Raw genomic sequence first — 144,179 nt, forward strand, 5'->3', positions numbered from 1 at the left:
GTACGTCAGCCTGAGCTGGTGTACATTACCGTATATGTAAAAGGATTTTCATTCATTCTTAAATTGTGGTACATACATAGACATCTATGGGGACTGCTATGTATTACGAAGAAAAGTGCAAAGCAGCAGATATCTATAATATCTGCTGCGATACACTGTTAATAGATTAGAAATACTTTAATTGACGTCTATGTTTTCAGGGAATTTACATGAAAATTAAGTTTAATAAATAGGCCCCTAAATGCCTGCTGAGCCACACATCATTTCCACACCCAGGACAGCTGTCATTTGCAACCTATGGCTATGAGCACAAGTTTGAAGGTAATTGGCTATAGTGTGTACAGGAGAATCTGCAGACTGATCGGTACTTCAGTTGTTGGTAAAATTGCAAATGATATCATGATTTGAAAACTTCTGAGTGTGTACCTAGCCTTACTCTCTGCAGGCTGCTGGGCAGTGTGTGATGACACAGTCATTACACACTGTCCGTGGACCACATCCCCACCACACGCGGGCACAAAAAGGTAAAATTGACATGAAGAGAACTGACTAGCTTTGTCAGAAGATTTATATTTACTCAGGAAAATATCAGTCATGTGTTTCTATCCTATAACCAGATCAAACTAGGGATGTGCACCGGCGACTTTTGGTGTCTCGTGTTTTGGATTCGGATTTTTGCGATGTTTTGGGTTCGGATTTGTTTTGCAAAACACCTGCCGAAAGGTTTTGGTTCGGATATAAGATTTTGGATTCGGATTTTTTTTTGAAAAAAGCATAGGAAGTTCAAAAATCAAGTTTTTGGGCTTATTTTCACTCCTACGCTATTATTAACCTCAATAACATTCATTAACAAGCATTTCCACTAATTTACAGTGTATTCTGAACACCTCACAATATAGTTATTAGTCCAAAACGTTGCAACGAGGTATCTTTCTGGACTGCGTAGTGGAGTGGTCACCACAATATAATAAGAAAACCATCAACTGGTCTTAATCGCACCAAAAAATGTACCTGGACTGCTTAGAGGAGTGGGTCACCACAATATAATTTAAAAACCCTGAACTTGTATGATTCGCACCAATAAATGTATCTGGACTGCGTAGAGGAGTGGGTCACCACAATATAATAAGAAAACCATCAACTGGTCTTAATCGCACCAAAAAATGTACCTGGACTGCGTAGAGGAGTGGGTCACCACAATATAATTTTAAAACCCTGAACTTGTATGATTTGCACCAATAAATGTATCTGGACTGCGTAGAGGAGTGGGTCACCACAATATAATAAGAAAACCATCAACTGGTCTTAATCGCACCAAAAAATGTACCTGGACTGCGTAGAGGAGTGGTCACTCACCACAATATAATTTAAAAACCCTGAACTTGTATGATTCGCACCAATAAATGTATCTGGACTGCGTAGAGGAGTGGTCACCACAATATATATAATAAGAAAATCATCAACTGGTCTGAATCGCACCAAAAAATGTACCTGGACTGCGTAGAGGAGTGGTCACTCACCACAATATAATTTAAAAACCCTGAACTTGTATGATTTGCACCAATAAATGTATCTGGACTGCGTAGAGGAGTGGGTCACCACAATATAATAAGAAAACCATCAACTGGTCTTAATCGCACCAAAAAATGTACCTGGACTGCGTAGAGGAGTGGGTCACCACAATATAATTTAAAAACCCTGAACTTGTATGATTCGCACCAATAAATATATCTGGACTGCGTAGAGGAGTGGTCACCACAATATATATAATAAGAAAACCATCAACTGGTCTGAATCGCACCAAAAAATGTACCTGGACTGCGTAGAGGAGTGGGTCACCACAATATAAATTAAAAACCCTGAACTTGTATGAATCACACCAATAAATGTATCTGGACTGCGTAGAGGAGTGCTCACCACAATATAATTAATAAAAAACCGTCCACGGCTCTGAATTTCCAAAAAAAAAATTTCTGGACTGTGTAGTGGGGTGGCCCCGGTACTAAATTTGATACCTGGGCCACAATACCTCCTCCAAGTTTCAAGTGTAGTGTTTATAACATATTAGCACTACACTAATTCTAGCACGTCAAACCCTCTTGTTTTAAATAATGACAGTGCATTTAACTTTTGATTACATTTTTTGAATTTGTTGACATTTTCTTTTACTTTTTGAACATGGCAAACGACTGTTGAATGGTCACATAATGCCAAAAAATTAGTTGCAAGATGGAATTGTCCTTGGGCCCTCCCACCCACCCTTATGTTGTTGAAATGGGACATGTACACTTTAACAAACCAATCATTTCAGCGACAGGGCCTACCAAACAACTGTGGCTGAAATGATTGGTTTGTTTGGGCCCCCACACCAAAATAACAATTCATCTCTCCCTGTACAAACTAAACAGGCTCTACTGAGGAAAGATGTCGTCCTCATCCTCAACCTCTGTTTCCTCTTCCCCTACAGTGTGTACTTCCTCCTCCTTACACATTATCAATTCGTCCCCGCTGGACTCCACAACCACAGGTCCCTCTGTACTATCTGGAGGGCAGTGCTGTACTTCATTGAGGAATTGGTTATTCATTTTTATAAACATCATTTTTTCAACGTTGTGAGGAAGCAACCTCCTTCGCCGCTCACTGACTAGGTTCCCCGCTGCACTAAAAACTCTTTCTGAGTACACACTGGAGGGGGGACAACTCAGGTAAAATAGAGCCTTTTTGTACAGGGGCTTCCAAACTGCCTTTTTTTTCCTGCCAGTAACAATATGGACTGTCTGACATGTTTATTTGGATGGTGTCAGCAAAATAATCCTCCATTTTTTCAATTGTGACAGCATCCAATGCAGCGACAGTAGACATGTCTGCAATGGTTGGCAGGTCCTTCAGTCCGGACCAGATGTTATCAGCATCCCCGCCAACGGCTCTTTTAGGAAAACTGAGCTTTTTCCTCGCAGCCATAGATGTGGAAGAAAATGAGGGTGGAGCTGTTGGCATGTCACGGTCCTCTTCAGAGGACAATCTCCTGACCAGAAGGTCTTTGCACCGCTGTAGACTTGAGACAGAGACACAACATATGCTTTAAACCGAGGATCGAGCACGGTGGCCAGAATGTATTCCTCTGACTTTAAAAGAGTGACCACCCTCGGATCCTGGCAAAGCGTACGAAGGGCTTCTTCCACAAGAGCTACATGCTTTGTTGGATCGCAATGCTTTACTAGCTCCTCCCTCACTTTCTCCAGCTGCTTCTGCAACAGACTGATCAGGGGAATGACCTGACTCAAGCTGGCAGTGTCGGAACTGACTTCTCGTGTGGCAAGTTCAAACGGCTGGAGAACCTTGCACAACACGGAAATCAGTCTCCACTGCGCATGACTCAGGCGCATCCCCACTCCTTTGCCTATGTCGTAGGTGGCTGTGTAGGCCTGAATGACCTTTTTCTGCTCCTCCATCCTCTGCAGCATATAGAGGGTGGAGTTCCAGCGCGTCACAACCTCTTGTTTGAGGTGATGGCAGGGCAGGTTCATGCTTTTTTGATGTGCCTCTAGTCTGCGGTAGGCACTGGTGAATGCCGAAAGTGTCCAGCAATTTTGCGCGCCACCGCAAGCATCTCCTGCACACCCCTGTCACTCTTGAGGTAATGCTGCACCACCAAATTAATGGTGTGTGCAAAACATGGGACGTGCTGGAAATTGCCCATATTTAATGCCCGCACAATGTTACTGGCATTGTCTGACACCACAAATCCCCATGAGAGTCTAAGTGGGGTAAGCCACTGGGAGATAATTTCCCTCAGTTTCTCTAATATGTTGTCAGCGTTGTGCCTCTTATTAAAGCCTGTAATACACAATGTTGCCTGCCTTTGCACGAGCAGCCATTTTGTAGATGCTGCTACTGATGCAGCTGTTGCTGTTGCTGCGGAAGGCGATGCATCTACCCAGTGGGCTGTCACAGTCATATAGTCCTTCGTTTGCCCAGAACCACTTGTCCACATGTCCGTGGTTAAGTGGACAGTGGGTACAACCGCATTTTTCAGAGCACTGAGGACACTTGATCGTACTTCTCTGTACATTTTTGGTATCGCCTGCCTAGTGAAGTGGAATCTCGACGGGATTTGGTAACGGGGACACAATACCTCCATCAACCCTCTAAATCCCACTCCACTGATGGCGGACACCAGGCGCACGTCTAACACCAGTTACAGCCGCAGTTATACGCTTTGCAATAGGGTGACTACTATCGTATTTTGTGGTCATGGCAAACGACTGTTGGACGGTCAATTGTTTTGTGAAAGACTTAGCGGTCTTACGACTTCCCCTCTGGGAAGATGACCGACTAACAGCAGCAACAGCAGCAGTGGCAGTAGTAGGCGTACCGCTGCAGGATTCCTCGGTTGAATCACGTATTGGAGAGGACTCAGTCTGGCTGCTGACTTGGGCTGCAGGATTTAATCTGATGGAGATCGTGGAGGAAGTTGACGAGGAGGGTGTTGCTGGTGTGTATCTAACTGGACCGCGGGATTTAGGTGTCCCTGTACCGATGACGGTCCTAGCCCCAGTTCCTGAACTAACCACTGAACTATGAAGGTTATTCAGGTGACGTATAAGGGAGGATGTCCCTAGGTGGGCAAGATCCTTACCACTGCTTATTTGAGCTTTACATAAGCTACATATGGCCATACATTGGTTGTCCGGATTTGGATAAAAATAACTCCAGACCGAAGAGATGCATTTTTTGGTCTTCTGACCAGGCATGACTATGGGCTTTTTCATCCCATGGACATCAGCTGTTTCCCCCCCCCCCGGTGCCTCATTTACAATAACCACATCACCATCCTCATCAAGTTCCTCCACAGCGCCAGCTACATCATCAATAGCCTCCTCCCGAGCCACCTCTTCCCGTACAGTGATGGGAAGGTCAGGCTTGACAACCACCAACACCCTTGGACTCGCCTTGGGGGTTTGTGATAATTTCTCTTTAGAAGGCAGAGTTGTTTGCTGTTTTGTTGCTGACAGCATAACTATCTTCAATTTTTTGTAGGGGGGGGGAGGAGGAGGAGGGCTAAGATCCTTGGGTGAAGATGGACCACTAGTCATGAACACGGGCCAGGGCCTAAGCCGTTCCTTGCCACTACGTGTCGTAAATGGCATATTGCCAACTTTACGTTTCTCCTCAGATGATTTTAAGTTTCTCTTTTTGCTTTTTTTTGAGAACTTGGGCTTTTTGGATTTTACATGCCCTGTACTAGGAAATTGGGCATCGGGCTTGGAGGACGACGTTGATGGCATTTCATCGTCTATGTCATGACTAGTGGCAGCAGCTTCAGCATTAGGAGGAAGTGGGTCTTAATCTTTCCATACTTTATCCTCCAAATTTTTGCTCTCCATTATATGTAGCACAAGATACTGCAGAATGTGTGAACTTGGTAATATTGCAGTACCAATGGGCTTATACTGCAGGATTGGTTTGGCAAATTTTGTTGTAATTAAAAAAAAATTTAATTAGTTTTTTGTATATTTTTTTTATTAACTTTTTTACATTTTTTAAACACTTGGGAATATTGGGGAAATAACTATGCCCTTAGAAGCACAGAGCACGGGACACAGGACCACTGGACTGAACAGGACACAGCACACAGGACCCAGCAGCACCACTGAACTCAAAATTGTCTGAGCACAGCACACAGCACCACTGGACTGATACTGCAGAATGTGTGAACTTTGTAATATTGCAGCAGTACCACTGGACTTTTACTGCTGAATGTGTGAACTTGGTAATATTGCAGTACCAATGGGCTTATACTGCAGGATTGGTTTGGCAAATTTTGTTGTAATTAAAAAAAAAATTAATTATTTTTTTGTATTTTTTTTTTATAACTTTTTTAAAAAATTTTAAACACTTGGGAATAATGGGGAAATAACTATGCCCTTAGATGCACAGTCCACAGGACACAGCACGACTGGACTGAACAGGACACAGCACAGGACCCAGCAGCACCACTGAACTCACAATTAACAGAGCACAGCACACAGCACCACTGGACTGATACTGCAGAACAGAACACAGCACAGAACAGCACAGCACAGCACAGCACAAGATCTACCAGAACAGAGGACCACCTAACACACGCTCCCTCTACCCTGATCAATGCCCGAGTGAAGATGGCGGCGACTAGCGGGGAATTTATAGGTTCCGAGTATCGCGAGATCCGACAACGGGATTATGACTCGGAGCCTCGCTTTCAAGTTTTCATTTGGCGCCAATACCCGGATCTGTCTCGGATCCGACTCGGATCGGCAACGTTCGGGTGGGCTCGGATTCAGGAAATCCGAGTGCGCTCATCTCTAGATCAAACGCTTTTTCATGTATAAATGTAACCCACTAATAAACAAGCACAGTTCAGTATACATCTTGACATTGGCATGTCTGTGTCTTGATTACTGATCTCCTGGTTAACCAGCATCTTATCTCACTGATATCTGAAGGAACTTGATAAAGGAGAGGTAAAATTACTCTAACAGTTCCCCTGTTCTAATGGAACGAGTAATGCCCGGAATGAAGGCACCCCTCTTCTAAACTGTATGATCATAGCTTCGCCTTCTAGCACAAATTTTCCCTGCATCTTACAAACGAACTGCCAGTAGGGGGCGCTTTTAAATGTAGTCTCGCATACACTATATAGGAGAAATATATATATATATATATATATATATATATATATATATATATATATATATATATATATATATATATATATATATAAAATCTGTATGAAAATGAGAAATTGAATGCTATTTTACCGTTTCACCTCGCCTGCGTTTCATCTTGTTATAACCGTCCACCCATTGTGTTACTATTACTTTCCTACAGTCCGAATGATATACTAACATGGAAAGTATGACAGTAAATGGGAAGAGCTGATATTTTGCGGCAAGGGTGACACCATTGAACACTCCCACGTCTTGTGTGTGTGCCGCACGATGCTTGCGCGTAGTGTCCAGAATGTGGCGCTGTACAATAGTCATGGACCCCTCGCAGGAAGTGTGAGAACTGTGGCGGCGCTACGAGAGACGCTTTATCCTCGTCACCGGTGGGCCTTATGTTACTGCCGTCTCTATGGACACGGCAGAGGCCATCTCCCGTTTACTAAGCCTGAATTCTAGTGCATCAACCGGGGAAAGGGACCCCGCTGCAGGCCAGAGTGCGGAAACCTTGAGAAGCGGGGTCCCTGTTACAAAGGTGATCGCTGTTTATAGGTAAGAGGCCATGTAGCTGTGCAGGATATTGAGATTAACACTTACACGTCTATTTGTACTTATTTCTGTCTCTTCACTTTGTATCCTCCATTTGACACCCTTGCTAGTTAAAATGTACAAAACAAAAACACGCCGACATTTATACGGTAAATAGTGTGGTCATATGACATTTGAGACTAACGTTCATATTTGTTTGGCTATTTACTGCTACTGTCAATCAGAGCCTAGTGTTGATATGTAGGATTAAACAATGATTGATTTAGACCTAAGGGATATAAAGCTCAAATATGTCCTCATGTAAATACAAGTAACAATTACTAATATACAGTGTAGAAGTTCCTGAAGTGTATCAACTAATATTTAGTTAACATAGTGCCTCCCCCCCATCCATAGCAGCAGTTCTCCAGTCAGTAGCTTCATCTCACTAGAAAGTGAATGATGAGAATGACAGAACAATCTACATGGCAAAGTAAATAATATGCCAAATATCTCAAAACATGTGAACCATACTTCCTTTATCTGGGAGATATTTGCTTACTCCTGAAACTGGCACTGATTTTAGTGGGGTGGGGGGGATTAAATTCAACACTCTGTGCCTCCAGAATAGTCCGCAGAGACGCTGCAAGGCGATGTCCTGCAAAAAATCCCAGCTCATTTTTCCTTTAACCCCATTGAGGTGTGCTATAGTGATATTAGTCTATTCTTGTGAGAATGCAACAGTTTATACTGACAAATGTGTGGCTTAGTGGTTGACTGTAAGTGAAATAGAATTTCCAGCTCTACTGATAATATAAACATAAACAACCATGTGATATAGGGGCACATTAATCAACAGTCGCAAAAAATGAAAAATAGTTTTCAATCCTTATCGCATTGATAAGGATTGAACTATTTCTCATACTTATTAAAAAAGCAACAGAGGAACAGCAGTTCCGAAAAACTGCTGTTCCTGTGAAGCGGAATACATACTTACCACTGCCTCTTCACTTCCGAAGACGTTTGCGATCCACGGGGTTTCTCTTCTCACTCCTGTGTGCATGCGCCGACTGAAAACCTCGGGCATGCGCACAAACATCCCTGCAATTCACTGTTGCAGAGAGAGCGGTGTGAGAGAGAGAGGGATCCCTCCACACGTGCGCTGTGAAGCTCTGCTCTTCGGAGCAGAGCGTCACAGTGTTGAAATATGTTAAAAACGGTAATGTACGCCAGTCTGACCTGGCGTACATTACCATAAGTGTAAAAGTATTTTCGAAATTTATTAAATTGCGGTACATAACAGTCCCCATAGACATCTATAGGGATTGCTATGTATTTTGAAAAAAAAATGCAAAGCAGCAGATATCTGCTGTGAGGCAGTGTTGATAAATTAGATACGCACTTAAATATGCGTCCATTTCCCGAAAATAGCTGTTTTCGGGGAATTTACAAGTAAATTACCTATAATAAATAGGCCCCATAGAAGGAAAAAAATACTTATATAATACACGAAGACCTCAGATTCTCCACCAACCAACAATGATATTCCTACAAACAAGGTTTTTTCTTTTTCAGTATAATATACCATATGTGAAAATAAATACAGAAAGCATAATAATTATATGTTAACTATGTATTAGTGCTCTGTGATTTCCTTCTTGATGTTTATTCAAAATAAAACAAATTTTCCAGTGAATTCTGTTCTTTATTTTCCCCCTATAGGGGATACACTTTCTAAAAAAGAATAATGTTGGTGCCTTATAAAAAAAAAACGTGTTGATTATTTCCCTTCAGTGCCGATATTATCTTCTCCCTTCACCATAGATCACCCATTGTGATTGTACTTACAAACGTTAAACAAAAGTGAAGACATTGTATATAGATTCTTTAGCAGTTCTATTTATATACAATGTTTTCACTTCTGCTTAACATTCTTAATTTTCCCCTTATAGGGGGAAAACTAAGAACGGAATTCACTGGAAAATTTGTTTTATTTTGAATGCACATAACGGAAATCGCAAAGCAAGAATACATTGTTAACACAGAGTTATGTTATGTTTTCTTTATTTGTTTTTGTTTTCACATGTGGTATATTATACTGAAAAAGAATAAACCCTGTTTGAAAGAATATCTTTGTTGGTTGAAAGAGAATCTTTGTGTATCATATAAGTATTTTTTTCCTTCTATATCACATGTTGTTTATGCTGTCAGTAGTGCTGGAAATTCTATTTTCTTTCATGGTACATTTTGTTTAGGAAAGTGTATTCCTTTTAGAATAGTATAGCAGCCACTGACAGGAGCGCAGTCTATAGCTTAGTTACTTTACGATTGACTGTAACGGGCAGATTCAGTTGGATGCAAGGTGATGTGATTTGTCTCGGGAACAGTCTGTGGAGACACATTGGGGGGAATTCAATTCCCCCCAGATCAACGCCACTCTAAACCTATTACCGTTAATACTGTAATTTTAACACTGCTTTCTGCTGGCAGCTTAGGGAGCTGCCAGCAAAAAGTCGGTGTTGAAATTGCCATATTAACGGTAATTGCGCACACTTTTACCGTAATATCGGTAATAGTGCGCAGGCCGCTTTACTTCCGGCAGTAACGCGGTAAATTGAATTCCCCCCCGTTGTGTCAGAGTTTTTACTAATATCTCAGCACATTTTCCCTCTCGTCCCATAAACATACATGGGAAAATGAGCAGAGATTTTTGTTTGGTACTAGTCGGCAAGGCGTGCAGCTGGATATTGAGGCGATGTCCAGCGGCACTTCCAGGCTAATTGACTCTACCCCTAATTGTTCAGAATCCCCGCGGCGTTAAAACTATTACCGTTATTACGGTAATAGTAAGCTGGATTTCAGCTCAGGGAGCTGCGAGCTGAGATCCAGCGAGAAAACTACCGTAATAACGTTATTACCGCCAATACGGTAATAGTGCGCGAAGCGCGAGATTTTTGGCGTATTCACCAACAATTGAATATGCCACAAAGAGTACAAAATTATGCATCATCTGATGGAAGGAGCTGGGCAGATTGGTGCATTCCTTGCTCCATATATTGTGTTGAGATTTAAAATGAAATTCAAGAAGTTGTAAGATCACATTTATACAGGCTTTCTCTGCTTGGGTAGAAGGTTAACTGGTTAACAGGTGGCTGTAGAACCTTTTTCTTCACGCAAAACAGAATTGGCAAATGGAGGGCACAGTACATTCGGAGGTAATTTCCGAAATCCACATGATGTATACAGAAAAAAAGCCTTGGGATGTTTGTCATAAACCTTCACCTGCAGCTCTTTAAGGATCTTATCCAATAAAATACAAAATATCAACTGAAACAAAACAATAAAGTGAAAGATTGTGCTGGTAAGTGAAAAAACGAAAAGAATGTCTGGCTGAACAAATAAGATATATACATAAACACAAAACTTGTGATGTTTAATGTCCACACAATAGTAATATGACAAAAGTTTCTCACGGTTCATTTGTGTATGGAGATATATATATTCTTTCATCTTCCAGATAGAATTTTCTATGTTTAATCCCATGTGCCATATGAAATTTACAAACAAAAACACATTGTATTGCAACCTGTCATTACATTTATAAATGTATCTGAGTGCTAAAAGTAAGCAAAAATGTCTAAGACAGACAAACTTATATTAAATAATCAATGTGTAAATTATCATGTGTTTTTGTGCTTTTGATATAGTGAATTAAAAATTTCAATATTTCACCTCACCTCTATAGTATATAGACTTGCAAGGTGATTTTACCTGTGGGGTTTTTTTTTGTTTTTGTTTTTTTAAATTATGTTCTAACCAAGGCATTTTTTCCACCCTTATGTGTTCTGGCTGCACTCCAAAAAAGAGTTAATCCGGACCAAATGGAAAAAATTTACAAACACTTTAATACCACACTTTATTACCACATATACACTGGCTGAAACGAATCTCAGAACACAAAAGATGACTTTAAAACATCCATTGCAGATATGGGTGGACTCTTACCATAGGTAATGTGGAAAATATCACATAGAAACAAAGTCCTGTTGGTATAACAGGATGCTGACAATGGCTCCCTGGGATGAAGAGAACACTTCTCCGATATATTCTTTGGAATTACTTTTTCACAAGTGAACTGTGAGAGACTTTATTCATATTACTATTGTGTGAACAATCAATAACACATTTTGCGTTTATGTCCATTTTGTTTTTTTGTTCAGAGATTCAGACAGTTTTTTTTTTTCACTGTCTAGCACCATCTTTCTCTTTTATTGTTTGTTTCAGCAAAAAGCCTTGGTTTTGCACTGGTGTCCCTGTATTCTTCGACCAGTGCACTTTATGGTGCACACCTACCTTCCTCTCTTGGGAGATGCCTCCACAAATTACAACTAGGCTTCGCTTAGCAGAGAGCCAGAAACATTTGCAGAAGCACTCTATAAGACTAAATGCTGCAAAACAGACCAACCTGCTGCTACGTTAGTACCATCTCTTTCAGTAAATTAAACTTTTACATTTTTCTCCTAAGTACTACTCCGTTTAGCCTCATTTTTCAGTTATTATCGAGTGCAGAAACATGAGGACTGTTTTGAATGCTTATGGCAATCTAGTGTGTGAAATGTATTTCCTAACATCGCTGGGGGTGCACCTGCAGATTTGCTTCTCCACCAAAGTGCAACATGGAGTAAACAGGTCCCATTAAAAATATAGGACAAGACCCGGTAGTTTAGAACAGGACCATGTAGCACTGACAAGTGCAAAAGCAGATTCCATGGCCTTTTCTGTGTTTGCGTGGGTTTCCTCCGTGCTCCGGTTTCCTCCCACGTTCCAAAAACATACTAGTAGTTTAATTGGCTGCTATTTAAATTGACCCTAGTCTCTCTCTCCCTCTCCCTCTCCCTCTCCCTCTCCAATGGGGCAGTGACTGATGTGTATGAGTTCTCTGTACAGCGCTGCAGAATCAGTGGCGCTATATAAATTGATGATGATTTTCTCTGTCCCTATAAAAATAAAATGTAATAATCTTTATGTAGTGCTAGATGATACACACTATGATCCCCAAAGGAATGTATTACATGTAATTATTTCATAAGGCAGTATAAAGATTTAGGGAATTGTTCCTTCCTGCAAGAAATAAACCATTGGTAAGTATTTTTGGTATTGTTGCCAAGCTTTCCTTATTATGAATATCAAATTATACATATTAGTATTGATATACAAAGAAAAAACAAGAAGGTCTCCAGTGCAAAACCTCAATGTACAGAATATGACAGCAGCCACCTATATAAAAACTGATCCACCAATGAGTTAAAATCTAAATGCTACAAACAAACATATATATGCATGGTGCGAATATAAATAATACATACAATATTACATCAATATCTAATGAGGCATATCGGTGGTAATCGTTTTTACGATTCCCACTATTTCGACATGGAGAACCCCTACAAAAAAAAACAAAATTATGAAAAACCAATTTGAAAATAAACAGACTTGCCTTCAACCCGACGCTGGACATCTCCGATGAAAGCACCATGCTGACAGCAAGTTATTCCGATTAAACAAGTACAAGTGTTCGGTGGTGCAGGCTTACGTCATTGCGACGTCTGTCAATAGAAGTTTAAAGCGGCAATGTTGGGTTAAGTATTTAAACACTTAACCTTAGGGAAATACACATAAATAATTGCAAACAAGCGCCAAACCAGAGATCACATCACAACATCATATAACAAATGCTATGAACATTAAAATATAGTGGAGAATAACAAGTTCAAAGTCCTATGCTCTTTTTAAAAAAGAGCATAACTCCTCTGGATAAGTCCCAATGAATTCGTTCTCCCTCGTAGATCAGACATAAAAACAGAAAAAGAAAAAAACAGAACAATAGTGTAGTTTGTAGATAAATGGGATAATAGAAGGAAATCCCCAAAACTAATCTGTGTATTCAAAAGAGCAATTGGACCACCACGTGTAGACAAGGGTTAATTCCTAACCCCCAACGGGTACACACTCACCAGATGGTCCTAGTAAATAAGCCTATACAACAGCCGTTATTCATCATGTGTAGATACGATCCTCTAAAACTGGAATTCCACTCAAAGATCGATGGATCCATAGAAAAAATAAAAAAACTCCATAGTGTAACAACGTAAAAAACAGCTTTATTCACAACATAGAATAACCGCGTCAAACAAGCCTTGAAGTGTGGAATAGATGTGCCCTTACCGTCCTAAAGATATAACAAAGCGTGTCTACCGTTAGAGATGAAAAGCGAGCAGTTCCCCGAGTATATGAGTATATGCCTTGACAAAGGCTCTGGATGAGCCAAAACGCGTTGGCTGCTGGGAGAATTGTGACGTTGGACGCTGCACGCCTGTAGTGTGGATTCGCTTTTGGTGCCGGTGTCCTATGCGTGAGCTTGGTCAGGATTGAGAGTGAGGTTTACCGGGGAACTGCTCGCTTTTCATCTCTAACGGTAGACACGCTTTGTTATATCTTTAGGACCGTAAGGGCACATCTATTCCACACTTCAAGGCTTGTTTGACACTGTTTTTCTATGTTGTGAATTAAGCTGTTTTTTACGTTGTTACACTATGGAGTTTTTTTATTTTTTTCTATGGATCCATCGATCTTTGAGTGGAATTCCAGTTTTAGGATCGTATCTACACATGATGAATAACGGCTGTTGTATAGGCTTATTTACCGGGACCATCTGGTGAGTGTGTACCCGTTGGGGGTTAGGAATTAACCCTTGTCTACATGTGGTGGTCCAATTGCTCTTTTGAATACACAGATTAGTTTTGGGGATTTCCTTCTATTATCCCATTTATCTACATACTACACTATTGCTCTGTTTTTTTCTTTTTCTGTTTTTATGTCTGATCTACGAGGGAGAACAAATTCATTGGGACTTATCCAGAGGAGTTATGCTCTTTTTTAAAAAGAGCATAGGACTTTGAACTTGTTATTCTCCACTATATTTTAATGTTCATAGCATTTGTTATATGATGTTGTGATGTGATCTCTGGTTTGGCGCTTGTTTGCAATTATTTATGTGTATTTGTTTATATTGTTTAGGGTTTGGTGTTACCCTTTTTTTTTTGCTATAAGCTGCCTTTCAGGTTTTGTTACATTGGGTGCGCCTGTGACTTAGACTTTGTTTGTTATCTTTGTTTTATTTACTTAACCTTAGGGGTCCCCACATTGCCCCTTTAAATTTCTATTGACAGACGTCGCGATGACGTCAGCATACTCGGAATACTCGTAATAGGTAAATCGTACCCAACCCATGCATATATAGTCTATCGGATCTCGCTGAAATACAGTTTCTTCAATCGCTTCAAACCATAACAGACGACCATCTAATAGTCAAAACATGGACCTAAACTGATGGTGATAAGTACTAGTCAGTTTAAGCCATAATAGTTGATGACGGAGGGTCATTCTTTATTTCTCATGCATTCCTGTGACGTTATATGTAGGGGGGGGGGGGAATCACAGAGAAAACCTCATAGTGCAGACTGTTATAAATGCAACTTGTGTTTGTAATACTCGTGATTCTTAACATGCAACACCTCATGTCTCCCAGTGATCGTTCTTAATTTCCGAAATCCCCCTTAAGGGGTGCAAGCTTATGAGAATTATCTCGGATCATAATCCTGTAGTATGGAACGTATAGTGTCATGGAACTCCTCCTTCTTATTGCACTAGGTGGTCTACCATCCAGAGAACAACCCAGTCAATTCTGCTTAGCTTCCAAGATTTAACAAGACTACGTCGTGGGACTCCTCCTTCTTATTGCACTTCAATTGTTAGCAAGGGTCCATATGCTGTAAGGCAGATGGTATATAGCCTGTAAACAATAAGTGAGGAGCTGGCTTTCTTCAATGACGCCCACCTCAGGGAAAAGAGCTGTACTGGACTCATTGTGTAACTGAACATTTAATGCGTTTCAATCATTAAGATCTTTATCAAGGATCTTATAGAAGTCCATAGAGTAATCCAAAGGTGATAAAGCAGTGACATGGGGTTTTTGTGAGCTTCTGGTTGCTCTGAAATGGAGCATGATCGTATTGCATACCTTAGATTCTGCCACTGACACAAGGAAACATGGCTGTCTTAGGGGCAGCGGAGAAAAGTTTTTAGATCCTCTCCCTGATTCGGTCATTGGAAGTTGTCTTCTTTGCACTACCTGAATATGGTCCTGACTACAACCATTCAAACTCTTTACTATGCTGAGAATCAACAGAGTTCATGTAATACAACTAGCATTTATGTGTAACATAAATGGGATTGCAACATGAAAAACTGTTACCATGTAATGAAATACTATAACAGATATTGGGTTAAGTTGTAAGAATGTTGTTAAACTTCTCCACAGCAGTAAATACTATGTACACAATGAGCTAACTCATTGAACTTCATTATATTATATCCAGCACACTTATGCTGGCAGGCAACACAAAAATGATTGTAAAGTCAGAAAGTTATCATTTTTTTTTCTTATCAATGTACCTCTGCATTTAATAGGCTTTGAGAATGTGCATTAAATGCTTGTTCACCGTTTTAAGTGGTAGTACAGTCATGACCAAAAGTTTTGAGAATGACACAAATACTGGTTTTCACAAAGTTTGCTGCTTCAGTGTTTTTAGACCTTTTTTGTCAGCTGTTGCTATGGTATACTGAAGTAAATGTACAAGCATTTCATAAGTGTCAAAGGCTTTTATTGACAATTGCATTAAGTTTATGCAAACAATCAATGTTGACCATTCTTTTTGAAGACCTCTGCAATTCGCCCTGGCATGCTGTCAATGAACTTCTGGGCCACATACTGACTGATGGCCACCCATTTTTGCCTAATCAATGCTTGGAGTTTGTCAGAATTTGTGGGTTTCTGTTTGTCTACCCGCCACTTGAGGATTGACCACAAGTTCTCAATGGGGTTAAGGTCTGGGGAGTTTCCTGGCTATGGACCCAAATTTCGATGTTTTGATCCCCGAGCCACTTGGTTATCACTTTTGCCTTATGGCAAGGTGCTCCATCATGCTGGAAAAGGCATTGTTTGTCACCAAACTGTTCTTGTATGGTTGGGAGAAGTTGTTCTTAGAGGATGTTTTTGTACCATTCTTTATTCATGGCTGCGTTCTTTGGGCAAAATTGTGGGTGAGCCCACTCCCATGTCTGAGAAGCAAACCCACACATGAATGGTCTCAGGATGCTTTACTGTTGGCATGACACAGGACTGATGGTAGCACTCACCTTTCCTTCTCCGGACAAGCATTTTTCCAGTGGCCCCAAACAATCTGAAAGGGGATTCCTAAGAGAAAATTTTGCAGAAAATCAGTCTGTCCCTGATGTTTTTCCTGGAGAGAAGTGGCGTCTTTGCTGGCCTTCTTGACACCAGGCCATCCTTCAAAAGTCTTCGTCTCGCTGTGTGTGCAGATACATATTTGGGCAATTTTACCAGGAATTTTGAGTTTTTGACCAGGAGCCCATGTGACCCTAACACACACCATTATCTTGTCTGGGGCCCCATGGAGTTCAGCTCTGATCAGAGCATGAAACAATCGATGGTTCCTCATTCTAAGTGGTAGAACCAGGGATGATTTTACAATAGGAGGGGACCAGAGCGAATATCAAGCATGAAGCCCTCAGCTGCTGAGAATTACATAAAGAAGTGGTACTGTGCAGTGTCCATATGTACAGCAAAATAAATGCATACAGAGACTTGGTACTGTGCATTGTCCATTTATACAGCATGAACATGATGTAAAAAGAAGTGTTGCTATGTCCATACATACAGCATAACATAACATTTCAGAATTGCATACAAAACAGAAATTGGGGAGTAGAGCTATAGTCATATATGAACTACAATTAGAACAGTAAAATGTACTTAAATGTAATACATTTTACATAAAAAAGAATAAAGCATAAAGTAAGCTGTAAATTAATGTAAACACTGCTTTACATAAATCCGACAATCTAACCAAATGAATATTACACTACAAAACTAATACTGATTGCTTCTTACACCCAATTAAAATAAAAAAAAACTGTTAAAATTAGTGTTATAGCTACTTACCCAGTGCTGCACATTAGGAGACTACAGATGAAAACAAGTCATTTTACTTTCTGTATATCAGAAAAACAATAGGAGCCTGATTCATTAAGGATCTTAAATGAAGAGGTATCTTATTTCAGTCTCCTGGACAAAACCATGTTACAATGCAAGGGGTGCAAACTAGTTTTCTGTTTTGCACAGAAGTTAAATACTGACTGTTTTTTCATGTAGCACACAAATATCAACTTTAAATTTCAGTGTACAAATAAGCTATCAAAACACATCTGGTCTTGACTCCTCCAAGAACAGGGGGTAAATGTATCAATCTCCGGTTTTGTCAACTCACGGGAGTTCGGCGAGATGACAGCTTAAATTTAAAGCGGCGCTGCCTTGTAAAGGGAAGTTTCCCTTTACAAGGCAGCGCTGCTTTAAATTTTAGCTGTCATCTCGCCGAACTCCCACGAGTTGACAAAACCGGAGATTGATACATTTACCCCCAGATGTGTTTTGCACTATATTGATCAGACCAGGTTTCACTATTTTATGGACACTTGGAACATAATCGTTCTTTGTTATGTAACCAAAACAAATTTTATTTAAATATATTTTATTAGTTTTTCAAATATAAGGTTGCTTATTTGGAGTCCAACACAGCTGCCTGCACACAATAGAAAAGTCTTCTTTTCCTGCTTGCACTTGCAAAGTCCTGTCTCTTCACTTCTTCCACCCCTGCCCCTTTCTTCCCTGTAGTAACATTTCCCTGTCTACCCTCTCATACCTTCCCTTGGGGCTGTCTTAAAATACTTAGAATGTACTTGCTAACCTCCTCTTGTAGCTTAGTAGTTAAGGTACTATGTGAGGAACAATTGTTTTGTTCACCAATATAAATCCTAGTAGCTTTTATTTTATATTGTGATCTATATTGTGAGCCCCTAGCCCATCTCCATTGACCTTTTTTATTTTCTGTATGTTAGGCTATTGGGAATGCCTCTTTAACTCTGGTGAACATGAGTCACTGACCGTGTATTTTGTCATTACCTCTTCAGCTGTGGTGAGCATGAGTGATAGCTCATACTTGTCTCATTAATTTAGCATGTGTTTCTCTCCTGACTCGATTGGACCATTGAAGTTTAAAACCCCCAATTGTTCTATGCAATCTTTGTCAGTGACAGAAGTTACATTGGACTCCTGAACAGCATGCACTCTGAAATTCTTCAGTTACCGATTTCTGCTTCACAAATCTGACTCTAAACTTGGTAAATGGATTACAACTTCAACATCACTCTACCTGCTGATACTGCACTGAGGGGCTCTAGGCCCCTCTCTGTTGTGCTTGGACTTTCGTTGCCTTCAGGTGATCAATATTGGATACCCTCCATTACCAAGATTGCATCTGTGAATACTATTATCTACTATCAGAACTGTTATTCTACTGTTTGATGCACTACAGACTGCCAGTGTCTATTACTGGAGACTTTGTTTTGTGCTCATTAATCAGTTGCTAGCTGTGTTTTCCCTGTATCTGATCGTCAGTTTCTTTGACTATTTTTAACATATTCAAAATAAATTCATAGATATTTGAACTTCTCTCCTGCCTCTATCTTGCATTGAATTACCTAAGATTATCACTAACTCAAATGAGTAAATAGAGGAATTATGATGGAGAATCCACCTACTACGGTACTCCAAGTATTAGCAGAACAAATTTAGGAATTACAGCAAATGGTCCAGTTTTTGGCTACCCACTAGTCTAACCAGGAAGTCTTAAGTCTGAAGTTGTTCAGAACTTCTTGAAACTCCCTGCTTGCTTAAGGTATCACTCCACTTCAACCGATACTGGTGCAGCAGGTAATTTTCTGAATCTAAATTTTGCTAAAAAATGCAAATTTCTAACGTCAAGTTGCCTAATCCCATAACATTAAAAGGCATTGATGGCTTGCTGCTTCCTGGACGCCTGATTCAATATTCCACTCCCCCCTGTCACCATTGGTATGTTTCACGAAAAGCAAATTACATTTTTTTTCTCACTACTTCACCTGCATTTTCATTAATTCTTGAATTTCCATGGTTGACTCAACATAACATTCAGTATTCTCCCCAGCACCTATTTTCCGGATGCTCCACCCGATTCTTTTTACTTGCCACCCGGCTCTTAGAGTCCAACAGAGACTTATGATAATAGAATAAAGAATTGTTTCTCCTATTAGAACAAGCACCATGTGAGTATTGGAGCCAGCAGTGTGTGTTAGACCACTGACCAACAGTCTGACCAGTGCTGGTAAGTGTACTACCTGGCTGGCATTATTTTTCTGGGGAAAACACTGACCCTGATTTCAACTGCAAATAAATTCAAAATCATTTGTTGGAGTGACAATTGTCATCAGTCCCATTTGCGCATTTCTTTCTCTTTTTCAAGATTGGAGACCCTTTACTCCTCTTTTTTTGGGATATTTTTGATAAAAGATCTGCTGGCATCCTACCTCCTCAAAGATCCTACGATTGTGCCATCGACCGTGTTCCAGGGGTTCAGTTTCCCAACGGTTGGTTATATTCTATAGCTGCTTCTGAAATTAAACTATAGATGACTGTATAAAAGAAAGTCTTCAAAAAAGGATTTATCTGCCAATCCAAATCACCAGTAGGGGTGGGGTTTTTTTTTCTGTCCAAAAAGGACAAAGTACTAAGAGCTTGTATTGACTATAGAGATTGGCACAAAATAACTATAAAAAAACATTACCTGCTACCTTTAATCTCTGAATTGTTTGATCAATTAAGAGGAGCCACCATCTTTTCCAAAATAGAACTGTGAGGCGATTGCAATTTAATAAGGATCAGAAAAGGTTATGAGTGAAAACTGCCTTCAACACTCATACAGGACACTACGTGTACCTTATTGTGCCCTTTGACCTTTGTAATGCTCCTGCGTTCTTTCTAGATCTCATAAATGACACCCTCTGACAATTATTGGGACCATTCATTGTGGTTTACCTGGACATATTCTTATCTACTCTGCTAAGCTTTCAGAACATCTGTCTCATGTTCCTCAACTTCTGAAGGTAAGTGTGTGAACTTATGATTTTTGCAAGTCGCCGCTATTCGACGAGTTTGCAGTGAAAATGTAAAGCGGCAATGGATTTAAAGCCATTGCCGCTTTAAATTTTCACTGAAAACTTGGCGTACAGCGGCGACTTGCAAAAATTTGAAGTTAATATATTTACACCCTAGAACAGGGTTGTCCAACCCGCGGCCCGCGGAGAGAAGTTTACAAGGTTTCACCACCTCTTAAATTCCATGTTGTGTCGGTTGTCTACAAGGAACATTCAAATTTGTCAAAAGACTACTAAGCTGTTCGTTCTCCAAATTCATTGGCCCTTAAGATAAGGGTTAACTTAACATAAAGTTAAGTTTCGTCTACATAGGGCTAAAATTCCCAATTCTTTTCATTGCTCATTATAGAAACCTATACATAGATCCAGTATCTTTAATAGAAATCCTGCATTCATGTCTCCACCTTCTGTCTAGTTGGGTGGGACTCCTGAATTTACTGTGGAAATATTTTATTTAGTTTTTGATTCAAGAATTTTATTTGAAGTTTTACATCTTTTATCTTAAAACTTTAACAATAATACAATTAAGCTAAACCTATGCAAGGGATAGTGACAATGTCATACAATTAAATATAAAATATCAAATTACAATAAATGGCAGATATTAGTAGTCATGCATATAATGTTAAAATAAATAAACATTGGAGTGAGAAATGTATAATAAGTGAGTAGCCTCCAAGAGTGGCCTCTAATACAAGCTTTTTTTTTTTTTACTGTTAAGCTGTGGAATTTTTTACCATATGAGCTGGTGATGGCATATTCAGGAACAGAATTTAAAAAATGGATTTGATGTCATACTTGCACAAAGTGGTATCTGTGCCTATAATTTTTATAGAAAATTATTGGGTTGATTGATACAAGAAATTTATCCAACTGCCATTTCTAGCCTGTAATGCTACATTGACACACTGGGGCATATTCAATTAGCTTTCCGGTTCGCGGTAACGCGCGTTACCGCAAAAAGTGCGCGTTCTTGCTGGTATTACGGTACCGCATTAACGCGGATTTTCGTACGCAACCCTATGGGCTGCGAATGAAAATCCAGGTTATTGCGGTAACGTGGATTAAGTTTTGCGGCTGTTCCGGCGCGATCCCGCGGACCGGAAAGCTAATTGAATATGCCCCACTGAGTTTTTGTTTTACTTTCCTCAGGGTCAACACATTTGAAAGGTTAGAGTTTTTGAAAGGTTAAACTTGGAAGAACTTGTCTCTTTTAACCTTACCAATTTTGTAACTAAAAGTGGACCTTTAGGATTTTACCTCCTTTTTTTTTTTTTTGTGCTCTGGCTTTTTATGTTGGGTTTACACAATTCTGCATTGAATAGCCTTTATAGTGCAACAGGTGCATTTAATGTCAAAATTAAATTCATTGTACTGTGCATATTTGTTTTTTTTTTAATGTGTGGGTTACTCCACATCAAATCAACACAATTTCAGAAAAAAATTTACCTTACATTCTCTCATTTTAAATAAAATTTGTGATAATAAATGCTACCATGGGTGTAAAGAAAACCCCCAAATCTTAGGCCGATATGTGCACTGATTTTGAAGTTGTATGTCTTTAAAGTTGCAATTTTTTAACGACAAACTTGCTTTTAATGTTTTTTTAAATTGCATTTGTAGCTCACCTGATTAAGATAGAGAGTTGGGCAAGGTCTCATTTTAAACAACTTTTTTATGGGCTTTCATATGATATACAACTCCGTATCTTGTTTCAATAAAAACTAAAAAATTTAACATTTTCAAAATCAACATTTTAATTTTCTCAAGAAGCCATATTTTAAATTTTTGAAAAAATCTAAAAAATTGTTCATACTGTTGTTTATAAATCCCCAAAGTTTTGTTTTGGGATCATCTGCTACAAGAGCTTTCAGTTTTGATTGATTCATGAAAATTGTATTTATTGAGGCACAATACGGCTTAGAAAATCAATAAAACAATATTTTTTCTAGTTCACTTCATTAGATGAATGCACTTTACTCTTCAGGTGTGTTTGGGGGACAATATTTTACACACAGCGCCTGCTCCCACTTCTGCGCAGGCATGTAAACTTAAATGGAAAGATACTCTACATCGAAAGACACTTCAATTATGTTCAATAGGCCTGCTTTTTACACTGACAGGTTAGGTTTGGGTGGGATTTATCTTGTGACGAAATGCCTCTTGGTCCCTAATTAAAGCCCACCCAAACCTAACCTTACCCTGGACCATTTGTGTCACATTTGAAAAAGTGTAGTGTTTAGTTACAGTGGATTATCAGACTGTGAGAATGTGTGCTGGGAACAGGGAGGAACAGCAATTTGGAGAAGGGAGTGCTGGAAGGAAGAGACAGCAGACTGGGAGCAACACTGTACTCACAAGAAGCAGCCTCAGTCACGTGCCCAGGCAGAGAAGAGAGAGCACAGCTGATGAGGCTGCTGCTGATCTCCATTGGTCAGAGGAGCGTGTGATGGGCTCATCCAAACAGAGCTCAGCACATGCTCCGCTCTTCCCTCAGCTGAGTCTGATGGGAATTATTTCCCGACCTCCCCGGCAGCCCAGTCCGAGCCTGCTGTGGTGTTTTAAATTGGTTTAGAGAAGTAAAGAAGAATAAAGATGGAGCAAAATTATTGGCACCTTATGTTGCATTGTTTCAATTTACTTAAAAACGCGAATCATACTTCTAATAAGGGGTTGAGAACTGTTTCAGAATGGATGTGTAAATTATTTTCTGAAATACCAAAAGTTGCAAAAGTTTCTGCCAGCTGCAGAAAACAACTTGGAACACTTCGAAAAGAGCAAGAGGGTCATTGTTCAGTTCCTCAAGATAATGTAGTATCCCCGCTCCCACTTGCTGACATCAGCGGTTATGTAACTGCTGTCTATGACAAAAAATGGTGGCTTGTATTTATTCTGGGGAGAGATGAAAACCTCAATGAAGTGAGTGACATTTCTCTATCCAGCTGGACCATCACCATCTTTATCATACCCAGGAAGCCGGATGTTTTGTGGATCACTATGGTAGATGTTATGTGTAACGTGAATCCGTTAACTCCAACAGGTTGAATGTACACCCTTTCTAAAATGGAAATACTGAAACCAAATGAAGCCTTCAGCCAGTTGCAACCTATCAAGTAGCACCATCCATCCTGAGCAGCTGCACCAAATGGTAATGATCTGTAGTAAGTTTCTTAAACTATGTGAAAGGCATAAAATTATTACAAATGTTTTAAGTATTTCAGTATTCAACATAATGTCAATGTACATAATATACATCAAAGGGATTTTTTAAGGAGGTAAAAGTAATGAACAGGCCTAGATAGTTCTCATTTTTATTATTTTAACAAACAGTCCAAAATAAAAGCTCTTGTAGCAGATGATCCCATCATGGTCCCAAAATAAAACTTTTGGGTTTATGAACAATTTTTGAGATGTTTTTCAAAAATGTTAAAATATGGCTTTTTGAGAATCAAAATTTTGATAATGCTACATTTTTAATTTTTATTGAAACATCATGCTGTGATCATATCACATGATCATATGAAAGATCATAGAAAGCCCATAAAAAGAGGTTTAAATGAGACCTTGCCCAACTCTCTAGCTCAATCAGGTGAGCTACAAATGCAATAAAAATAAAAAACATTAGAAGCAAGGTGCAACTTTAATGGTATATAACTTCAAAACCAGTGCACATATCTGCCTAAAAGTTGGGGGTTTTCTTTACACACATGGCAGCATTTATTATACCAAATTTCATTACAATCTGAAACAGTCAGTTAGAAACCCTGTGTTGATTTCATGTGGAATAACCTGTGTCCTAAACTTGGGTTTTGCTGCAGTGCATTTTTCTGAATACTTCACTGAATGTGTAGTGTTTAATATTTTTCCATAGTTTTAAATTCTCAATGGCGGCCTATAGCCGGATTAAATTCGGATGTAAAAATCTTTGCAAAGCTTATCGCTATCAAGCTTTCTTCTGTTATCCCCAAGTTGACACATCTGGACCAAGTCGGGTTCCTCATGGGCAGGCAGGCTCCCAACAACTTGAGAAGTGTCTTCCATTTGGTAGAGTAAGTTCATAAAAACAATGATGCTATGCTCCTTCTCTCATTAGATGCAAAAAAGGGTTTGTCAGACTCCACTGGTCTTGTATGAAAAGGGTCCTTGAAAGGCTTGGGTTCATGAAGGATATTCTAAAGGACATTATGTGCTAGGCCCTCCACCTGGGTATTTAGCGATGGGTTTCTGTTTGCCAACTTCCCCATTTCTAATGGTACCCGTCAGGGTTACCCCTTGTCCCCCCTCATTTATCTCCTGGAGATTGAACCACTTGCTCCTTGAGTGAGGCTTACACAGGAATATGGGGGGTTGTCTTTTTGGGGGGCGTGTCACATAAACTATGTTTGTTCGCCGATGTCCTGTTGTTCTTTACAGACTCAGATCTTTTTATAAACTCAAAATATCCAAAACAGAAGCCCTTCCAGTTAACATTCCCCTGGAGAGACTACAAGGTTTGACAGATACATTTCTATTATATGTGGAAATCCACTGAACTCGTTTATTTAGGCAGTTGGATCACTCCTCACTTGGATACTGTAATCAATAAGAATTTCTCCCTTCTGCTTCAACAAGTGTCAGCTTTAATGGTTTCATAGATGTGCTATGATGTCTCCTGGTTGGGCAGAATCTGGGTGTTCAAAATGATGCTCCTACTGAAACTGATGTACTTGTTACGCATGCTCCTGTTTTGGCTCCCAGCGGGGTCGATGAATAAATTAAAAGCTGTGATGAAGATATAGAAGTGGAAGAACAAACCCCCATATATGGTGATGCAGCACATAACTTGGGGTGTGGGGGAAGGCTTCCTTATCTATGGAAATACTACATCTCATTGACAGATATTGCCATGTACATTCTCAAGCTTTCCTTGGACTTTGAATCTATTATGATTAATGCTGAAACTTTCTAATGACATTTTGGGACACGTAATTTTTTTTTCTTCTGTTTCATTACTTAAGGACATTCATTAAAATGGGAATGCGTTATAAATGCAATGAGATGAAGTGATCCAGTTTTCTTTACTTGAGTTTTAACAGTAAAATACATTATTGCAGTCTTGGCGTCATTGACAGCTGGCTTCCACCTCATGTCTGCTATGTCTTATTGATTTGTGTATTTACATGTAAACTTTGCCCCTGTTCAAGTCTATGCTGTGTACAGTATTTATGTTTGAAGTGAAGAGTTTAGGCATTGCCTAACATTTCAGATTATAAACTTATGCTTAATTTTATTTATTTTTTTGGAGAAGGGGGGGCATAAATTGGTCTCTAGACTTTCAGAAATAAGATAGAGATCAGTGATGAGAGCAGGTGCTTTATTTAGCAGCCAAGGCAAACTGTTCCTATCCTTCAAGGCCACACACAAAAAAAATAATTGCATACATTTGTTTGATAATTAATGCCCTTCATTTTGAAAAATAGCATTTCACTAAAAAAGAAAAAAAACATCTTTGGAAAATATTAAATTGCAATGTGCTAGGCTATCCCCAAAATACTTTCATTGTTGTGAGCACAAGTGGCAACAGTGCTATGCAGAGCATCACTGAATGTATTAACCTCCCGTTCTTGCCCAAGCTGGACCGATAGGGACAGTTTGACAGAGCCCACTAATGGGGCCTGTTCTGGCTACATCGGGACAGTTGGGGGGTATGTGTATATAGTCTTAATTTCAAAGTTTATTGCAGATGGTTTTTATAGAACCAGCAGTAATCAGCCTGACAAGTGTGTGTCTACTGTCTTGTACCCTAACATTTTCACACATCCCAATCTATATTTTGTCAGATGTGCTAGCTGTGCAGTAAGTCCACTGCAATGCCACATAAGCAAATGCTGCAGATTTAGACATTCTCCTAGCTGTACTTCCCACTCCCTGTGATCACATTTCAATCTGCAGTGAGGACAGTTGCTCAAGACACTAATTTCCTGATCACAGAAGAAAATCACTGTGATTCATACATTGTTACGCCCTGACAAGGAACCGCCTACTGCAGGACTCACTCCCAAGCACTAAATTGGCAAAGGCAAAATACATACGAGGTATATGCAAGCTGCCAGAGACTTTACTGCACTGCTTACATTAGAGTTTCTCCTCTACAGCGACAGTACACTTGGAATTCATCCTTATGCAGTCTTATCGTACTGCTGATAGCAATGCTACTTTGATAAAAGCCAGGGAGGGAGCCCTTTGGCTTGGTCCCTTATCTCTGAAAATGTGCAGTGTTAATATTTGTCCATAGTTTGAAATTCTCAAGGGCTCAGTAACTTCATTACATCTCATGGACAGATATTGCCATGTACATTCTCAAGCTTTCCTTGGACTTTACATCTATTATGATTAATGTTGAAACTTTCTAGTGACATTTTGGGACTCTTAATTTTTTTTCTTCTGTTTCAATATTTAAGGGCTGTGACAAGTCTCCAAAGATGACTCCACAGGTAAGTTACATCTGATTTTACAAGGTTAATGTATTTGAGGCATATTTATCTTTTACACTGCAATTCCAAATAGAAATGCAAGTTTAGTAACTTACCAATTTATGTTAGTAAATGAATCGGCAGCGTTTGAGACTGTTTTACTTTCTACTAACCTACTTTAGCTGTATAAATGTGAGTAAGGAAATCAAATGTAAATTTTTTTAGACATATGAAAAAATTATAGTTTTATAATCTGGTCAACCTAACAACTACTGTAACCTTCGTCGGCTTTGTGTGGCAACAGACAACTATCAAAATCTAGTAGTCCTTGCACCCAGGGCCCGAAATATGTTTTCAGAATCAGGGTACTGGTTCATATTTAACTTTTGTGCCTAGATCAATGGTATTGCTGTACACAAAAGCTAAAAATATTATTGAATAAAAGTTTTATGCGGAAAATACATGTTGCTTCTATGCAAAAGAACAGATTTAAAAAATATGGTAATGTACCTATGTAAGGCTATGGACTTAAGAACTGGATTTGAGGAAAGCACGAGTTTCCAATTTGGCCATACATATATGGCCAAATTGTAAAGCGCTACAGAGTTTGTTGGCGCTATATAAATAAATGTTGATGGCTAGTAGTTAGCTGAGTGGCTGGATCAAATGATCATTCTCAAACACATGTAGGCCCTTTGGTGCTGCACAGGCAATGATATTGGACCAATTTACTGCATTTGGCCGGAGTAATAGTGGTTTGGTATTTCCAGCAATATTTTCTGTTTATGCACAGTTTGTTCAGTTAAAAGCTTTCTACAGTAGCAATGGTTTTATTAATTTCAATCATAATATTGTAATAGACTATTGAGCAATTAATACTGACAAAACAAAGTTACTGTCATAATTCAACTTGTGTATGCATTTTTCGGACTGGTCATTCAATGTTATATCACTGCCCTTTTAAAAGGTCCATTTTTTTGCTATGTCAGAATTATTCATTCTGCAGCCCTAATTTTGCTGCTTAATTTCTTTGTTGAGCCACCTTTTTACTGCCAGTCATCGTTTTTGTTTTGCCAAATTCATTTAATTTTTATTTAACTCACTGCTCGTCTTCCTTAGAATTCTATACGATTTGCTTTTTTGGGGGTTTTTTTCCTCTGTGTTTCAGTTTTGTAATGTTTTGTTCTCAGCTGGGATTGTTTTTCATTTGATGGTGGTAGCACTATTTGAGTCAGAGCTAGCTGATGTGGTGCTTCCCCGTAGTATGAGGTAATGTTTACCTAGCAGGGCTTCTCATTAAGGAGTGATTTTTTTATTTTTTTTTGTATATTATCATTTAATATATTCCAAGCTCCTGACTAAACGCTTTCCATTTTATACCCTAACTTTAATACCACTATGCCTGTGCAAATGAACTGTTGCTATTTTGTGGGCCCTCTGTATATCTGAAGTAATTCCTTTGTTTTCTTGAATAAAATTTCAATCAATATTGATAGTGCTGGACTTTCAACTCTTGGTATTTATTGTAACAGACTTTGCTAAGTTACCAGCACCAGAATGTGATTAGCTTTATCATGTCAGAGAGGTTATGAACCATGGACAAGTTGAGCCATCCATATTGAAAATAATCAACTTTTGTGTTAATGCGGTAAAGATCTTACCTGCAGCATTAAAGGACAATAACATTTCTCCCCTTTATTTGCATTAGGGGCAGGAATATTAGTATAAAAATCCTGTCTTGGATTTTACTTTATTTATATGAATCCTTTTAGTATGAATTCACACTGTTCAGAGACCTGCTGATTGTTCTTGACCTCTCTCCTTCACCTCTTTATCAGAGCTTCCTTTTTGTAGAGCTTGTCCATACAATTCATGGGTTGCATACCTAACGGAACTCTGCTCCAGAAACCTGCCTGCAAAAAAAAAAGTGAGCTATAGAGATTTGTGCCATGCCGGCTATGATCTCCCAGGGTCAGCAATAATATATGTGGGTCTTTGGCACATGATTTCTCTGTTAATTTTCTTGGGTTATGTAACTAATGGAATACAACTTGAGAAAATACTGCTGTGGATGGGCCCATACTTCTTTTCAAGGTTTTAAATTATTTTAGATGAGTGCATGTACACCAAGCATGATTCACAGAGTTTGGTTTCTGCATCTGTAATTGCACCCGGTCGGGAATACATACCTGCTTTGAGATCGAGGTTTTGTAAATTTTGCTTCCCAGCAATTCAGCAGGTATGTGTTTTCAAGGATCACGGACATTATTTGGTATACTTGCCTAAACAGAACACGTAACACATAGTTCATGCTCATCATACATATACCCTTGTAAGTTAACAATTTACACCTGGAAAAATAAATAATATATGGTAATAATGCATAAATAGATAATAAAACAATATATTAAAAATATTTCGGATGCCTTGCAGAAAAGAACCACATGCTAATACACAAACGTGGCAGTTTCACACTGCATCAGAGAACCAGAAAAGGAAGAATATAATACTTAACTTAGGAATTGTGGGTGGAGAACCGTAAATAACTCCTTATTTGCATATTAGGCCAACTATGCGCATAAAATGCAATTTTAACAATATACCAGTGATAAAGAGCCATAAAGAGAACACTCAGACAAACATTTCTATTCTGTTAGATCTCAACATAAAATAATCTGCCTGTATGAAGTGGACAATAAACTGCATCATTCAAAATCATACATTGTTATGGCTTTTTAAATTGGGCTAAAGGTTGACCTGTGATGCAAAAACTGAAACACACTATTTATCTTTTCACACAGGTATCTCCAAAAACAATGGCAAGCAACAGTCAGCTATGCATTCGCCGCTGGACCACAAAGCACGTGGCCAAATGGCTGCGAGAAGAAGGATTTTGTGACTATGTAGATATCCTGTGTAACAAACATCGTTTAGATGGCACAGCTTTGTTAGCATTAACAGAGTATGATTTGCGCTCTCCACCATTAGAAATTAAGGTGCTAGGTGATATCAAGCGCCTTATGCTTTCAATCCGCAAGCTGCAAAAACAGCATGCCAGTGTCCTAGAGGAGTTAGGTTTGAGCATTGAGCCAACCCCTGGAACCCTGATCCTTGGCAGTCCTCCAAGCCCTGACTGGTTATGTAATGGGGAGCTGACTCGAAACTATGATGAACATGGAACAGATTCTAGTGTGGAACCACATCAGTACTCCAATGGAAAGCACAAACATCCACCAAAGAGACTGGACCCAGAGTACTGGAAGACAGCCATCAGCTGTATTTATGTTTTCATAGTGTTTGGCTTCACATCCTTTGTAATGGTTATAGTACATGAACGCGTTCCTGACATGCAAACATACCCTCCTCTGCCAGACATCTTCCTAGACAGGTAGGTGAATATTATGTGGAGCGAAAAGCTCTGTATATAAAAAGTGTATGAAAAATATTATAGTTTTCAGATAGTTGTTTTTTTTGTTGTGTTTTTTTTTCTTTTTAAACAAAAAAAACCCATAATAACAAAGGATCACTTTATTTTTTTTTGTTTTTTTTTGTTTATTCGCTATGTAATGTGTAACCTTTTGCGTATACAATGATTAACTATTAAAGGGATTGGTTTTTGACAACTGCTTCTTAATCAACCCTGCTTCACATATATGACAGGTTAGGGGACCTCCTCATTGCATAATTCCAATAATTGGGTTACTAATTTTTGTGTTTACAAACATAATGTAAGCCTTTTATAGCACTTCAAAATAAACTGAGTATTCCAGATCTGAGAGCTGGCTCTCTCATTTTTGTTATGTGTACGAGGCACAATTAAGATAGGGTTGCCCGGAAATCGTTATTAATGTGGATAACAGTAAGCAGTCACATGGCCCTTAGATTTATAGTTACCTATGAACTGTTTGAAGGTGACACAGAGATCACCAAGTTATCCAGTGTTGCTTATTTATGGGAGAGTATTCCAGTAACTCAAGCTCCTGTTCATAGCTATAATAATTAGATGTCAGCCTAACCCTAGATTTAAGGTGTGATATGTAATAGATCAGCGGTGTCCAAACTGTGGTTCTAGAGCCACATGTGGCCCTTTTGAGCTTTGAAATGTGGCTCCTGGCTAGGAGCATCCATAAACTATAGTTGTCCAGCTGCCAGCAAGGGTAGATTTGAAAACATTCAACTGCTCGACTGACCGAGAACAGACACAATGCAGGCTTGTGGGTATATTTGATGGCATGTGAAGAGGTGTGATAACATAAAGAGGCTGAGGGGCATGTGGGGAGATGTGATTGCATTTGGGGAGATCTGATGGGCATGTAAAGAGGTCTGAGGGATTGTGGGTGCAGTAGCAGTGTGAGCTACTGTGAAAAGACTATAAGTAGTCCTCTGCTGTGCAGTGCATAGCTGTGCTGCTTTTATGATTATTCTGAACATTTTGTCACTGTTGGATATTTTATTTTTTGCTTAGGTTATATTTTCAATGTATGTGTGCATGGTATGTATGCACATGTCTATACTGGGTATATGTACACACACATATAAAAGATAAATTTGCATCTTTGCAGCATCAGTAGATGTTTTTTGGCTCTTGGTCGCTGACTGGTTGGCCACCCCTGTAATAGATCCACGAGTAACATTCATAAACGTATGTGTAAAAACTTCAGGAAGTTATACAAATGGAAGAAAGTTGTAATTGGCAGGAGGAGATTTTGTTTGAGTAGACTGTCCGTAATCTCATTGAAAAATATTTTAACCAGCCATTGTTAAGTGAACACTTGGTATTGCTTAGTTGGAGAAATATTTCCTATATTATGTAATAGAAAAATAAAATGCTCATCTTCCTGAAGTGCACATGAGGTTAATTAATATAATTAAAACATTCATTTTATTACCTAATTCAAATGAACTTAATGCTGGCACAACATTTTAGTTCAAAACAAGTGAAATATTTAAAATGTAGAAACTAATATAAAATAAATTATGGTGTATTCCAATTGTTGGCTGTGTAACACTCAAAAATAAAATCTGTCAATATTAAACTCCTTAGTTACCTACATTGTAGCTTATATATTTATCCTCTACGTGATACATATAGAATTATTCTCATTAAATTAAATCCAACCCTACACTTCATTGTGTACTGTTAGTCTGGAAAAAAAAGTATCCTTTTTTTTTTTTTTTTTTTTTTTTAAATAGTGTGGATTTTGCTGTTTATGAGGCTGCACTTTTGTGTGTTTAGGTTTTTAACCCTTTCAGTGCAATTGACATAAATAGCATGCCATCAATGTAAATTCTATATTGGTAAGAATTTTCTCCTATGCCATTCAAAGGTACCCGACTCACATGTAATTAGCGATTGAGTATCTTCCTGGACACCTAATCATTAAGTAGACACAGAAGAAATGATCATTGCAGTTTCCTGCTTGAAAGTGATAATTTGGACCCTAGACCCCAGATTTCTCTTTCACAGGATCCTAGTGTCAGAACATGTGTTTACTGTATATAGTCCTCCTTAAAGTTATGCTTCACGCATATCAGTGATAACTTGCTTTTTCACAGCTGTATCTAGACGTTCCAAAAAAAAAAAAGCACTGTACTTTAATATAAGAACATGAAAAAACACATGGGCAGATGCGATTTTAGAGGTTGAATTTAATTAAAAAGATTAGATTTTTTTTTATTATTTTTTATAGGCAAGTCATTTGACGTTTCTGAGTTTTTTGCCACTGCAAGGTCTGGTTACATTTTGTTACTCTATTCAGGAGATTTTCACATTTGTTTGCTTGCAGAGCAAGGGTGTCTCATTCTAGAACAGTGCTGTGGTCAGTTGGTATTTGTACCTCGTTCCAGTGAATACCAGAAGTCACTTTAGTTCACTCTCATGTCTGTAGGGAGGAAGTCAGCTGCTGAGATACTTGTGTTGTAATGTGTTACTCTGTGTTATGTCTGGAGATTTGTTAACAAAACTGCTTGTCTGAAAGGCAAATAATGAGCGTTTAAAGGGGTACAAAACAACTAATGTGTATTGTTGGGGGTGCATTATTCCTTATAATACTCAAGGTTTGTTTTTATGTTTGTACATGTATAAATATTGGTCGCATAGTGTAAGTTCAAACTTGTCAGTGATACTGCTGGTAATCAGGAGTTGCACCTGAGTGGTGCTAATTAAAGGCTAAAAGGCAGCCCAGTCAGTCTCACTGCCTCGGGACAGGGGCTGCAGAGTCTCTGAGAGAGAGAGAGCCTGTAAGTTGCTGTGCTAAAACGTTTTGTTTTTTATGTCTTGCCAGATGGCAAGGTATTTATTTTAAAGTTTTTTGTTTTCTTACTGAATAAATCTGGCTAAGGCCAATTGCATGAAACCTTTGAACTTGTGTGAAATCTCTTGGCTGCTATAAACGCCATCTACCCCAGGAGATGGTACCGAGCCCCCTACCCGATCACTATATATATATATATATATAATGTCTAGATCATCGTTTATTTATATTGCGCCACCAATTCCGCAGTGCTATGCAGAGAATATCTGTCGCTCACATCAGTCCCTGTCCCATTGGAGCTTACAGTCTAAATACACACACACACACACACACACACACACACACACACACACACACACACACACACACACACACACACACACACACACACACACACACACACACACACACACACACACACACACGGGTTAATAGTCTACCAGTTTTTTTTTTTTTGTTTTTTTTTAGTTTGGTAGAAACCCGGAGCACATAAAGGAAACCCACTCAAACATGGTGAAGATTGCAAACTCTGCACAAATAAGAGCCTGGTCAGGATGGCTAGACGGCTCGGTCAGAGCATCTCCAAAACTGCAGGTCTTGTGTTCCTGGATTGCAGTGGTTACCTACTAAAAGTGGTCCAAGGAAGGACAACCGGTGGGCACCCAAGGCTCATTGATGCATGTGGGGAGCGAAGGCTAGCCTGCCTGGTCCAACCCCACAGAAGATATACTGTAGCCGGATCATTCAACATCAAATCAATACAGGGTTTCAAACTGATCATTTCAGTTTGTAATGAAATGTGCTATAACAAATGCTGCCACGTGTGTAAAGAAACCCCCCAAATCTTAGGCTGATATGTATACTGGTTTTAAAGTTATATGCCTTTAAAGCTGCAATTTATAATAGAAAATTTGCTTGTAAATTTTTTTTAAATTGCATTTGTAGCTCACCTAATGGAGCTAGAAAGTTCGGCAAGGTGTAATTTTAAACCTCTTTTTATGGGCTTTTACACAGTCTGATCAACCAATAGGCTGATCAGGCTGCAGCCTAGAGCGCTGGATCCTGGCGGGGCGCAGCGCCGACTGAATTAAATTTCCTCCAACACTCACCTTTTTTTAAAAAAATTAATTTTTTTTTTATTATATTAGTGGCGGGGGCTGGCTGGCATCATCAGGGTCCGACCCTGGTCTAAAGGGGCGACCCCGACAGTCTCTATTGGAGACGGGCAGCCTGACGGCAAATGCAACTGCTGTCAGTGCAGCCGCGGTTCTGGTCTCGCGAGATTACCACAGCAGTTGCATTTGCTGTCAGGCAGCCTGTCCAGTCACTGATCAACATGAAGAGTAAGAGAGGAGCAGCGCTTGATCAACGAGAGGAAGGTAAGTGGCAGGTGCTGGGTCACATTAAATGGCAGTGGAGGGAGGTGATAAAATGGCAGGAGGGGGATATAAAAATTGTCTGAATGGGGGGGGGGGGGGGCTATAAAAATGTCTGTAGTGGGGCTATAAAAAATGACACGAGGACTATAAAAATGACACTTGGGGACTGTACAAAAAGGCAGAAGGGGGCTGTAAAAAGTTATGACGGGATGCAAAAATGGCAGAAAGGGGCTGATGTACTGGCAGAAGGGGGGGATTTAAAGAATAGAGCTTTTTGGGGGAACATGTTCTCTATTGTGTGGTGGATATAAGGGATGTTCTCTGTATTGTATGGCCATCTTGTCACTCCTTACCCACCTGGCTTCATTTAAACAATACAACCTGCCAGTTTTGGAAATACAACTATTCCACAATAGGCATAATGAAACATATTGCTCAGACATCAACAGTGTAACAACAAAAGTCTGCTTTATACATGCATGTGTGTGTGTGTGTATATATATATGTATGTGTGTGTGTGTATATGTATATATATATATATATATATATATATATATATATATATATATATATATACACACACACGTATACATATACATACACACATATATATATATATATATATATATATATATATATATATATATATATATATATATATATATGTATACATACATACATACATACATACAGTATATGAAAATGGATAAATCCCTTTGGCAAGATGGGATACATCCAAGGATACTAAAAGAGCTTAAAGGGGTGCTGGAAACACCATTAACAGCATTATTCAATCAGTCACTAGCTACAAGAGTAATTCCGGAGGACTGGAAAATAGCAAATGTAATCCCACTGCACAAAAGTGAAAACAAGCAACTTCTGATCAGTGAGCCTTACATCAGTAGTAGAGAAATTGATGGAAACACTCTTCAAAGTGTTCTAAAATATCTCAAATCCAGCAATTTACAGGATCCCAAGCAGCATGGATTTACTGGGGGGATATATTGTCAAACAAATCTTAATTACTTTTTTGACTGGGTGACTAAAGTAATAGATCAAGGGGTGGCCTTAGCTTAGCTTATCTACACTTTAGTAAGGCTTTGGACACTGTCCCACATCGTAGATTGCTAAATAAACTTGAATGGATTGGATTCTAAGATAGTTGAATGGATAAGTTTTTGTTTGCGGGATAGTAAACAGAGAGTTGTAGTAAATGAAGTGCATTCACAGGCGTGAAAGGTTACCAGTGGTGTTCTCCAGGGATTTGTACTTGGACCAGTGCTTTTTAATATCTTTATTGGTGACATTGGAAAGGGTATTTTTTTTTTTTTTTTACCCCAGGAGGGGTTAAACAAATGATTGATGATCTAGGTGAACTAGAGGAATGGTCAATAGTGTGGTAACTCCAGTTTAATACAAAAAAATGCAAAATCATGCACTTTGGTCTAAAAAAAAAACAGAACGCTAAATATAATATTCATGGCACTATAATGGAATCTACTGAGGAGGAAAGGGATCTAGGAGTCACTATTTCTAGTGATTTTAGGCAGGTATCCAATGTAACAAAGCAATGAGAAAAGCAAGTCAGATGCTTGGTTTCTTAGGGAGAGGAATCGGTAGCAGAAAAAAAGTAATAATGCCACTGTATAGGTCATTGGTATGGCCTCATCTAGAATAGTGTGTTCAGTTCTGCAGGCCATATCTCCAGAAGGATATAAATGCATTAGAGACTGTACAAAGAGGGCATGACAATGGTAAATGGCCTATAGCACATAACTTACCCAGAAAGATTAAAAGATCTTTATGTATAGCTTGAAGCAGAGAAGGGAAAGCGGGGGGCATGATTGAAACTTTCAAATATATCAAGGGCTTTAAGAAGGTACAGGAGGGAAATATTCTTCAAAAGAAGAGAAGTAGTAGCTTACCGTAGGTTAATAAATGGGTAGAGACTAGATGGGACAAGTGGTTATCTGCCATCAAATTCTATGTTTAACTGTTCACACTGCCACCAGAAACCTTTCAGCTGAATTGATCTTTAGGCTTTTATTAAAGTTGCTCTGAGCAATTGTACAATGTATATACTTTTCAGAATTTAGTTGCATTTTCCTAACATATATGGAATTTTATTTCTGTAGATCAAATGATTTTTCCATGTACAAATGTTGTTCAAACACTTGCAAATGGAGCCTTTAAAATGTTTCACGTGATGACTGAATAGAATGTTTATTACATAATGCATAAATTGTAATGTAATATTTTGAAGTTATGAATCAAGTAGTAAATAGTGGTGTAGTAATATGATGCAGCTATGTTTTCATACAGTAAGTTGGGTTCAGTTTCCAACACTGAAAGAAGCAAAAGCAAGCTACATACCAGTCAGTAAGTTCATAATATTCAAAAACGAATGGTTAAATATATTAAGCTGCAATTTTCCGGCAGGTTTGAAAAGTGGAGATGTTACCTAAAGCAACCAATCAGATCCTAGCTATCATTTTGCAGAATGTAGTAAATACATGATATCTAAAATCTGTTGTTGGCTACATCTCAACTTTTCAAATCTTCAGATAACTCACAGCTTGATACTTTTACCTCAGAGTCTCAATTTCACATTAGAAGCTATAATCAGTAGGAACTCAGTTTGCGTCTGTTCCTTTTACCCATGGTGCACTGCTCACTGTTCTGCATCAGGGAGGCAGGCATTACAGAGCATGGCATTATATTTTCTGAGTGTAAACATTTGGATTTGAGCAGAAATAATACACATTTTTAAAATGAAACTGCTTATTGGTTAATTTAATTTGCTTGTTCTGTTGCAAAAACAATTTTCCAACTTTACTAACTTTAACATCTATGTGTGCAATACAGTGAAGTAAGTAGCTATTGGCAGCACAGTGGCTTAGTAGTACTTCTGCCTCACAGCACTGTGGTCATGAGTTCGATTCCTGACCGTGGCGTTTGTATGTTCTCCTCGAGTGTGCGTGAGTTCCATCCGGGTGCTCAGGGTCCCATATTCCAAAAACTTACTAGTAGGTTAATTTGCTGCTACTAAATTGACCTTAGTCTCTCTGTGTGTATATGTTATGGAATTTAGACTGTAAGCTCCAATGGGGCAGAGACTGATGTGAGTGGGGGTTTTTTGTACAGCGCTGCAGATTTAGTTGCACTATATAAATAGCTGGTAATGATGGTAGCTCTTTTAGGATCACAGCACCACCTAGTGCTTATTTCACATCATTGTAATCTTTAAAGTGAGGCAATATTTTCTCCATCAGATGTCATACTTCTGTTTTTTATGTGTGTGTTTTTTTCCACAGTTGCTAAATATAGATTATGGCTGAACCTAAAAAGTAAGAGTTATCCATGTATGTAACCTCTCACCTACTTTGCTGTGCAGTGTCCCTCGAATTCCTTGGGCTTTTGCAATGACAGAGATGTGTGGAGTGGTTCTTTGCTACATCTGGCTGCTGGTACTACTTCTCCACAAACACAGGTAGTTAATGGAAATGTTAAGTTTTCAATCTTGTTACAGATGTCACACTTTACATGAATCAGCACTATTTTTTTTATAGCTTCTAAAATCTGTTACAAAACAGACCTGTCGTGTTCAAGAGTTGAATAAAGCTACTTCACTCATTTTATCTGCTTAAAGCATTTTGTTAAAAAAAAATGTAGCTCTAAACAAATAACTGATACTGCCCTTCCACTCACTGGTGGTTATACAGTTGTGGTCAAAATATTGGAGTCCTTTCAGTTTTTACTAATAATGCATCATACCTTTAAGAAAATTCTTGAAATTAAATACATATTTTGATATCCACAAACGTATTTTTTTGGCATGCACTGGAATAAAACACAAAAAGCAAAAAAAAAAAAAAATGTAGTCGTAGCTTATTCCACATAGAAATCCTTAAATGGCCCATACAAAATGATTGAAACTTTTTTAGAAGTAGTTAGAATTAATTGGCTTTCAAACAGGTGATTCTCCTTCACTTTGGAACTATACTCGTGTGGTGTCTGCAACATAAAAAAATCTCAACAAGTTTGAATACAGAAATGGACTCATTCTCCTGTTTTGTGTCACTGTTTACCACAGTGAGCATGGAGGAAAATCCTGAGAATTGCCTGAGGAGGTCAAACAGAACATTGTTACCAAGTATGGACAATCTCAAGGTTCTAAATCAATCTCCACAGATCTTGATGTTCCCATAAGTAATGTTATCAGAAAGCTTTAGGCCCATGGCAGTGTAGCTAACCTCCCTGGACATGGCCGCAAGGGAGAGATTAAAGATTGCAGCGCTGGATTGTTCAGATGGTGGAGACAGCAGCTTAATTAATGGCCAAACAGATTCAAGGTCTCAAGCAGACCTTCAGACACAAGGTACAACAGTTTAAACTTGGACTATCCGTCGCAGTCTAAATGAAAGGCTGTTATATGGTAGGGGGCCAAGGGGGCCCCACTGCCGAGAAGGAGACCTAAGAAAGCCTGACCAACACATGAACAAGCCAAAATCCTTTTGGGAGAATGTCCTGTGGATGAGAACAAATTAGAAAATTTGGATTTAAAGCACATGAATAAGATGAATATTTAAAAACAAAAGAAATCCTTCCCTGTAGTCAAACATGTTGGAGGTATAGCAATGTTTTTGGGTACTGAATTTGGTACTGGATGCGTGTACATGGCATAATAAAATCTGAAGATTATTGGGCCATTTTGGAGCACATTGTTGAACCCAGTGTCAGGAGGCTGGAACTCCATCGAAGACCATAGGTATTCCAGGAGTATAATGCCACCCCAAACACACTTGAAAAGTAACCTGGGATGGTTCATTATGATGCGCTGGACTGGTCTGAAGTGGCCAACAATGAGTCTCGATCTAAATCCCATAGAAACCCTGTGGAGATCTGAAAACAGCAGTTGGGAAAAGGCATCTGGGAGAACTGGAACAGTTTGTGCAAGAAGAGTGGACCAAACGGCCAGTAGAACATTGCAGGAATCAAAAAGTTCTGTAATATAATTAGTTGATTTTGTGACCCCCACTTGGTAAAGAATTGAGCTAATTGTTTACAATAATAATTCATTGGAACCTGGTTATGTTTCTTTGCATTCTGTTGTGCTCTGACTCCACTACATCAGCCCTATGTTACAGCTTAGAACTTAATTTATAAAAAAAAAAATGGTTGAATAACAAATATTCTGTTGTCAGGTGGGTTTACAAAATTATTAACAGATCCACTGAAATTAGTCCTACTAGTTGCTTCATTAAAAAGAACCCTCTATGTACTATGTTGGTATGTCAGAAATCTTAACAATATTAATATTATTCAAGTACTGTTTGGATTAATTAAAATAGAAAACTAATTGCTTGAGTATTTCAGTGTAATTTTCATAATGTAAGTTGAAACTTTGTGGAGGACAAAGCTTTTGTGCAAGGTAAAATGCCTTTGAATTCAGATGACACATTTGTCACCTGCATCAATTTTTTGCATAATACCTTTCTTAATTTGTGTATGTTTGCATATTTTTGAGCACAGAATGCATTATGTTTATCACTGAGCCTTATTTCTTGTCTGTCTTTTCTGAAGGTCAATACTATTACGTCGACTCTGTAGTTTGATGGGGACGGTTTTTCTCTTGCGATGCATCACCATGTTTGTCACATCGTTGTCTGTCCCTGGTGAACACTTGCAGTGTTCAGGAAAGGTAAAAACTGTATTATTAACACTTATCTGTCTTAATACAATAATTTTCATTTGGTTTTTCATTTGATTGTGTGAGCAATAGCCTATGTTTCTCTATAGTTAATTGTTAATATTGGTCATTTTAGCACAATGTTGTTTCTGTTTTGCAATGTTATGATCATGTTGAGAGCATCATTGTAGTAAAGAGTTTGGAGGAATAACTTTTTGATTAAAAAGAGGAATAAATAACAGGCAGCATTTTTGTGCTTCTATTACTGTGGAATAGTAAAAATTCTGTCACCAAAAGTAGGGATTGTAGATATTCTCTTAACACTGATCAATGTGCTTATAGTTTTAGAGTATATCAAGATTTAGACTCGCACAGCATAATAGTATCTTAGATCAGTTTACAATTAAAGCATGAGAGAGAGAAACATTTGATTGTTCTACCACAGCACATGATCTTGGTCACCAAGGAAAACTATTCAGGTAACGCCCTCAGTGTCTGACAAGAGTGCTGGAAGATCCTCTGGTGGAACCCAACCTTGAATCGACCCTATGGCATGGCCCCCACATGGTCTTATCAGTTGAGTTATTTTTACACTAACAAACTTGTAAGGTACCTGCAACACACACACCGTCAATATTTGTAACAAAATAAAAAGCTGCACCACTTAATTTTTTTTTTTTTTACTGTATGTGTGTGTATATGTGTGCGTACATGTGTGGGTATATGTGTGTGTGTATGTGTATATATATATATATATATATATATATATATATATATATATATATATATATATATATATATAAATCTAATGCAGACTAACGTATACCATAGATAATATGTAATGTTATTTACATTCTGTCTTCGTGGTTTAACTTTTGTGAGAATGGCCACCAGGACCTTTAGTGACAGACAGACAAACCGTTTGTGAAACATTCTCTCTAAGAAGAGCACCAAGTTTCAACATGCTAATTAACTGGGTCCCACCACCATCCAGGAGAGGTGATAGGGAACTGACACTGAGGAAAAATGAAGTCAAATGGATTCACCAGTTGAATACAGTGCCAAAAGACCTTAATGAAAATAATCATCTAACTGTTTTTCTGATGTGATGAAATGCAATGGTTGAAATATAACTGTGGTCAACAAGTATGGATATTGCATTTTTTGAATGTAGTCTTTTTTCAATATTTTACTTATATAATTTTTAATGGATATCACATGATTGTGTGACTGGGGTTACCAAATGAGGGTTCAGCCTAAATCACAGGCTCAAACAATGTGATCTTCGTTTATATTGTAATTTATCTACTTATTAAATAAACACCAAATTATGGCAGTCTTTATAAGCACTGTATATATCTTTACTCATTTTGCTTGTTAGCGTAAAATCTATAAAATACATAAGGTACTTGTGAGTTATATATGAGAAATGAGGATGTCTGTAATTTTTGCTTCTTGATAACTTTCTGTGGGATAATCTTTCCAGATTTTCAGTCATTTTGACACATATTTACTCTGGTAATAAGTGGATATATGAAGTGTATTGTAATGGCATATATATATATATATATATATATATATATATATATATATATATATACATACTTTGCACACAGACTGTCTTTCCATGTTTGAATGGGCGGCAATGTGCTTATACTTTGCTTCCTATACAGAAGTACGTGTCCACACCTCCTTTTCGTATGTTACAGGCTGGAACGCATGTTGTTCCAGTTTGCAGATCGTGGGCTACAGCAGACACATTTGGTGCTTATATAAAATTGGTTCATTATACACATTATGCAAATCTTTTCTCTCACTGTTATGTACACAGTATGTCTTGTCAAACTGTGCATACAAATAAAACACAAAACAAAAATAAAAAGTGACAATCATAGTGTAACATGTATAATATCAGTGGTCCAGAAATAGCGTAGTGAATGTGAACTTTGAAGTATACAATATTAAGAAACTTGATTCCATATGAGGCTGAAACTCTACAGAATAAGAAAAATATGGTAATTTGTACCTTAAAAACACAATACACATATATACTACCTAAATATGCGTACCAGATATAATAATTATTTAGACTTATAATATGAGGAAGAAAACTGGCAGTTAAAATCCCTTTAAGCTTTAATGACCAACATAAAAAAGACATTAAAATGCCTGTACATTCAAGCAACAATATCTGAGGCTCAATTGCAATACTTAGCAGTGAGGATGTCCAGACATGGAAGATAACTCTAGGCAGGAGAAGAGTCCCATGCACACTAAAAAGTAGTCGAGTTCCACAAGTAAGTCTCAGTTGGGTCTCGACATGTTTTTTCTCTTACTTCCTTAGGTGGTGTAGGGAATTTTCATGGTAAGGCTGTTAATTGCTCTAAAGTCAATCAAACACTAAAACAGTCTGACATTGAGCAGCACAGTGGCGAAGTGGTAGCACTTCTGCCTCACAGCGCTAGGGTCATGAGTTCAATTCCCGACCACGGCCTTATCTGTGCGGAGTTTGTATGTTCTCCCTGTGATTGCGTGGGTTTCCTCCGGGTGCTCCGGTTTCCTCCCACACTCCAAAAACATACTAGTAGGTTAATTGGTTGCTATCAAAATTGACCCTAGTCTCTACCTGTCTGTCTGTCTCCCTCTCTATGTGTGTGAGTGTGTGTCTATATTAGGGAATTTAGACTGTAAGCTCCAATGGGGCAGGGACAGATGTGAATGAGTTCTCTGTACAGCGCTGCGGAGTCAGTGGCGCTATATAAATAAATGATGATGATGATGATGATGATTGAACACTGGGGAACATCGATTCTTCAGCCCCTATCGTCTGGTCACTACCGCCCATACATTGAAGGGGAAAACCTACATAATCATTGTGTCACTACCGAACATACCCAGAAGGGTAAAAAGCCTATATAAAAGTTTGTATCTACTAAACACACCTAGAATCTATTATAATTTTAAATAAAATATTGCAAATTAAATGAAATATTCTATAAAGCCAAATATAAAGTCATCACAATGTAATGGCGCCGTCTTAATAAACTACAGGCTCCATTGTTATGGTAGTTGGACTTGTATTAAAGATGTCAATTAGTCTGTGTTGAAAAGAATCGGTAAGAGATTTCCTTGCTATATATAAAGTTACACAATCAACCATGATGAGCGCTGTTTTGTTGAAGCTAAAAACGTATACAGCGCCATCTTGTGTAATCACATATTAGCTAATATTCGGTATAATTTAGATTTGAACATTAAATAATTAAGTGAGATTAAATTAAACTTAATTCCAAATATACATCGAATGAATGACAATTATTGGGCATTACGATGAACAAATAAAAAAATATAACCAATTCTTATTCACATAAAGTTATAGAAAGCACAGATGCTCTGATGACCAAGAAAAGGAGGAATGAAGGAAAAAATAGAGGTGGGGGTGCGTGGAGGGAGGGTATCTGTAAAGAGAAAAAGAACAAACACATAAATATCTAGACTCATTGGCACACAATGGGGCATATTTCAAAGGCCTCATTCAACTTAAAATGTGCCAGGTGACCAACTTCTAAATCCAAAACATCTCTCTACAAGCTAGTTTATTAGCCAAGCCAGCACCCTAATTGTATTCTGTAATAAAAGGAATAATTTCCTCCATAGCTCTTTTATATTTATTTGACAATAGCTAATTTCACTTAAGTCCTTTTGTACCATCTAAGGCTTCGGATATTAGGGATTCTGGATATCATCTCTACCCGAAATCTATTAATATTGGTTTATTTATTTATAAGGCACCACAGGTTCTGTAGCGCCAGATACAGAAGCAAGTAACAAATAGAGGAGGTAACACACATAAGTAGCACAGATGAGTGTGAGTAATGTTATGGGGACTCACACAGAGTGCAACAAAATACATGACAGGACATACATGGGAGTCAGACAGAGGACAGACATGGGACAATAGATAGAGAGGACCCTGCCCATGAGAGCTTACATTGTTAAGTGAGGGGTGGTGAGACACAGTAAGACTATCTGCATAAATATTTAATTGTTCTTCACATATGGCCGCATCGGAACAATTTCTTTTGGTGAGGCTGAACTGTGAGAAGGGAATATTATTTTTTCCATTTTGAGAGATGGCTACTATTATAGTGAAGTTAACTATTAGTGCCCACCTGTTTAAAAACGGTCCTAATGGTGACCATTTCTCCATTGGGCAATAGGTCAAGGTCTAAAAATTCAATACTGACTTGTTCAACTGATCATCTAAGCATTTTTGTAAACTAAAAAATCTGTAATGAGCCATACCAAATAATTAAAATATCAATATATCCATGAAATAAATACATGGTAATAATAATAATATAAAACAATATGTTAATAAAAGTGTTTTATTTTTAAAAAGATGTTCGTGTTCCCATTTCTCCATCTGTAAATTAGAGAAACTGGGCGCAAAAATTGTGCCCATTGCTGTTCCACAAGTCTGCAGGTAAAAAGCCTCCAAAATGTTTTAATAATTAATAGATAAAATTAAAATGCTACTCAGGCTATTTTCTGGTTCTAGGAAATGTTTTACTGCTTCAATTTCCTCGGTGGGCTCAGTCGTTTGTAAAGGCCTAGGACATCACTAGTGAGCCCCTTGTAACCCTCTTTCCATTTAAACCCTTCAAGTATTTGCAATAAAGAAGTGGTGTCCTATAAATATGCCAGCAACTCAAGTACATATTTCCTAAGGGAGACCTCAACATACTTTGAGGCGTGAGAGGTAAAGGAATTAATCCCCGCTTTTATGGATTTCCCCAAAGAGTTAGTCATGCACTTTAGAAAGATGATAGAAGATCCTGATGATAGGATTCTCCTGCAGTTTATAATGCTGCTCCTCACGATCAATAATGCCCTTCCTCAGTGTTTGTTGTAAAATAGTCTGCAACTCCAAAACAAACTCAAGGGTGGGCTCTTTTTCCCGTTTCTTATGATTTCCCATCATTCAGGAGCCTCAGTGATTCTGAGATGTAGTTAAACCTATTGAGGGTGACAGTCTCCCCTTTTTGTATTGACTTGTCTTATCATGAACGCCTCAATTTTTCATTAAAGTATCAGAAGCTTTTTTCTCATGTTGAAATGGTCCTCTTTTGTTTTAATTTTTCTTGAATCTCCACATAAATCCTCCTTAACCAATTGGTGGAAGACTTTGATAGTACTCCAATTTTATTGGAAAGAATTTAGATGGTGGTTTTAGGCCTGATTTGCAAGTTCTATGGATAATACTTCCTATATCTGTTATATTGGTTTGATATTCACTGTACATACACATACAAAATATTGCCAGTGGTTGAAGTGGCAGTGTGGAAAATGAAATTTGGTAATTTGAAATGAAGTTTACAACCTGTAATCCCCACACAAGTCCCACATGACGTTAATCACCAAATAAAATGACCCCCCACCCACCCAATCTCAATAACAGTCCCCATAACATTAACCCCCTAACAAACACATAGCATTAACCTGTTCTCACAATGCTCATGGCAAAATAGAAAAAGATGCATATTGAATGCAATGTAGGACCAGCTCTCATACAGTGTAAGCATGTGAGCAGGGCCTTCTCACCTCTTTGTCTGTATTACCCAATATTGTTTATTACTGTGTTTTGTCCCCAATTGTAAAGCACTAAGAATTTGCTGGCGCTATATAAATAAATAATGATGATTAGGACATAGGGTAGATGGAGTATGGACAGACATGGTACATAGTGCGGAGGACCTTACACATGAGAGCTTACATTCTAAAGGGTGGGGGTGATAAATAGGTGTTCATGAAGTGCCTGATTGGTTTGGTTGCAATGATTATGAAGGATGCCACAGTAGGAGTCTCAAGTGGAAGCATATAAGTATTCAAAGGCTGCTGGTGGCAGGAGGGTTGAGATTTTGTAGTAGGGCCTGTGGTTGATGGAAAGCAGATATTCTTGATGGTAGTTAATACTATATGTGCCTGCCATCTAGCCAACTTTTTACCACATATTTGAAGAGAAAGCCGTAAGTTAAGGGATGATGAAGAGAGTGTTGGTGTAAGTATGAGGTAGCTGGTTTTAGAGTAAAGTAGATGGAGAAAGGATATGTACAGTGCTGGAGCAAGAGGATACATAAGGCTGGCCGGGAGAGAGTGTCACAAATTGAGTTGAAGGCTGGTACTGCTCTGTGTCTGGAGCAGGTCAAGACAGCTCAGCTGTAGGAGGGATAGTCTGAAGATGTCCAAAGAGGTCGAGTATCAGTCCATTTGTGAGGAGTATCGTTGGTTGACGTGTTCAGACTAGTGGGGTTGCAGCCAGATAGAAAAGCAGGAGGGGTGTGATCCATGTGAGGTCTAATAAGTGGTGAGGAAGGTGGACAGCCTATAGGTAAGTATGCTGAGGTGAATGCTGCAGTAATTGCAGTAGTGCAGAACTGTATACTTGGGAACAGAGTGACCCACTAGGCAAATCAATCTGGTGTGAATCGAGCTGCTGGAAGGAATATGGAGGTAGGCGCTGGCTTTGACAAGGATCATGGCTTCAGGTCAGGTCTCCTCTTACCTGGTCCCAGCAGTTGGGACGTCACATCTAGCTGATGGACGGCTCAGCATGAATGGGCAATCGTCCTGGGTACCAAAAGCAGTGGAAGAAATGGAGTATGACATACTGCAAAACAATACAATTTATTATTGGGCAGTTTACTAAAAGAATTTGCTGACTGCATACCATGAATACATATTTACAGGCATATCAATAATTAGCAGCTCCAATGCCAAGACAGAGGATCATTTTCTGAAGATACAGCATGACTGGATAATCCAGTACCACCAGGAGAGCTTCACTGTGTAAAGTTGATATGCCATGCCACACCCGTACACGTTTCATCACTAAGGATTTCGTCAGCTAATGAGTTTATATAGGCGATCTTGCTCCCAGCATAACCTGTCAATGGGTCAGAGAGTGATAAAGGTTTTACCTTCTCGCCGTCACTGCAGCTCACAGGATGGAGCGGTGTAGAAAATATCTTCGGTGCGCACCTCCTACGAGTCCGGACAAAATACAAGTGTCAGAAAAAGATAGTTCCACTTGTTAACAGATTCCTCATAGAAATGATATAATCCAGGTGGTACAGGCAGCATGGATAGAGAGACGCGTTTTGTCTGAACCACAGACTTGTAAAACCTTTATCACTCTCTGACCCATTGACAGGTTATGCTGGGAGCAAGATCGGATATTAGTATTCACGGAGGCATGTTCATTTCAACCTGATTCTAGCCGCTCAGCCGGTAAGAAGATTTACCTAACGGGGGATTACTATTGAATGCCCCTGCTACAGAGATATCAGCCTGCATGTGGTCTTTGTTGTGCCAGCCGTACTAACGCCCAAAAGGAGCTACTCCTTCTCCTCATTTAAAGTGGATAACTGTTTGACTTTGTAAACACACTCACGGAAGTGGATATAAATGATCTAAAAGTCATTTTTATACAAATTTGTCTACCTTTTTTAACAATCCGGATAGATATATCTATATACAATCTTTTTTGATGTCGACATCATTTGAATCGTACATTCTCTATCAGCTAATGGAGATTTAAGTGCATATGTGCAATCCATGTGATTTTTATATGTTTTAAGATTTTTGAATGTCATTTGTATGAAGGTATATCTCCTCTTTGCATGGTATTTACTGTGTACGTGTCTACCTATGCCTAGTGAGATAGTTTGTATGCATGTATCCAGGGCCGGATTAAGGGAATGGAGGCCCCTGGGCTAAGGGGGCCTCCATTCCCCCGTGAGGGCCCTTTCCCATGATCCGAGCTGCCTGCCCCCCCGGTTATCCGAGCTGCCCGCCCCCACCCCCCTATTCCCCCCGGCACTTACCTCCTTCTCCGGCGCGCTGTACGCTCTTTACTGAGGAGATCTCGTGAGAGTGAGACTCGCGAGATCTCCTCAGTAAGGAGACTACAGCGCGCCGGGGAAGGGCTGCAGTGAAAGTGCTCAGCAGCACTGATTGCGCCGGGGGCGCCCCCGACCGATCAATACTGCTGCTGAGCACTCAAGGGCCCCCTGGATGCCATAGGCCCCTGGGCTGTAGCCCAGTTAGCCCTATGGTTAATCCGGCCCTGCATGTATCTAATCCTCATACATGTATTATTATTTTTATATATACCCTTTGTTAGCCTATATTGTTTCTAGGCATATTTACATATGTTTGTGTTTTAAATCATATTAAACACTTGTATTCAGTATTTCTGCGCAACTCCATGTTTTTTTCTTGACCTATCATGGCCACAGGTTTTTCTGCTTCCAGCACCATATTTGTTTACCGAAAACCCTGAGGCAGTTTCCCAGTCGCCAAATGTTAGTATAATATTTCCACACTTTAGATTCCCCAATAAAAGAGGGAACCTATCCAGGTGTTAAACTTCCCATATAATGCTAATCGGTTATCAGTAATTCACGGAGATGCCACCGAGGACGCCGACATGACTTTACTCACACAATGGGGAAAGTTATGCTAGTCACATACACATATATCATAGCGCCTAATAAACATATTTGATATAGATAGATGTGTGGTATTCCTAGCAAAGCTGTGTAAAATAAAATAAAAAATCCTGGGTGCTCAAGTATAGAAAATGTTTGGTAGAAATAGGGTGCCTCTCACAGGACTTCAAAATGCATACAGAAAAACATGGATTCCTTAGAAATGTTGATCCTTTGTGGAAATACATATTTTTGATAAAGGTCCCAAACGTTTGTTTGTGAATTTAGAAAAAAAAAAAAAAAAAAAAAAGGATTATTAGGAAAAAAACTACCACAGGATCTGTGGTTTTTTTTACACTATCTGGACATAAATAACAATCATCTAGTCCTTGACAAGGCTTAAAATTTGATTGGATGATCACTTAGCTGCTGCTTTTTAAAAGTAGTTTATTTCAATATGGACGGGGGTTTTGCTGTGCAAGTAAAACATAAAAGGGGATAGTCTTTCAGCTGAAGTGGAGAATTGATCAATGCTGGGTGTTTCCGAATGCTGTCCAAAGTTAGGGCTTATCTGTGAGTCTGTGTCATGTCTCATGTCATATTAGTCAAACGTTAATTACAGTTGTGTGTTTAACTTGTACGAGTCATTTTTGTATTGATATATTGTATGCGTTTGATTTAGTTTGGGTGCACACTTTACTAAAGATATTATAGGAGTCTGACTCCAGTTAATCATTAATGGTGTAATGAGATCTTATATTTGGTGGAGGTCTCTGAGCAAGCCACAGGAAAGGTGCTCAAGTTCTACCAGTCTGACACTGGACACACTTGGGGCCTGATTCATTAAGGAACTTAAATTAAGAAGTTTCTTATTTAAGTCTCCTGGACAAAACCATGTTACAATGCAAGGGGTGAAACTTAGTTTTCTGTTTTGCACATAAGTTAAATACTGACTGTTTTTTCATGTAGCACACAAATCTCAACTTTAAATTTCAGTGGACAAATAAGCTATCAAGTATTTGTGTGCTACATGAAAAAAAGAGAGTCAGTATTTAACTTATGTGCAAAACAGAAACCTAATTTTCACCCCTTGCATTGTAACATGGTTTTGTCCAGGAGACTTAAATAAAGAAACTTCTTAATTTAAGTTCCTTAATGAATAAGGCCCATCATTACCATCCATAGACTATGGGACAGAGTGACATTAGTTTCCGACACGTGGTTAATAACCTGCAATGTCGAATCGCTGTATACCAGTATAGATCATGAATTCGGCATACAGGCAGTATAATTTTTCCTGAAATCCTGAATTTGGTTCATTTCTGGTAGAGCTCCTGTATTTCATATTAAAGAAGAACTTCTTTGTTTTTGAGGACAAGTTTTATATGCAGGTGCGACTTTTGCGAATTTATACTTGGGGAGATGGGAGAGGGAAACCTATTTGGCGATGAACTCATGCACTATACAGAGAATCTCGTTATTTGGATCAAGATCTGTTTAAAGATTTTATCCAAATGCTGAATACAAATAATAACAATTTGAAATGAACATACAAAATGGATAAAAAAAAAATATTAATTTCCTAGACATCACCATTAGGATGACATCAGAGGAGAAAGTGGAGACAGATTTGTACAGAAAGAGGACAGCTACCAGTAGTATTTTTTTCTGATTTGCACATAAGTTAAATACTGACTGTTTTTTCATGTAGTACACAAATATCAACTTTAAATCTCAGTGTACAAATAAGCTATCAAGTATTTGTGTGCTACATGAAAAAACTAACAGAGTTTAACTTATGTGCAACACAGAAAACTAAGTTTCACCCCTTGCATTGTAACATGGTTTTGTCCAGGAGAATGAAATAAGAAAGTTCTTAATTTAAGTTCCTTAATGAATCAGGCCCTTGATCTTTTTTTCTGTGTTCTTAAACATTATTAATAAATGTATATAAAATATGTACAATGAAACAAGAATAAACTTTTTTTTGGAGGCAATACAGTACAAGGAATGCCTCAGCAGATCCTAAATGTGTTTTATATATTTTCCAAACTTTGCACAATTATATTTTTCCATAAATATAAGACTACTTGTTTGCACACTTGTAACCCATTTATATCATTTTAGCTGTATGACAATATGTGGGCCAAACTTCAGCGTGCCTTCGCAATTTGGAGTGGCTTTGGCATGACACTAACTGGAGTGCACACGTGTGGAGACTACATGTTCAGTGGACACACTGTGGTTCTGACCATGCTGAACTTTTTTGTGACTGAATGTAAGTTCATCTGAAATTATGTGATTTATGTTTTGAAGTTTATTGTGCTAATATGTTTTTTTTCTTTTTAAATTCTGTTTCAAAAGGCCAGTCTTCTCCATAAACAACACATTTCTTCTAGCAGTGATCTCCCTTATTTTACCCTCTAAGTTCTTTCTATAATGTCATTTTTATTTGCATATTCTATTCAGTTTTATACATGTAAACAATATATTTGGGTCAACAATATTAATAAACATTAAAGGATTTTTTTTTAAACAGTATTAAAAATAAAAATCGGAAAATAATGAAATTCAAAGACCCACTTTTCCTAGGTTTCCATTCCTTTTATTCCTCTTTACTTGGGTTTCCTGATGGGATTCCCCTCTTAACTTTGTTTAGGTGATCATAAAGTGTCTGAAATCACATCAAGCCAAGACATTAATACAAACAAAAAACATCTATTTGGATTGTACAGTTGCTATGTACATTTGATGTTTATATACTTATGTATGCGCAAGTATCACAAATGCATTGTAACATTTGACAATAAAAGTGGATCCCTGTCCACGACAATCCTGTTTTACACTGCTATATATTTTACCATTGAAATCAGATCACAGATCTCCAGCATCACTCATATCGCCTAATATGTAAAAATCAAATTGATGAATGGTAGTTTCCCTCATTGAAACAGGGATGACTTGCAATGCAAGTAACCATTTGCTGGTTTGAAAATGACTGGTACCCGATATCATGCACTACTTGTGGTGACAGGTGCTGATTCAGTCTCCCAGGTGCCAGGGATGTCAAAATTTCTGTCATGTTCTTCATGTGAAACTTCAGGTCTGTGTTCTGAGGTTTTATAGGATGGAAAGTCATAGACAAAAATAATGGCATTAGACCTGCAATGTGATGTAAGCCAGAACCTCGATTCAGATATCCTGTTAATTTGTGAGGGAAAGCTGTACACAGCAGGAGTTATGTAGATTAAAGCAAAGATGAAAAGTTAGTATAGACTGAAATGTTGTGTACTATATCAGGTTGGAGATGATAGAAAAAATGAATGGCTGATAGAACAAGAGAGAGGAGTGTGAAAGCATGATATAAAATGTTGCAGCTTGCAAGCTTTGCGTGTAATGCAACAGATCACAAATGGAAGACATTTGTCATTAGATACTGAAAAGAAAAAGTCCAAAATGGTACAGTCCTGTGTTCTTATTCACATGCATGAGTCCAGCATTAATAGGAGTGTACGACACTTTTCTACATAAGATTATAATTTTAAAATGTATGTCCACAGTAGATAGTACCTCAGATGAGTGTTTTGCATCATGATTTGTTAAAAGCACTGTTTTATTGTGACTTTTTTAAATCAACACGCACATTACTCCAGACACATAAATTTTTATTATTGTTGCAAGTAATAGTACAACGACATTTAAAGGGAGATAAACAGGTGATGAGTATATAAACCTATAATTTTATATTTCATTTTATAATATATATCAGAATTCAGCCATATTTGAATGAGGACAGCGACTTTGCTCATACAATCCCTTCCCCCACCTGTTACTATGGAACTTGTGAATACCTGAGAAACAAGTCTGTTGAGCAGTTGGTCAGAATTAACATATGAAAGTCTGTGATCCCTTTCCTGTGGAAATTTAAACTCCGCCTAGTAGAAAGGTATTGTTATTTAGCAAAGAGCACAAAGGGTCTCTTGGTGCCCTGCTCCCAGCTTGAAAGGACATGCATAGACGGCTGCTGGAAACTAAGTTTAATGGAATGGTGGTCTGTATATGTGAGGGCCTGGAAAGAATTCATATTAGAATCTGGCTAGTAGGTAAAATGTAATTGAATGGAAGGTGAGTGAATCTGAAAACATATAGTTTTGTGATGGTTTGTAAATGGAGTTAATTTGAATGAAGTGTAATGTGTTTTTGAATGGAAGATGGTTGAATCTGGATATATACATAGTTATGTGTGGTTCTGTGTTGGTCTAATGTTATAATGGAGTTTTGTTAGGTTATTTGAATGGAATTGTCTGCGTTCAGATAAAATGGAGTTAATGAAGTTTTGGTCATGGAAGCATTTGTGTTTGTTGTTTAAGTTATTTGGAATAGATGTCTTTTGTGTAAAATAAATATTTGTGATGGACTTACAAGTATATTACTAGAGGTTTAAGAACTGGACCCTGTTTGTTGGTAGTCCATTAGGTCATTACAAGCACATGTGAAAAACACGTGCTTGTAACGTCTAACAAGCAAGTCTGCCATTTTAAATATTGTGAGCTATTTCAGTTCTTGGAAAATTGCAAATGCTGTGTAATAGAAGTGTATGGAAATTGTTTGTTTGATGCAGTTTAGTGTAAATGTATAGTAAGTGTATAGAAATGGTTGTGCATAGTTTGTATGATAGAATGGTTGTGTTGGAAAAGTATTTAATGGAAAAGTGAAAAAAACGTGTTGATGGTATTGGAAAGTCTGCTATGCTGCTGTTGAAAAGTGTGGCTGAGATTAGGACTTGGATGCATAGCAAATGATTGGATTGTTCAGGAAGTGGTCAGATTGTTCAATATATAGTTTTGTTAGACTGTTGGTTTAAAGCAGGGGTAGGCAACCTGCGGCTCTCCAGGTGTTGTGAAACTACAAATCCCAGCATGCTTTGCCAGTAGATAACCAGCAGTTAGGTGGCAAGGCATGCTGGGATTTGTAGTTTCACAACACCTGGAGAGCCGCAGGTTGCCTACCCCTGGTTTAAAGGGTAGTTTGTAACTCTGAATCTCTGAAATAATATTGTTTATTGCTGAAAATGTTGATGTAAATATGGCAGCACCAAGGTGAAATACCACGTGTTTAGAGCATGCTGAGTTCAAACAATAGAGAAAATGGATCTAGAAGTTGCCAAGCTTGTAAAATGGCTGCCATCTAGAAGATTCCATGTGAAGGGAATGTGGATAGTGAATAATGGCTGTTGGACTTTGACTGAGATAAGTGAAATGAAATAATAGATGGATAAATGGCAGAATGATAGAAGTTTTGCAATAAATGTAAGAATATTTGGAAGGTTAAAATGTATGCTTGATTGCGTGTGTCTCTCCCCCCCCCACCACACACACACACACACACACACACACACACACACACACACACACACACACGCGCATTCACACACCTTTTAGATAATTGGTAGTCAAAACACAGACACAATGATTTGTATATTTATAAAACAGGAAATCAACTGCAATGTATTGTATGAAACGAAATCTTTTGAGTTTGTATAAATATACTGTTTACTGTTTTATAACATATGCATAAGTTTTACAATTATAATGTTACTAATACAGCACTAATACAGTTTTAAATGAAGCTATATCTTGTCTGTGGTTATTCTTGAAGAGATGAGCAGAATTTATTATATGAATATTGATCCTGTGGATTTAAGGGAAAATAAGAATTATATTTTTTAGGTTAAATCAGAATTACCTTTGCGAGAAGTTGGTTGACGGTAATAGTCATAAATTACGGTATTAAATGGTCATCCATGCATTTGCCACAATATTGGGAAGATTAAAACTCCAGTCACCCTAGAAATCCTTTTACAACAGGTAATTGGTCAGCTAACAAAATGTTCTACTCATACACATGGTTAGTTATGCAGTTGGTAACTGATACTTAAAACTGTCCAGAAAGTAGTCATTGGATAGCAGAATAAAAAAGTCCAATGCATGCAATGTTTTAGGGGCCATGGGAATATACAATTATAGCTCTAGCAGTCTTGCTTCTATATTTACCATATGCATTCTGTATTTCAGACACTCCACGAAGCTGGAACTTTCTGCATACTTTGTCCTGGGTCCTCAACCTCTTTGGCATCTTCTTCATCTTGGCTGCACATGAACATTATTCAATTGATGTCTTCATTGCATTTTACATTACCACAAGACTATTTCTCTATTACCACACTTTGGCCAACACACGCGCTTACCAACAGAGCAGACGAGCACGCATTTGGTTCCCTATGTTCTCATTTTTTGAATGCAATGTAAAAGGACCTGTTCCTAATGAGTACTGCTGGCCTTTCTCTAGGCCTGTCTTTCTGAAAAACTTATTCAACTGATCTGTTTTGCCCATGCACTAAAAAATACTGGTGATTTTCACACCCAGAGAATGCCCAGAACTTTAATTTGAAGCATTCTCATTTTTGTCTCCTCTTGTTTTACTGTGTGTGTGTAGTACTTTAGAAGCATGAAGAATCCATATTAGCTGCTTAATATTTCCTTATGGAAAGTAAATATGTTTGATTGACAATCTATGGGAAGGTTGCCCAATAGTTTTAAAACACCTGTCTCTTTATGACAAACTTCGGGTTTCCACTTTGAGATAACATTAATTTGGTGGCTTGTTTATGTTCTCCTGTAAACTTTACTAAATAGCTTTTTTTTTTTTTTTTTTTAAGCTTTCTTCGTCTTAATATTAGCTGGAGGGTTTTTTCCCTGGGATGTGACAAAACTCTTCTGAGGTTTCTGCACTGAGTAAACTACATAGCTGTAAGCACAAAAAGAGACAAGTAATAAAATGTCATATATGAAGTAAATGTAGCAGGTCAGTATGTATAAGCCATTAAATTAAAATCGTATGTGGATATACTTAACTTTGGAAGTCTTACAAAAAAAAGCATAGGCTATGCTAGCATAAAAGAATAACATGCGTATATGCCTTACACATAAATTGTCTCTATGTCCTGTATTTATAGAAGGAGAAACCAAAGTAGGCACATTTTTTTCCAAACATAATTTTTTGAAACAAAAAACAGGTAAAAATCCATTAAAAAAGTTTGATAGATATATCTTTAGCCTTCACTTAAATGTACAGTATATTTTGTCTTTTTCACTAATTTGGAAGCCTGTTCTGGTGAGTTCATATAACGAATAGTCTCCTTAATATATCGGAACATATTTGACAGCAGTCTGATTTCTATCTTTTGTATAGCAGTTTGCTGCTGGGTAGCCCTTGATCTATTAAACATGGCTAACAGGTATTGCATCATGTGTGATGTTAAAATGTATGGTCGTACAACTTTGATGTTGGAAATATTACAAATGTACCTCTGTCGGAAGCACCTGTAAATCAAGTCATTGCTAGACATATGGTTACATTAACTTGTTTAACTAAGTGTCAGCAGCTCTAAGCTCAGTAGACCTTATACTGTAAATAATGGATTCTGATTTTTTTTATTTTTTTTTAAATCTTGGCTGCTATTACTACTACTCCAATTACAACTATATGATATTTATTGAACAGTTTAGTGTTGCACAGACTTTGGTATACCATTTTCCATAATCTGGGCAATTCCATTCCTCAGTATGTAAGAACGATCAGTTCTGGGGGTAAATGTATCATACCCCGGTTTTGTCAACTCCCGCGAGTTCGGCGTCTTCGCAGCTTAAATTTAAAGCGGCGCTGCCTTGTAAAGGGAAGTTTCCTTTTACAAGGCAGCGCCGCTTTAAATTTAAGCTGCGTAGACGCCCAACTTGCGGGAGTTGACAAAACCGGGGTATGATATTTACCCTCTGGTATCATTTCTGGTAACCAATTTAAAAACACACCCAGCATTCAGGTCATTAAGAAAAAAAAAATGACTGCACTTTTCTTAGTCTACTTAAAATGTGAAGGTTTTAATTTTATGTGGCATGTAAAAAAAATGTAAACTAACTTATGTTCCAGAGCGGAAAATGCTGTGCTAGCGATAAGAATATAATTTCAGATAAAGAGCAGTGATATAAATTACATAATTTTCTCTAGAGGTCTCAGTAATTGCCTCTGTGATTCAGTCTGATAGAAGCATACAGGCTGATCACTGCCCTTTATAAAGCCATACAATTTAGCTTATGAATGGCAGTGCAGCTATGTCTTAACTAAATCTCCCGTGCACATAGCCAGCATATTTTCTTGCTAAAGATTATGGGTATTGTAGGCATACAAATGCCAGATTCAGAAATGTGTGTATTCTTGACATGATATATTTTATAGTGCCCTCCCTATGCACTAATTTGATGTATTGTAAATCCTCAAAAGCGAAGAAAAGTAAATATGTGCTTACAATAATTTTAATTGTACAAACATAACATTCTTCCTTGTTGAATGTATGAACACATTATGTATTGAATAGTGATGTGTATTTGTTTTGATGCACACCAGAAAAGTATTACTTCAGAAGTTATTACATTTGATCTTGTATCTGTGTATCAGAGCACAGTGTGATAATGAAATTATATAAAAGACATTTACATATGATTTTTCCTTAATTCCAGGACACTGATTTGTGTGTCGCCTTCATATATCAGTCAGTTCTTACACATGTTCTTATATCACTGGGTCTTTTTATGTCTTGAATAGTAAGCATCATATGGAATGTTTACTCATACCTATACAAAAGCAGAATTTTTCAAGTGTGTTATTAAATGTTCGGTTTGAGTTCTCATTCTTTTCTCATCTTTTACTATTGACTGCATCACAGGATTGGATTCCGTTAGCCCAAAAGTTAACTTTGAATGTGTGTATTGTTTACATTTCTGTCAAAGTATTAAAGATGAGACCAATTTCATCCAAGTGTCTGTTCATTTCTGCATTGCTGTAAATGCTTGGTCTTTTGAATTTAACAAATAATTTCATGTACTAAATAGAACTATTTAAAGAATGCCTTAAACAAAAGGGAGATGAGATACTTAATTTATTGATAAATATATACACATACTTTGATTGGTTTTACAATCATAGCTGTTGCTGAGAGCTGTAAATGATGAGTTCACTCAAATGTGGCTTTAAAATGCATTCTAATTTTGTCAAACCTTTCACGTTAGGTATAGGAAACTAAGCATAACTATTTAACACAATTTATCAGTGGTAGAAAGACTGCTACAAGGACCGGCAATATCCGACTGCCCTCCTGCATGCACAAGAGTTGACATGTGTACAGTGAAGCCCAGTCTTGGACTTCAATAGGCGTTGACCTCACGCATACTCCTAAAAGCAGAGGCTGGGCATCTTCTGAGCATGCACAGGACTGGCACATTGGGCATTGCTGTGCATTCAACATGCTGCCCTGTGCATGCTCAGAAGACCATATCTGAGGCTTCAGGATCAGGTGGACAGACATCACCGGGCCGTCCCCCACATTTTGCTATTGGGCCTGGCAATGCCATGCTCTGCACCTGTTTATCTTGCATGATTATAACATACTGAGGCAAACTTGCTAAGACAGAAAAGCCACTCCTCAGTGTGGCACAGACTTATAACTAGGATTCTACTTTTTGTTTTAACACATATTTGCTATTATTTTCCTATAGCACACAAGTAATTTGTCTAGATCCCCAACAACATTCTGTAGAAGTAAAACTCACAAATTAGACAGGGTAACATATAACATAAACTTACAACTACAAAGCTCCACACAGAAGTCTTAACTGCTGAAACTGAAGTCTAACTTGGGATACATTTACTTTCTCTGTTGTGCTACAAAGGTTGAGCTGTTTCTCATTTAGTTCCAGTTTGTTTGATAATAGTGGAAAGTGCACATTCCTCTATCACTCTGTAGAATTTTACAGCCTGTCAAACTCAAGGAATCTGAAAGAGGATCTATTAATTTGGACAAAACGTCAACTGTTCAGTTAAAGGGGCTTTCCACGCAAGTAAAAATAAAAAAATATATAATTATAACACATGTACATATTTGCATTTAACTTGCATGGTGCTATTTTTTATTTTTTTTAAAAAAATAAATATTTTGGTGCATCTGATTGTAATTTTTCAACTTCGGTTACATGAATTAATCTCAGTGGAAATGCACTTTATACATAATCAGGTGTGGTGAAGGAGCATTTACATATGCATTTGCCTTTAACAAGATGATAACCTCCTATTTTGGCACTCACGTTTTAAAAGAAAAACAAAAACCCAACCGAGATCAAATTCAATTATAAGAACATATTAAATCATAATAGCCAATCATCCCAGAATGTCTGGGAGACTTCCAAAATAGTGTGTGATCTGCACTACTGAGAGTCTTACAATCTCCCAAAAGCTGGTTCTGACAAATGCAGTGGGTGGGAATCGCATGATTACGCTCCTCCCAAAGTGGTGGGATTAGAACACAAATTGCGTCATTTAAGAGCTCCTTTATTAATGTTTCTGCATAAAAATCGGGAGGTTTACCACAATATTGAGGCTTGGGGCTAGATTACTAAGCTGTGGGTTTGAAAAAGTGGGGATGTTGCCTATAGCAACCAATCAGATTCTAGCTTTCATTTATTTAGCACCTTCTACAAAATGACAGCTAGAATCTGATTGGTTGCTATAGGCAACATCCCCACTTTTTTCAAACCCGCAGCTTAGTAAATCTAGCCCTTGGTGTTATTTAACTTTAAAGGATCACAACAGATATTAGTGATATCTGCTGCAGTCCCACTGCCTTTGTAGACAAAACCAGTCACCATAGGTTTCTATGGGGACTGCGGTTTTGGTGATGTAATAAGTTCCAAAAATGAAAGATTTACGGAACTTGTTTGCAATGGCGTAAGCCATTGAAGCCTATAGGTAGAGCATTGCGGTAGAGGTATCTTCAAATCCCTCACCGCAGCTTACCTGCTTTCCCCTCCGGTCACTATAGCAAGTATATCTCTGCGCATGCGTGACCTAAGGCTGCTATAGTAACCACAGAGAACGAGAGTTTTAAGGTAAGTGAAATCATTGCATGGACTGCCTCCTATTGAATGCGCTGCCCCAGGTTGCTTTTTATTATTATTATTATTATTATTATTATTATTAATAAATCGGTCCTAAAAAAAAAAGTCATAGTTCTGATGACAGATTATAATTAATGTAACAAAACCCTGTTAATAAATATGCCCCTGAGTCTTTCCCACCCCTGACTAAGCTGCCATCTGAATCTCCCATATGCATTTTTAATTGTTTCCTGAACATACAAAAAAAAAGGTGTTTGTAAAAAAAAAAAAAATATATCATCAAATAAAACTATGTCGTCTAAAAGAAATAGAAAAGGGTGACTTATGGGGAACTCAGAGGAATAATTACAACGAGTTAAAATCATACTTGCCAACTCTCCCTGAATGTCGGGGAGACTCCCTGAAATAGGGGTGATCTCCCTTACTCCCTGAAGAGTCTGGCATTCTGCTGAGCCAGTACAAGACGTGGTTGGCTTCGCCATCTGTGACATGATGACACAGTTCAGAAACTGTATCCTGTGTCCATGTATTGATGGCTATGAAGGTGGTCATTTTAATGGAGACCAAGATTTAATCAACGACTGACAGGTAAGACAACATGACCAGTAATGGAGACAGAAATATAAAAGACACTTCAGTCTCTAGAGATGCATTAGCTGCTTTTCTTAATGCATAGTTGCCTACTCTCCCGAAATGTCCGGGAGACCTCCCAAGGGAGCAGGGCAACCTCCCGGTTCTCGCCCCCGCAATAGATAAGTGGCGGGGTTTAATGATGCATATATTGCGGCATCTTAGCCTAACTCCTGCTGTAATTGGCCAAAATTGAGACAACCGTTTAGGGGACAGGCCAAAATGGTGCAATTCGTCAAGCCCCACTCCCGCATACTCACCTGCCCTGGGATCTCCCTGAAGCCAACGAGGAAAAGTTGGCAATTATGGTTAAAACATACTTGCCACCTTTTTTCAGTTGGTGTCCGGGAGCCTCTCTGGGGCAGGTGGGTGTGCGGGGGGCGGGGCTCCTAAATCGCGTCATTTTGGCCAAATGCTACGATTCCCGGAGAATCGCGGCATTTTGGCCCTAATTCGGGCAGATGTGGGAAATTGCCACACTCTCCCGGTAGACTCACCCGAAATGCGGCAGTCTCCCGGACATTCTGGGAGAGTTGGCAAGTATGGGTTAAAATGGAAAAAAACATTTTAAAGGCAGAAATGGAAATGTCTCGGAATTATGTAGAGCTGTTTTACTGATTTCCATCATATTTTGTACAGGACCTAAAAAAAAATTAACCAAAGAAGTTTTCTTAAGATATTTGTAAGCTAAAATATTATTTGCAAAAAAATGTTTTAACATCCCATCTGACAAGAAATTAAGAAACCGATTAAGATGTGGGTCTCGGCTCGTTTAAACAGAAACAATAGCGCCATCTGCTGCCTAAGTAACTTATGGTCAATTAGAACATTTCAGCGCATGCGCAGCCACTGTCCCGGCTCCAATCCCGCCCTAAGAAGGACCCAAGCCGGTGGAGACCGACCATGGATTTGCCATTCGGCAATGTCCCCTATACATAACTAACAGCTATCCTCGCGGCTGACGATAACTCTGCTCATTGTGTTAGCGGAATGGAGAGACTGAAATAACAGCAATAAAGAAACGTTTGCATGGTATAACTGGCGCTCTGTGGCGCAGGCAGGCATGTTAGTGGCAGGAGGCTGGACGGGGCGGGTCTTCGGGGTGGAGTCAGTTAGTGACAGGCTCTGTGTCTCCTTCACTTCGCCCTCCAGCCGCACGCACCGGACAGGCCGCGCCGTACTCAGCACAGGTAACTGCCACTGACATGTCTGCCTGGCCTCTGGGCAGCCGGGCAGAGATGTGAGCCTGTGGCTGGATGAGAGGGGAGAGGGGAGGGGGGGTCTGGATGAAGTGTTAGGGAGCGAGTGACGATGAGACGTAGAGGCCCGTGGTTTGGGCAGGGCAGCAACTCTGCATGGGTAGTATTGCTCACACATTGTCATGCGTGCGTCCATTATGTACATGGTGCCTTGCCCTTGAGTCAACGCTGCATGATTTAGTGTGTCTGGCATATCCGTCACTGACATCTGTTACAGTACACTTCATATGGGGCATATGCAGTAAGAGCGAAGTAGCTTTCATAGGGTTTGCTGTCATCACTGTACCTTTGACTCTGTATCACATCTATTCATATAGATTTATGTGTTACAACGTTGCATCTCTGCCTGGTACATCTGTTACTCTGTGGCAGTATGCTGGAGGTCAGTTTATGACCTTATGGATTTCTGGGATGTGTCTCCGAAAACTTCATAACGTTTTACATCGGTTCTGGAATGAATTGAATCAGTCTTACGTTCTGTTTTACATAATCCAGATAATCTGTTTAGGAGCATTTTTTTGATCGTACGTTTTGTTTTTTTCTGGCAGTGTTATTTCATTATGCTTCTATGTTATGGCTTAACTCCTGATAGGTAGCAGTTATGTATATATTTTAGTTGTATTACTGTTTTGGGATTTAAAATTGGGAGCTATCCATGCTGTCAAGATGGCTGCCCCCAGCTCTTTGCCTCATCCTCATGCAGCCGGTGCTATATATAGGCCATTTCAGTGTGTGACAGAGAATCCCCTATTGACTTTAACTGCGTTTATGTTGCACTTGGAGACATTTGAGTTACTGACATATTTTTGTATTTTCTTAACTGCATGGCTCTTTTAAACCACAAGAAACAATTTAATCCATTCATTTTTTTACCTTTGAATTTCACGAATTCTCTGGGGTTGGGGCATTCATAAGTAAAAGATCTGGCATTACCATGTTTATATTTAACACATGATCTTTTTCACCAGTCTTAGAAGAATCTACATTAATAAAAGATTTCACTTTCATTTTATGGCTTATGTGTAAGCTATAGAGCTAAGTTGCAGATGTGACCCCTCTGTGACTTTGTAGTTCTTTCAGGATGTTGCATCAGTGAATGGTGCTGGTGGGGTCCTCTAGTTCAGTCTTACATAGCTTATTGCATTCAGGCTGCTCTCAGACAGGCTCTCACACAACATGTGAAAATCACTAAGATGAGATTTTTAATTCTAAATTATTAGTGATACAACAAACTCTTAAATTGGGTTTACTTTTCATAATCTATACATACACACCCAAGTCATCATATTGGTTTGATTTAGAAAACACAGTAAATATATACTTATTTCAATATATCCTTTACAAAACCATATTTACAAAAAGGGTTTGCACATATCACACATGGCTGCTTTTTTTTTGCAGGAGTTTTAAGTGCATCATGTCTTAGATGTGGGCATTATATTTGTATACCCATAACATGTCTCCTTAGCAGTCAGATTATATGCTTTGTCAAGATGTGTTAGGGAGTGATCTCTTAGGTATGTAGAGTAAATGCAGTTATTGTTGTTAAAGCCTGAGTTCTTTTGTGAAATCTGTTACATTGTTGCTTTTTAATGGCATACTAGCAACATAACTTCTCAATAATGAGTCTGTCTTGCAGAAGACCAGAGTCAAAATAGTGTTGCAGAATTAAAACATTGAAGTTATAATCAACACCACCTTTAAAACAAGTTCTGCACTGTTTCATAATTTAAAATTAACAAATTTTATGTCTCTTGTAAGTCTATAACCTTCTGACTTTTTTTCTTTAATGCATTAGATCATAGACTTGACATCCTTAACTTGCTGAAATGAATGTAAATGGATAGGTGGTTATGGCCTCTAAAGTGTAGGTTCCTTTTTTTTTATTTTTTTATAAAGTATCTTGCAAAACCCTGTTTAAGGCTTGTTATGCATTTTTACATGCACATATAATGCCATTACAAAAAAACCATTAACATTTTTTTTTTATTGGAGACATTGAGTATTTTTACATCTGAAATTCTTTAGGTTGTTTGCAAAGGTGCAGGATGTTTTCCATGTCCTGTTTGGTTTTTTTAGTATTTTATTCATATAATACACATAATTCCTAGCATAGTTGTACACTTAACATTTGCAAGTCTAAGTTTAACAGGCCTGTTTGGCCTTGCAATCAGAATTTCTGGTAGCAGGGAATCAATGTCAATCCCACATCACAAGGGGGTGATGCTGGGTTTTGAACCATGAACTCAATATGTGTGTATGTCAGTGTCCTTCAGAGTCATTGGATTTTTAGGAGCGGAAACTGCATTGAATTCAGATGTTTTTAAATGAGCTCTTTCTGTTAGTTTCTGATCTTTCTCATGCGTATCTAGTATTAGGCGAAATTCTGAATTACAATTTTAAATAAGAACTCCATGTAAAATAAAGCTTCTTCCCTAAATTAGTGGGGTTTCATCCATTGGGACTCGTCTTATAACTTATACAGGAGTTGTTAAATGCCACTTTCAATGTGCACTCCTGACTGGCAGCCACTTGAATTTTACCAGACTTCACCTTTCCAGCACCCATTGGGCTTGTAAGGTATTGTCTCCTCCCATTTTGTTTCAGATTGAGTCTTGGGAGAGAAACCTCTACAGAGTTGTGAGGAATCTAGTTTTAAGGGAGAATGCTATTGGCCTGTTTTGGATGGAGTTCTTTATTTGGTACATAGAGAGGTTCTAATCCTCAGACACCGTACACCGTTGAAACCTATGTTTGTTTGTTTTTTAATTCCATATTCTTGACACACCCTCAAGATATATGTAGTAACTAGTTTCTTGCTCACCTATGTACTCTATTACTTTTGCTTTTACTACTGCAATTAAGTATTTTGTGCAAGCAATAAAACCTACAGTAAAAACATGGTGTTATATAAGCAGAGTTTTGAGGATGCAAGCACTTCATTTATACAAGCTGTGCATTTTAAGAATACTTAGGGGGGTATTCAATTGTTGCCGTTAACGCTCTCAAACGAGCGCTCTAAAAATATTAGCGTTAATACGGTAATTACTCGCTAAATTTCATCTCGCAGAAATTCAGCGAGTAAACTACCGTATTAACGGTATTTCCGCGCATATTACCGTATAAACTGTAATATTTTTCGAGTGCTCGTTTTTTTTTTTTTGTTTTAGCGCGTTAAAAGCAACAATTGAATACCCCCCTTAAACTCAACCCATTTTATTGTCAGATTGGTTGCGGTATATAAATTTTTCCCTTTTGTTCTTAATAATTTTTTTTTACTTTGTTACTGCTGCAATAAACCATATTCTGCCTCTTTGTCAGGCCCCTAACTGATAAATCTGTGATTTGTGGACAAGCTACATAGGGGGGAATTCAGTTGGCTGCGTTACTGCCGAAATGGCTTGTGCGATATTGCGGTAATAGTGCTCGTAATTACAGTTAATATGGTAATTTTAACAAAGGCTTTTTGGTGGTAATCGGTATCCCGGGCTTTGGATACTGACACCAAATACACCTACAAAACAAACCCGAAACCTTAAATCAATGACCTCTTAAAATCTACACTTACCTTCTCACCGATGGAGGACATTAGCGGAACAACTGATATGCGACTGCTGCAAAATCCGAACATGCTGGATGCCGGCACTTCATTGTGACATCACTGAAGACAGCGACATCTACATATAAACAGGTATGATAATATTAAGGGTTAGGATTAGGCTGCGGCAAACATCGATGTCGTCCCAATGAAGCGCCGGACTCCAGCATCTAAGCATTTCGCACCAGTTGCATACCAGTTGTTTTGCTCATTTCCTCGGTCACTGACAAGGTAAGTGTAGATTTTAATAGGTAGTTGATTTAAGCCTTGGGATTTCTTTTGTAGGTGTATTGAGTGTTGGTATCCCAAGTATCAGGATACCGTACCCAACCCAGGCTTTTTGCTCCGAGCTCCCTGAGCTGCGAGCCGAAAGCAGGGTTAAAATTACTGTATAGACATAATAGGTTTGACGCTGCGCTACTTTGGGGCGAATTGAATTTCCCCCCATGGGCATAGTGAGCTACGTCTGGATAGGAAGCACCCTGCTCAGTTTACACTAAGGGCAGATTCAATTGGGCGCGTTACTATAAAAAGTAACACGGCCTGCGCACTAGTAATGATATTACGGTACTAGTGCGTGTAATTACCATTAATGCGGTCATTTCAACACTGCAAGCAGAAAGCAGAGTTAAAATTTCCGCATTTACTGTAATATGTTTAGCGCAGGGTTACTTTGGGGGAATTCAGTTATTCCCCCCTATAATTTTCATCACTGCTGGAAAAATCCCAGGAATCACGCTGTTTAAGTTTGATTATATTAGGCCCCCCATAAGAGAGGCTGCTAATCGATGACATAGCTTCCTGCTTTTGTCGTCATTCCGCTTGGCTGCCTGTACAGCTGCTATTGGTGCTCAGTCCGTGAACATCAGTTCATTGAAGTAGCGCATTGAAGAAAACAAGTTAGAACTACAGTGCTGAGCTTGTGACCTACACACGAATTTGGCGTGATATAATCATAGACCAGACAACAGTTCAGGGACTCTCCCAGATCCGTGGAGTATGGAGATTTACTATTTTACATTTTGAATATAAAAGGTCAGCATCGCATATTTTTGCATGTACCTTTATAATCTTAGATGAATTTAGTTCCCAGTCAAAGTAAAGAGAACCCTTTTCACAAGAAGGGTTGTCAGACTTAAGATTTCTGCATTCAGCGTATTAACTGTTTATGGCAATTATCATAACCTTGTGCAGGCACTGTGAATGCTAGGCTACTGTCATGCTACTACCAATATGCTCTGTGAACCCTGTCTGCAGTGTTCAAAGCCTCTTTGAGGTGCTGTGACTGGAATCCGGCATTTACATCCCTGCCACTTGCAGGCACCAAAAGATGAACGCTGGTTCCTGGAGCAGTTTTACACTGTGCTAGATAGCCCCTCTTTGACACCACTGCAAGGCACAGAGCACCATAAAGGCTTGTAGTATTCTAATTTGACTCTTGTGTATATGGATGGCATGGTTATTAGGCTTTTGACATTTAGACCACAACCTTTTTTTTTTTTCCCCTCTTGTTTGTAGATAAAATGGCTGTCCCACCATCTTATGCCGACCTTGGCAAATCTGCTAGAGACATCTTCAGCAAAGGATATGGTGAGTTTACAAATATACATTATTGATTTTTAAGGGACAACTTTTTAACATATTTTCTATACCCCGTGTTTATAGGCTATGGTTAACTAAACATATGTAAGAAGCATTCTAATGGCAGTATTTAATATAGTGGGCCTGAGCTGCTCACACAATTTGCTATGCCATTAAACATTAGAATTCTCTTATTAACTGAATAAAAACATTAAAACAGCCAGGACAAAAAAATAATGTCCTGTATTATTATTAAAATCCCGGAGCTATAAAACAGTACGTGAGAACTAAATCTAACAAAAGTTTATTCAGTACATATCCTGCTTGACAGTGTACACACCCAATAATTGTGTTAACCCCAATCAAAATAATTATGTAGCCTTTGATAAAGATTTTATTTGTGATTGAAACGATTATGCATGTGTATACTTTTTTCTTTCTTTATATAGCAAGTTAACTACCTTTTAAGCATGCATTTTCTTAGCAATCCTCCTACATATCATTATTTCCTTTTCAAAATCTACATGAAGGTCACAAAGTATGGCTGCCAGTCGCACACAGGCTCACAGCTGTCCACACTTCATGTGAAGACAGAAGGGGGATAAGTAGAGGGAGAATTTTGCTTTACAGTACTCGGAGCATACAGAGCTCAAAGGGGCGTTCCAACGTCTTTGCTCATTATATTATCTGACACGTGACTGTGGTTGCCATGGTAATCCATGGCACTGTGCAGAATTATACATCTATAATAGCATAAGAAGAAACAATGGAATTGCTGCATTAATGTTACACCTACAGCAACAATTGGCTTTGTTGCCATTTGTTAGAATAATAAATAAATAATCAAGTAATAGTTTTTCTTTTTATTCAGGTTTTGGGCTGGTGAAACTTGATGTAAAGACTAAGTCTGCAAGCGGAGTGGTAAGTTAAGCTCTCTACCGTAATGGGCTATAGGAAGAATACAGTATTTATTAAACTGGTAATGTACCTTACACCTAGTTGAGGGCATTAATTTTTCTAGAGGATGTGTAAATAGTGTAATTTCACCTACTTTGCTACTTATGAATATCCATGAAAAGTTAAAATGTTTGGTCACCATTAAAACAATCTTATGTTAGCAGTGATTTACTCAATAAAACTCATTTGCACCAGTTTTTTTGACTCTACCCCACTGTGTATGCTATTTTGTCTGCAAGATGGCAGCTTTAATTCATTTGTGCTGTGATTTTGGTACTCTCCATGTGTGCATCAGTACTACCATTAGGAGAACTCAGGGGTTTGCTATAGCGCAACATTTCATGGGCACCTCAAACAGAAGGAGTGACATGTAGTTTCTCACACTAAGCGCATGCTTACTGTATTACTACTCCTGAGGGCGAGGGATGCTTGTTACCATATCAATGGAACTGCTAGTGTTGTTACTACAAATCATGAGTTGAATCTCATAATTATGAATATTTTATTTAAATATGGTTATGGAGCCTCAATATTGTGTTTATTTGGAAAAAATGTCCACATGCCCATACAGCATTGAAAAGCCTATTTAATGTATAGACCTAATGGGTACTTAACGCTAAGGGTACTTCACTGTAAAACAATACATATAAATCTTTTTATAGGCTATTTTTACTTGCACAGGAGCAAGGATTAGTGGCATGAATAGCAAATGTAATGTCCCATTCTTGCCCCCTGTAATGTCCCCATTCTTGCTCCTTCATCATACACACGTTTTTCTTTGGGTGTGATACATTTGTTCGACATTTATATGGTCGACCTCATAATATAGACAGGTGTGGAAAGTAGAGTATCATTAGTTCGACAATAATATATGTAACCTTAACCATATAACGCTATCGACATTTGAATTGTCAATCTAAGAATACGAGTTTGTTGAATTGTCACCCAAATGAATATCTAGCTGTTGATAGCATACATTTTTTGTGAGAAGTGGGGGCTTCTGCTCCAGGCTTTCTCAGACCTCACCTGAGATATATTGCTTACTTACCCCACTAGGTGGCACTTTGTCCTAGTGCATAAATATGAGGCCTTTAATGACAGTAGTCCATTTTTAATATTGCTTTGTTTTACTAGTATTTACATAAAGCCTCATTTCAGTAGCACCTGTTTCATGAACTGTTGTTACTAATTTGCATAAATAGCATTGGTGTGCAATATATTTCTGAGAAACCTGGAGTGTGCTTTGTTAAAGTAGATTTTCACTTCTATAGAACGCTGAGGTTTTTGTCCACAATTGTTATATGTACGGGAAAGTTTAAATTAAGATTTTTCACTATTGGACTTTAAATTAGAAAGTAATAGTTTGCGTCTCATCACTAATATTGTATAATTTCTCTTTCAGGAATTTACAACATCTGGTTTATCAAACACAGACTCTGGAAAAGTGAACGGCAGCTTAGAGACCAAATACAAATGGGCTGAGTACGGATTGACTTTCACAGAAAAATGGAACACCGATAACACTTTGGGGACAGAAATTGCAATTGAAGACCAGGTGAGTGACCATTGTCCTTAAATGTTGATGGTTTTTAATTCTGAGCAATGTTTTATCTTTGTGCGGAAGACAAGCAAAATCTAGTCATTTATAGCTGCCCACTAATTTGGGCATAAAAGTTTTAACTTTAGAATTGTAGAAAGCCCGTCATTTTCATAATATCTCTTATGACAGCTTTGACACATTTGCATGTCTTCTTGGTGCCTGTTTGTGATAGTCTGTCAAGATCTTGCTGATTTTGTCATATTAGATCAACTTGTATTTTATTATGAATATTTTTCAGTAGAAAAATACCGTTAATCACCGCTTTGGGTGTTGCACCTAAATCTCTAGATTGCTGTAGAATGTTTTACTAGGCAAAATATATTTGACTTCACTTGTTGTGATGCGCTTTTACAAAGTAAAAGGTTTAGCCTGTACAATCTGCCTCTTGGGGTGTTTATTTTTGGAATCTCTTGTTTCTCAGATCGCTAAAGGCTTAAAGCTGACATTTGACACAACTTTTTCACCAAACACAGGGTGAGTAGCTGCATTTTTTTCCTTGTTTAATTACTAGGTTACTACTCATTAGTTCCTACAGAGAACTTGCTCACATCAGTCCCTGCCCCATTGGAGCTTCGTATAAATTCTCTAACACACACACTTTAGGGTCAATTTGATAGCAGCCAATTAACCTACTAGTATGTTTTTGGAGTATTGTAAGAAATATAGAAGAGGCCTACCCTTTAATAGTTTGCCTGTGTAGATTATAGATTACCCATTTCACTTTTTTGCCCAAGTACTTAATTCTGTATTAACCTTTGGTATAGGTTGACAACGTACTTGCTGAAAAGTCGCTGTGAGAAATTATGGGTAAAACCGGGGATGGAGGTAGTGTGCGAAAACCACGCTAAATGGCTCGCATAGAATAAAAAAAAGGCAATTTTTAATTGATGGGTTAAAAAAATCCTTAAATCATTTGTAATAGTTTTATAATAGTACTTACGTAGTGGTTGCATAGTTTTCCAATGGTTACTAAGTGACCAGTCTTGGGAAAAATTGCAGATAAGACATGAGTTACATGTCCCCCACCTAAAATGTCAGTTCAATTACCTCAGTTGGAGTGCATCCCCAGAGACAATCACAAGGATGAAATGCATTTTTTGTTGCAACCATGTGGTGATCAAGGTAATGTATGCGTTGTCTTCAGAAAACTGGCTTACATATTTCCTAGTGTGACTGGATCACTTATAAATAACTTCTGGTATAAATTTATTTAAAAGAAATAGCGCAGGGTGCTTATTTATATAATTGCACATGCACTTATTTTTGATATTGTATGTATTTTGGTAAGGGAAATCTTTAATTTCTGAGACCAGGGGGAGAGAATTAGTTTTTTTTTTCTGTTTTAACCTTTCTAGAGGAAATGCCTTATTTTTGATGTATATATCTGATACAGTAAGCCTTTGTTTTGAAAGCCTTTTGTATATTTTGATGTAAGGAAATGTCTTGTTTGGGGTTTACAACTTTTCTTGGGGAATTCTTTTCTTTGGAAGAAATGTGTATTCTGCAACTGTTGGAAGAAAGGACTCATGCTAATTATACCTTTTGTGTGAGGGTCACGGGAAGATGTAATTAGACTTACTGTCCACTGTAAGATGCAAGATATACGGCAAGGTTTTAAGATATCACAGATGAGCGTAAATATTCGCTTTGCAATGCATGTAAATCCATGTTTGTGTAAACACATTGCAACCTGATTCTAAAAATAGCCTGTGTCCAAATCCGTATAAAAAGCACTGTCTTGTACACTGAAATTTATCATTCTTCTGATTTCATCTGACCTGATCACTGGTACCTTTAACCAGTGTAAGAGCAAATAAACATCACAAAGACCTGCTTGAAAATATCTTCCATGCTGAAAATCCTGTGTCCTGCAGATTAGACCCAAAATCTAATCTGTTCCCGTCTGTTTCTGAGGTTTGGACCTAGCTTTTCCGGTACCGGCGATCTGCCTGCTACCCTGCAGCTCTGGTCAGTGTGATAGGCCAGGGGATCCATCCACAGCCACATCCACAGAGGTCAGAAGTACCAGCCCAGGTACACCAACAAGGGGGTACCCCGGCAGTGACAGTTCCCCAGAAGAAACCCAGTACTGAATGCCTGTTAAGGAGTCCAGTGGTGGCAGCACTGTCAACCCCTCCTACTGCGGGAAGAGGGCGCACTTGGGCTAACATATGGGAACGGTGGCAAAGTAAGCCCAGCCGGTTCCCAGCAGCAACAAAGGGTGGCATAGGCGGTCCATCCTGTCACACCTAGTGAAAACACAATAACCAAAGGTTGTCATTGACTTGCCAGCCAAATTGATAGTGGTCTTGTTAGACATCAATGTACATTAATAAGGGGTTTACATATTCTATTTGGATGTCTGAATTGGTTAAAGGACCACTACACTTAACAAAAGGCTTGTATCAAAATTCACAAGAACATTTTACCACAGGATCAGTCATAGCTTGACTGCTAAAAGAGAGTTTTTGGAGTCTGACATAACAATTGCTTGTAATTCTATAATATAATGAAGAAATACTATGGAAAACACAAAGTTCTGTCTATATATGGATATACTTACACATATTTTAAACTTGTAGTTTATGTCCAGTGTTCTTTTAATGGCAAAATCAGCTGGCATTCAGCTGTGACCCATGGAGAAAATAGTGTTTTGAGAACTTTGTCTGAAAATAAATGTTAGATGTAAATGCACAATGAAGCTTTTAAAGAGAGAATATATTGCATCTACTATTTAACGGACTGGTGAAAAAAGATCACATATACTATATAATTTCTGTATTTGTTTTTCTCTCAGCAAGAAAAGCGGTAAGGTTAAGGCTGCCTACAAACGTGAGTACGTCAACCTCGGCTGTGATGTGGACTTCGATTTTGCTGGTCCTGCTATCCATGGTTCAGCGGTTGTGGGCTATGAAGGCTGGCTAGCTGGTTATCAGATGACCTTTGATAGTGCCAAATCTAAGCTTACAAAGAATAACTTTGCAGTGGGTTACAAGACTGGAGACTTCCAGCTCCACACCAATGTGTGAGTACATTTCAGATCTTGACTATTAAACTGACCAAGCTGCGGCTCGGCTGTTGAATGGACTGTTTTGCTTGATAGTTAGATGGAGATGATCTTTATTGTTTGGTTTTGTAGCTTAATCAAAATTGTGTGTGCGCTCTTACTACTATTTTGGTTGTTACACAAGTAGGTAGTGATCTTTAATAATTAGAGGTATCTTATGAGTCACAGGCAGTCTTTTTTGTATTTCTGTGGTGACTATAGTTCTTGCTACAGCCTCAATCAAAGCTGGGCAAATCTTTCCAAGAGCCAGGTAGCCAATATGCCTAAAATTACTGCTGGTGCCTAAATTTTGGGCGACCCTTATATTGATGTCTGTGTGTGCCCAGCTTCCCTTTCTCCTTAAAGGGGTTTTCCACTTTAAATAACTGTGCTTCATCCTTTCCCTTCACAATAGTAAATCCCCTGAGACCCAAACAATTTACTGTACTTAGTAGGGTGTTATCACTCACATATAGTCGGAGCCTCGACAGATCCATTTAGTTGCTTCTCTACTTCCTTTCTAGCAGGAGAGTTCTGATGCAGTGGCTCTAATTGAAAGTCTTTTGCAAATCGTACTCCCAATTCTTCTGCATCAGTGTGTTTGAGTATTTGGTTATTGAAAGAGGCACTATATCTGAAAAGATTATACATTATGCCACGGTATTCAATTTTTTTTCATGTATCTTCTGACTTCAGCAATGATGGATCAGAATTTGCTGGTTCCATCTACCAGAAAGTCAGTGACAAATTGGAGACTTCAGTCAACCTTGCCTGGACAGCTGGCAACAACAGCACTCGCTTTGGCATTGCTACCAAATACCAGCTGGACTCAAATGCATCTATCTCTGTAAGTGTTGATTCATGACTGTTGTTGATTTGAAGTTGTGTGTAACCAATGCTATTGTGTTGCTACACGTCTTGAACGTGTTTACCATCTGTACTGGAATAACAGTGAGACTTATACATTGGATCTGACGGACGCCTATTTGGGCTTTTCAGTGTTTTAAATGTACTTTGTGTTTTAGTGGGACTTGAATTAGTAAGTAATGGCACTTGTACAAGTAAAAAATGTGCTTATCTGTACACTAAATAACAAAAGCATACATGAGAGGTATGTTGGGGGTGCCTAACTAGCAGAGGTGTACAAAGTTGCTTGCAGGGTCTCCACAGAAACTGTTACTAAAGGCAGATATAATATGCAGGCAGTCCTGTGCATTGGGCTGAGCCAGTGATTGAATTCTCCACCATGGCAGCAAATGTTTATTTCATGAGAAAACCTCTAGCTCTGGGTGAGGACACGAGCTAGTTTGTTCTTTAACAACCAACCTGCACAGCTCCATTTTGGCCAGTTTTAAACGGCTAGTTTTTACATGGGTTCAAACTTTGTAAAGTATGAAACCTTAAGATATCTACTGTATATGCTCTTGCTCTACCGACCTCTTCCCCTCGTTTTCCTCCACCCCATCTGTTTACTTCCCTAATGCTCTTGAATGTTAACTCAAAAGTTTGGCCCTCTCTACCTCTTATCTCCTCATTCTTTATGTAAATGTTTTCTTTGTTCTAGTTGCTTTCTCTTTATTGATTTTTACGGATTATATTTCTCTTGCCCCTTATTTTTGTATTCTGTTTGTTTTGTTGATTGAGGTGCTGTGGATTCTCTGGCCCCTTTTTATAAACGTAAATGATACGGTTTGTGGCTATTACAGAGCTTGAGAATGTAATCCATGTATTCTCTCAATTAGGCAAAGGTGAACAACGCCAGTCTTGTTGGAGTAGGTTACACCCAGACCCTTAGGCCAGGTGAGTGCATACCTAAAGTATTAACTATTTTTGAAAACATTTTTTGTATCTCGTTGTTAGTTTAATTACTACTCGCTAAAAATCAGCAGATTGGGATGCTTATGTCAAAGCCGCAATGTTTGTCTTTTAAATGGAACTTTAGTTTTCTGGGCTGCAGAATCTAATACTTTCTCAATGTTTACGAAATTATTTTAATATATTTGCATTTTCATAGTGTGTATATGTATTTTTCACTTAAAATCTGTCTTACTTTGTTTTTCTCCACAGGGGTGAAACTGACTCTATCTGCGCTGGTAGATGGAAAGAATATTAATGCCGGTGGCCACAAACTTGGCTTGGGTCTAGAATTGGAGGCTTAAGCACTTTCTCTCTTTGGTCTGCAAGCAGCAACTATGGATATCCAGGAAAATTGGCCTTACCAATATATTTGTTTTCATAACCAGCAAACCTTATATTTTGCCTCCCTCTGTTTCTCCCCCACCCACTTCAGACATCATAGGACAGGAGCTGTATTGAGGTAGAATTTTCATGGTATTGGGATGAGCCTAGTTAAAGCCGCCGGTTAGACTCCTCATTGGGATCCCTACAGCGAAGCACTCCCTTACACGTTATTTAAATGTGTTTATTTAACTATTTTGTAGTGCTTCCCACCATGGTTGACATAGAATCTGATAAGGGGAAACACAAAATGTACATGTGTATGCATGTTTGTTTTTATGTTCCTTTTTAAAATTTGATAATGCTAATTCCGACACAAGCTTCGGAGCTGTAAATCTGACCAATCAGAGGGACAGTAGTTTTGAGTGAATCACCCTTTACTTTGTGAGGATTTTTGATATCCCAAACATGAATTATGAATAAAAACAAAACTTACATGTACAGGTTGTGGCAGTGTCCTTTTTTTTTTTTTTTTTTTTTTTTTTTTTTTCTTAAATCTGTCTTTGGATTAAGTATTCCACATAATTCTCCAAAAGTTAAATTCATAGTAGTTATTTCAGGGCTGAACAAACACTAGTGCCATGCTGGCTAAGGGGTTTCTTCTTTGAGCCCTTGCCCCTCAAAATTGGACTGTAATCTGTGTGATTGTTATTCATCAATAGCATTGCACACCCATAAAGTCCCACAGGGCTCAACTCTTTGGTAACTGTTGTATGCTACTAGAAGGGCTTGGGGAGCTTAGACCCCTGTGAAATAACAATTCATCATCACCATTCATCATCACCATTTATTTATATAGCGCCACTAATTCCGCAGCGCTGTACAGAGAACTCACTCACATCAGTCCCTGCCCCGATGGAGCTTACAGTCTAAATTCCGTAGCACACACACACACACACACACACACACAGACACACAGACAAACAGACTGGGGTCAATTTGTTAGCAGCCAATTAACCTACCAGTATGTTTTTGGAGTGTGGGAGGAAACCGGAGTACCCGGAGGAAACCCACGCAAACACGGGGAGAACATACAAACTCCTCACAGATAAGGCCATGGTCGGGAATTGAACTCATGACCCCAGTGCTGTGAGGCAGAAGTGCTAACCACTACGCCACCGTGCTGCCACAATTGTCACCGCATGACCAGTGGAACTCTAATTTGTCGTTTCTGGGTCGTGGTATGTGAAATTTCCATTGTTCACTTGCATATTACCCAATCACAAAGCAAATACACATAGCAGCTTGATAATACCAAAGAACCCTTGTGCAAAATGAGTTAGGAATGCCTGTAACTATAACCCTCTGTTATCTACACTCTCCTTGGAGAAAGGGAGTACCAGTTCTGTAGAATACGAAGCAGACCTCCAATATGGTGGCTATGAAACTCATGGGACCCTATGCTATGTAGAATTCCCAGTTATTGCATGTCTGTCTTTGTGGTGAGAGCTAGGCAAATGGTAGTTTAGTGCTTGGGTAAAGTTTGACAAATGGACTTTCCACAACAGCTGCCAAACCCCAACTTGTAGAACCCTGTACACTATACATGGGACTATTTACTGTTTGGCTATAGAAGTAATATTACAATAATTAACTTCCTTGTCCCAAGAGGTTTTACGATGTGTTCGAACAAGTCTTTTGTATAATGAGCAAACAAGAATTTGTGAGGTGATAGAAGGGTAGACATCACTATGCATCGCTACAATTCAGTTGTATTCCAGCATGGTGTCGGTGCTAGCACTTTAGCCACCTTCCTGGACAGTTAATGTTTAAAAATAACATCAAGTTTCATGGCTGCTTATAAAATGTGTCCTAACTAATGTGCAACTAACCATGCACTGGCAATGTATCACTTTTTATATTGTATTAGGGGCTACATGCTACTTCTAAGGGGCATATTCAATTGTTTGATTTTACCGCAGTGTTAAAAGTATTACTGTTACGGTAATACTAAGCCAGATTTAATCCAGCGTTAAAGGTACCATAATAACGGTAATTACGCGCACTATTACCATAATGACGGTAATAGTGCATACGCCGTGTTACTTTTCGGTGTAACGCCAACAATTGAATATGCCCCTAAGCATTTTTGTTTGTTTCAACAGTACTCCCCAAGCCCTTTCAGTCTTATTTAGTCTGCAAATCCAGTTCCTTACACAATACATTTCTGTTTTAACAAATAAACATGATTGTTACGGCTGTAAAGTTATTTCTATATTCTTGTATTCCAAAAGACTATCAAAGTTCCTCGTAATTGTATTATGAGGATCCTAGTAGAATGCTGTTCCCCTGTAAAGCTTTTTTGTGATCACCTCAAACAGAAAGCATTTAAGGTATAATTTTCCATAGTACCAACGCTGGTTCCTTGTTGGGTTGGTTGTATGAGATTTCACTGACTAATTGAGCATGTTGTAAGTTCTGGTGTTTATCTATATAGGCACCTCTGAATCGGGCTTGGTGTGTTTCATTTCTTCACTGAATTCAAAGGACCAAGCAGTGAGACATTTGAAAATAGATTTTTCACATTAAAAGCTTGACTTTGTTTGTTGTGTTCATCGATCATCATTTTTTAGCTTGGAACAGCAGGACATCCATTTTAGCCTCTATGCAGTTTTGCTCTTCCACCACTGGTGGACTTTGGTCACACTGTAGATAGTCACACGCCACTTCATAGCAAACATGAAAATGCAGTTTTGTGACCCCGTTTCTATGAGCTTTTTCCCCAAATGTACACTACCCGTTTCGCCTGGTAATGGGGGATCAGACAGGCTTTGCTGTTACAAGAAATAACATTCGCACGAACGTTGGTTTCCAGCACTTTCACTGCTTTGTAACAGTGCATTCAAGCCAATCTGTATTCGCCAAAGGCCATAGTGAAGACCAGTTGGCTGGAGGGTACTGTAGAATGTGTAACCCTACTATGGCTACTTGTAGCAGATGTTACAAGAGAGCAGTGAGGAGGAGGGAGTACTATGTGGACATGTCTAGTTTTTGTGGGTTAATGTACTGAAAATTGTAAAACATTATCACAGTCCTGTTTGTATTGATTGCATAATGGAAGCCTCTATTGGACACTGTGCAGAAGGAACAAGTCAACATCTTCATAGTGTTGCATTGATTGCGTGAAACTCTATGCAATAAAACTATTCTCTACGGGTTCAGGATTGGCTTGCCAAATAGTGCAAGCTTGGAGTTGTAGCAATTGGAGTGGAGGTAGGGATAATGCTACAGGAAAAAAAAAGTGCTGTTAATTAAAATATTAAAGTAAAATGTATTTTCATGGTTAAAATCCACTCCTAAACTTGTACACTGCTGGAGTTTTTGCTGTGAGAGCTTTGTGGCTCACCTCCCCTAGTTCAATCTTGTGTAATTATTCATTCTGGCCAGATTAGACCTTAAGGGGCATATTCAATTGTCGGCGGAAACGCAGAAAATCTCGTGCTCCACGCACTATTACTGTTGTTATGGTAGTTTTCTCGCTGGATTTCAGCTCGCAGCTTACTATTACCGTAATAATGGTAAGTTTTAATGCGGCGGGGAATAGGAAGAATTGAATATGCCCCTAAGAGTAGTTTCATATTGTGATTCAACACATTTCAAAGAATGAGACTTTGTTTTTTTTGTTTTGTTAAATCTAATATCCACTGCTCCATTTTTACTTATTTTTTTGTGTATGTAATAGACCCAATATGTTTTGCTACTTCAAAATGTGAAGTTTATTTGGCAGTAGTTATTTCTACAGTAATATGTTACTAAAAACTATGTTGTTGCTTATTTATTACAGAAATGTATAATTTTGATGGCATGAAAGAATAGACTGGTCCATCTGCCATTTTTCGTTTTTTTTTTCTATAGTACAGGTTGAAAAGTATTGCCTTGCCTTTATTAAATATATTTATATAATGCTAGCATACTTAATATTGAGGACAGTTACTATATTATAATAAGAACAACAGGGGGTGGGTGGTGCTCCCAAGATTGCACAGGATCCAGTCACACAATATTTGCCAAAATGACGCAAATTATCGCGCACCGCCCTCCAACCATTCCCCCCCTGCCTGGAATGTCCTGGAATTAGTTTGCCAAAGGTTGGCAAGTATGATATAAAGACATGGCATTGACACCTGGTAGCACAGCCTATGGTCAAAATAACTGCCATCGACTGCTTCCTGTAGTCATAGATGGTCACTTATTGTGCAAACTGCTCCCACTTCAGCACAGTCCAGTGTCTTGTCACAAATCACCCCTGTGCGCATCTTGGAAGTATTTGAGGTCATTATCCTACTGGAAGACACATGACCTTCAATGGAGCATTCTGACACTGGGTTCAACACTGCTCCAAAATGACTTGGTCATCTCTAGAGTTCATGCTGCCATGAACATGTTTAAAGTACCCAGTGCCAGATGCTTCACAGCAACCCTACAGCATCACTGAACTTCCCCTGTGTTAGATTGTGTGGAAGCTTCATTTTGCTTTCTGTATACATAGGATGACTGTCTTTACCAAAAAGCACTAATTTTGCAAATCTGGCCACAGGACATTCTGCCTTCAGATGTTTTTGAGAAAGCATTTCTCTCTAATGGTCTTTCTACTGTATAACCCCCATTGCAGCAATCCTGAACTATGCTCTTCAATTAGAAGTTCTATTGGATTCCAGTGTGTTTGACAACAGTGCTATAGCCCTTAAAATTCCTAACAGTATTATTTACGGTGGAAACGGGCTCATCATGATCCGGCGATTGATTTGTACAGTCTTCTGGCTGACTTCCCAAGTCCATTTTCTGGCTTTGTCTCCATGCTCATTATATAGTACACACAGACACACAAAACAAGAGAATTACTTCTTTATTCAAGCTTGCTTAATGGATGATTTTTCTATTGCAGGCACCTAGTATTCACCACAGGTGAGTTTAGTTTCAAAGAGAAGGAGAATCACCTACTTGAAATCTATTTATTTCTAACTACTACTCAAAAATGGCAATCATTTTGTCTGGCCCATTGAATAATGTGTGTGAAATAAGCTACTGCAAACCAAAGAAATATATATATGTGGATACCACAATTTTAAATTAAAACCATTTTCTGTAAGAGATGGCGCATGATTAGAATAAACTTAATCCGTACTAATATTTCTGGCCCCTACTGTATATGGTGCTAAGATGGTAAGAGAGGTCATCCCACTTACTAACTGCTTCACAGGGGCTTTAGTGTACAGAAGCCCTCATTTTCACATAGTGAAATCCCAATTTCAAGTCTGTATATTTTAATATATAGACCTTATTTCACTGTTAAGGCTTCCAATCACCTTTTAAAAAACACAAAAATATGTACAACATTTAGCTTGGAGTGACAGAAGATAATTTGGTTCAAAGCTTGAAACAGAGCATCAGACCATCACCAAGAGGTAGGATACTTAAGAAAACCCGGGAATCCCTTAAGATGGCTTCATTCATCTGATGTATTCCCTGTACCCTTTCATTATCTGTATTCATTTTCAGGATGGCTCCATTGCACAGCACCTGTCAAATAATACAAAAATTATTTTCATTTTACTATTAAAGGGTAGCTCCTGTTAAAAGCCAATGTTCTCACTCCAATATAGGACTGAAGGTTCATTAATACTTTAGAATGAATTGAGCCTCTATCCTAGTGATGAGACATAGCAGATGAAAGTGCAAGTCATCTGGCTCTCCTCTGCCAAGCAACTATTTCATAAATCTAGTCAATCTGTTCGCCAAAGTTGTTCTGGTTGTCTCTGCCTCAGTCTTATGTGTTATATGTAATGGCACATTACAGTTCTGAACTATAATAATGTGTAATCACACAGAATACGAAGGCATTTTAAGAATGGTGTCACAAGAGTGTTTCTGAACACAGCTACAAACGTGTGGAAGCTTCTGCACGAACACCTGGCTTTCAATGGAAACAGAAACATTTTTACAACGGAAGTGCTCTGAGCCTCTTTTACTGACATGGAAACGGTTACTCATTAGCTGCTATGTCTCTGAGTTTTAGGGGTCCACATTTTGTGCTAGAAAAACATGGCATTCTAAAACAAAGAGAAAAGAATTCCTGAATGTCTTACATTTGGTTCAAACCTATTTGTAAGTGTAATACTGGAATATGCTGATTTTCTGTACCCTGCCCAAAACTTTTTCTATTTTGTATGAACAGGAAATGTTCAGTGCCAAAAAAATAAAATGAACTCATGCGGTCTGTGAATAAAATCTTCTTTTATACAAATTTACCTTGGTTTTTTTATCCACATTTCTCCACCTAGGTTAAAGTGTAATGGTTTCATATTTTTAGCTACGGATGCTGACTGAGCATGAACATACCCCATCTATGGCTAGTATTCCTCTGCTCTTCAGGAGACGCAGACATTTCTCATAACATTTCCTGCAGTTTTGTTGGTTGGCCACATTTATGGAGATTAAGTCAAATGTCCCAGCTTCCCCAGCAGACAGTAAGTCGTCTAGGTGCAAAATGAGAAGAGGTCCAATCAGAAAGTTCAAAACATACTTAAGTATGATAAAAACATAATTAAAAAGACAAGTAAATCTGAATCACTCATGCTAGATTTTATTTTTAGCTAGGATAAATTGTGATATTTTGGTAAGGGAATTGCTTAATTCTTAAGGGGCTGCCTATATCTGAGCTCCCTCCCCCAACCCAACACTCAGGTTGGTAGCTCACTGTACTGGAGACTTTTAGTAACCTGCACATAGCGGGAGAGTACTGTGAGATGCAGCAAACTAAGCCCATCTTAGCTATTCAAGGATGCGGCACATAATTAAGCCACAACTGTTGTTGTAATCGGGTAATGCTAAAGCAAAGCCTGCAGTGTAGTAAATCTCAACTATCCACCCAGCTTATCCAAGTTTCCTACACATATACTTTATAGTGAATAAGAACAGGGTTTCTGCCCTACCACAAGTGCTCAGGGAATCCTAAAAGTGCATGTTTGCCATATCTCCTTTCTGGAGCACAAGTGTAGTAGTTACTGACTGACACACGCCATACTAATTATAACACTAATGATTCGGTTAGGTCAGTGTTTCCCAAACCCAGTCCTCAGGGATCCCTAACAGTGCTGGTTTCCAGGTCACAAGTGAAATAATTAGTACAACCCGTGGATCTTTCACAATGTGTCAGTCAGTAATGACTACATCTGTGCTCCAGCAAAGAGATATGGAAAACAAGCACTGTTAGGGGTCCCTGAGGACTGGGTTTGAGAAACATTGGCTAAAGTTGAAAAAAGTTTCACATGACTCAAACATACCAAAATTAGTGTTGCATGAATTTTAATTAAACATCTGCACCTTTGCATGTTGGCAAAAGAGCCACACAGTATGTGTATTTACTGATCTGGAAACCTTGACAAACATAAATGTATAGCCGATGTAGTTATCTATTTTCTGCAGATACAATGGAGGAGAAGCTTCCATTCTTGTTTGTTGGAATAAATAAATCCACATTATAGAAATGATCTATGACTGTTTAATTTTCTATGTGCTGCAATCAACCTGATCCATTACATTCAGGAGTCATTGTCAGCCCAACATCAGTTATGTGATTACACCTAACGGCATGCAGCTACCATTACTATACACCATGAAAGCTCTGCATAAAGGTTTAATGCTCATCTCCGCCTGCCAAAAGCTTTTTTAGTCTACATTAATTTTTGTGCCAAATTTGACTTTCTTTTGGAAGTATTTTGGGATTCATAATTTTTATTTGGATATTACAGGAAAAAAATCCACTTGTGATTTTGTACTCAATGGAACCCAATAAATATATTATTATTATTATCATCATTTATATGATTAAATGTATGGTACAACATTTAATATTTATAGGGATACAAAATATGTGTACTTTTTTCATAAAGAACTATTTATAAATGCTGATTTGTTTTTTTACACTTTAATGTAATTTTTATTTAACCATGTACTTAGTATCATAACATAGGATATTATTTTTTTTTATTAACCTTAAATAGAAGAGAATGTGTGTACATGTGATAACAAATGTAGATATACTGCTCTATTACTAAGGTTAGTGTGTGGAGAGCCTCCGTGGGTTTTACAAACTTCACAAAAAAAAACAGTAGATGCAGAAAAAGTAGGGGGGAAATGGGTAGCCTGGTAGTTGGGTTAAGTAGTTCAAATCTGTCATACAGCTTCTTCAAGCATTAACATTTTCAAGACTTATGCCAGAAATGATTGTATCAGTCGCATTAAATCTTGTAATGTATTCAAGCTATAGTGTTTTATGGGAATTCTTTTTGTATTTAGTGAGATCAATGCATTTGGACTGTGTTGTAGGATATCATACTCATTAAAACTGTTGTCTATTTTTGTCCTTTATCTCAGGTCATTTTAAATGGGCAACAGAGGCAATAACTCAGGGCCCTCCAAAATAAGGTACCCAAGAATGTCTTCAATTTTGTTTCATTTGATATTAGTATATGTCGGTGTAGCTTACAAATTGTATAGTGCCATGTAAGTAATTGGTGGTTAATAAATACTATGTAATAAAGGCTTCCCAACAGCAATCTAGATTCTGTGTCATTGCTATTTTATGGAGAGATTATTTTGGTTGCTTTTTGGACAAAATATATTTACCCTTCAAGCATGATTATATCTGAAAACATGCAAAACACCAAGGAATCATTTTTTAGTTTTTTTCAGGATTTTTTCTGTTGTTGTTTTATCCCCGTAATATGTGCAACCTCAAAAATGTTCCCAAAATGTCTGATTATGATGCAGATATAGGGCTCAGTAACAAGGGTACTCATATTATTTTAGTTTTAGTTTGTTGAGATATGCATTCCAAAAGTGCTCTGCATCTGACTTTCGCCTTGCCTCCTCTTTGATAACCACTTCTCGCCCCCCACCAGCAGGGGCTTGCTGCCGGCGGCTGCACACTATGTGCAGGTCCGTTCGGCAGAGACAGTCAGGGACAGTGTGCTGCCTGGCTGCTCTGATTGTGTTTAAAACACAATCGGAGCAGCTGGGCAGCACACTCTCCCTGACTGTCTCTGCCGAACGGACCTGCACATAATGTGCAGCCGTAGACAGCCTTAGTTATCAAAAAAGGGGCAGGGCTAAATCGCGCCCCCCTAAAAAAAAAAAAAAATCTAGATCCGCCCCTGATTCTGAACTACACTCTTACCTCCGTTCTTGCCAATTCCCACTAGATTGTTAGTTCTCTCATTCATAAGCAGTGTGTTTCCTACCCTTTGTGTCCACAACTGTATTTATTCTGTCCACCTATCCAGGTGTTATGAAACTACATGTCACAGGATACCATGGGGCTTGTAGTTTCACAACGCCTGGACAACCACAGTTTGGCCAGGCCTGTTCTATGTCTTTGTTTTATATATGCTCTGTTTCCACAGTCAGGTGCTGCGGAGCACTGTGGCACCTTACAAACCAACAGGTATACTATATTCAAACTACTATTTTCCTATAGATTGTAAGCTTATGACCAGGGAGGGCCCTCATAACTCTTTGTTTATATTTGTTAATATCAAGCCTTGTTTTATTACTGTTTATTCGCGAATGTAAAGCATTGCAGAGTATGCTAGCACTATATAAATGTTAATAACCAAAACTGTTTTGTGATGGCACATGCATACTTTTAGATGCCCCTGATTTGATGGGTAAGAGCAGTTCTTTGCAAGCCTAGGTTGCAGCATCTGGAAGGATGCAAAAGTTCCTTGCCAAGAGCAGATTAGACACAGGGGTGGGCAAGTTTTGCATTGAAGTGGAAAATTTATTTTGTTTTGTGGTACATAATTATTTATATGAGCTAGCTGGAATGGTGATGGTTTTTCAGAGGGACCAAAAACCCAAATTTATCATTCAAACACAAACAAGTGATAAGCCTACTAAAGAGATTCCCGATGTCTGCTCACCAAAATGATTATTTTAAGCCATAAATAAGGCAAAAAAATTAAGCAGTATTTTTGGGAGGAAGCCATAACAGTTGAAATCAATGCATTGGCGTTTTCCATTATTACTAATTTTTCGTAACGAGGGGGCCTGGTGACACAACTGCGCCACAGTAGCAACACCCTAAAGCAGGGTTTCCCAAACCCAGTCCTCAGGGCTCCCCAACAGTGCAGGTTTTCAGGATCACATGTGACATGATAATGACCACCTGTGGATCTGTTACAATGTGTCAGTCAGTAATGAATACACCTGTGCTCCAGCAAGGAGATATGGAAAACCTGCACTGTTGGGGAGCCCTGAGGACTGGGTTTGGGAAACCCTGCCCTAAAGCAACATTTTGCAGCATTAGGCCTTGCCTCCTACTGGGATCCGGGAGGGTCTACTCACTGTATTCTGGGAGGACTCTCTGAAATTTAGGAGGCTCCTGGTCATTCCTGGAGAGTAGGCAAGTATGGGGTGGTTCTAAAGTGCAAGTTGCAATTTGTTGTGATCAGGGCCGGACTGGGACTAAAAATCAGCCCTGGCATTTAAAGCACACAGGCCCACCTCTGTTGATAAGCTGGAAAAAAAAATGTGTGCCGCAGTGCAGTGGCAGTGCCGCCAAAGGCGTAGCTACATTATGTTGGGGGCGTGGTCAAAATGGTGCGTTGATACATACATTATAATAAAACATTACATTTATCAGACCCTCCCCATCCACATTACGCCACCCCCCCAGATACATTATGACACCCCCAGCCCACTGTACTTATCTATGCTTCTGATGCTGCTGACATTCCTGTAGAGTGAGCAGGGAAGCTCTTAGTCTCATGAGATTAATAAATCTCGTGAGACTTAGAGCTCCGCTGCTTGCTCTGCAGGCTGTGCCCTGTCCGGGACGGAGCACAGATCCTCCTGCTGACCAACTGGATTAAGGCTCGGGGGGCCCGGGCACTTAAGTCAGGGGGGCTCCTATGATGCAATTTGGCTATTAGACAAATTTTTGACAAATACAAAGGCAATACAGTGTGCACTACTGTTAGGTGCACGCAGTTCTGCCTTAACAAGCAGTACAGTGTGAAGCAGGACATATCTCCCAACTGTCCTTGTAGTCAGACCAAATCCTGACTAAGTGGGACAGTCACCCATCAAATTCAGAACAGTTGGCAGACTGTCCTGGTCTCTCCTACCTGTCTTGTCATGGTCACCACTTGTGGCTGCTGGTGTCTTTAGATCAGTTGCTGCTTGTCTGGATCCTGGAATGTTGGATGCCCTATTTGGAGAAAAAAATGAGCAGATGAAATTTAGCCCTGGTGTTAAATCAATATAGCATCCATGTTTTAAAATTAGGCCTCACTGCAGCCACAACATTAAAGTACTAGTATTCACATTTGATAAATACATCTATTTCCCTCCAACTAGCCCTGACATTAAATAGTATTCCCATTTAATAAATAAAACTATTTCCCTCTCTCCAAAGCACCCCAGCATTAAATTAAAAATCCAATCACCCTATCTGAAATTGATAGGCCACACTATTAAATTGCCCCCATCTTCACCCCACAAATAGAATAGCACCCAATAATTAGCCCCCACCTGCAATTCCCTATTAGATTAACAGCCTACCTCCCACATTATATTAAGAGCTACCCATACACACATTATGGTCATACACCGGCCCACACACACATACTATAGTTATACTGTTACACACATACACACTATAATCATAAAGGTCATTCTTTGGATATTTTTTTGGAGGGTTATTTTTTGGGTAATTTGTATTCATTGTCATTCAGAGCTTGATTTATATATTTTTTAACTTTGTCGATCCCATTTTTATTGGCGCCTGTCAGAAAATTCTGTGTTATTTTTTGTTACACTATAATCATACCCTGTCACACAAATAGATAGATACCCTGTCACACAAATAAATAGATACCCTGTCACACAAATAAATAGATACCCTGTCACACAAATAAATAGATACCCTGTCACACAAATAAATAGATACCCTGTCACACAAATAAATAGATACCCTGTCACACATATAGATCCCCAGTCACACATATAGCTCCCCTGTCACACATATAGCTCCCCTGTCACACATATAGCTCCCCTGTCCACATATAGCTCCCCTGTCCACATATAGCTTCCCTGTCACACATATAGCTCCCCTGTCACACATATAGCTCCACTGTCACACATATAGCTCCCCTGTCACACATATAGCTCCACTGTCACACATATAGCTCCCCTGTCCACATATAGCTCCCCTGTCACACATATAGCTACCCTGTCCACATATAGCTCCCCTGTCCACATATAGCTCCCCTGTCACACATATAGCTCCCCTGTCACACATATAGCTCCCCTGTCACACATATAGCTCCCCTGTCCACATATAGCTTCCCTGTCACACATATAGCTCCCCTGTCACACATATAGCTCCCCTGTCACACATATAGCTCCCCTGTCACACATATAGCTCCCCTGTCACACATATAGCTTCCCTGTCACACATATAGCTCACCTGTCCACATATAGCTCCCCTGTCCACATATAGCTCCCCTGTCACACATATAGCTCCCCTGTCACACATATAGCTCCCCTGTCCACATATAGCTCCCCTGTCCACATATAGCTCCCCTGTCACACATATAGCTCCCCTGTCACACATATAGCTCCCCTGTCCACATATAGCTCCCCTGTCACACATATAGCTCCCCTGTCACACATATAGCTCCCCTGTCCACATATAGCTTCCCTGTCACACATATAGCTCCCCTGTCACACATATAGCTCCCCTGTCACACATATAGCTTCCCTGTCACACATATAGCTTCCCTGTCCACATATAGCTCCCCTGTCACACAAACTACCCCCTCCCTCTTACCTTGTGCGCTCCGCAGCGCGCTGTACAGTCTCTCCTAACACATGGGACGACAATTATCACATGGTGCTCGTCCCACGTGACATCTCAAGAGCCATTCATAGAAGAGAGGGGAGGAGCGACCACACCAGGAAGTAAGTGTAGTGCCGACCCCACTGCTCAGCACACAGACTGTCATGCTGAATTCTAGCATGACAGTCTGTGTGCTGAGCGATGGGGCCGGCCAGCTAGTAACCGGCCCATCTGGCCATCGGCCCTTCTGGCATTTGCCAGAAGTGCCAGATGGCCAGTCCGGCCCTGGTTGTGATGTTTTTACTGTTTGCACCATGTTTCTATGTCAGTAAATGTAGCTGTAGGTTTATTTTTATGGGGCTGTTCACAGGTCACATGTTGTATCGCTATAGAAATTTGCCAGATGAACTAATATGTTTCCATATCCTGCTGCTATACGGTATCTATTTCTTTAGCTCAAATATACTTGCTCATTTGTTCGTTGCTACAGCCAGGATTACATTAGCATCAAAAAGTGCTAATTTAAAGGGGCCCTTATATGCTCCTGGTATAATATGACTGTTATTTTTATAGATGCTCGGCCTTGGTTTTGTAGAAACCCAAGCCCACCCGAACATCGGAGATCCGAGTACCTCGCGCCCACGAAACTAAAAACAAGGCAAAACATCATTGTTGCGTCGTCGGCTCTTGCGAGTTTTGGATTCTATAAGTACCGCCTTCCACAGAGATCTGGCGCCATTTCACAGAGACACAGAAGGGGTAGCAGGGTTCTTGGCAGTCTCCAGTGCAGTTGGGCAGCATCATTAATGAAAGAGGAGGGGTGGCAGTGTTCTTAAAAGTCTCCAGTGACATTGTACTGTGAAGTGTTTAGTTTGTTAAACTGTGCATGTCTTTTTTAAGATCCAACATAAGAGTGGGTGGGAGGACCCTAGGACAATTCTATCTTGCACCACTTTCCTGACCAGGGGCGGATCTAGAAATTTTTTGTACCTCGGGCGATATAGGGGGGCGATTTAAGCCCCGCCCCTTTCTAACTTCTAAGGCTGCCGGCGGCTGCACAGTATGTGCAGGTCCGTTCGGCAGTGATAATGTGCTGTCCCGCTGCTCTGATTGTGTTTAAAACACAATCAGAGCAGCCGGGCAGCACATTATCACTGCCGAACGGACCTGCACAGTGTGCAGCTGCCGGCAGCAAGCCCCTGCTAGGGGGGGGCGATCGACCCCCCCTGGATCCGCCACTGTTCCTGACACTGCTGTGTGGCACGGGCAAGGTTTCCTAGATGTGATATAAACTGCTGTGTGTTTGAGCCATTGCTCTAAGCAGCCCTTTGCTGCAGTCTTGCAGTTCATTGACAGTACTGTTAGCTTAGCTGCCTTAAGCCCATTGTTAGCTTGTTTTGTGGGGGCCCAAACAAACCAAGCACTTCAGAAACAAAAGTGGTGCTCCTTGTCGCTGAAGTGCTTGATTTGATAAACTGTGCTTGCTACTCCTCCTGTTTCTGTGTGAGTTTGTTAAAGCTTTTTAACATATGGGTGGGTTGGAGGTCCCAAGGACAATTCCATCTGACACCACTTTTTTTTTCTGCCACTGCTGTGTGGCAACGTTTCCTAGATGTGCTATGAACTGCCATGTGTTTGTGTCATTGCTCTGTCGCTTAGCATCCAGCCAGCTCGCTGCAGTCTTTGTCCGAAAGTGTATGAAAATAATATTGCGACCTGTGAGGTGGTCAAAATTGACTGAAAATTAGTGTTATCAAGGTTAATAATAATGTAGGAACAAAAAAGAGCAAAATTATGTGATTTTAGCAATTTTTCTAAAACAAAATACAGATTCAAAACCAAAACATGGGGGTCAGTGAACATCTCTAGTTATTTTATATATATTATTTGTAATAAAAATGTGCTTGTTTCTGGTGTGTACTGTATGCTGTGGTTTAGAGTGGTTTGCTGAACCAGCACTGAAGTACATATAAGGCATAGTAACAGGAGATTGTCTTCTCTGATAATTTGCCTTGATTGTCATTTTGTCAGGACATATATTTATGGATTATGTTGTCATGATCCGGGGCGGCTCCGGGTGCCGCCGCGACTCTCTGCCCTCGCGTCCCGGCCGTCGTCATGACGACCGGGACGTCACTTCCGGGTTGTCCCGGCCGTTGCCAAGGCAAAGGTCGGGATGCTTTCATTGTGCAGCGCCGCGCTCCGGCATTTAGGACAGCCGGGCGCGTGCGCAAATAAACAAAAGGGGCCAGCTGGATAATTACCTTCCCTGGGACTGCCTCTCTCCCATTGGGCCATACTGCTATTTAAGGCAGGAAGGGGCAAAGCCTTCCTGCCGGTTATAGTTCCTGCTTGCTGCATACTAAGCCTGCTGTGTCCCTTGCTCTGTTTAATTTTGATTCTGATAATTGTTGCCGACCCTTGCCTTTTTAACTGACTACGATTGATTGCCTGTGCCCCTTGACCTTCTGCATGGACTATTATGCTGCTGTTCTGCCTGTGACCTCTGACCTTGGCTTGTCTATTGGATACTCTGTCTGCTGCCGGCCCTCAACCCTTGCCTGGACTTCATTCTGCATTCCTGGGTTCCTCCAGCCGGTACGCATCTCACGACCCTCAGTTAGTCTGCAGCCAAGTCTGTCCCCACCACTAGGGGCAACAGCGAATACCAGACTCTCAGAGCAGACTCCAGGTTTTGCAGTTCTGGTTTGAGGGGTTCCTAACATATGTCAAGGTTTATTAAAGCCTAACACAATGTATATTTACAGCAGGGGACAAAAGCCATTTAACCACTTATGTAGTTCCAGAATTAAGGTCCAGTGTACAGAGTAAAAATACCTTGAACTGTAAGTTCAAATGAAATGGACAGCAATAATCCAAGTAAATGCTAGTTTGCTGGAATCTATGATCTTTAAACTCCATTTCTTCTAGGGAACAAGCGACTGCCACTTAGCAACAGCTAGTGGGTGATTACGGTCAGGGCTGCCCTCTGAAATTGTGGGGCCCAGTACAAACGAAAGAGGCAGGACCCCGCCCCCCTTTGCAATGTATAGTGCGGGTATGTTACATTGACCCTATATTATATTGTGCTACACATAGTAACCCCAGTTCATATTATGTCACATATATTACCCCTAGTTCATATTATGCCACACAGTAGTGCCTCCAATTTATTTCATGCCACGCTTGCGAGCAGGGCCTTCTCACCTCTTTGTCCGTTTTACCTAGTTTGTTTATTAGTTTGCTATGTTTGTCCCCAATTGTAAAGCGCTACGGAATATATTGGCGCTATATAAATAAATGATGATGATGATGCCACCACACAGTAGTGCCCCCAATTCATATCATGCCACATATAGTAATCTCAATTCATATTATTTTTGATACATTTGCATATGTGCAGTGTAGGAATCCATAATAAAAATGACACCCCCTGTGTGCTCACCTTCTACTCAGCGTGCCAGGCAAGACAGGAACATCAGCTGTCAGCACACTCACTGTTACAGGCAGTCCCATGAGATGACGCTGACGTCAACGCACGAGCACCGCATTGAAAGGACCAGAGACAAATGTAAAGAAACACAAGCCGGCCATGACACAAGAACACCGCAGCAACCCCGCCCCCGGCGACAGGAAACATTTTCAGGGTTTGCAAAATAAAAAATGCAAAAAAAGAAAAGGATGCTGGCTTCATGTTTTAGGGAGCATCTACCTGCTCCAGATGTCGCAGCCACCGGCCTCTCCAGTCACTACAGGCCCCTCACAACAGTACCCCCCGTACCCCCGTGATTACGGTCTCCCATAGAACTTGCTGCCATGAACAAATTGTGTAACATTAAAAAAAATGTTGTGTCCCCGAGTTCTAAGCGCAGGGTCATGTGAACAGCAGTACCAACTGCCAAGATCCCTCGTACTTAGTCTATCAGATTTTCTGGAAGACTGAAGATGGCAATCGGCCATAACAGAAATAGAATGCAGTCAAGAGGACATGGAAATTTTATTTATGTAAACGTAAAATCACATGAAATTGCTTCCACAGGGAAAGGTCGTAACATACTAGCAATGTTAAGAGGACTTCCTGCAATTAATGCTACCAATGTAAGGGAGAACACTGCAATGGTGTGTTAACTTATGGAACCAGGAAGTAATCTGGTAGCACTGTACAATTTCAAAGGAGCACCTGGCAAGCGGAGTAATGAACAAACTTATAGCAACTAGATAGGGTCATTGTATTGTGTCAGGAGGTCGAGGGTGCCACTTCCAGCTGTATAGCAGATGGAATCACACTTGTTTGTTATCTTCTGCGAGGTCCCCATTTCTGTTTACTGATTCCCTGAAAAGCCTGATCTCAAGAGCAGACAACAAACTAACTCTATAGAGAAGGCGTGAAACCCACTGTTGCTAGGTGACAATCCCTTGTTCTATAGAACAAATAGAGTTTGCAGATCATAGATTTCTGCGAACTCCCTTTTGTTTGTCAGGAGGGCGTGCCACCTAGCAACAGCTAGTGGGTTGAATAGCCAGTACTTGGTGGGTGCGCTGAGGAACTGCAGTCTGTCTCAGATGGACTTTGGTAGTGTCTAATGAACATATATACGGGAAAAATACCAATGGACTGCATGCATTATAATTGGTAAGGGGATACGTTTCCTCACAGCCTTGGTAATTTCTAGAATACTAAACCCATAGGCCGATCGCGTGGTGTGAACTTAGCATCAATCATGGAAAGTGAAATGGTAGATAAAATACATCTCCTTATAGTGTTGGGACAAACAATTCTATATAGCTTTCAACATGTAATGAGTAAAGCACATGACTGTGTGCGGCTGTGAATTGTAAATGGGAAATTAAATATACCATTATGTACAAGCACCGTTTAATGGGATCTGTAACAAGGTCATATTGAATAACTGGCTGATTTAGCTTATATGCATTTGATCTAACTTTGAGAATAATATGGTAGAACAAAACCATGGATCTAGATGAACCAGCGTACACTACTGTAAATTTTATGTACAGCACTGCAGACCTTTTGTGGTGCCTTATAAATAAAAAATAATAATCATCCATGGGCTCATAATATGTATAAAGGAACATTCAGCACATCTGGCAGCCAGTGCTAACGCCAAGAAAGGATAGTTACATAAAGAGCAGGTTTATAGACAAAGAGGTTGTTCAGGGACTCTAAGGATGACCGTAAAATGTAAGATCCCATGTATTTGTACTTCGGCACTATTAGCCTGGAGAGTTATTCCCCTTTTATTATCATCATGTATAGTTATCCTTCCTTCAAGATAGGAATTAGTATGGTGTATAATCTGAGGGTGGACATTGGCAATCCCTCATAAAACTTTTTATCCAAGAAATCAGAAGCTGAACTGACTCACTAGAAAGGTGATGGTGTCTGTTGAGGCCTTTTTGCCAAGCACTGAATTCATGAATAATGCTGAGGTATTTGGGTACGGTACATGGTCCCAGGGAATCTTCTAATACATTCTGGGAAGGGGAAGCTAATGGCTCTTTGTTAACACCCCAGCAATACCACCATCTACATGGCAGCTTGTGTAGGAGATCCACTATCCCCTAGAAACATTCCTATTGAAGCGGTAGGGTATGTTTCACAGACTCTTTATGCAGAAACATCAGTGGAATAAAAATTGATTTAGCCCTTTTATCTTGAGAGCTGTTCGTATAGAGCTGTCTGATATTTTATGTGAAAGAAGTGGCTAATCCAACCCTTGACCGAGGAATCTGCCAACTCTATTCTCCTTTGGAGGATTGCTGATTCCAATGCCTTATTTAGCAAAGGACTGCAACTTCTGAGATATGGGCAGTTTTAGAATGGATAACTCCATAAAGGCAGGCATAGTCCAGACTGAACTGTCCTTAGTACTCTCTTGTCTGAAGTTATTATTTTCCAGACTGCTAAACAAGTCTCTCTTGAAGTGAACTGAATAAGGAAAGGTATGATACTTACCGTGATATTGACCTCTCTTCTGAGACCTTATGATGCTTGTTCCATCTCCTCTACTGGTGGTGGAAGCTGTGTAAGCATCTTCTCTACTATTGCAGTGGAAAGAACCTCTGGAGTCTGAGGTTGGACCATTGGTTCTGAAGGAACAACTCTACTTCTGAAAGGACTAACTTGGATAAGAAGTGCAACTCTTTAGATTTGCAAATTACTTGTTAGCCTTATATCTTAATTTTAATCCATCAGTAAAATCTGGACTGAAAAGCTCACAATTTTGTAAATAAGGAAACTCGTTGGACCTTGAGGCTAGACTGTTCAACCCCGCCTTATATAGCCAGCGAGATTTTTGAAGGACAGATATTTCATTAAAGGATTGCCCATTTTAAGCATTGCTCTGCTTATGGACTTGAGTAGTGCCCCTTTAGTAGCCATTAGGCTTTCCCTACAGACATTAGACTGTCCCTGCTTTTGTACCTTGTCGATCATTAGAAATAGGGAAACAGTTGCATCAACGATCTGGTACCAACTTTTTTTTTTTTAAGTTTTTATTGAAGAGGTTCAGAAATTTACAAAATGGAAACAAGTTGTATGTAAATTAAAAAATTTCTCGGGTGAGAAAAACATACATGTACTTGCAATACTTCACAAGTGCAGAGGACTATACATGTCAATATAAAATCACTCACTAAATTGTAAAGTAGGTAGTCTAATCCAGCAATCAAGAGCATTGTAAGCATAGCATAACAGCTGAACTGAAACTTCTTAATTGACTTCTCAAAAAGAATCTGTAGACACTGGCCGTATAATTGAAATTCAAGCAGTCTGTGGCTTCTAAGGCTGACCTATCTGGGAGACCAGTGTGATTCCTGAGGACTGGGTCCTCGTCCCTTGTAAGGGAGGTATGGAAAGCCCATTTAGAGAAATTTGTTACCTCAGATTCGTCTAACTTGTGTGGAATACTATGGTAAGGGAAATCCTACCCTGGTCATCTGTATGATGCTGATTTTATCCCTATCAGTGAATGCCGATCATTACTGAATCCCAGTCAATGGGGGAATGTATAATGATAAATAACAACCTCCTACTGACAGAAGTAGCATTTCCCTCTTGGCTGGAGCCCAACAAAGATAAAATAGCTTGGACTGGCTCCCTCCGGCTGCTACAACTGAGCAGATGTATCAAGCCCCCCTGAGGGCAAATTTGGCATGGAATGTTGTTCTACACTAATAAGCTTCCCCCTTTTTTTTTTTACACACCCTTATTGGAACCTGCTGTGGGTGCCTCATTAGTATCCTGATTTCTGCCCTGAGTTAATGTCTTTCGTGCTGTAACTGGCTCTGAGTCAGATGAAAGTGAGGTCCCCAGTAGGTATTGGCATTTAAATAGGGGGGGGGGGGAGCCTCTGCTCAGGGAGAGGAACCTCCCTCTTATGATAATGTGCACTATACAGCTTTAAATTTCCTCATAGAAGCAGACAGATGAGAGAAAATACTATTATCAGTGTCCGCTACCGACATAGCGTCCTCCATTGTCACCGCTGACAGACTAAGTACAAGGGATCTTGGCAATTGGTTCTGCTGATCACATGACCCTTTCCTTAGAACTCTGGCACAGAAAAAATGTAATGTTTCAAATATTTTTTTTCATGTCAGCGTTTGTGTTGCTAGGTGACAAGCCCTCCCAAAGAATCTACTCTGATACTATAATATAATTTCATCATCCGGATGTAATTACCCAGGGTTTGCTCCTCAGGTTTTACCTCTACGTGAATCTTGCATTCCACGTCAGCCTGTGAAAAAAAAAGTCAGAAAAAAAGAGTGCTAGTTTCTGTTGTGTTAACAGTCATACACTAAGGGGCATATTCAATTGTTTGGTTACAGCCAAAAGTAACGCGTCCCGCGCACTATTACCATCATTATGGTAACAATGCGCGTAAATGCCGGTATTACGGTACTTTTCTCGCTGGATTTCAGCTCACGGCTCAGGGAGCTACGAGCTGAAATCTGGCTTACTATTACTGTAATACCGGTAATAGTTTTTCCGCGGCGGAAACCTCGGACAATTGAATATGCCCCTAAATGTTTTAAATGGGAACTTAAAATGATAAGTCCAATTTATCCATTGAATGAACAAAATAGACCCGAAAAATGGCTTACTTTGCAAATATAACCCCTATTTTGTTTTTAATCATTTGCAAGATACATTTTCTAGTAAAGTGTATCTAGTACTTACCTCTCCTGCTGCAGTTCCATCTTTAGTTAGTCAGCCATATGCAGTCTTCTGTCCACACCAAACCCCATTGGTTCATCACTAACTAAACATCATCCAGGCTGAAATGACTAGAGCAAATAGTTTTTCGTGCTGCTTAGTTAAAATCGCTGACGAAGGACAAGCTTATACAGATGACTGCATAAGCCCAAACCACCACAGCTGGAATTGCAGGTAACACGGTGAGTACTAGAGGCACTTTAATAAACAGGGTAACTAACACATGGATTAGAAATTGTCTATGGGTTATATTTGCAAAATGCACCCTTTTCTTGAATCTTTTGTTTTATCTGCAAAATATACCCAAAGTGCACTTTCCATTTAAAACATATATTTGCCAAGCAACAACAGAGATTGAACAGCAGTTTTACATTGTCAGGACAAGTGTTTGCTCAGGAAATAATGTATTAGGTTTATCATTCCAATCAGTGGATGCTGCTATTATTCTGAGAACATCAATAGCTAGTGTTAGCCATATAAGGGTGATACTGTCTTGGATCAGTATCCAAGATTAGATGTGATATGGACAATTGGTGCAAGGACTGACCACCCGCATTTACTCTGACTTCACTGATTAGTGCTGTTTGCAAAAAATGGCACAAACAAGCTGATTGCGGTCACCTTCCCACTGCATTTACAGACATGCAAAATAATAAGCAGATCAATGTTAATTGGGCAATATTGCAGCATGTGTGGCTAGCATTAAGTTGGGTACATATGCAGCCCTGATAGGTGGATCAGGTTGTGACCTAATTTGTTCCAGTTTTTCAATGTTTCCAGGCATTGAAGGGCAAGAAGCAATTCAATGTTTATCTTTAAATATGTATGTAGACCTGGTACCTCATTCCACGAGTCCCTTGCATAGCTGATATCCTCTGTTTCTCGCACATTTGCAATTATTTTTCCATCAGATGGTAGCACCAAGGCAAGGATCAAAGGATTGTAACCATAGCTCCACCCTGTGGCAACACAATAGACAGCACAGCTTGGTGAGAAAACATAATGGTAATTGTTCTGTACAGCTATAACTTTGTGGTCACTAAGAGGATGCTGGGAAACAGAGGAATGCTAAGAGAAGGAATCAGTGCTGACAACGGTGTCACAAAATAATTTAGTGAATGTAGAGTGTGACTGCAATAGAGAGTTGGTTATGCATAATGGAATATAGTATAGACTGTGTGAGTGAGAGATCCTCATATTAATGCGAGAAGGGATCCCAGAGAAACATTGCAGTGGAGATGCATGATCCATACTACCAAGGAGAGAGTGTGACATAGGTAATCCACACAGCATGGGACAAGTGACAGTGGTGACCATGCCAAGACATGGGAAATGTGAATGTGGTGACCACACTAGAACCTAGAGCACATGAGAAAAAAGAAGTACTAGAGGATATATGTGCAATAAAGAGGATCCACTCTGTAAAAGGGCATATCATGTAAGTATATCTCATGTGAGAAAACTGAACCAGACTAGGGGAAGAGTCATGAAGCTTCTGGCTACAATATAGTTAAAGAACTCTTGAGTGAATGTGCTGTAAGTTACTGTATGGGTTCTCACACTTATGTCATGAATGTGCTAACAAATTTCCTCACCCATGTCCAAAATCTTCCTAGAATTAATAAGCTTAGCCAGATTTCCCAATAGCTGGGCAGCATCACTGCTTATATCCTGAGGTGTGATCCCCAAAAGATGCTGGAAATACAAACATTATTATTCTGTATTATCTGTTAGTTTTTTAAAGATAACAAGGCAATTTAAAGGCAGACATAAGGAAGAATGCTTCACCTACTACAGGAGAGTTTGATTATTATTATGTTACATACTTGCCAACTCTCCCGGAATGTCCGGGAGACTCCCGAAATTCGGGTCAATCTCCCGGGAGAGCTGGCAAATCTCCCGCATCCCGCTGCAGCCACCGCTAAATGACACGATTCAGTCAGAATCGCGGCATTTTGGCCCCGCCCCCCGCGACAAAAACGCCATTTTCATTTTAAGTATGTTATATTACATGGTACTGTGAGATGCATCAAACCAGTTTATCGCATTATGTCCATACCAAGCACATTTTCCCAACAGTCAGCTAGATAAATAGATTTCCAGAATTATGTTTTTTATTAGTTTAGAGATGACAATGATGGATAAATCTGTCAGAACATCTCACAGGTGAAAAAAAAATGTACAGATGATCTATATTAATAAATAAATATAAAATGTGACTACAGATGAAGATTAATAAACCTGTTTTAAACTCTCAGAATTGCTGCAAAATATACTTCCTGGCTCACAAGTCAGTTCTAGGACATCTATACATTAGTCTGCTGGATATAGACATCATAGGGTTGACATATTAAACATTCTAAAAAGGAAAAGTAGAGGTGTTGCCAATAGCAACCACTCAGATTCCCAGCTATCATTATCTAATACATTCTAGAAAATGATAGCTAGAACCTGATTGGTTGCTATGGGCAGCCTTCACTTTTCCTTTTTAGAAGTTTTGATAAATCTATACCCAAGTATTCCTTCATCAGATTTCCTAACACTGTTCTAATACACTTAATTGTTTAGCAATGTCTGGACATTATGGATGTGTTAATGTCAATATCTTACTGCTTTATTAAAGTGCCAGCATCTCCTTCAGCACTGTAAAGCGTAAGTCAAGCAATACATATTGGGCATTATGGGGTCTATTTCACAAGTGGTGAAGAGCCAAAATGCTGGCATTAACACCAGCAAAAGGTTCTTTCACCCATTTAGCTATTTTAGAAAGAGTTAACACCGCAGAAACCAGACTTTACTCTGATCTTAACACTATTAACGAAGCTCACCTCTATGGGGACAGCAGTGCTAGTTAATTTATTAAGCTCCATAGTAACGCCAACTCAGGATGGCGTTACTTATATTTTACAATGGGTTCAAGCTGAAGTCTCTCTGCCTTTGTTGGAATCCTCTCCTGCAAAATTGCTATGTCTATGGAAAACAGTGAAAAATTATTGTTGAGAGTCTTTGCCGGGATCCCCAGAGCAGCTCCGCCATGGTAAATTACAGCTGTGCTTCATTTTCTACTGTAAGATGACAGCACACAGATAAGAATGTTTGCAAATCTGTTAGTATTGGTTGGGGGATATGAATTACTTCTATTGGTCTACAAGGAATTCTCATTTTATAGTTTAGTCTACTCCATACCTGTCTTAACTTTTTTGCAGATGGATGTTCTCGAAGTGATAGGCGAAGTAGATAGGCTCTGCGCGGATCATCCTCAACATCAAACATTTTCTGTGACTTTTTCCTTCGATACATAAAGTATCTTTTTCCTAAAAGAGGTAAACGTTGCATTTACCATAACACACAAAGAAAGCAGGAGAGACTATCTGTAAAGCCAGTTATTTCCAAATTAAAGTAGTATCTGAAAAGGAAAAGTGGAGGTGTCGCTCATAGCAACCAATCACATTCTAGCTGTAATTCATCTAGTGCATTCTAGAAAATAGCTAGAACAGTGGTTCCCAAACATTTGCAGTTTGCAGCACCCTTAGAGTCTCCATAATTTTTTCAAGGCACCCCTCCAAAATAATTACAGAGCAGTCCTATTTTATAAGTAGCTGGGTCAAAAAACGTAATAAGTTTTTAGGTCAGGACAGAAATACTATTTAGTTGTATGCAAAAATACACATTAATTCAAGGGGAAATAATATTTTTATATATTTTTTTCAATTATATTTCTGTCAAAGAATAATTTACAGCTAACTCACTCTGTGCCCCCTCTGCATACACACACTCTGTGCCCCCTCTGCATCCTCGCTCTGCCCCCTCTGCATCTTCGCTCCCCCCCCCTCTGCATACCGCCATGGCCAGGAAGAGAGAGAAAAAAAAAAAAAAATTACCAATCCGGCGGCGCCCAGGACCCAGCATCCTCTCTCTCCTACCGCTTGTCACTGAATGTCGGTTGTGATGACGTCATGCCCGATATTCAGTGAGGAGGGAGGAGGATGCTGGGTCCCGGCGCCGTCGGATTGGTAATTTTTTTTTTTTTCCTCTTCCTGTCCACAGTACCCCTGTGACTGAGCTGCGGCACCCCTGGGAGCCGCGGCGCACAGTTTGGGGACCTAGGAGCCAGAATGTGCTTGGTTGCTATGGGCAACACTCCCACTTTTCAATTTTAGAAGATTTAGTAATTCTACCCATTTAAATGTTATCATACTATTTTTTTGCTATATTGCAAACGTGTTCTCAAAAAAAACCTTTCAAAATAACGTTTTTCTGCTGATTTGTTATAAAAGTTTGTAATAGGGAATAGTATGTTACAGAAGAAAATTCTGTTTGCCAAAGGTATCCAGTATATTCATAATTATTTACTTTGCTTATTTAGTTTATCTATGTAAAACTATAATTTGGAAAAGTGGCAGACTGGCTTGGTTTACATGATTATAAGGGAGTTTTGACCTTTTGACTTTATTAATGATCTTACTTAATCACTAGCACAGGAAAGGGGGAGGGGCAGAAGGGATGTAGATCTTGGGGCTACTCTTGCTTTACAAATGAATGCTGACATTATTGTAGTAAACTCCTTCATGACTCGTACATCATCATGGGCTGCATATATACGTTGTACTGCAACATAATGGATTACTGCTTGTTTCATCACCAGGCCACACATTGCCAGCCTTCCTAATCACCTATCCATTATTTTCTAAAAGGACACGTTAGAAGGAGTTCTGGCACAATAGGAGTCATTACAGAGTGGCTAATGCACAAAATACTTAAATGTATAATCCGTTTAGATATATTTCATTAGCTATTTTCAGTGGTGGGATTCAGCTGGTTCACAACGGTTTGCCAGAACCGATACCTAATTTAAAGGTGAGTTCGGCAAACCGGTTGCTCCTTCGATACATAAAGTATCTTTTTCCTAAAAGAGGTAAACATTGCATTTACCATAACACACAAAGAAAGCAGGAGAGATTATCTGTAAAGCCAGGTATTTCCAAATTAAAGTAGTATCTGAAAAGGAAAAGTAGAGGTGTTGCTCATAGCAACCAATCACATTCTAGCTGTAATTCATCTAGTGCATTCTAGAAAATTGCCCCCCCCACCCTCTTCGTGGGTGGGAGGGCAAAAAAAAATAAATACTCACCTGTTCAAGGGCACTCCTCCTCCCTGCTCCGTTCACACTGAATGTCAGGCGTGACGGGGGGCAAAAGCAGCATGGCACAGTATGAAGAGGGGGGCAAAAGCAGCCTGGCACAGTGTGAAGAGGGAGGCAAAAGCAGCCTGGCACAGTGTGAAGAGAAGATCAAAAGCAGCCTGGCACAGTGTGAAGAGAGGATCAAAAGCAGCCTGGCACAGTGTGAAGAGAGGATCAAAAGCAGCCTGGCACAGTGTGAAGAGAGGATCAAAAGCAGCATGGCACAGTGTGAAGAGGGGATCAAAAGCAGCATGGCACAGTGTGAAGAGGGGATCAAAAGCAGCATGGCACAGAGTGAAGGGAGGCGAAAGCAGCATGGCACAGTGTGAAGAGAGGATCAAAAGCAGCCTGGCACAGTGTGAAGAGGGTATTAAAAGCAGCATGGCACAGTGTGAAGAGGGGATCAAAAGCAGCATGGCACAGTGTGAAGAGGGGATCAAAAGCAGCATGGCACAGTGTGAAGAGGGGATCAAAAGCAGCATGGCACAGTGTGAAGGGGGGGCGAAAGCAGCATGACACAGTGTGAAGGGGGGGCGAAAGCAACATGGAACAGTGTGAAGGGGGGGGGCGAAAGCAGCATGGCACAGTGTGAAGGGGGGGCAAAAGCAGCATGGCACAGTGTGAAGGGGGGCAAAAGCAGCATGGCACACTGATGAGGAGGGGCATTTCTGTGGCATAATATGGACTGGGAGCATTACTGTGGCATAATTTGAAAAGGGGGCACTACTGTGTGGCAGAACATTACTCAATGCTATTATTATCTTTATATTAGCAGCATTAAATAAGAAATATTTTATACACACACGCATGCACAACTGGGTTTGACTAGATAACTGCCTCTTGATAGTGATATAAATAATTTATCATTATGCAGCTTTTATAATATTTGTTGTTTATTACTTTGCTATTGTCTGTGTAATGTCTTAATCATTTCTACTATTTTAATTCCTATTGTGATTCAATGTTAAATATTAATCTACCTTTCGGTATATCTTTTTGTCTACTTAAAATGTTCATTAGGTCAGAGAACCAGTTAATTTATTTGAATACCACCACTAGCTATGTACCATGTGTAAATGAATGAAGAAAATGCATGAATCAAAATATATGCAGACTCACCAATATAGACACCAGTAGCAAAAGTTACTCCCAGCATAGCAATACCAACTGCAGCTTCTCGACTAAGTGTAGAGAAGGACATGATGGTACAGTAGGAGCAGGTACAAAGGACAGCAGCAGTCGCAGCACACTGCACAAACTCATCTTAGTCCGCATTGGCCTTTCTCGTCACATGATCCTTTATCGCATAGGAAGTAGTCACTTATCAAAATGAAACAGCATGTTCTGCTTTATGAACCGATGACAAAGGGTGGTGTGGTGCTGCCACCTGGTGGCTTGGTCGCAGCAATATCATAGATCTCTTACCCTGGTAGCATACTATTTAATTTACCCCTTTTAAGTGAGGAAATACAGATACAGTTGTGCATTGTTTTGTGAATACTCCCAGACTGCAGCTTCTGTACTGAAAGCTTTTATTTTAGCTGCATTAGTACAGTCCTTGTCGGACATCTGTAATGAAAACCATTCGCAATAAGGGGCCTATTTATCAAAGATCTCCCCACTGTAATTTAGAGGTAAATTTGCCACTAAATTACTATGTATTATTCTTAGAGATGAGCGCACTCGGATTTTGTGAATCCGAGCCCACCCGAACCTTTCCGATCCGAGTCGGATCCGAGACAGATCCGGGTATTGGCGCCAAATGAAAACTTGAAACCGAGGCTCTGAGTCATAATCCCGCTGTCGGATCTCGCGATACTCGGAACCTATAAATTCCCCGCTAGTCGCCGCCATCTTCACTCGGGCATTGATCAGGGTAGAGGGAGGGTGTGTTAGGTGGTCCTCTGTTCTGGTAGATCTCGTGCTGTGCTGTTTAGTTCTGTGCTGTGCTGTGCTGTGCTGTGCTGTGTTCTGCAGTATCAGTCCAGTGGTGCTGTGTGCTGTGCTCTGACAATTTTGAGTTCAGTGGTGCTGCTGGGTCCTGTTTGCTGTGTCCTGTTCAGTCCAGTGGTCCTGTGTCCCGTGCTCTGTGCTTCTAAGGGCATAGTTATTTCCCCAATATTCCCAAGTGTTTAAAAAATTAAAAAAAAGTTAATAAAAAAAAAATACAAAAAACTAATTAATTTTTTTTTTAATTACAACAAAATTTGCCAAACCAATCCTGCAGTATAAGCCCATTGGTACTGCAATATTACCAAGTTCACACATTCAGCAGTAAAAGTCCAGTGGTACTTGCTGCAATATTACAAAGTTCACACATTCTGCAGTATCAGTCCAGTGGTGCTGTGTGCTGTGCTCTGTCAATTTTGAGTTCAGTGGTGCTGCTGGGTCCTGTGTGCTGTGTCCTGTTCAGTCCAGTGGTCCTGTGTCCCGTGCTCTGTGCTTCTAAGGGCATAGTTATTTCCCCAATATTCCCAAGTGTTTAAAAAATTTTTAAAAAATTATAAAAAAAAATACAAAAAAAAAATTAAATTACAACAAAATTTGCAAAACCAATCCTGCAGTATAAGCCCATTGGTACTGCAATATTACCAAGTTCACACATTCTGCAGTATCTTGTGCTACATATAATGGAGAGCAAAAATTTGGAGGATAAAGTAGGGAAAGATCAAGACCCACTTCCTTCTAATGCTGAAGCTGCTGCCACTAGTCATGACTTAGACGATAAAATGCCATCAACGTCGTCTTCCAAGCCCGATGCCCAATCTCCTAGTACAGGGCATGTAAAATCCAAAAAGCCCAAGTTCTCAAAAAAAAAGCAAAAAGAGAAACTTAAAATCATCTGAGGAGAAACGTAAAGTTGGCAATATGCCATTTACGACACGTAGTGGCAAGGAACGGCTTAGGCCCTGGCCCGTGTTCATGACTAGTGGTCCATCTTCACCCAAGGATCTTAGCCCTCCTCCTCCGCCCCCCCCCTACAAAAATGTGAAGAGAGTTATGCTGTCAGCAACAAAACAGCAAACAACTCTGCCTTCTAAAAAGAAATTATCACAAATCCCCAAGGCGAGTCCAAGGGTGTTGGTGGTTGTCAAGCCTGACCTTCCCATCACTGTACGAGAAGAGGTGGCTCGGGAGGAGGCTATTGATGATGTAGCTGGCGCTGTGGAGGAACTTGATGATGAGGATGGTGATGTGGTTATTGTAAATGAGGCACCAGGGGGGGAAACAGCTGATGTCCATGGGATGAAAAAGCCCATCGTCATGCCTGGTCAGAAGACCAAAAAATGCACCTCTTCGGTCTGGAGTTATTTTTATCCAAATCCGGACAACCAATGTATGGCCATATGTAGCTTATGTAAAGCTCAAATAAGCAGGGGTAAGAATCTTGCCCACCTAGGGACATCCTCCCTTATACGTCACCTGAATAACCTTCATAGTTCAGTGGTTAGTTCAGGAACTGGGGCTAGGACCGTCATCGGTACAGGGACACCTAAATCCCGTGGTCCAGTTGGATACACACCAGCAACACCCTCCTCGTCAACTTCCTCCACGATCTCCATCAGATTGAGTCCTGCAGCCCAAGTCAGCAGCCAGACTGAGTCCTCTCCAATACGGGATTCATCCGAGGAATCCTGCAGCGGTACGCCTACTACTGCCACTGCTGATGTTGCTGCTGTTAGTCGGTCATCTTCCCAGAGGGGAAGTCGTAAGACCGCTAAGTCTTTCACAAAACAATTGACCGTCCAACAGTCGTTTGCCATGACCACAAAATACGATAGTAGTCACTCTATTGCAAAGCGTATAACTGCGGCTGTAACTGGTGTTAGACGTGCGCCTGGTGTCCGCCATCAGTGGAGTGGGATTTAGAGGGTTGATGGAGGTATTGTGTCCCCGGTACCAAATCCCGTTGCAATACCAAAAATGTACAGAGAAGTACGATCAAGTGTCCTCAGTGCTCTGAAAAATGCGGTTGTACCCACTGTCCACTTAACCACTGACATGTGGACAAGTGGTTTTGGGCAAACAAAGAAGTATATGACTGTGACAGCCCACTGGGTAGATGCATCACCTTCCGCAGCAACAGCAACAGCTGCATCAGTAGCAGCATCTACAAAATGGCTGCTCGTGCAAAGGCAGGCAACATTGTGTATTACAGGCTTTAATAAGAGGCACAACGCTGACAACATATTAGAGAAACTGAGGGAAATTATCTCCCAGTGGCTTACCCCACTTAGACTCTCATGGGGATTTGTGGTGTCAGACAATGCCAGTAACATTGTGCGGGCATTAAATATGGGCAATTTCCAGCACGTCCCATGTTTTGCACACACCATTAATTTGGTGGTGCAGCATTACCTCAAGAGTGACAGGGGTGTGCAGGAGATGCTTGCGGTGGCGCGCAAAATTGCTGGACACTTTCGGCATTCAGCCAGTGCCTACCGCAGACTAGAGGCACATCAAAAAAGCATGAACCTGCCCTGCCATCACCTCAAACAAGAGGTTGTGACGCGCTGGAACTCCACCTTCTATATGCTGCAGAGGATGGAGGAGCAGCAAAAGGTCATTCAGGCCTACACAGCCACCTACGACATAGGCAAAGGAGTGGGGATGCGCCTGAGTCAAGCGCAGTGGAGACTGATTTCCGTGTTGTGCAAGGTTCTCCAGCCGTTTGAACTTGCCACACAAGAAGTCAGTTCCGACACTGCCAGCTTGAGTCAGGTCATTCCCCTGATCAGTCTGTTGCAGAAGCAGCTGGAGAAAGTGAGGGAGGAGCTGGTAAAGCATTGCGATAGAACAAAGCATGTAGCTCTTGTGGATGAAGCCCTTCGTACGCTTTGCCAGGATCCGAGGGTGGTCACTCTTTTAAAGTCAGAGGAATACATTCTGGCCACCGTGCTCGATCCTCGGTTTAAAGCGTATGTTGTGTCTCTGTCTCAAGTCTACAGCGGTGCAAAGACCTTCTGGTCAGGAGATTGTCCTCTGAAGAGGACCGTGACATGCCAACAGCTCCACCCTCATTTTCTTCCACATCTATGGCTGCGAGGAAAAAGCTCAGTTTTCCTAAAAGAGCCGTTGGCGGGGATGCTGATAACATCTGGTCCGGACTGAAGGACCTGCCAACCATTGCAGACATGTCTACTGTCGCTGCATTGGATGCTGTCACAATTGAAAAAATGGTGGAGGATTATTTTGCTGACACCATCCAAATAAACATGTCAGACAGTCCATATTGTTACTGGCAGGAAAAAAAGGCAGTTTGGAAGCCCCTGTACAAAAAGGCTCTATTTTACCTGAGTTGTCCCCCCTCCAGTGTGTACTCGGAAAAGAGTTTTTAGTGCAGCGGGGAACCTAGTCAGTGAGCGGCGAAGGAGGTTGCTTCCTCACAACGTTGAAAAAATGATGTTTATAAAAATGAATAACCAATTCCTCAATGAAGTACAGCACTGCCCTCCAGATAGTACAGAGGGACCTGTGGTTGTGGAGTCCAGCGGGGACGAATTGATAATGTGTGAGGAGGAGGAAGTACACACTGTAGGGGGAGAGGAAACAGAGGTTGAGGATGAGGACGACATCTTTCCTCAGTAGAGCCTGTTTAGTTTGTACAGGGAGAGATGAATTGTTATTTTGGTATGGGGGCCCAAACAAACCAATCATTTCAGCCACAGTTGTTTGGCAGGCCCTGTCGCTGAAATGATTGGTTTGTTAAAGTGTACATGTCCTATTTCAACAACATAAGGGTGGGTGGGAGGGCCCAAGGACAATTCCATCTTGCAACTAATTTTTTGGCATTATGTGACCATTCAACAGTCGTTTGCCATGTTCAAAAAGTAAAAGAAAATGTCAACAAATTCAAAAAATGTAATCAAAAGTTAAATGCACTGTCATTATTTAAAACAAGAGGGTTTGACGTGCTAGAATTAGTGTAGTGCTAATATGTTATAAACACTACACTTGAAACTTGGAGGAGGTATTGTGGCCCAGGTATCAAATTTAGTACCGGGGCCACCCCACTACACAGTCCAGAATTTTTTTTTTGGAAATTCAGAGCCGTGGACGGTTTTTTATTAATTATATTGTGGTGAGCACTCCTCTACGCAGTCCAGATACATTTATTGGTGCGATTCATACAAGTTCAGGGTTTTTAATTTATATTGTGGTAAATGACCACTCCTCTACGCAGTCCAAGTACATTTTTTGGTGCGATTCAGACCAGTTGATGGTTTTCTTATTATATATATTGTGGTGACCACTCCTCTACGCAGTCCAGATATATTTATTGGTGCGAATCATACAAGTTCAGGGATTTTAAATTATATTGTGGTGACCCACTCCTCTACGCAGTCCAGGTACATTTTTTGGTGCGATTAAGACCAGTTGATGGTTTTCTTATTATATTGTGGTGACCCACTCCTCTACGCAGTCCAGATACATTTATTGGTGCGAATCATACAAGTTCAGGGTTTTTAAATTATATTGTGGTGACCCACTCCTCTACGCAGTCCAGGTACATTTTTTGGTGCGATTAAGACCAGTTGATGGTTTTCTTATTATATTGTGGTGACCCACTCCTCTACGCAGTCCAGATACATTTATTGGTGCGAATCATACAAGTTCAGGGTTTTTAATTTATATTGTGGTGAGTGACCACTCCTCTACGCAGTCCAGGTACATTTTTTGGTGCGATTCAGACCAGTTGATGGTTTTCTTATTATATATATTGTGGTGACCACTCCTCTACGCAGTCCAGATACATTTATTGGTGCGAATCATACAAGTTCAGGGTTTTTAAATTATATTGTGGTGAGTGACCACTCCTCTACGCAGTCCAGGTACATTTTTTGGTGCGATTAAGACCAGTTGATGGTTTTCTTATTATATTGTGGTTACCCACTCCTCTACGCAGTCCAGATACATTTATTGGTGCGAATCATACAAGTTCAGGGTTTTTAAATTATATTGTGGTGACCCACTCCTCTACGCAGTCCAGATACATTTATTGGTGCGAATCATACAAGTTCAGGGTTTTTAAATTATATTGTGGTGACCCACTCCTCTACGCAGTCCAGATACATTTATTGGTGCGAATCATACAAGTTCAGGGTTTTTAAATTATATTGTGGTGACCCACTCCTCTACGCAGTCCAGGTACATTTTTTGGTGCGATTAAGACCAGTTGATGGTTTTCGTATTATATTGTGGTGACCCACTCCTCTACGCAGTCCAGATACATTTTTTGGTGCGATTAAGACCAGTTGATGGTTTTCTTATTATATTGTGGTGACCCACTCCTCTACGCAGTCCAGATACATTTATTGGTACGAATCACACAAGTTCAGTGTTTTTAAATTATATTGTGGTGACCCACTCCTCTACGCAGTCCAGGTACATTTTTTGGTGCGATTAAGACCAGTTGATGGTTTTCGTATTATATTGTGGTGACCCACTCCTCTACGCAGTCCAGATACATTTATTGGTGCGAATCATACAAGTTCAGGGTATTAAATTATATTGTGGTGACCCACTCCTCTACGCAGTCCAGATACATTTATTGGTGCGAATCATACAAGTTCAGGGTTTTTAAATTATATTGTGGTGACCCACTCCTCTACGCAGTCCAGGTGCATTTTTTGGTGCGATTAAGACCAGTTGATGGTTTTCTTATTATATTGTGGTTACCCACTCCTCTACGCAGTCCAGATACATTTATTGGTGCGAATCATACAAGTTCAGGGTATTAAATTATATTGTGGTGACCCACTCCTCTACGCAGTCCAGATACATTTATTGGTGCGAATCATACAAGTTCAGGGTTTTTAAATTATATTGTGGTGACCCACTCCTCTACGCAGTCCAGGTACATTTTTTGGTGCGATTAAGACCAGTTGATGGTTTTCGTATTATATTGTGGTGACCCACTCCTCTACGCAGTCCAGATACATTTATTGGTGCGAATCATACAAGTTCAGGGTTTTTAAATTATATTGTGGTGACCCACTCCTCTACGCAGTCCAGGTACATTTTTTGGTGCGATTAAGACCAGTTGATGGTTTTCTTATTATATTGTGGTGACCCACTCCTCTACGCAGTCCAGATACATTTATTGGTGCGAATCATACAAGTTCAGGGTATTAAATTATATTGTGGTGACCCACTCCTCTACGCAGTCCAGATACATTTATTGGTGCGAATCATACAAGTTCAGGGTTTTTAAATTATATTGTGGTGACCCACTCCTCTATGCAGTCCAGATACATTTATTGGTGCGAATCATACAAGTTCAGGGTTTTTAAATTATATTGTGGTGACCCACTCCTCTACGCAGTCCAGATACATTTATTGGTGCGAATCATACAAGTTCAGGGTTTTTAAATTATATTGTGGTGAGTGACCACTCCTCTACGCAGTCCAGGTACATTTTTTGGTGCGATTAAGACCAGTTGATGGTTTTCTTATTATATTGTGGTTACCCACTCCTCTACGCAGTCCAGATACATTTATTGGTGCGAATCATACAAGTTCAGGGTTTTTAAATTATATTGTGGTGACCCACTCCTCTACGCAGTCCAGATACATTTATTGGTGCGAATCATACAAGTTCAGGGTTTTTAAATTATATTGTGGTGACCCACTCCTCTACGCAGTCCAGATACATTTATTGGTGCGAATCATACAAGTTCAGGGTTTTTAAATTATATTGTGGTGACCCACTCCTCTACGCAGTCCAGGTACATTTTTTGGTGCGATTAAGACCAGTTGATGGTTTTCGTATTATATTGTGGTGACCCACTCCTCTACGCAGTCCAGATACATTTATTGGTGCGAATCATACAAGTTCAGGGTATTAAATTATATTGTGGTGACCCACTCCTCTACGCAGTCCAGATACATTTATTGGTGCGAATCATACAAGTTCAGGGTTTTTAAATTATATTGTGGTGACCCACTCCTCTACGCAGTCCAGGTGCATTTTTTGGTGCGATTAAGACCAGTTGATGGTTTTCTTATTATATTGTGGTGACCCACTCCTCTACGCAGTCCAGATACATTTATTGGTGCGAATCATACAAGTTCAGGGTATTAAATTATATTGTGGTGACCCACTCCTCTACGCAGTCCAGATACATTTATTGGTGCGAATCATACAAGTTCAGGGTTTTTAAATTATATTGTGGTGACCCACTCCTCTACGCAGTCCAGGTACATTTTTTGGTGCGATTAAGACCAGTTGATGGTTTTCGTATTATATTGTGGTGACCCACTCCTCTACGCAGTCCAGATACATTTATTGGTGCGAATCATACAAGTTCAGGGTTTTAAAATTATATTGTGGTGACCCACTCCTCTACGCAGTCCAGGTGCATTTTTTGGTGCGATTAAGACCAGTTGATGGTTTTCTTATTATATTGTGGTGACCCACTCCTCTACGCAGTCCAGATACATTTATTGGTGCGAATCATACAAGTTCAGGGTATTAAATTATATTGTGGTGACCCACTCCTCTACGCAGTCCAGATACATTTATTGGTGCGAATCATACAAGTTCAGGGTTTTTAAATTATATTGTGGTGACCCACTCCTCTATGCAGTCCAGATACATTTATTGGTGCGAATCATACAAGTTCAGGGTTTTTAAATTATATTGTGGTGACCCACTCCTCTACGCAGTCCAGATACATTTATTGGTGCGAATCATACAAGTTCAGGGTTTTTAAATTATATTGTGGTGACCCACTCCTCTACGCAGTCCAGGTACATTTTTTGGTGCGATTAAGACCAGTTGATGGTTTTCTTATTATATTGTGGGTACCACTCCACTACGCAGTCCAGAAAGATACCTCGTTGCAACGTTTTGGACTAATAACTATATTGTGAGGTGTTCAGAATACACTGTAAATTAGTGGAAATGCTTGTTATTGAATGTTATTGAGGTTAATAATAGCGTAGGATTGAAAATAAGCCCAAAAACTTGATTTTTGAACTTTTTGTGCTTTTTTCAAAAAAAATCCGAATCCAAAACCTTAAATCTGAACCAAAACCTTTCGGCAAGTGTTTTGCGAAACAAATCCGAACCCAAAGCATCGCGAAAATCCGAATCCAAAACACAAAACACGAGACACCAAAAGTCGCCGGTGCACATCCCTAATTATTCTAGCATAGCGCTTTGCTTCTCTCATCGCTTTACTGAGCACTCCCCATAACAGTGTATGGGAAGTGCTCAGTAACGCTATGTACTAATGGCAGAAACAAAGTTTTCAAATATGTTAATGTACGCCATCTGAAGCTGGCGTACCTTACCATGATTGAAAAGTTTTTACTGAAAACAGCTCTGCCCCAAAGAGCAGAGCTGCACAGCGCATGTGTGGAGGGATCACACGATCCCTCTATCACATCAGGTTCCTTCAGTCAGGGATCTCTGTGCGCATGCCCGAGTTTACCGGTCGGTGCATGCGCACAGGAATTGAAAGAGGGGCGAGCAGCACCGCACAGGGAGGAGAAGAGAAGACCCAAGGGAAAGGTAAGTGTTAATCTTCACAGGAGCAGCCGTTTATCGGAACGGCTGTTCCTGTGCTGATTTTTAATACATATGAGAAACTTTTCAATCCGCATCTATGCGATGAGGATTGTAAAGTTTCATTCATATTTTGCGGTGATTGTTAAATAGACCCTTAAAAAAAGAAAGTAAACACACACACTCACACACATTCACACTCTTTTACAAGTGGTGGTATGGAAAGTATCAGTGAATGTAAATTGACAGACATTTTTTTAATTTTGGATTATGTGAATCCGACGAAATCCAACATTGGATATCCGAGTGAAACCGAGTTGTGACTTGGATCTCAAAACGATGCAAAACATAATTTCCGTCAATTTTTGTTTGCAAAACATAACAAGAGCGTCGCGGTCGGCAGTGTCGTCATCAAGACTGTTCGGACAAGTGAAATAATGTATAAAAAAACTGGGTGTTTGCGTGTGAGATTCAGAAGCAGTTGCTCAACCTCCAAAAATGACTATATATTATTAAATTCTAATCTTTTTTTTATTTTTCCATGCATTTCTATTTTGGAAGGGTCATTCAGTGAAATCTATATTTATAGAAAGCTGTTAGTGAGGGTCAGCACACAGTAGCTCACCTCAAAAAAGGCTATATATTCTAATCTTTTCTATTTTTCAATACAGTAATATTTCGGAAGGATCATTCAGTGAAATCTATATTTAAAGAAGACTGTTTGTCAGGGTCAGCATGCAGGAGCGCACCTCAAAAAAGGCTATGTATTCTAATCTTTTCTAGTGGCTGTTCTCCAGATGTATACCTCTATTTAGCTGCATCTCCGTCTTCCTGCGCATGCGCATAGAGCAATATTGGACTTTAGATGTTAGTCTGTCCTCGCTGTTAGTATGGAGGGAGCGGTACTGTGATAAGGTGTAGGTTGATGAAAATGCTGATTAACCTACAAGTTTCACACGGTATGGGCTTCCTCAGGGATAACTGCATGGGAAACCCCTAATGTGAACAGCTACAACTCCTCAGGACAGGAGGGGCATAGAGTGTCCAGATCTCCAGAGGATATCACCGGCAGAGATTTCTTCTGTTATTTGCCCCGCTAACATGCCCTAAGAGGAATTCTGAGTCTCCATTTCTCCATGCACATTAAAATCAGCAAGTGGTGAGTGACTACTATCTATCGCTCCTAAACGGAGCAAAGTTTGATGAACTTTCTTATCAGTAATCTTACTACTTGTTCATGGCGCTATTGCTGTGGATTCTTGAATTTACACATAAGAATTGGCTCTCAGTTCATTTAGGATTACCTTACTGTGTACACCCCACAAAGTTTATGTGTGGTTTGAATTTTGAACTCTTTGGACAATTTTTTCTTACAACTTTTTTGGTTGCTGTACTTACATTATATTTGTATTGATCTGCACTGCTATCGGTTTATTTTTGGTCCGGACCATATAGATGTGTTTATTTATTTTATGTATGCATGTGGTGTATTAAATGTTGTCTTTTTTCTACTATATATTTGACATTGCCTCTGGGAATCAAATCTTTTATCGCTCTATAGGTGTAGTCTGTCCAACATTTTTATAGCTCTGCAAAGTTTAGAGGTGCTACATTAATAGAAATTTTCTGAAAGATTCATTTAATTGTTAACGTAGTGCTAGACGAGATCTGCATATTGTGAGAGGTTGTATTATTTAAGGGCAGGCACTTATTAAGCCCAATAAGCTATACATTTGTGCAATAGCAGTCTTTGCCTAGGCAAATAAATGATTTGTGAAGCCTATATTTTTCTGCAGAAACAACAGACTTATAAATACTACTATATTTAACTCAAGATACTAACATTCTTCTTCAGGGGCCTGGGTTGGGTTCCCTTCTCCTCCAGCAGAGCCTTCTGATGTTCATCCTCTTTTTTTCCTCTACTCCTGTTGACAGCTTTCTGTTTGAAGAAATATATCACACATTATTATATAAATAAATAAATATTGTCTGTCGCTCTCTCTCCTAGATAGATAAATATTATTTTATTTTCAAATAAAATGAATGTTTTCAACTGTGATTTTCCTACACAATTGACCTATCATTGTATGGTTACAAACAAACACCACACATGGAACATTACTCCACCATTGCACAATCTATTACAAACACCTCTAAACCACTTGCATATTGACTTGGCTTATGGCTTATTGGCTTATGCCCTTCTGCTCCACGGGAGATTTCTGTCCTCTCTGAGCTCGCCTTAGGACACCTGCGTTACGGTTTGACAGGTGTATCGCCCCAGGTTTATTAAAAATTTCTTAAAGTGTATGTATTCACACATGTAACAATTACACTGACACAACCCTATTGCACAGCAAGTCTTGTAATTTGCAGTATGAATTGTATTACAAGCCACATTACAATATATAATACTTTCTCTTCTACACTGGATATAATTACATGGTCCAGATAAAACTCTAATCGTATGTATTTATTTGTAATAGTGAACTTATGCCTAGCAATGTCCCTCCTAATTTCCGCCGTGAGCTGCAGCTGTCTCATGCGAAGGTCACTCCAGCGGCACTGAAGCTGTGGAACAGAGCACCTGCTGTCAATTGTGCCCAGCAAATAAAATTTTGCAGCCCTATAAGCTGTGTTTTTCTCTGCCTCGCAGACGTACTGATGGGCAGGCCCTAAAAAATGGTCCATGACCTTAGTTAGGGCCCTGACCTCCATCCTGGAGAAGCTGGTCGGATGTTTGCAAGTAAATGAGGCTTTTAAACATTCTCCTGTCAGTGGCTCACAGGATACGTATAGGTGTAGGTATGTAAGTCGTGGGTCCCTTCAAGACCATATCTAAAATGGCAGATACACTTTCCTTTCACTTATCCATAATAAAGAACCTGTCATATCCCCAGAAATCATAATAGTGAGCTGTACCAACGCAATTAGGGGCTTTCACACACAACAAATGATGGGAGAATATGCCTTTGTAGACACTATAAAGAGGTGGCTCACGCATTGCCATTTTGTGATTCTGTTTCCATTTTGGTTGTCTGCTGCGTATCATTTGTTTAAAATTTGAATTGGGAATCATTCTGAGGAAGAGACGTCTGAGCTCAGTCAAGTTTCTGCTAAACGTCCACAGTCCAACTTTGGCTACCAAGTGGTTGAGCTGCTGATGCAGCTTGTGGTGGATAGGCTGCACCACACTACCTGGTAGCTATACGCCCATGCGAAGCACCGCTTCTGGGAGGTTATAACCGAGAGGGTCAAGGTTGTAATTCCTATGCACGGATCTGTGAGCGAGGCCAAAAAGAGGTAAGTGAGGTGAAATGCTTTTTTAAAGATATTATGCTCAGAAAAGCCTACATTATAAAAATGGCCACCTTCTTGCAATATTGTCAAACTCACAAATGTTGTGCAAGGCATGTGAATAACAAACAAAAAACAAGTATAAAAGCTAAAATTGTTTATAATTCCATTGTGACATCTTTTATTTGTTTCTTTATCTTTATGACTGTATAACCGTCTGTAATTATTGTGTGATATTTCGGCTAAAATTATAGAGCTATACTGTATGTCTATGCTTGTCTGCACCAGTATATAGTAAATATTTGCCACTGTACATGGCAGCATTTTAAACTTTGGACATTTCACATGGGCTGCAGTACTTTAAATACTGGCTTAAGGACAAACTCGGAGAGAACCGCAAACATGAGAGGGAGACAGGTGGTCCTCTGATGGCATTCTTGAACCTGACCCTTGTATAGAGCACAGTATTGCCCTGCATCGATGAGCAACTGGGGAAGGGTATGGGACAGATAAACACTAGTGAGAGTCCTCCCCAAGCCACACAACAATCCCCTTCAGGTAAATATCATACATGCATTAGCTATGCAAATTATTTTAATGTTGTGACTAAATAAATCTTAACACTCCCATCAACAATGTTTATGTTCCCATGTTTCAACAAATCGTCTCCGCTTGGCCTTTTAAAAGGGTCACAACAAATTTGTACCCCCTGCCCCCACCCAAGCCTAGCACCCTAGACTGCAGCCTAGTCAGCTTATTGGATAATCATACCCTGTGGTCTAGTTTACTATGTATTTTCTGTGATGATTCCTTAGAGAATAACTAATTAAAATGGATGCATATATAAAATTATCATCAAGCCAAAGAAATGAAGTTTGCACTTAATGCATATTGTCAATCTATTTGGTCCTTATGATTTCTCTGAAATGACCCCACATATACACACATGAAAAAAAGAGTATACATTTCACATCTGAACTTACTAATGTGTGTAATGAAGTTTACTAATAAATTAATTGACATGCAGTATATAATGATAAATGTTGGATAAAGTAGATTAGAATGTCTATGACAAATGTAAAAGCCATGTTATGGACTAAAACATACATGATTTTAATTTTATTTATTGTTTCCATTATTTGAGCTATACATAGTGAAGATGAACCCTGTGCCGAGGATCCCCATGACTGTGAGGAAGATTAAGGAAAGACCAAGAACTCTCTCTCCTAAGATTGAATCTGTGACACTAACTCAACAAATTATGAGCCAGATGAATGCAAATCGCAACAAGTTGCAAAATAAAATTAATGAAATATGCCAGCACCTAAAAGATATTAGTTCTACATTTGAAAAAATGATGTGGGGCAATCATTAGCTATTTGGATAAACAGAGTGGGGTGACACCAGCCCCTGTGGCACCTGCTGCTTCCGGGGAGCCTGAGCAGACAGAGCCAGAGGCTGTTCCATCTGCGTCTGTGCCTGGAACATCCCCTGCTCAGGTGACCCTGAGGTAGCTGTGATCCACCATCACTAGGAATATTGGGTCAGGGGGCACAAATCTAAATTACTTTTGTGTATTTCACTTGTGTTTTGTGTGTGCCACTGTTTTGCCAATATATTCCACTAAATGCTTTGGAGAACAAAACGTTTTCCTTGGTTATTTGTACATTTATTGTTAGCATTACATTTTAAGAAAACCCATAAAGCACTTGAAATTATTATGCTTTTAAGGTGGAAACATCTTGTGACTCTTGAGGATTAGGATTGATTGATCTTCCTCCTGGTTACTAACCTCGGCCTTTTCCACCCAAGGAACCCCACTCCAGATGTCGATATTGTGAAATATCACAGATCTATGATGTTGCACACAATATCTGGCACCTACATAATGGCTCTCCCAGACAGATCAAGGCAATGGAATCAGGCTTTTAAAAGCCTGAAAGTCCATTCTAAAAACGATCTAGTTGAAGTATGCTCGGCATTGTATGCATCCTCTTGTTCATTGTTTGGATCTAAATTGGGAGTGAGGAGCCAAGGATGGAAAGAAATATATGTGTGTATTGGAACAATGTATACAAATGAGGGTAAAATTTTAACATTATATGACACTATTATGATCAACATTATTCCATGCATTTTAAATAAGTACACCATCATGTATAGACTGTTGTTAGAATGTTGTAAAGGTCCCAAACAAACCTTTTAATAGTCCAATGTATACAAATCTCTTTAGTAACAAAAAACGAGATAACTATAAACATTTTTGTAAATGTAAAGTATAAAAAAAAGTACCTAATAGCTACACATCTCCATGTGGCCTTACACCTCCATGCCTCTTTGCTAATTTGCACCACATGCCTGACGGCAAAAGGAAACATGGCTGCTTCCAGGCCATTTAGCAACCAAGCACTGAACATGGAGAGATACATTAATTAAAGCCTGAACATTTATTCAGTGGAAATGTTTTCTATTACAAAATATACATTTATTTCCACCTGAATGTTGTTTCTCTGCAGAGGGATTTGAATAAACTGGAGGATTGGGCGGCCAAATGGAATATGAGTGCATAGATAAATGTAAGATTATGCACTTAGGAATCAAAAACAAGCACGCAATCTATAAATTAAATGGGTTAAATTTAGGGGAATCAATAATGGAAAAGGATTTGGGAGTGCTTGTAGACTGTAGTGCTCAATATTAAGCAGCAGCTGCAAGGGCCAATAAAGTATTGGCATGCATAGATGTAAACGAAGACAGTGTAATTATGCCTCTATATAAATCGTTGGCAAGACCTCATCTTGCATATGGAGTAAAGTTCAGGGCACCACTCTATGAAAAAGACATTTTGGAACTAGATATAGTTCAGAGAAGGGTGACACAATTGATAAAGGGTATTTGAGTCATTAAGTTATGAGAAAAGGTTAGCTAGTTTAGGTATGTTTACTTTAGAAAAGAGGGGATATGATTGCTATGTACAAATAAATTAAGGGTCAATATAGAGAACTTTCATGGGAACTTTTTACCCAAGGACTGTACAGATGACACGCGATCACCCCCTAAGGTTAGAATGGAGAAAGAAAGTTTCACAACCAGCAAAGTGTTCTTTACAGTAAGGGCAATCAAGATTTTTAATTTGAATTAGTGGAAAAGGCTATCCAGAAATAGGACTGCAAAATTGGGTCAGGAGGGATTTTACCCAATTGAAACAGATTGGCGGTTGCTTCATCTGGATCAATATCAAATATAAGAGAGGGATAGCAGGAGATCCAAAATAAGTTGAACTTGATGGACTAGTGTCTTTTTTTTCAATCTCATCAAGTATGTTAGTATGTTACAATCCTGCCTCGACACCCACTGTGGTCTGGAATGACCCAGATGCACAGAAATGTAACACCACCAAGGGTTTGTTCAGCAGTGGTATTGCTGTCGGGATGTTGTGCAGAGGCTCTAAGTCACTGAAGACACACTCCCTGGGACAGTGATGGTGTACCAGTTGCTGGTTTCGGAGGGGACAGAGTCTGCTGTCCTCCAGAGTCATAACTTGTGCAATAAGCTATGAAATTACTACATAATGGCTCCCCCCAGACAGATCAAGGCAATGGAATCAGGCTTTTAAAAGCCTGATTCCAATTATGAGCCGAGCTGGCTCTGTACTTTCGCACGCCCTCAGAATTGAAAAACGAGGCAAAAGTCATTGTTACGTTGTCAGATCTTGGATCTTGCGAGCTTTGGATTCTATAAGTACTGCCCTCCACGGCGATCCAGCGGCAATTCACAGAGGGACACAGAAGGGTTAGCACAGTTCGTGGCAGTCTCTAGTGCAGTTGGGAAGCGTCATAGGTAGAAAAGAAAGAGGAGGGGTAGCAGTGTTCTTCAAAGTCTCCAGTGACATTCAGGAGAGCTCCATTGCTCCATTGCTAATTTTCATTGCTGAAATAGAAATAATAGGCCTGGCAGGCTTGGTCTTCTAAATCTGCAGTCACATTGTACTGTTTTATATAGGTAACATACAAAGAGGAGAGCTCCATTGCTCCATTGCTAATTGTCATTGCTGAAATAGAAATAATAGGTCTGGCAGGCTTGGTCTTCTAAATCTGCAGTCACATTTTACTGTGTTAAGTAGGTAAAAAGCAAAGAGGAAAGCTCCATTGCTAATTGTCATTGCTGAAATAGAAATAATAGTGCTGGCAGGCTTGGTCTAAATCTGCAGTTACATTTTACTGAATATAGCTCACTCAAAAACAGGAGAGTTGGCAGGGTTCAGTGCTGAAACAGAAATTGTAATAATATGGCTGTCAGTGTTCTTAAAAGTCTCCAGTGACATTCTACTGTGCCATAGCTTATACAGAACAGGAGGGGTAGCATTGTTCTTGTCACTCTCCAGTCTCAGTCACGATGATACTAATCCCTCTAACTCATGTGCTAAAGTCTATGTTCAAGGGCATAGTGGTTTTAAGTCAGGGAAACAAAAATGTAAATAAAAAGCTTGTACCTTTGTAAAGAAAAAAACACCTGTCTAATAAAGGTGAAAGTTTACTGTAGAAAAACATAAAATTGCCAACATGCCATTTTACCCATAATATTACCAAGCATACCAGCATCGGCTACCTCCCTTCTCTCAGCTAGATCTGAGCACCTGCAATCTACACTGTCATCAAATTCACCATCATCAGTGTGTACATCATCCTCAAACAATACTAGTTCATCCCCGCTGGAATCCACGATCACAGAAGTCTGTGTACTTTGATGTAATTGCCGGTAATGGCCTTCCTCATGAAATTTGTAGTTTATTTTACGGAAAAGCTGTCACGATTTTTGAGAAATTCTTTTGGACCAGACCAATGTCAAAATGTTGTGCAGGATCATCTGCATCACCACTGGGTGTCTTGGGAAAGCTATGGTTTTTCCAAGCACCAATTTCCAGAGAAACTGGAGGAGGAGATGTCATTGTGTCATGTACCACTTGAGCTATCAGCTTGCTGACCAGGAGCTCATTGCATCTCTTGAGATCTGGGTCAGTTTGAAAGAAAGAAAAGACATAGCTCTTAAACCTAGGATCAAGCACAGTTGCATAAATGTGATGATCCGATTTAAAAATTTTGATAACTCTTGGATCCTGACGAAGCGAATAAAGTACTTAATCTACAAGTCCAACATAATTAGCGGAATTGCTTTCTTTCATTTCCTCCTTCAATTTCTCTGGCTGCTTTTCAAAAAGTCTAAATAGGGGAATCACTTGACTCAAGCTAACAGTGTCTGCACTCTCTTCACAGGTGACTACTTCAAGTGGTTTCAGCACCTTGCACAACACAGAAAGTATTCTCCACTGCGCTGGACTGAAGTACATTCCCTCTAAATTCTATTCTTCTTGCAGCTGCTGCATTCTCCTACATGCTCTTGCAGAATCCTGAAAATGACCCTAAATATTTCAGGACACAGACAGCATCTCCTGCATGCGATTGTCATTTTTTGAAAAGTTCTGTACCATCAAGTCGATTGTATTTTCAAAACAGGGAATGTGATGGAATTACCCCCCTGTAATGCTCTAACAATATTGGTGGCGTTACAGAAATCACATATCCTCAGGAGAGTCCAAGCAGGATAAGCCATGTTGCAATGACATTCCTTAGTTTTTCAAACAGATTGTCAGTGGTATTACCTCTGCCTGTGCCTTGTCTCGTCTCTGATAACCACCTCTCACTCCCGCCTTCAAGTCTTCTCCCGTGCTGCTCCTCACTTATGGAAATCCCTACCATGCTCAATCAGACTTTCCCACAGTCTTCAAATCTTTAGATGCTCTTTGAAGACCCATCTCTTTTTTAGAGGTGACCTTATCATTGATAACACTGTTCACACTACTGCACCCTCACAACTATCCCAATCTCCACTCTGAACCACACTCGCTCCTCTTGTTTCAGCTGTGCCCACTTCTCATTAGAATGTAAGCTCTCTAATGAGCAGGGTCCTCCATACCCTTTGTTTTCATGTCTCCGTTTATTTTGTCTGCCTTGTCTGTTCTTGTTTTACCGTAGGTCTTGTTTTATATATGTCCTTGTCTTCCTTACTGTACAGAGCTGTGTAGCACTGTGGTGCCTTACAAATCTACGATAATAATAATAATAATAATAATATGCCTCTTAGTGAAGCAGATGATACACAGAGTAGCCTGCCTCTGAAAAATGCGACGTTCTTGGGTACATGCTGCTGATGTCCCTGCTGGTGAAGGCGAATCACCAACCCAGTGGGCTGGCCCAATCTTATAATCTTTAGTTTGCCCAGTTCCGCTTGTCTACATATCTGTAGTTAAGTGTACAGTGGGTAGAATGGTATTTTGTAGCCCAATAATTACATTTTTGCAAACCTTTTGGTAGAAATTAGTAACAGGGACAGAAGACCCCAAGTAACTGTCTCAATCCAGCTGCATTAATAGTGGATATTGGACGCAGATCTAATACTAGCATAGTCGCCATGGTGTCTGTGATCTGCTTTGCGACTGGATGACAGCTTTCATACTTGCTTCCTCTTGCAAAGGATTGTTTAACAGTCAATTGTTGTAAACTACTAGTAGTCTTCTCCTTGGTCTGCTTCTGGGTTCAAAATCCACGACCAAAAGCAGCAGGAGCAGCAGCAGTGGGCCTAACGCTCAAGGATTCTTCTGAGGAGTCCTGGATAAAGAAGGAGTCATCTTGCCTTAGAAATTTGGATGCAGGACTAACTCCGATCACTTGTGAGGATATTGATGATGAAGGTGTTGGGGGTGTAGATTGCAGGTGCTGGGATCTAGCTGACAGAAGGGAGGTAGCTGATGCTGGACTGCTTGTTGTTATTTTTTAGCATAAATTTCTGATTTTCACAAAAGCTTTCCATGAATTCGCTTCAAATGGCGTAACATGGATGATGTTCCTAGATGGTTAAGGTCCCTACCTCTACTGACTGTGGCCTTACAATTCTACAAATGTTTAGACAACTGTTGTCAGGATTTGGGTAAAAATAATTCCACACATAAGAAGTGGGTTTATGCCCAGGCATGACAATGGCCTTTTTCTTCTTATCACTGGCAAGAACTACTGCAGTCTTTGTTTGAAAGTGTATGTAAATAATATTGTGATCTGTGAGTTGGTCAAAATTGACTGCAAATGACTTGAAATTAGTGTTACCGAGGTTAATAATAATGTAGGGAGGAAAAAAGCAAAAATATATGATTTTAGCAAAAAAAATTGGGATTTTAGAAAAAAAATCAGGATCCAAAACCAAAGCTGAAACACGCAAGGGCAGTTTTGCCAAAACCAAAACAGGAAGTTAATCCAGATCCAAAACCGAAACCAAAACCAGAACAGGGTCAGTGAACAACTCTAATGAAAACGCCAGGGCTTAAATCGGGCAAGTTTGCATTGGAACACCCTTACTGTAATAGTTCAACGTTAGTTCTCCCACTTTGCCTGTTAAGTCACAGGAAGTAGTAAGTGTCATTTGCATCCAAACATGAATTCACGCAAGATACTACACGCAAACGGACTAAAGTGTCACACATTGCACCAGTTAAACCTACATTATGGTCTGTTCTCATCTGTTTCCCTCTTTCTACATTCACTTGCAGGGCTGAACTGAGCAGGCACACACCTGATCTGATCTGATCTACTCTCTACATTCTCTTGATTGGCTAATTGCCTGTCAACTCTATCTATTTAAAGCACCTGCTTCTCTACCAATTGCCTGATCTTCATGTCTACTTTCCTGTTCGGATGTTCTGTTCCCTGGCTCCTGTTTGCTGCCTGTTCTACCCTGTGGTAACGCTCTGCAGATTATTGATACCTGTTCTCTGAAGTCTCCAGCACATCTTTCCACAGATCATCACAGCCTCTGTGACTACTCCACTATCCTGTGATAACAGTCTGAAGATTATTGCTACCTGTTCTCTGAAGTCTCCAACACATCTATCCACAGATCATCACAGCCTCTGTGACTACTCCACTATCCTGTGGTAACACTCTGCAGATTATTGCTACCTGTTCTCTGAGTCTCCAGCACATCTATAAGCAGATCATCACAACCTTTGTGACTACTCCACTATCCTGTGGTAACGCTCTGCAGATTATTGCTCTCTGTTCTCTGAAGTCTCCAGCACATCAATCCGCAGATCATCACAGCCTCTATGTCTACTCCACTATCCTCGTGGTAAACGCTCTGCCGGTTATTGCTACCATTGCTACCAGCCTCCTGTGTTAATCAGCACACTGCTCTACTGTCTCCTAATCTCTCAGCCATCCTGGTACTCTTCATCTGAAGTACCTTCAGTTATAGTCCTGGATCTCTTTACAGTTTTGCTCATCACCTCCTAGGAGAACCACAACCTGTGATCAGGGAGCTACGAAGACCAAGCGCCCTTGCGGGAGCCTCTGGCGACAACCTCCTATTCCCAGCGGCGCACGGAGGACCGCCGACCCCAAAAAAAAAACAAAAAAAAAACGAGAGAGAGCTGCTGCGCATGCGCAGCAGCTCCGTTTCGCCAGCGCTGTCCTATACAGCAGCCGCGGCGCTGTCTAAGAAGCGTCTGCGGTGGTGCTGTATACAAAACAGCACCGCCGCGGACGCTTCTTTGACAGCGCCGCGGCTGCTGTATAGGACAGTGGCCACTTAGTTAGCGCAGGGGGGGGTTTCTAGAGACTCAGAAACCCCCCCTGCATGCGCAACTGATTCCATTAGACTCCGCGCCTTCTAGGAGGTAGTGCCAACATCAGCAGACTGTACGGGTACTCCTCTGACCCTACTGGTTGTGACAGCATCCTAACATGAATCAGGCCCTTTGTTTTTTAACTTCCATGATTCATTACATACCTTTATCACTGAATAGCCACGTTTTCTTATGGCCGGTACAATTTTTCTGTGTTTTGCAATGGGTACATTATACTAGGAATGTGGCCCTGATAATAGGTTTGGTGGTGTAGGTTGCACCTACCTCTGTAGCTTTTCTGGATCAGCCACCCATATCCTAGTTCAGTCTTATCTATCTTAGGTTGTTGTGGGTGGTTAAGTAGATTGCTGTCCTTGCACATACAAACTTTGGTGCCTGTGTTTTGTGGATTTCTTACCATATTTTGTATCAATGGTTTTGTTGGACTAAGAATATACACAGATCCATTTTAAGTTCTCTCAGTGACACTCTCTGGGAAAATATTTTGTGGCATAATAGTGTGGGTCTGGGTCAATCATGACTCAATTTGCTGTGAATTGTGTCATGAAGCTCCATCCCACCCACTTCACTATGGAGGGAGGCAGATCTGGGAGAACACCTAGAAAACTCAAGATAGACCCAAACAGTAGTAAGCTGTGTCCAGGCCCTGTCTGGTGTTTAATTTCAACACCCTGACTACGGACAGTGTTTGCCTCCAAAAACTGGAATAGCAATTTAAGTGGGAAGTTCAGATGTTCCCAATGCACTAATTTGGTGGGGTTGAGTTGTCAAAGATGAAACTTTCCTCAATCGGAATTAAGTGAGTTAAAATTAAACAAAACATAAAAACTAGGACAAACAATATGTTTCATGTAAAATGGGTCATGGTAGAAGTAATATATTCAATCTAGAAATACCTGATACTATTTACCAAGTAACATTTATTTTTCCTCTCTGTTTGATCACTTTCATTTATAAGGGGAGCTTCATTTTTGCAAATAATGTCTTGCAGGAATTCCGCTCCTGCTGCCCAGTCCCACTTATTTGCTCACTGTTTACATTTAACTAAATACGTTGTCCTTCATTAACCTACATCCTGAAAGATGTTAGGTTATATTATAAATGAGACAATTAGAGAAAGGAAATGTGCTTAGAAACTCATTACGACACCCATTTGTGATTATCCACATTCCTGGCCTGCTCAGCTACTCTCAGCACTCATTTGCTTACGTTAACCTTCCAATATCTTCAAGCCAGACCCCATGTCCAGCTCACATCTGCTATGCTGACATCAGACCAAAAGTCATTATGGTCCAGAGATGTTAGAGCCATAGCCAAGTCCAGGTAGGTCCCAAAGATAAGAGCAGCTGCTGATTACGAGCTGAGCACATGGGCACTCTATGTAGGTGATTCACATCTAACTGCAACTGAGCGAGACTGATAATAGGCATAGGGCACTCAATATGTTTCTGGCAGATGTAGCTGTGATATTTTTAACTCTTCTTTTTAACGCCTCTGGCTCATGCAGACATTACAAAATTGACACAAAGCAAAGTTAAGCGTTGTTAAAAACACGAGTGAACAGTTTAATCCACTTAGATCATTTTTTGGACTACGGTATCAAAGCACATTTAATAGACTTTATGAATGCACTTTAAATGCTCAATATTACTAGATTTATTATTTCTTTGACTGGAATTATGAATCATATAGGCCAACTAAAAAATATTTTCATGGAACTCTATGTGGATCACAGTGGGGAGTAACATGGATATCCCCTTTTACTATATCCTTTCCCACTTTTGTACATACGTAATATTCTACCATACTGTTTTGTTAAACATTATCAGAGTCCACCATGTTAGGTAGCCACTAGCCACCATCACTATTTTATTTGAACGCAAAATGTTGAGCACATAATTCAGTTCTGTGACCAAATCCCAAAGTGACCTATGGCCTATAAATAAGCTTAACTAATGTCATAATAGTTTGTGTCTTGGGAGGATATTTGAAGCCATGACTTCCACCTTAAGTATAGAGTTCTTATTTGTTTTTTATTGGTTTCCAGGTTACTAACAAAACTGCTATGTTTCCCATGTAGATGGATTTTGCTGCTGAATCAAGCAGTGTAGCTGCCATTTATTCCCTGTCTCTGCTCCCAGCTTATTAAAAAGGGGATAGTGCATAATGTGTATGTGATTACAAGAACAGAATAGCTCCATTTATTCTCATTTGTTGTTTCATTACCTGTTTAAAGGTATTTGCAGAGAGCACCTGAAGATTGCATGTATGGTAACGGCATTGTGATAACAACACTGTCCATCTGCTGCTTTCTCCAGGCTGTCCAGACTACTTACCATGCAGGGTGCCAACATAGTTAGAGCCAGATGAGAAACCGTGTCCAAATCAGGTAATAAATGTGTGAGCTCTTAAAATACAGAGAGAGATCATTTTTGTTTCTAGCAATTAAATGCAGTTCCTGACCTCTTATGTCATTTTATAGTGTTAAATTATTTGCCTGTTGTATCTTGCAGTGGAAAAAATATGTAAAATGGTAGATTCATTACTTGCTCCCACGATTTATAGATGAGGGGCTACAACATAATACAAAATGAAAGTTTTGCAGTGAACCTTAATAATTCCTTAATAATTGGTTAAGCTTTGAATTACAACAAATTCTTTAAAGAATATATACAGGGATTCATTTTCTATATCCATTCTGATTATACATGCAGAGGAGGACATTTATTAAGCAGGCAAGATGTGCACTGCAAGGCATCTTGGTTTTTCATCACTGTTTCTGGATGGGTTGCCCAGTGGATATCAAGGTGTATGCTTGCTCTCGGGAGATGCCTCCTCAAATTTAAGCGTGCCTAGATGTGCAGAGATTTGGGATAATATCCAGAGGCTCACTGTCCAAGAGGTCACATTAAAGTTCTACTAAAATGCTACTTGGTTTAGCCTCATTTATGACTTAAATTAAGGAGAGTGAAAGAATATGGAGACTGTCTTATATGTCTTAGCACGGTGGCTAAGTGGTTAGCACTTCTGCCTCACAGCACTGGAGTCATGAGTTCACTTCCCGACCATGGCCTTATCTGTGTGGAGTTTGTATGTTTTCCTCGTGTTTGCGTGGGTTTCCTCCGGGTGCTCTGGTGTCCTCCCACACTCCAAAAACATACTACTAGTTTAATTGGATGCTATCAAAATTGACCATAGTCTGTCTGTGTGTATGTTAGGGAATTTAGACTGTAAGCCCCAATGGGGCAGGGACTGATGTGAATGAGTACTCTGTACAGCGCTGCGGAATCAGTGGCGCTATATAAATAAATGGTGATGATGATGATGTTGAGAAACTTTTTATTGCATTGCTTTGAGTGTGCCAAGAAGTGAGTTCCTTTGACAAAGCACAGTATGGAGGCGCAAAACTGTTTTCATTAAAAGTATATGATGAGAACCGAAGACTGCCAGCTCTGAGCAGGTGCAAAACTCAACTGACCGGCCTGGACATGGTTCCTGTGGACACCAAACAGTATCTAGAGATGGAAGAGGTGGGAGCGAGTGACTTTCTTTGTATGAAGGGGTAGTGTTTTTGTTTGCTTTTTAGGTAATTTGAATAGTATTCTGAAGGATATGGGGAACCAATATAGTGATTTGTAGAATGGTGCAGCATAGGTGGAGTGGTGAGAGAGGAAGATCAGTCTACTACAGATTAAAGCGGGGCTAGATGAGTGATTGGAATGCCAGATAGGAGATTATAGTATTCAAGGCCAGAGATGATGATAGAATACATCTATGGTAGGAAAAGGGTATATTATAGCAATATTTGAAATGTGGAGGTCAACAAGACTGGAAGAAAAATTGGATATGAGAAGTAAAAAAGCTGTCAGAGTTTGACACCAAAGCAGCACATTTAGGAGACCCAAGAAATTGTGGCATTGTGGACCATGAAGGAGATTTGAGGAAAGGTGGTGAGTCTGGGAAGAAGGGAAGATAAGTTATTTTTTGAACATGATGAGCTTTAGGTTGTGTTGGGACATCCATGTGGAGAAAGCATAGAGACAGTTGGTTACCCTAGATAATAAAGAAGGGAAGATGTGAAAGAAGAGGTAGATTTAGGTGTAACTAATGTAGAGGAGGTACTGTAAGCTGAATGAGGATATCTCCAAGAGAAGAGGCGAACAATGAAAAAAACAGTGTTGATAACAGAGCTTTGTATGAGTGGAGTTTTAGGATCTGCCAGAGGTAAAGCCGCTGAAAGAGATTGAAAGGATGTTGGATAGTGAGAAGGTGAGCAAAAAAAAAAAAAAACCAGTACCACAAAGGCTATTGAAGGGAAGGGTGTGCAAGAGAAGCATGTGACCAATATGTTGAAAACAGCAGAGAGGACTATAAGGATGAGTGACCCTTAAAATTTGCTGTATGTAGATCAATGATCCCTTTAGTTATGGCAGTCTCAGTGGAATGTTGAGGGCAGAAACCCAAGGGAAGAAGGGAGTGAGAGTAGATAAACAAGATAGGCGGTTGTTCACAAGTCGCTCAAGTACGTTGGAAGCAAAGGAGAAGAGAGAAATAGGGCAGTAGTTGTAGAGAGAAGCTGGATTGAGAGATGATTTCTTTATGATTGATTAGATGAGCGCATATTTAAAGGAAGATGGGAATGTATTAGTTGAGAGAGACAGATTGAATAGATGAGCTAGAGGCAAACATGCAACTTGGGGACATGGGGTAGAGAGGTTGTGAAAGAAATGGGTCACAGAGACAGGTGTTAGGGTGAGACGTGTTCATTATTATTTCAGTCTTGTCCTCAATTACACCATACCAACTATTTTGCATAACTATTCTGAAGTTCTGATTTGCTTCTTCAGACAGGGTCCTAATAGAAGCCCACTGAAACTGTACAAAGATAACCAATGAACCTTTCCACCACCTGCCACAAATGAAAATAATTAATTGAACTTGACATACTGTATGTGGGCAGGAGCTTTTCTCTATTTTGAAATCTCTGCAGAGCACTTGTAGAAAGGGGATGGCTCAGAGCACGAACAGTGCGTGTGTGGAGGTGGGGGGCCGAAGACAGGATGTCATCTACCTCTTGGGCCGTTTCTACTGTTTTGGGCCAGTTGTTATGCAAGTTTTGTCGCTATCCAATAACCATTGTCGAATCTCGATTTGTGTTTCCAAAGCACAAAGTAATTTATTATCCAAAAGTAGCACAATAATTCAAGAAAAATAAAATAAGTACAGCCGTTACTTATCGCAGGCGCTCTAGATCCAGTGAACAGTCATTCAGGTCTGAAGGCTGTGGTCAAGGAAGACTGGTCACTAAGCTCAGAGCTCCTGCTTATATGCAGTCAGAAATACAGTAGAACAATGCAGATGATGTGGCTTGCTTCTATTGGTCCAGGCTTCAGGAAGGTCCAGTGTACTGCAGGTCATAGGCGAGTTCAAACCAAAATATCCAAAGGTGGGGGTCATCTCTCCAGGGGATGTGCTCCGAATTTCCCGCCAAGAATCCAGTTTCAACTAGTCTATTAGCATTTTACAGTTGGTATCACTTTAAACATTTATTCCCTAACATCAATAACTAGAGTATTCAATGTGCGATCTCTTCAGCGAATGAACCGGACAGCTGCTGTTGAATAGGGGATTAAAATGATACTAAACATGACACAGTTCCTGCAACCTGAGCTTTGAGTTTCACTAACATGCATATAACTTATAATATTAAACATAAATACTGCTATTTTTTTACATAAATAACTATGTGTTGCAACTACAAATAATGTGTACTAATTACAAATGTGTGTGGTTATGTGAATATGTATAAAACTGTAAAAACTGTTATTACCACGTGATAACAGCTGATATGCCCTTCCACGCCGCAGCGTGCTCTAAGCATATTTTTAGACAAAGACAACCAAGTTTGATCGATATTAATTGAAATGACTTTATCCAATTTGCTGACTTCGACACAGTCCACACAGTTCAGGGCAGCGCCATCAAGAGCCTTCCCGAGTGTGCTTTTTAAAAACACAAGTAGAACGATCGGGGAGCATTCTCTGTCTGCCTATCCACCAGACATAGCCATGAAATGTGCGAATGTACAGTTAGTGGACTGTTCAAAGCATGCTGATTGGTGGATGGTGTTGGCCATTCACCACTCAGAATAGTTGGAGCTGCTTATTGCGTATGAGAGTTTACAAATTTCATATTCAGTTTGCTTGCAGACAGCCTGGGACACAGGAGGGTTAATTCATTTGTATCACTACCAGAAATACGGGGTCTGGACTATTAAGCCACTATAAATATAGGGTCTGCACAGTAAAATCACCATAAATTTGTGGTAATCTGCATTATAAAGCCATCACAATTTTTTGGGTAGGTGGGGGGTGGTCTGCATTCTAAAGTCACTATAGATCTAGGGTGTACTAAAGTCAAGAGTCCTTTTAAGCATCCATCTGACAGTCATTTGTTTTCACTATTCTCCAACAAATCTATCACTTTTTCATAAGTTCTCTGGTAGGCAAAAAGAAATGACTGCCAGGTGCAGTTTGCTACACAGACACATGTTGACTGCTCTCAGCGTGCCATGTGATGACAAGGGGAGCAGAAGGATGATGCCAAAGTCCAGACAGAGCTCAGAGCAGCATTCAAAGCCTCTCTGCTCACTACATCATTGCCATGTGGCAGTGGTTGCCATGGTAGTCACATTACATTGTGCAGAATCATAAATCAGTAATAGCAGCTTGAAAAAAAGGTAAATGGTGAATCCCAACATTCTTCTTAAAGCCTGCCTCATTGATTTATGTTCACTAAAAATAAAAACCACACCTGTATTTTTTCATGGAATTGCTGATTTAATATAATTCTTGAATTGTATTTCTTTTTTTTAAAGCAAGTTATACTCGGTATTGTATATCACCCATTAAGATGTTCTCATTTGGCAGCTATGTGATTGATTGGCCAGGGGCATACCCAATTTCTAAATTAGTTTCTTGATATAATTGTAAAGTCTTGAATATCGGTTTAGGTTCAAGTGAAGTTTTAATTGCCTTCCAAAAGGGCTGCATATTACCCATAATTTCAAGGATAAAACAGCCTCAAAACATCTTTGGCACTCCCACATCACGCATCCTAAAAATCACCTACATGTTCCAAAATTTAACCGCATATCCAAACAGCAAGCATGGGGGCTTGACATTTAGGGGTATATCTACTAAACTGCGGGTTTGAAAAAGTGGAGATATTGCCTATAGCAACCAATCAGATTCTAGTTATCATTTATTTAGTACATTCTACAAAATGACAGCTAAAATCTGATTGGTTGCAATCAGATTTTTTTCTAGGCAACATCTCCACTTTTTCAAACCTGCAGTTTAGTAAATATACCCCCTAGAGCAGTCAGTGGGCTGGGCTAAGCATCTCCGGATGCTGCATAGCTTAGTGTGTGACTGGGATCTGCAGTTGCTCACCATTGATGTAGACCATGTCAAAATGTTCATTCTAGTAAAAAAAAATATTGCAAAATAGATATATACATTCTATAAATGACATCTGAAATAAAAAAAAAAGTAAAAATGATACAGCTTCTGAAGCTTCTGCTCAATTGAGACCTATTGTAGCATCCCAGCATAATTTCAAACTGCCCCCTGGAATACCACTTTACTTTGTATGAGACCAAAAGCCCACGCTGTTCTGGACACGTGAAATATCTGACTTTTGAAAGTTCCTCTTACTGTATATTAATAGATAGAAGGACACTTGTGGAATGATCTAAGCAATACATTTCTGAGTCAGGGGAGGGCACTGGCACTGCCTAATTAGCAAGAAAGGAGGCTGGACTAGGTCGCTTAGAGTTAGAGCAGTTTAGAGCCAATTTAGTTGGTATCCAATTAAAATACCACTATTAGTTTGAACCATGGGAGTGAGAATAAATATCCACAGGAAGCCATGGGGATAATGAAGAGACTCGGCTCTATAGCAACCTGGTAGAAGTCAAACACAAGGCGGCAATGCTTACAACCTTGTCAATATGCAGATATGCATAGAAACAAGTTATTTATGCAGAATAACATTTTGTTGTTAAAGTTGTTAAAACATATAGAGCAAAAATAAAGTTCAAGTATTTCCTACTTTGTACTTTTCATTATATTTGGTACAATGTTCAAAGTGGAAATTTGGAAGTGGTGGCACGGAAAATGTAAGTGACTATTGGGAATTTGATTGTTAAATGTTAATTTCAGAAGTTATTTAACACTCTCTTGTAAATACAAATATATGTTTAATGATAATAAACATCTGTTTTCTTAAAGCAGTTAAAAGAATATTAATATAGGAAGCTAATTTATTTTATTCTCTGTGAGAATTTACCATCCCCACCCCAAACTGTTTCACAAAATAATAATATATAAAATGAAACATTAAAATTTTGAGTTACATTACATTTAACCATAAATTAACCATGGGTGCTTCCCAGGATAAATGCAATTGCTATTTCCAACAAAGAAAAGGAGGTAATTGCTCTAACTGGCTATTACTAACTATTGGGCAGCTGGTTAGCATTTCTGCTTCACAGCGGTGGAGTCAGGAGTTTGATTCCCAACCAGGACCATATCTGTGTGGAGCTTATGTGTTTGCATACTCCAGTTTTCTCCCACACTCTAAAAACATACTTTGCTGCTGACAAAATTAATCCTAGTCTGTTTGTGTTTGTTAGGGAATTTAGACTGTGAGTTTCAGGTTGATGTGAATGACAAATATTCTCTGTACAGTGCTGCGGAATAGGTAGCACTATATAAATCAATTTTGAAGATAGCTCTAAGGGTAAATTTTAAATCTTAATATACATTAAAAATCTGTCAAATCCAATGTATGCTATCCGTGGATTGACGCCGAGCTTGTACATAATCAAAGGAATTCTTCCTGCATGCATGCATTACGATCGATCGGAGAACAGAATATACACAACACCATCTCTTCTGTATAGAATCTGCTCTGTTTAATGCATACCAGGTTCACATTTTTATAGTACTCCTGAAGAACTTGTTGATGTGCAAAAAACAGTTCATGAATTATAAGATCACTTTCCTGACAAGCCTGCGGTTGTACTTATGGTGCAATTTTCCAAGAAGTTTGAAGGTAGCACGCTATTTGTAATAAGCTACTTCAACAAAAGCCATCTTTACTTCTGCTTCTAACATTCTCTGCAAAATTTCTTACAAGTTCTAAAATATGTACATATATCCATGAACATATTAAAATGGGAATCATTCTTAAAGATACACTACATTTCATATAAAATACATTATCAAATCTTTATATTAAAATTAGTGTAAATAAATGCTGTTTAAGTCATTTCCAAATTCCAAATCAAACATTCATTCAATGCACATCAAAACCTTGAACATGCATCTGCCAGGCTATCTAATATAAATACTCATTAAGCCAGACCCCTTATTTTTATAGCTGGCTCAAAACAGAGTTGAATCTTTTTGTGTGGCCAAGGAACACTCCTGGGCTCTCTGAAATAGTTAAGTATGGCCAGTGATAAATCTAACTGTGTTCAAATAATAGGGCTGTCAGTGTTCTTAACATCTCCAGTCACATTCTACTGTGCCATAGCTCACCCAGAAATAGGAGAGGTATTAGTGTTTAGTGCTGAAGCAGAAATTCAAATAATAGGCCTGGCAGTGTTTTTAAAAGTCTCCAGCCACATTATACTGTGCCATAGCTCACCCAGAAATAGGAGAGCTGGTAGTGTTTAGTGCTGAAACAGAAATTGTAATAATAGGGCTGTCAGTGTTCTTAAAAGTCTCCAGTGACAGTCTACTGTGCCATAGCTCATACAGAAACTGGAGGGTTGGCAGTGTTCTTGTCACTCTCCAGTCTTCAATCACATTGTTCTTGTCAATCTCTAGTCTTAGCCATGATGATACTAATCCCTCTACATCATGTGCTAAAGCCTATGTTCAAGTGCATAGTGGTTTTAAGTCAGGGAAACATAAATGTAAAAAACAGCTTGTACCTTTTTAAAGAAAAAGACAACTCTCTAATAAACGTGAAAGTTTACTGTAGAAAAACATAAAATTGTCAGCATACCATTCTACCCCAAATATTACCAAGCATACCAGCATCAGCTAGCTCCCTTCTCTCAGCTAGATCCCAGCACCTGCAATCTACATTGTCATCATCCTCACCAGTGTGTACATCATCATCACTCAATACTAATTCATCTCCGATGGAATCCACCATTACAGAAGTCACTGTAATTTGATCTAATTGTTTAATCGTTTCAGCACCTTGCACAAGTATTCTCCACTGCGCTGAACTAAAATACATTCCCCCTCCTTTCCCAATGTCATGGCTTGTGGAGCAAGCGTGGATGGCTTCTCGCTGGTCCTCCAATCTCACAAGCATATAAAGTGCAGAATTCCACCTTGTTACCATATCTTGCTTCAAATGGTGGCAGGGCAAAGTAAATTGTCCTTGCAACTGCTGCAATTTCCTACATGCTGTTGCAGAATGCCGAAAATGTCCAGAATTTTTTTGGGCCAAAGACAGAATCTCCTGCACGTCATTTTTCAAAAAACTTTGTACGAACAAGTAGATTGTGTGAACAAAACAGGGAATGTGAAGGATGTCACCGAGCTGTAATGCTCTCACAATATTGGTGGCATTATCATAAATGACATATCCTCAGGAGAGTCCAAACCGGATAAGCCATGCTGCAATGACATCCCTTAGTTTTCAAACAGTTTGCCATCGGTATGCCTGTTAGTGAAGCCGCTCATACCTATGAAGACATAGGTAATGTAGTGTTTGAATGAAAAGAGAATGGTCAACAGTATTATATGCAGCAGAGAGTTCTGGTAGAATTAGAAGTGAGTAATGGCCTTTAGATTTAGCAGTAATCAAATCATTGACCACATTATTCAGTACAGTCTCTGTGGAGTGTTGGGAATGATAACCGGTATGAAGAGGGTGCAATATGTTGCATGAGGAAAGAAAGCATTTAAGGCAAGTGTATATAAGCCTCTCAAGAAGCTTGGAGGGAACTGAGAGATAGTATTGTAATCTGAAAGTGTGGGTTACAATTTTTTTTCTTCACCGACATACATCTACTCACTTGTCTCAAAACATCTCCCAACTTGACACCTCCGCTCTACAGAAGATCTTTGTCTCTCTTCCACTCTCATCACATCCTCCCATTCCCGGTTAAAGTACTTTTTTCGGGCTGCACCCACTTCCCTCCCTCGTAAGACTTTCCTCTAGTCTTCAAACCTTCAAGCGTTCTCTGAAAACCCACCTCTTCAGACAAGCTTATGATATTCCTCAACCAGCATCTTAATCTCCCCTATTACCACCCTCTACACAGCTAACACAAGACAACAACCCTCTGACCAACATTGCTGTGTGACTGATCACACAGCTCACTCAATACTTTAACCTTTGCATTCTAGCTGATCAAATGTGCAATATGATGTAGCACATGCCCTTGTGTTTCAAACTCCCATTGTCCCATAGATTGTAAGCTTGCGAGCAGGGTTCTCTTACCTCTCTGTCTGTATGTATTACCCAGAATTGTTTTATTAATGTTTGTTCCCAATTGTAAAGCACTACGGAATTCGCTGGCGCTATATAAATAAATGTTGATGATGATGATGAAGAATATCTACTGTATGCTTGAATGATGTAAATATTCTAGGGGAGATAGTTAACTGATTTTTGTTAAGGCTGGGATGAGCACAAGAGACAGTGAGCAAGTGATTTGTGTGGGTACAGGATTAAGATGACAGGTAGTAGAGTGGTAGGAAGTCTTTAAAACTGCAAAACATTCTATTTGAGTATTTGAAGGCATTTTGTTAATTTAGTGTGCCACGGATGACATTGAGGTCAACATGGAATGTAAAGAATAGCTGGAGCCGTTTAAACAAGGACCTTTGCTAGGGTTTGTTAAGACATGGTACTGCCAGATCAGGAGAAGAGTATGTAGAAATTGAGTAGAGAATTTGTTGCGGAGAGGTGGAACATTTTGTTATAATTCATAGAATTAAGAATTCTGCAGATACGAGGAGGCTTGGTAGAGTTCGACAACAGAGTGGATAAAATAATGGAGGAGAGCTTGCAGGTGATAATGTGGTCATCTGAGAGTGTTAAAGAAATCAGAAGATGAGCATTAACCATGGATAGCATGATCAAGGCAGTGACCATCTGATGAGTAGAAGTTCACTGGGTGAAGCCAAGAGAGGAGGTTAGAGAGAGTAGTTTGTTAGCTTCTTTCTTTTCTTCTCTTCTCTTCTGTCTTCTCTTCTTTCTTAAGGCTTGGTCTTGTCTGACGCTCCTCACTGACTGTCGGGCGTGACTTGATGACGTCACGCCCGACAGTCAGTGTGAATGGAGCAAAGAGGAAGGAGGGACGCGCCGCTGCGATCAGGTGTGTATGATTTTTTATTTATTTTTTGCTCCAGTTCCCCCCACCAATGAGCTTGACAGACCGAGCTCCACCCCACCTCCCAAACCCCTCCCCCCGCGATTTTTTTTTTTTTTTAAATAAAAAAGCAAGATGAAAAAAAAATTAAAAAAAAAGAAAAATTTAAAAATCTGCAGCGAGGGCCCGGGTAAAATGTACCCGCCACCCCCCTCTCTCGGCTGATTACTGGGAGTTAGTAGTGCTACTTAATAAGGATAGGCTTCAGTAAGGAGCATGTGGAATCCAAGGAAAAGGTTCTTGTTTTCTGAACTGATCGCAGTTGGCAGTAGTACTGAGGCTTCCTTTTTGTCTCCTAACTATGGATTTCATAAGGAAGGAAAAAAAGAAAGGGAGGAAGAAAATACACAGTGCGCCCGGCAAGTGTTATATGTCACTTATTTCACAATAGGAGAGATTCTCCATTGTGCTGTATATCTTCATATTTAGTAAGTTTGGCAGGTGACAAATGTTTTTTTTGTGCTTGGTTTAAAATTTCTGTTACTGCATGTGGCACCATTAGGGTTACTTGGTGTCTGAGCACAATATCTATACTCTTTTCAAGCCCTACAGCAGGTTGGTGCTGCTTTTATAACTGTGTTTAACTGTGTAGAGTAATATGCAAGTGACCTCTGTTTGTGATCATGTATCTGTGTCAGTACCCCTTGTGCATGTGTACTGACTTCATGACAAAATAATGTGAATGGCACAAACACATGCACTCAAAATTCATTCATCTTTCAAAAATCTAATTAACAATACAATTACAGTAAACAAATTGGGTTAGTACTGTATTATATTGATCAGATGATACTTGAGACTCACAAATTCGCTTGTCAGGTGTTTCAGACAGACATGAGAATAGGAAGACCAACGAGTAGAAATCTACTGACTGCGGATGTTGGGGTTCAATGTCCTGGGAAACCTCCGTTGTCTCTCTTGTAGCCTGCTGGACAGCGAATCTTGGTGGGACCTCCAAGTTGTAAGATCTGAGTTTGCCTTGTGGTGTCAAGTATATCTAGAAAGCGCTTCAATCAGCTGGAGAGAATAGACACAGACTAAGTTCTGTATACAAGGAATATTCGCTGTTTATTGATATCAAGATACAAGTCTTTATAGCCTTCTGAAGATATGAATCCTACATCATAAGCATACAATAGTCTATGGGATGCACTGCAGATTAACTATCTCACGTATTCTTGAGGTGGTTAACTTTCTCCCCCTTCTCAGGACAGATGTGTCAATTATTCTTATCCCAAGGGGGGCTGGAGGTTTATCTCCTGTCTGCCATATCCAAAGTCATGGGCACAGCTCTCACACTACATGCTGGAAATGAAACCACCTATTGTTCACAAATCTTGCTACATTGTTACAGATAAAGACCTAGGGGTAGCTTTAGCAAACCTAAAAAGGAAAAGTTAAATTATTTCAATTAATCAGAATCATTCAAATACATTTCTCTAGAATATCTTCAAAAATGATAGCAAGAATCTGATTGATTGATAAGGGCAACACCTCCACTTTTCCTTTTTAGAAGGTTTGATAAAGCTACCCCTAGGTCTTTAGAATGCTGTAAGAAATTACTTTAGTTTAACTTGTATTTTGATTGTATTTTGGTACACTTGGGAGTAATTTAAGGCTTCTTGAGACAGTTAGCTCTTGAACTAACTGTTCAAGCTGGTGGAGGCATTCTTATATTTTAAGTAGTATGTGTGCAATAGTTTTTTTTATTTTCTAGTTATTTCTAGATAGACCAGGTGGTTTTGTTGACACATGCCCTGATAGGTCTTGTCGTGTCAACTACCACCTAAAGTTTATCATTATTTTCTTTTATCTAACATATGTCCAGCTCTTTAAAGGAGAGTCCTAGCTACAACAGACAAAAGGTGTACAGACTAAAGATTTGTTGGCTTAACCCTGGCAGATCGCAGGCTTGCCTAGGTGGATCAGGGACATGATATTTGAATCGGAATGTTAGGAGGTATGATCTAGTAATGTTTCAAAGTGGCAACAGTTGGATTTTAAATGTTGTTTTTAATGTTCATTAGCAAATAGAAATGTAATTCAGTTAATTTAATGCTTCAGGCAGCAGAGCTGTTAGGCCCACATCCAAAAACAAAATAAACAATAACATTTTTATTGACTGTGTATTTTCATGGATCACTGCCAAGACTCATGGGTGGTTTTAACATCCTGAAAGTGAGTGATGAAGGGTATATAAATAATCTATTATTATAATATTTCATTTTATAATTGAAGCAGAAGTTGGTCTGAACCAAACCCTCCTCCCCCACTGGAAACATATGGTTTGTGAATGTGCAAGTCTGTTCAGTTGGTCAGTTATTAGCATATGACTGCTGTGAGCAGTTCCTGTGGAAAGGTGAACTCCACCCAGAAGAAAGGTATCATGTTATGTAGCAAAGAGCACAAAGGTTTTTTCATGCCCTGCTACCAGCCTGATAAGTCATGCAGACAGAGCTTCTAGCTGGACATGCAGGAAGTAAGTTGCCTGAGGGCCTTCCAAGGCCCTGGCTATCAGGATAAATGCTATATGCCTTGTAATAGTGTTGCAATGCTGTGTAGATATAACATAGGTAATGGTATGCTGTTAGTCTGATTTGTATGTGATTATGTAGTCTAATAAGAACTGGGCCCTGTTGCTATGAAAGTTGCATTGGCAGTAAATTAGGCCATTACAAGCACATGTGCTTAAGATGGCTGACAATGTGTTGATTCCTGTAATACTATACAAATCCTAGAGTTCCTGTTATATTTAGGATGGATTGTTGGTTCAAATGGTAGCATTTGTGGTTGTTGCAAAGGTTATTCTTGGAAGGCTAATGGAAATTGCAAATGTTGTGAAATAGAAGTGTATGGAAATAGTTTGTTTAATGCAGTTTAGTGTAAATGTATAGTAAGTGTGTAGAAATGGTTGTGCATAGTTTGTTTGTTTGTTAGATAGAATGGTGGTGTTGGAAAAGTATTTCATGGGAAAGTGAAGAATCTGTGTAGATGGTATTGGAAAGTCTGCTATGCTGCTGTTGAAAATTGTGGAGGAAATTAGGATTTAGATGCATAGCAAGTGATTGGATTTTCAGGAAGTGGTCAAATTGTTTAATATAATGTTTTGTTATACTGTTGGTTTAAAGGGTAGTTTGTAACTCTGAACCTCTGAAATAATGTGGTTTATTGCTGGAAATGTTAATATGGCAGCAAGGTGAAATACCATGTGTTTAGAGCATGCTGAGTTCAGACAATAGAGAAAATGTATCTAGAAGCTGGCAAACTTGTAAAATGACTGCCATCTAGAAGATTTCATGTGAAGGGAATGTGGATAGTGAATAATAGCTGTTGGACTTTGACTAAGATAAGTGAAATGATAGATGGATAGATAGATAGATAAATGTGGTAGAGTATGTGAGAATATTTGGAAGGTTAAAATGTGTGCTTGATTGTCTGTGTGTTCTCCCTCCTCCACAGGTCTCCCCCCTCCTCCCCCTACACACACACAATGCATTTACACACCTAGAACAATAGGTAAAGTTTAACACACACACATTCACACACCTTTAGACAATAGTTAGTCAAAACACACACACAATGACTTGTACATTTACATAACAACCAATAAATGTAATGACTGAGATAAGTGAAATGAAATAATAGATGGATAAATGGTAGAATGATAGAAGTTTTGCGATAAATGTGAGAATATTTTGAAGGTTAAAATGTATGCTTGATTGCGTGGGTCTCCCCCCCCCCCCACAGGTTCCCCCCATACACACACACACAATCACACACCTTTAGACAATAGTTAGTCAAAACACAGACACAATGACTTGTATATTTATAAAACAGGAAATCAACGGCAATATATTGTATGAAACGAAATATGTTGAGTTTGTATAAATACACTGTTTACTGTTTTGTAATATATACATAAGTTTTACAATTAGAATGTTAATAATCCAACACATTTTAAATGAAACTATATTTTGTGCGTAGTTTTTCTTCAATATATGAGCATAAGCTATTATATGAATATTGGTCCTGTGGATTTAAGTGAAAATAAAAATTATATTTCTCAGGTTAAATCAGAAGAATCTTTTTGAGGAGTTAGTTGCAGAATTAACGGTATTAAATAGTCATCCATACATTTGCCAGATTATTAAGGAGATTAAAAACCCATAATCATCCTAGAAATCCTTTTACAGTGAGTGTAACTTTAAAACTTTAGTAGGGTGATTGATTGGTGATTAGGTCACTATGAAAAAGCAGATACAATATTTACATTTTTTTAATAATTATTTTGTACGATAAGACAAAAACAAAACACATTTTATATTAGCAGGACAAGTCCAATATAGTATCTGTATCTTTTGGTTGCGACTTAGGAGAAAATTGCTGCTTTCTTCTCTCACTATTTGAACGACTAAAGTCTTTTGTTTCAAAATCCTTGTTCAAAATCTGTAATAATTCAACTTCATTCACATATATTACTAGATAAATTCATCTATCAGTTATTCTCTTCATGTCTAGGCAAGGGTCTGCTTTGCTTCTCGCAAAGTCCTTCGGTATGAGTACTTTGTTTATTTTTGTGTTCCATGGTATTGCTGCCTGTGTCAGACCAAATATATGCTTTTCTGGAGATTGCATACTAGTGGGTAAATGTATCAAGGTCCGATTTTTTCAATGATTTAAAATCGCTGCAAATTGAGGGACATAACCAGCGTTTTGAGCCCCCAAGTTGCCATATTTATTAAATAGCGATTTTTAGTCTGATCTCCAAAATCACTGTTCATCTCTCGTGATTTGCGGCGATTTCAAACTTGCCTGTGTTTAGCAAACTTGCTCGTGTCAAGCTCAAAATCGCCATTTGCAAACCTGGCCTGGGAGGGCCTCATTTTGTAATCCATCCAGAACATGCTTGATCAAAAAAACAATCCCAGTATACACACGTTGTTTACTATGCTTGTATATCATACAAGCAATCTGTCGCGAATGACAATAACAGAGCCGCAAGCTCTATTTATAGTCTAATGGGAATTCCCATGCTGTCATAGAACAGCACTCTCTAGGGAATTTTTTGCACTAGAATTAGGCTTGCAGCACTAGGGTTAATAGTGCTTGTACGGGGTTACTCCACACATTTTTTTTTAACACATTCATTATATTTTAATATTAGACAGCCGCCGGGTCCTGCGGCTGTATAGGTAGGCAGTGTAACAGTCATGTGTTTGAACAACTCGCCTCTAGAAAGCAGCGTGTTATATATGTCGATCTTTAAAACAAACTTGGGCGAGTTTGCAAAATCTCAGCTTCATACATTTGGAAATTGGTATAGCTAGAATAGAAAAAAGCTGGGACAGCGTATGGTAGCTATTCTGAGAATGCCGATTTTTAAACTAACACAAGTCTGGCGATTTTACATCAAATCACAGTTTTATACACCGGCGAGTTTAAACTTGCCTGAGAAAATCGCTGGAAATGCAAAATCGCAGCTTGATACATTTAACCCCTAGGTGTGGTCTTTGAAGATATTTAAATCCAGATGGCTGCTCCATGTAAATGTCCTTTAGCTCACCATGTAAGAATGCTGTCTTGACATTAAAGTGTCTCACTAGCATCCCTTTTGTGGCTACTACTATAAGGTGAGTCCTGATAGTAGTGTGTTTTACTACTGGAGCAAATGTCTCACGGTAGTCCTCTCCATATTTTTATGAGTACCCTTTTGCTACTAATGTGGGCTTATATTGCTCATTTTTTCCACCTGTGTTGTATTTGACTTTGTCGATTTGTAGCCTATGGTTTGTCTTCCTGCTGGCAGTTCAGTTAGCGTTCATGTCTGGTTGTCATGCATGGATTTAATTTCTTCTTTTGCTGCTTCAATCCATTTGTCAGCATCCCTTTCTGGTACGATAGTTCTTACTAGGATGTGGTTTATATGAGAGGCATACAGGTGCATTACTTTTGTTTTCTCTGGTTGAGCACCTTACTTCATCTGCCATACCATCGTGTCTCTTAATCTTTTGATGGATGTTCTTTAGCTCCCAGTATTGCATGCATTAAGCCCCAGACCTCAGAAAGGGCTAGTGTATCCACCCCTTCTTCCCCATCCTCTCTCAACAGAACTCAAACAGCACGCAACACTGGGAACTGAAGAAGTAAACCAACATCCGAATGAAAACACAGAACAAAAAGAACATCCAAGAAATACAACCACTATCTGTATGACTACTATGTGGTTGCATTATATATCTTCTCCTATAGATCTGAGCTGTGATACAATTTATAGGGACTCTCATTGACTACAGTTAGGACCACCCTATTAGCAGAAGCACAGTGATGAGGCGGGTGGCTTATCATGCATTTATGTATATAACTAAGATTTCTGCATTTTTATTAGAGATGCTCACTGACCCCCATGTTTTGGTTTTGGATCTGGATTAGCTTTGGGTTTTGGTTTGCCAAAACCACCCTTGTGTGTTTTGGTTTTGGTTTTGTTTAGCTATTTTTTCTTAAATTTCATTTTTTGGTGTAAAATCACATAATTTAGGTATTATTTTGTACCTACATTATTATTATTAACCTCACTAACACTAATTTCCATTAATTTCCATTCAATTTTGACCACCTCACAGGTCACAATATTATTTTCATACACTTTCAAACAAAGATACAATTTCCAGCAGCCCATTTATATGCTCTTGCATATTCTTTCCTTTGCCAAGTCTAATTTGGTACAGTTTTCTTAGCAGGAATAACTTGCTGTCTAAATTAGATCTTTCATGTAGGTTCTGAAGTGCATCTCACCACATACCCTTAGCAGTGTTCTCATGTCTCAGATGAGTTAGCTGATCAACTTCAGCTAATAAGCTAATGGTTACACATGCCTGTCAGTCTTGGTTATTAATTTCTGGTGTGTCTGCGATTATAACTTCCCTCAAGTCATTTTTAGACAGCAGTATTTCAACTTTGAATTTTCTCAGTTATCATTAGACAGCTTGGTTAGTGCTAGGCTAAAATCTGTTCTGCTTGCCATTTTCTTCCCTGTTTGTATATCTTTATTCACTTTGAGGTATAATACTAGCTTACTCACATTTGGGGGTAAATGTATCATACTCCGGTTTCTTCAACTCGCGGGAGTTCGGTGAGATGACAGCTAAAATTTAAAGCGGAGCTGCCTTGTAAAGGAAAACTTGCCTTTACAAGGCAGCGCCGCTTTAAATTTTAGCTGTCATCTCACCGAACTCCCGCGATTTGAAGAAACCAGAGTATGATACATTTACCCCCTGTTCTCCAGATTCTCTCAGGGATATTTCTTGTGCCCAGGTCCTTGTGACTGAATTCAGGTGCCTGTCTCTTGGCCTATAACCTGTTGCATATTATGCTTGTTTCATTCTGTTAATAGGCACACACTGGGAAGTTCTTTTGTGGAATAACTTTTTATATTAAACTTTGTAGTTATCTCAGCATACAGACATAACACATATTGCATGTAAGACCAACATGAGAACAAAAACAAGAATATACTCTGTACAACAGAGTACATTACTAACACAGAGTGACAACACATTTAGGAGCAACTCCACCTATAATCACTCAAGCAACATTAAGTCTGAGTCTGTTGCAGTATGTCTCCAGGGTAGAGGATTAGTATGAAAAAATCAGTTTAGGAAGTATTGTTAACGATTAGCTGAAGACAGGGTTCTGAAGTATGTAGTGGAGGGAGGGGGAATGTGGAGGGAGAGCCTGTTTCTCACTCATGGGCAGAGTAGAAAGCTCAAGAGGCAGAGTTGTGCGTGTGTGGGGGAGGGGGGAGGGGGGTGTTGAAATCTGCTTTCTGCAAAGAACCAGGGAGCCGATACTACATTAAATACAACACCACCAGATATGGACTAAGATGCCCCAGTGACCACAGCACCTTTCCTTGGTCTTGGTAGAAATAGAGCTTTTAGCGATTCCTTGTCTCATGTTGTCCCAAGCCTCCTAGTCTAGTGGGGGTCCAAGGTCTGTCTCGTGACGATTCCAGTCACATAAGCCAACATCAATCTGAATGCCATATATTTGTGATATCATTCTCTTATGTGTAGGATGTTGTCTGCAGATGCACTTAAAGGGGATAAGAGAACTGAGGGAATGAATCTTAGATAGGAAGCACAACAAATTTTGGATTTGTGGGTATTTTGAAGTAATCTTTTGCTGTAGTTAGCTAGGTGCAGCCACTGACCTTGTTTACATAAGTCAAAAGGAAATTTGAGATCCACTTGGAGCCAGCCAATAGGCCTAGATGCAGGTGTTCCTGGTGGGAATGCTGGGCTATGCCAAATAGAAGTCATGAGGGAGTTAGGGGAGGTGTGTTAACGTTGCTAATAATTTGGAAT

The 144,179-nt window shown here is 39.5% G+C and overlaps 3 protein-coding genes across 6 annotated transcripts; 2 read left to right on the forward strand and 1 right to left on the reverse strand.

Moving 5' to 3' along the window:
* Positions 1-6,944: 6,944 nt before the first annotated feature.
* Positions 6,945-57,534, forward strand: SAMD8 (sterile alpha motif domain containing 8). 3 transcript variants are annotated; one of them, XM_075217073.1, is made up of 8 exons: positions 6,945-7,256; positions 23,443-23,550; positions 26,843-26,875; positions 29,656-30,242; positions 37,882-37,977; positions 40,071-40,188; positions 50,796-50,946; positions 54,743-57,534. In XM_075217073.1, exons 2-8 carry the CDS (start codon positions 23,485-23,487, stop codon positions 55,045-55,047), a joined length of 1,356 nt encoding a protein of 451 aa, XP_075073174.1. In that variant the 5' UTR covers positions 6,945-7,256; positions 23,443-23,484; the 3' UTR covers positions 55,048-57,534. The 3 variants fall into 3 exon arrangements, with proteins under 3 accessions (XP_075073174.1, XP_075073175.1, XP_075073177.1); XM_075217074.1 differs by lacking the exon at positions 23,443-23,550; XM_075217076.1 differs by lacking the exons at positions 23,443-23,550; positions 26,843-26,875.
* Positions 57,535-61,349: 3,815 nt separating this feature from the next.
* Positions 61,350-75,021, forward strand: VDAC2 (voltage dependent anion channel 2). Of its 2 annotated transcripts, none has more exons than XM_075217077.1 (9): positions 61,350-61,491; positions 66,677-66,748; positions 67,611-67,660; positions 69,099-69,251; positions 69,718-69,770; positions 72,094-72,321; positions 73,039-73,189; positions 74,085-74,142; positions 74,410-75,021. In XM_075217077.1, the coding sequence occupies exons 1-9, from the start codon at positions 61,365-61,367 to the stop codon at positions 74,499-74,501; spliced, it is 984 nt and encodes a 327-aa protein (XP_075073178.1). In that variant the 5' UTR covers positions 61,350-61,364; the 3' UTR covers positions 74,502-75,021. The 2 variants fall into 2 exon arrangements, with proteins under 2 accessions (XP_075073178.1, XP_075073179.1); XM_075217078.1 differs by lacking the exon at positions 61,350-61,491 and adding an exon at positions 63,359-63,427.
* A 4,388-nt stretch (positions 75,022-79,409) lies between these two features.
* COMTD1 (catechol-O-methyltransferase domain containing 1) lies at positions 79,410-102,119 on the reverse strand. The gene is made up of 7 exons (XM_075217079.1): positions 101,965-102,119; positions 98,850-98,977; positions 97,259-97,358; positions 96,504-96,622; positions 95,130-95,184; positions 80,920-81,056; positions 79,410-80,100 (listed from the first exon to the last, which is right to left on the reverse strand). The coding sequence occupies exons 1-7, from the start codon at positions 102,044-102,046 to the stop codon at positions 79,948-79,950; spliced, it is 774 nt and encodes a 257-aa protein (XP_075073180.1). The 5' UTR covers positions 102,047-102,119; the 3' UTR covers positions 79,410-79,947.
* Positions 102,120-144,179: the final 42,060 nt, after the last annotated feature.

The sequence above is a fragment of the Mixophyes fleayi genome, chromosome 6, assembly GCF_038048845.1.
Source record: "Mixophyes fleayi isolate aMixFle1 chromosome 6, aMixFle1.hap1, whole genome shotgun sequence".
Taxonomy (NCBI): Eukaryota; Metazoa; Chordata; class Amphibia; order Anura; family Limnodynastidae; genus Mixophyes; species Mixophyes fleayi.

Excerpts from the sequence above, each read along its gene's own strand:
- SAMD8 (XM_075217073.1), top strand. The coding sequence starts at position 23,485 with ATGAAGCCTTCAGCCAGTTGCAACCTATCAAGTAGCACCATCCATCCT. Across the intron at positions 23,551-26,842 it reads CTGAGCAGCTGCACCAAATG|GGCTGTGACAAGTCTCCAAA; the intron begins GTAATGATCTGT and ends TCAATATTTAAG. Across the intron at positions 37,978-40,070 it reads CTACTTCTCCACAAACACAG|GTCAATACTATTACGTCGAC; the intron begins GTAGTTAATGGA and ends TCTTTTCTGAAG.
- VDAC2 (XM_075217077.1), top strand. The coding sequence starts at position 61,365 with ATGTTAGTGGCAGGAGGCTGGACGGGGCGGGTCTTCGGGGTGGAGTCA. Across the intron at positions 72,322-73,038 it reads TTCCAGCTCCACACCAATGT|CAATGATGGATCAGAATTTG; the intron begins GTGAGTACATTT and ends TTCTGACTTCAG. Across the intron at positions 74,143-74,409 it reads CACCCAGACCCTTAGGCCAG|GGGTGAAACTGACTCTATCT; the intron begins GTGAGTGCATAC and ends TTTTCTCCACAG.
- COMTD1 (XM_075217079.1), bottom strand. The coding sequence starts at position 102,046 with ATGTCCTTCTCTACACTTAGTCGAGAAGCTGCAGTTGGTATTGCTATG. Across the intron at positions 98,978-101,964 it reads TGCTACTGGTGTCTATATTG|GAAAAAGATACTTTATGTAT; the intron begins GTGAGTCTGCAT and ends TACCTCTTTTAG. Across the intron at positions 97,359-98,849 it reads CTGCAAAAAAGTTAAGACAG|CATCTTTTGGGGATCACACC; the intron begins GTATGGAGTAGA and ends TTGTATTTCCAG.